Genomic DNA, 144,179 nt, shown 5'->3' with positions numbered 1-144,179 from the left:
TTAATTCCGATGCAATTTCTGTGATTCATCGTCAATAAGAAGATCAGAGGGAAACAGTAAACCTGAAGTGAAGCATCGGAATCTATAACTAGTGTCAAAGGAATGGTTCAAAACATAGACAGTAAAAAGAGGCAGCCTTCTTGTACTTAAGTCGGCATTGTGCCTTTTCTATTTAATTCCGATGCAATTTCTGTGTTTCATCGTCAATAAGAAGGACCAAGGGATACAGTAAACCTGGAGTGAAGAATCGGAATGTGTAACTACTGTCACAGGAATGGTTCAAAGCATAGACAGTAAGAAGAGTCAGTCTTCTTGTACTTAAGTCGGCATTGTGCCTTTTTTATTTAATTCCGATGCAATTTCTGTGATTCATCGTCAATAAGAAGATCAGAGGGAAACAGTAAACCTGAAGTGAAGCATCGGAATCTATAACTAGTGTCACAGGAATGGTTCAAGACATAGACAGTAAAAAGAGTTAGCCTTCTTGTCCTTAAGTCGGCATTGTGCTTTTTGTATTTAATTCCGATTCAATTTCTGTGTTTCATCGTCAATAAAAAGGTCCAAGGAATACAGTAAACCTGGAGTGAAGAATCGGAATGTGTAACTAGTGTCACAGGAATGCTTCAAAGCATAGATTGTAAGAGGAGTCAGTCTTCTTGTACTTAAGTCGGCATTGTGCCTTTTGTATTTAATTCCGATGCAATTTCTGTGTTTCATCGTCACGAAGAAGGTCAAAGGGATACAGTAAACCTGATGTGAAGCATCGGAATCTATAACTAGTGTCACAGGAATGGTTCAAAACATAGTCAGTAGAAAGAGTCGGTCTTCATGTACTTAAATCGGCATTGTGTCTTTTGTATTTAATTCCGAAGCAATTTCTGTGTTTCATCGTCAATAAGAAGGTCAGAGGGATACAGTAAACCTGAAGTGTAGCATCGAAATCTATAACTAGTGTCACAGGAATGGTTCAAAACATAGACAGTAGGAAGAGTCAGTCTACTTGTACTTAAGTCGATATTGTGCCTTTTGTATTTAATTCGGATGCAATTTCTGTGTTTCATCGTCTATAGGAAGGTCAGAGGAATACAGTAAACCTGAAGTGAAGCATCGGGATCTATAACTAGTGTCACAGGAATGGTTCAAACATAAACAGTAAGAAGAGTCAGTCTTCTTGTACTTAAGTCGGCATTGTGCCTTTTCTATTTCATTCCGATGCGATATCTGTGTTTCATCGTCAATACGAAGGACCAAGGGAGACAGTAAACCTGAAGTGGAGCATCGGAATCTATAACTAGTGTCACAGAAATGGTTAAAAACATAGAGAGTAAGAAGAGTCAGTCTTCTTGTACTTAAGTCGTCATTGTGCCTTTTCTATTTAATTCCGATGCAATTTCTGTGTTTCATCGTCAATTAGAAAGTCCAAGGTATACAGTAAACCTGAAGTGAAGCAAATGAATCTATAACTAGTGACACAGGATTGGTTCAAAACATTGACAGTAGGAAGAGTCAGTCCTCTCGTACTTAAGTCGGCATTGTGCCTTTTCTTTTTAATTCCCATGCAATTTCTGTGTTTAATCGTCAATAAGAAGGTCCTAGGCATACAGTAAACCTGGAGCGAAGCATCGGAATCTATAACTAGTGTCACAGGAATAGTTCAAAACATAGTCAGTAAGAAGAGTTAGTCTTCTTGTACTTAAGTCGGCATTGTGCCTTTTGTAATTAATTCCGATGCAATTTCTGTGATTCATCGTCAATAAGAGGATCAGAGGGATACAGTAAACCTGGAGTGAAGCATCGGAATCTATAACTAGTGTCACAGGAATAGTTCAAAACATAGACAGTAAGAAGAGTTAGTCTTCTTGTACTTAAGTCGGCATTGTGCCTTTTGTATTTAATTCCGATGCAATTTCTGTGTTTCATTGTCAATACGAAGGTCAGAGGGATACAGTAAACCTGAAGTGAAGCATCGGAATCTATAGCTAGTGTCACAGGAATGGTTCAAAGCATTGTCAGTAAGAAGAGTTAGCCTTCTTGTCCTTAAGTCGGCATTGTGCTTTTTGTATTTAATTCCGATGCAATTTCTGTGTTTCATCGTCAATAAAAAGGTCCAAGGGATACAGTAAACCTGGAGTGAAGAATCGGAATGTGTAACTAGTGTCACACGAATGGTTCAAAGCATAGACTGTAAGAGGAGTCAGTCTTCTTGTACTTAAGTCGGCAATGTGCCTTTTGTATTTAATTCCGATGCAATTTCTGTGTTTCATCGTCACGAAGAAGGTCCAAGGGATACAGTAAACCTGATGTGAAGCATCGGAATCTATAACTAGTGTCACAGGAATGGTTCAAAACATAGTCTGTAGAAAGAGTCGGTCTTCATGTACTTAAATCGGCATTGTGCCTTTTGTATTTAATTCCGATGCAATTTCTGTGTTTCATCGTCAATAAGAAGGTAAGAGGGATACAGTAAACCTGAAGTGTAGCATCGAAATCTATAACTAGTGTCACAGGAATGGTTCAAAACATAGACAGTAGGAGGAGTCAGTCTTCTTATACTTAAGTCGATATTGTGCCTTGTGTATTTAATTCGGATGCAATTTCTGTGTTTCATCGTCTATAGGAAGGTCAGAGGGATACAGTAAACCTGAAGTGAAGCATCGGAATCTATAACTAGTGTCACAGGAATGGTTCAAACATAAACAGTAAGAAGAGTCAGTCATCTTGTACTTAAGTCGGCATTGTGCCTTTTCTATTTCATTCCGATGCAATATCTGTGTTTCATCGTCAATAAGAAGGTCCAAGGGATACAGTAAACCTGAAGTGAAGCATCGGAATCTATAACTAGTGTCACAGGAATGGTTCAAAATCATAGTCAGTAAGAAGCGTCAGTCTTCTTGTACTTAAGTCGGCATTGTGCCTTTTCTATTTAATTCCGATGCAATATCTGTGTTTCATCGTCAATAAGAAGGTCCAAGGCATACAGTAAACCTGGAGTGAAGCATCGGAATCTATAACTAGTGTCACAGGAATGGTTCAAAACATAGTCAGTAAAAAGAGGCAGCCTTCTTGTACTTAAGTCGGCATTGTGCCTTTTCTATTTAATTCCGATGCAATTTCTATGTTTCATCGTCAATAAGAAGGACCAAGGGATACAGTAAACCTGGAGTGAAGCATCGGAATCTATAACTAGTGTCACAGGAATAGTTCAAAACATAGACAGTAAGAAGAGTTAGTCTTCTTGTACTTAAGTCGGCATTGTGCCTTTTGTATTTAATTCCGATGCAATTTCTGTGTTTCATTGTCAATACGAAGGTCAGAGGGATACAGTAAACCTGAAGTGAAGCATCGGAATCTATAGCTAGTGTCACAGGAATGGTTCAAAGCATTGTCAGTAAGAAGAGTTAGCCTTCTTGTCCTTAAGTCGGCATTGTGCTTTTTGTATTTAATTCCGATGCAATTTCTGTGTTTCATCGTCAATAAAAAGGTCCAAGGGATACAGTAAACCTGGAGTGAAGAATCGGAATGTGTAACTAGTGTCACACGAATGGTTCAAAGCATAGACTGTAAGAGGAGTCAGTCTTCTTGTACTTAAGTCGGCAATGTGCCTTTTGTATTTAATTCCGATGCAATTTCTGTGTTTCATCGTCACGAAGAAGGTCCAAGGGATACAGTAAACCTGATGTGAAGCATCGGAATCTATAACTAGTGTCACAGGAATGGTTCAAAACATAGTCTGTAGAAAGAGTCGGTCTTCATGTACTTAAATCGGCATTGTGCCTTTTGTATTTAATTCCGATGCAATTTCTGTGTTTCATCGTCAATAAGAAGGTAAGAGGGATACAGTAAACCTGAAGTGTAGCATCGAAATCTATAACTAGTGTCACAGGAATGGTTCAAAACATAGACAGTAGGAGGAGTCAGTCTTCTTATACTTAAGTCGATATTGTGCCTTGTGTATTTAATTCGGATGCAATTTCTGTGTTTCATCGTCTATAGGAAGGTCAGAGGGATACAGTAAACCTGAAGTGAAGCATCGGAATCTATAACTAGTGTCACAGGAATGGTTCAAACATAAACAGTAAGAAGAGTCAGTCATCTTGTACTTAAGTCGGCATTGTGCCTTTTCTATTTCATTCCGATGCAATATCTGTGTTTCATCGTCAATAAGAAGGTCCAAGGGATACAGTAAACCTGAAGTGAAGCATCGGAATCTATAACTAGTGTCACAGGAATGGTTCAAAATCATAGTCAGTAAGAAGCGTCAGTCTTCTTGTACTTAAGTCGGCATTGTGCCTTTTCTATTTAATTCCGATGCAATATCTGTGTTTCATCGTCAATAAGAAGGTCCAAGGCATACAGTAAACCTGGAGTGAAGCATCGGAATCTATAACTAGTGTCACAGGAATGGTTCAAAACATAGTCAGTAAAAAGAGGCAGCCTTCTTGTACTTAAGTCGGCATTGTGCCTTTTCTATTTAATTCCGATGCAATTTCTATGTTTCATCGTCAATAAGAAGGACCAAGGGATACAGTAAACCTGGAGTGAAGAATCGGAATGTGTAACTACTGTCACAGGAATGGTTCAAAGCATAGACAGTAAGAAGAGTCAGTCTTCTTGTACTTAAGTCGGCATTGTCCCTTTTGTATTTAATTCCGATGCTATTTCTGTGATTCATCGTCAATAAGAAGATCAGAGGGAAACAGTAAACCTGAAGTGAAGCATCGGAATCTATAACTAGTGTCAAAGGAATGGTTCAAATCATAGACAGTAAAAAGAGGCAGCCTTCTTGTACTTAAGTCGGCATTGTGCCTTTTCTATTTAATTCCGATGCAATTTCTGTGTTTCATCGTCAATAAGAAGGACCAAGGGATACAGTAAACCTGGAGTGAAGAATCGGAATGTGTAACTACTGTCACAGGAATGGTTCAAAGCATAGACAGTAAGAAGAGTCAGTCTTCTTGTACTTAAGTCGGCATTGTGCTTTTTGTATTTAATTCCGATGCAATTTCTGTGATTCATCGTCAATAAGAAGATCAGAGGGAAACAGTAAACCTGAAGTGAAGCATCGGAATCTATATCTAGTGTCACAGGAATGGTTCAAAACATAGACAGTAAAAAGAGTTAGCCTACTTGTCCTTAAGTCGGCATTGTGCTTTTTGTATTTAATTCCGATTCAATTTCTGTGTTTCATCGTCAATAAAAAGGTCCAAGGAATACAGTAAACCTGGAGTGAAGAATCGGAATGTGTAACTAGTGTCACAGGAATGCTTCAAAGCATAGATTGTAAGAGGAGTCAGTCTTCTTGTACTTAAGTCGGCATTGTGCCTTTTGTATTTAATTCCGATGCAATTTCTGTGTTTCATCGTCACGAAGAAGGTCAAAGGGATACAGTAAACCTGATGTGAAGCATCGGAATCTATAACTAGTGTCACAGGAATGGTTCAAAACATAGTCAGTAGAAAGAGTCGGTCTTCATGTACTTAAATCGGCATTGTGTCTTTTGTATTTAATTCCGATGCAATTTCTGTGTTTCATCGTCAATAAGAAGGTCAGAGGGATACAGTAAACCTGAAGTGTAGCATCGAAATCTATAACTAGTGTCACAGGAATGGTTCAAAACATAGACAGTAGGAAGAGTCAGTCTACTTGTACTTAAGTCGATATTGTGCCTTTTGTATTTAATTCGGATGCAATTTCTGTGTTTCATCGTCTATAGGAAGGTCAGAGGAATACAGTAAACCTGAAGTGAAGCATCGGGATCTATAACTAGTGTCACAGGAATGGTTCAAACATAAACAGTAAGAAGAGTCAGTCTTCTTGTACTTAAGTCGGCATTGTGCCTTTTCTATTTCATTCCGATGCAATATCTGTGTTTCATCGTCAATACGAAGGACCAAGGGAGACAGTAAACCTGAAGTGGAGCATCGGAATCTATAACTAGTGTCACAGAAATGGTTAAAAACATAGAGAGTAAGAAGAGTCAGTCTTCTTGTACTTAAGTCGGCATTGTGCCTTTTGTATTTAATTCCGATGCAATTTCTGTTTTTCATCGTCAATAAGAAGGTCCAAGGGATACAGTAAACGTGGAGTGTAGCATCGGAATCTATAACTAGTGTCACAGGAATTGTTCAAATCATAGGCAGTAAGAAACGTCAGTCTTCGTGTACTTAAGTCGGCATTTTGTCTTTTGTATTTAATTCTGATGCAATTTCTGTTTTTCATCGTCAATAAGAAGGTCCAAGGGATACAGTAAACGTGGAGTGTAGCATCGGAATCTATAACTAGTGTCACAGGAATGATTCAAAACATAGACAGTAGGAAGAGTCAGTCTTCTTGTACTTAAGTCGATATTGTGCCTTTTGTATTTAATTCGGATGCAATTTCTGTGTGTCATCGTCTATAGGAAGGTCAGAGGAATACAGTAAACCTGAAGTGAAGCATCGGGATCTATAACTAGTGTCACAGGAATGGTTCAAACATAAACAGTAAGAAGAGTCAGTCTTCTTGTACTTAAGTCGGCATTGTGCCTTTTCTATTTCATTCCGATGCAATATCTGTGTTTCATCGTCAATACGAAGGTCCAAGGGATACAATAAACCTGAAGTGAAGCATCGGAATCTATAACTAGTGTCACAGGAATGGTTCAAAATCATAGTCAGTAAGAAGCGTCAGTCTTCTTGTACTTAAGTCGGCATTGTGCCTTTTCTATTTAATTCTGATGCAATTTCTGTGTTTCATCGTCAATAAGAAGGTCCAAGGGAAACTGTAAACCTGGAGTGAAGCACCGGAATCTATAACTAGTGTCACAGGATTGGTTCAAAACATTGACAGTAGGAAGAGTCAGTCCTCTCGTACTTAAGTCGGCATTGTGCCTTTTCTTTTTAATTCCCATGCAATTTCTGTGTTTAATCGTCAATAAGAAGGTCCTAGGCATACAGTAAACCTGGAGCGAAGCATCGGAATCTATAACTAGTGTCACAGGAATTGTTCAAAACATAGTCAGTAAGAAGAGTTAGTCTTCTTGTACTTAAGTCGGCATTGTGCCTTTTGTAATTAATTCCGATGCAATTTCTGTGATTCATCGTCAATAAGAGGATCAGAGGGATACAGTAAACCTGGAGTGAAGCATCGGAATCTATAACTAGTGTCACAGGAATAGTTCAAAACATAGACAGTAAGAAGAGTTAGTCTTCTTGTACTTAAGTCGGCATTGTGCCTTTTGTATTTAATTCCGATGCAATTTCTGTGTTTCATCGTCAATACGAAGGTCAGAGGGATACAGTAAACCTGAAGTGAAGCATCGGAATCTATAGCTAGTGTCACAGGAATGGTTCAAAGCATTGTCAGTAAGAAGAGTTAGCCTTCTTGTCCTTAAGTCGGCATTGTGCTTTTTGTATTTAATTCCGATGCAATTTCTGTGTTTCATCGTCAATAAAAAGGTCCAAGGGATACAGTAAACCTGGAGTGAAGAATCGGAATGTGTAACTAGTGTCACACGAATGGTTCAAAGCATAGACTGTAAGAGGAGTCAGTCTTCTTGTACTTAAGTCGGCAATGTGCCTTTTGTATTTAATTCCGATGCAATTTCTGTGTTTCATCGTCACGAAGAAGGTCCAAGGGATACAGTAAACCTGATGTGAAGCATCGGAATCTATAACTAGTGTCACAGGAATGGTTCAAAACATAGTCTGTAGAAAGAGTCGGTCTTCATGTACTTAAATCGGCATTGTGCCTTTTGTATTTAATTCCGATGCAATTTCTGTGTTTCATCGTCAATAAGAAGGTAAGAGGGATACAGTAAACCTGAAGTGTAGCATCGAAATCTATAACTAGTGTCACAGGAATGGTTCAAAACATAGACAGTAGGAGGAGTCAGTCTTCTTGTACTTAAGTCGATATTGTGCCTTGTGTATTTAATTCGGATGCAATTTCTGTGTTTCATCGTCTATAGGAAGGTCAGAGGGATACAGTAAACCTGAAGTGAAGCATCGGAATCTATAACTAGTGTCACAGGAATGGTTCAAACATAAACAGTAAGAAGAGTCAGTCTTCTTGTACTTAAGTCGGCATTGTGCCTTTTCTATTTCATTCCGATGCAATATCTGTGTTTCATCGTCAATAAGAAGGTCCAAGGGATACAGTAAACCTGAAGTGAAGCATCGGAATCTATAACTAGTGTCACAGGAATGGTTCAAAATCATAGTCAGTAAGAAGCGTCAGTCTTCTTGTACTTAAGTCGGCATTGTGCCTTTTGTATTTGATTCCGATGCAAATGCTGTGTTTCATCGTCAATAAGAAGGACAGAGTGATACAGCAAACCTGAAGTGAAGCATCGCAATCTATAACTACTGTCACAGGAATGTTTCAAAACATAGTCTGTAAGGAGAGTCAGTCTTCTTTACTTAAGTCTGCATTGTGCCTTTTATATTTAACTCCGATGCAATTTCTGTGTTTCATCATCAATAAGCAGGTCAGAGGGTTACAGTAAACCTGAAGTGAAGCATCGGAATCTATAACTAGTGTCTCAGAAATGGTTCAAAACATAGACGGTAAGAAGGATCAGTTCTCTTGTACTTAAGTCGGCATTGTGCCTTTTGTATTTAATTCCGATGCAATTTCTGTGATTCATCGTCAATAAGTAGATCACAGGGATACAGTAAACCTGAAGTGAAGCATCGGAATCTATAACTAGTGTCACAGGAATGGTTCAAAACATAGGCAGTAAGAAACGTCAGTCTTCGTGTACTTAAGTCGGCATTTTGCCCTTTGTATTTAATTCCGATGCAAGTTCTGTGTTTCATCGTCAATAAGATGGTCCAAGGGATACAGTAACCCTGAAGTGAAGCATCGGAATCTATGACTAGTGTCACCGGAATGGTTCAAAACATAGTCAGTAAGAAGAGTCAGTCTTCTTGTACTTAAGTCGGCATTGTGCCTTTTGTATTTAATTCCGATGCAATTTCTGTGTTTCATCGTCAATAAGAAGGACCAAGGGATACAGTAAACCTGGAGTGAAGAATCGGAATGTGTAACTACTGTCACAGGAATGTTTCAAACCATAGACAGTAAGAAGAGTCAGTCTTCTTGTACTTAAGTCGGCATTGTGCCTTTTGTATTTAATTCCGATGCAATTTCTGTGTTTCATCGTCAATAAGCAGGTCCAAGGGATACAGCAAACCTGAAGTGAAGCATCGGAATCTATAACTAGTGTCACAGGAATGGTTCAAAACATAGACAGTAAAAAGAGGCAGCCTTCTTGTACTTAAGTCGGCATTGTGCCTTTTCTATTTAATTCCGATGCAATTTCTGTGTTTCATCGTCAATAAGAAGGAACAAGGGATACAGTAAACCTGGAGTGAAGAATCGGAATGTGTAACTACTGTCACAGGAATGGTTCAAAGCATAGACAGTAAGAAGAGTCAGTCTTCTTGTACTTAAGTCGGCATTGTGCCTTTTGTATTTAATTCCGATGCAATTTCTGTGTTTCATCGTCAATAAGCAGGTCCAAGGGATACAGTATACCTGAAGTGAAGCATCGGAATCTATAACTAGTGTCACAGGAATGGTTCAAAACATAGACAGTAAAAAGAGGCAGCCTTCTTGTACTTAAGTCGGCATTGTGCCTTTTCTATTTAATTCTGATGCAATTTCTGTGTTTCATCGTCAATAAGAAGGTCCAAGGGAAACAGTAAACCTGGAGTGAAGCAACGGAATCTATAACTAGTGTCACAGGATTGGTTCAAAACATTGACAGTAGGAAGAGTCAGTCCTCTTGTACTTAAGTCGGCATTGTGCCTTTTCTATTTAATTCCGATGCAATTTCTGTGTTTCATCGTCAATAAGAAGGTCCAAGGCATACAGTAAACCTGGAGTGAAGCATCGGAATCTATAACTAGTGTCACAGGAATAGTTCAAAACATTGACAGTAAGAAGAGTTAGTCTTCTTGTACTTAAGTCGGCATTGTGCCTTTTGTATTTAATTCCGATGCAATTTCTGTGTTTCATCGTCAATACGAAGGTCAGAGGCATACAGTAAACATGAAGTGAAGCATCGGAATCTATAGCTAGTGTCACAGGAATGGTTCAAAACATTGTCAGTAAGAAGAGTTAGCCTTCTTGTCCTTAAGTCGGCATTGTGCTTTTTGTATTTAATTCCGATGCAATGTCTGTGTTTCATCGTCAATAAAAAGGTCCAAGGGATACAGTAAACCTGGAGTGAAGAATCGGAATGTGTAACTAGTGTCACAGGAATGGTTCAAAGCATAGACTGTAAGAGGAGTCAGTCTTCTTGTACTTAAGTCGGCATTGTGCCTTTTGTATTTAATTCCGATGCAATTTCTGTGTTTCATCGTCAATACGAAGGACCAAGGGAGACAGTAAACCTGAAGTGGAGCATCGGAATCTATAACTAGTGTCACAGAAATGGTTAAAAACATAGAGAGTAAGAAGAGTCAGTCTTCTTGTACTTAAGTCGTCATTGTGCCTTTTCTATTTAATTCCGATGCAATTTCTGTGTTTCATCGTCAATTAGAAAGTCCAAGGTATACAGTAAACCTGAAGTGAAGCAAATGAATCTATAACTAGTGACACAGGAATGGTTCAAAACATAGTCAGTAAGAAGAGTCAGTCTTCTTGTCCTTAAGTCGGCATTGTGCCTTTTGTATTTCATTCCGATGCAATTTCTGTTTTTCATCGTCAATAAGAAGGTCCAAGGGATACAGTAAACGTGGAGTGTAGCATCGGAATCTATAACTAGTGTCACAGGAATTGTTCAAATCATAGGCAGTAAGAAACGTCAGTCTTCGTGTACTTAGGTCGGCATTTTGCCTTTTGTATTTAATTCTGATGCAATTTCTGTTTTTCATCGTCAATAAGAAGGTCCAAGGGATACAGTAAACGTGGAGTGTAGCATCGGAATCTATAACTAGTGTCACAGGAATGATTCAAAACATAGACAGTAGGAAGAGTCAGTCTTCTTGTACTTAAGTCGATATTGTGCCTTTTGTATTTAATTCGGATGCAATTTCTGTGTGTCATCGTCTATAGGAAGGTCAGAGGAATACAGTAAACCTGAAGTGAAGCATCGGGATCTATAACTAGTGTCACAGGAATGGTTCAAACATAAACAGTAAGAAGAGTCAGTCTTCTTGTACTTAAGTCGGCATTGTGCCTTTTCTATTTCATTCCGATGCAATATCTGTGTTTCATCGTCAATAAGAAGGTCCAAGGGATACAGTAAACCTGAAGTGAAGCATCGGAATCTATAACTAGTGTCACAGGAATGGTTCAAAATCATAGTCAGTAAGAAGCGTCAGTCTTCTTGTACTTAAGTCGGCATTGTGCCTTTTCTATTTAATTCTGATGCAATTTCTGTGTTTCATCGTCAATGAGAAGGTCCAAGGGAAACAGTAAACCTGGAGTGAAGCACCGGAATCTATAACTAGTGTCACAGGATTGGTTCAAAACATTGACAGTAGGAAGAGTCAGTCCTCTCGTACTTAAGTCGGCGTTGTGCCTTTTCTATTTAATTCCCATGCAATTTCTGTGTTTCATCGTCAATAAGAAGGTCCTAGGCATACAGTAAACCTGGAGCGAAGCATCGGAATCTATAACTAGTGTCACAGGAATAGTTCAAAACATAGTCAGTAAGAAGAGTTAGTCTTCTTGTACTTAAGTCGGCATTGTGCCCTTTGTAATTAATTCCGATGCAATTTCTGTGATTCATCGTCAATAAGAAGATCAGAGGGATACAGTAAACCTGGAGTGAAGCATCGGAATCTATAACTAGTGTCACAGGAATAGTTCGAAACATAGACAGTAAGAAGAGTTAGTCTTCTTGTACTTAAGTCGGCATTGTGCCTTTTGTATTTAATTCCGATGCAATTTCTGTGTTTCATCGTCAATACGAAGGTCAGAGGGATACAGTAAACCTGAAGTGAAGCATCGGAATCTATAGCTAGTGTCACAGGAATGGTTCAAAGCATTGTCAGTAAGAAGAGTTAGCCTTCTTGTCCTTAAGTCCGCATTGTGCTTTTTGTATTTAATTCCGATGCAATTTCTGTGTTTCATCGTCAATAAAAAGGTCCAAGGGATACAGTAAACCTGGAGTGAAGAATCGGAATGTGTAACTAGTGTCACACGAATGGTTCAAAGCATAGACTGTAAGAGGAGTCAGTCTTCTTGTACTTAATTCGGCAATGTGCCTTTTGTATTTAATTCCGATGCAATTTCTGTGTTTCATCGTCACGAAGAAGGTCCAAGGGATACAGTAAACCTGATGTGAAGCATCGGAATCTATAACTAGTGTCACAGGAATGGTTCAAAACATAGTCTGTAGAAAGAGTCGGTCTTCATGTACCTAAATCGGCATTGTGCCTTTTGTATTTAATTCCGATGCAATTCCTGTGTTTCATCGTCAATAAGAAGGTCAGAGGGATACAGTAAACCTGAAGTGTAGCATCGAAATCTATACCTAGTGTCACAGGAATGGTTCAAAACATAGACAGTAGGAAGAGTCAGTCTTCTTGTACTTAAGTCGATATTGTGCCTTGTGTATTTAATTCGGATGCAATTTCTGTGTTTCATCGTCTATAGGAAGGTCAGAGGGATACAGTAAACCTGAAGTGAAGCATCGGAATCTATAACTAGTGTCACAGGAATGGTTCAAACATAAACAGTAAGAAGAGTCAGTCTTCTTGTACTTAAGTCGGCATTGTGCCTTTTCTATTTCATTCCGATGCAATATCTGTGTTTCATCGTCAATAAGAAGGTCCAAGGGATACAGTAAACCTGAAGTGAAGCATCGGAATCTATAACTAGTGTCACAGGAATGGTTCAAAATCATAGTCAGTAAGAAGCGTCAGTCTTCTTGTACTTAAGTCGGCATTGTGCCTTTGCCATTTAATTCTGATGCAATTTCTGTGTTTCATCGTCAATAAGAAGGTCCAAGGGAAACAGTAAACCTGGAGTGAAGCACCGGAATCTATAACTAGTGTCACAGGATTGGTTCAAAACATTGACAGTAGGAAGAGTCAGTCCTCTCGTACTTAAGTCGGCATTGTGCCTTTTCTATTTAATTCCGATGCAATTTCTGTGTTTCATCGTCAATAAGAAGGTCCAAGGCATACAGTAAACCTGGAGTGAAGCATCGGAATCTATAACTAGTGTCACAGGAATAGTTCAAAACATAGTCAGTAAGAAGAGTTAGTCTTCTTGTACTTAAGTCGGCATTGTGCCTTTTGTATTTAATTCCGATGCAATTTCTGTGTTTCATCGTCAATACGAAGGTCAGAGGGATACAGTAAACCTGAAGTGAAGCATCGGAATCTATAGCTAGTGTCACAGGAATGGTTCAAAGCATTGTCAGTAAGAAGAGTTAGCCTTCTTGTCCTTAAGTCGGCATTGTGCTTTTTGTATTTAATTCCGATGCAATTTCTGTGTTTCATCGTCAATAAAAAGGTCCAAGGGATACAGTAAACCTGGAGTGAAGAATCGGAATGTGTAACTAGTGTCACAGGAATGGTTCAAAGCATAGACTGTAAGAGGAGTCAGTCTTCTTGTACTTAAGTCGGCAATGTGCCTTTTGTATTTAATTCCGATGCAATTTCTGTGTTTCATCGTCACGAAGAAGGTCCAAGGGATACAGTAAACCTGAAGTGAAGCATCGGAATCTATAACTAGTGTAACAGGAATGGTTCAAAACATAGACAGTAGGAAGAGTCAGTCTTCTTGTACTTAAGTTGGCATTGTGCCTTTTGTATTTGATTCCGATGCAAATGCTGTGTTTCATCGTCAATAAGAAGGTCAGAGTGATACAGCAAACCTGAAGTGAAGCATCGCAATCTATAACTACTGTCACAGGAATGTTTCAAAACATAGTCTGTAAGGACTGTCAGTCTTCTTGTACTTAAGTCTGCATTGTGCCTTTTATATTTAACTCCGATGCAATTTCTGTGTTTCACCATCAATAAGAAGGTCAGAGGGTTACAGTAAACCTGAAGTGAAGCATCGGAATCTATAACTAGTGTCTCAGAAATGGTTCAAAACATAGACGGTAAGAAGGATCAGTTCTCTTGTACTTAAGTCGGCATTGTGCCTTTTGTATTTAATTCCGATGCAATTTCTGTGATTCATCGTCAATAAGTAGATCACAGGGATACAGTAAACCTGAAGTGAAGCATCGGAATCCATAACTAGTGTCACAGGAATGGTTCAAAACATAGGCAGTAAGAAACGTCAGTCTTCGTGTACTTAAGTCGGCATTTTGCCCTTTGTATTTAATTCCGATGCTATTTCTGTGTTTCATCGTCAATAAGAAGGTCCAAGGGATACAGTAACCCTGAAGTGAAGCATCGGAATCTATGACTAGTGTCACCGGAATGGTTCAAAACATAGTCAGTAAGAAGAGTCAGTCTTCTTGTACTTAAGTCGGCATTGTGCCTTTTGTATTTAATTCCGATGCAATTTCTGTGTTTCATCGTCAATAAGAAGGACCAAGGGATACAGTAAACCTGGAGTGAAGAATCGGAATGTGTAACTACTGTCACAGGAATGTTTCAAACCATAGACAGTAAGAAGAGTCAGTCTTCTTGTACTTAAGTCGGCATTGTGCCTTTTGTATTTAATTCCGATGCAATTTCTGTGTTTCATCGTCAATAAGCAGGTCCAAGGGATACAGTAAACCTGAAGTGAAGCATCGGAATCTATAACTAGTGTCACAGGAATGGTTCAAAACATAGACAGTAAAAAGAGGCAGCCTTCTTGTACTTAAGTCGGCATTGTGCCTTTTCTATTTAATTCCGATGCAATTTCTGTGTTTCATCGTCAATAAGAAGGACCAAGGGATACAGTAAACCTGGAGTGAAGAATCGGAATGTGTAACTACTGTCACAGGAATGGTTCAAAGCATAGACAGTAAGAAGAGTCAGTCTTCTTGTACTTAAGTCGGCATTGTGCCTTTTGTATTTAATTCCGATGCAATTTCTGTGTTTCATCGTCAATAAGCAGGTCCAAGGGATACAGTAAACCTGAAGTGAAGCATCGGAATCTATAACTAGTGTCACAGGAATGGTTCAAAACATAGACAGTAAAAAGAGGCAGCCTTCTTGTACTTAAGTCGGCATTGTGCCTTATCTATTTCATTCTGATGCAATTTCTGTGTTTCATCGTCAATAAGAAGGTCCAAGGGAAACAGTAAACCTTGAGTGAAGCACCGGAATCTATAACTAGTGTCACAGGATTGGTTCAAAACATTGACAGTAGGAAGAGTCAGTCCTCTCGTACTTAAGTCGGCACTGTGCCTTTTCTATATAATTCCGATGCAATTTCTGTGTTTCATCGTCAATAAGAAGGTCCAAGGCATACAGTAAACCTGGAGTGAAGCATCGGAATCTATAACTAGTGTCACAGGAATAGTTCAAAACATAGACAGTAAGAAGAGTTAGTCTCCTTGTACTTAAGTCGGCATTGTGCCTTTTGTATTTAATTCCGATGCAATTTCTGTGTTTCATCGTCAATACGAAGGTCAGAGGGATACAGTAAACCTGAAGTGAAGCATCGGAATCTATAGCTAGAGTCACAGGAATGGTTCAAAACATTGTCAGTAAGAAGAGTTAGCCTTCTTGTCCTTAAGTCGGCATTGTGCTTTTTGTATTTAATTCCGATGCAATGTCTGTGTTTCATCGTCAATAAAAAGGTCCAAGGGATACAGTAAACCTGGAGTGAAGAATCGGAATGTGTAACTAGTGTCACAGGAATGGTTCAAAGCATAGACTGTAAGAGGAGTCAGTCTTCTTGTACTTAAGTCGGCATTGTGCCTTTTGTATTTAATTCCGATGCAATTTCTGTGTTTCATCGTCAATACGAAGGACCAAGGGAGACAGTAAACCTGAAGTGGAGCATCGGAATCTATAACTAGTGTCACAGAAATGGTTCAAAACATAGTCAGTAAGAAGAGTCAGTCTTCTTGTCCTTAAGTCGGCATTGTGCCTTTTGTATTTCATTCCGATGCAATTTCTGTTTTTCATCGTCAATAAGAAGGTCCAAGGGATACAGTAAACGTGGAGTGTAGCATCGGAATCTATAACTAGTGTCACAGGAATTGTTCAAATCATAGGCAGTAAGAAACGTCAGTCTTCGTGTACTTAGGTCGGCATTTTGCCTTTTGTATTTAATTCTGATGCAATTTCTGTTTTTCATCGTCAATAAGAAGGTCCAAGGGATACAGTAAACGTGGAGTGTAGCATCGGAATCTATAACTAGTGTCACAGGAATGATTCAAAACATAGACAGTAGGAAGAGTCAGTCTTCTTGTACTTTAGTCGATATTGTGCGTTTTGTATTTAATTCGGATGCAATTTCTGTGTGTCATCGTCTATAGGAAGGTCAGAGGAATACAGTAAACCTGAAGTGAAGCATCGGGATCAATAACTAGTGTCACAGGAATGGTTCAAACATAAACAGTAAGAAGAGTCAGTCTTCTTGTACTTAAGTCGGCATTGTGCCTTTTCTATTTCATTCCGATGCAATATCTGTGTTTCATCGTCAATAAGAAGGTCCAAGGGATACAGTAAACCTGAAGTGAAGCATCGGAATCTATAACTAGTGTCACAGGAATGGTTCAAAGTCATAGTCAGTAAGAAGCGTCAGTCTTCTTGTACTTAAGTCGGCATTGTGCCTTTTCTATTTAATTCTGATGCAATTTCTGTGTTTCATCGTCAATAAGAAGGTCCAAGGGAAACAGTAAACCTGGAGTGAAGCACCGGAATCTATAACTAGTGTCACAGGATTGGTTCAAAACATAGTCTGTAGAAGGAGTCGGTCTTCATGTACTTAAATCGGCATTGTGCCTTTTGTATTTAATTCCGATGCAATTTCTGTGTTTCATCGTCAATAAGAAGGTCAGAGGGATACAGTCAACCTGAAGTGAAGCATCGGAATCTATAACTAGTGTCACAGGAATAGTTCAAAACATAGACAGTAAGAAGAGTTAGTCTTCTTGTACTTAAGTCGGCATTGTGCCTTTTGTATTTAATTCCGATGCAATTTCTGTGTTTCATCGTCAATACGAAGGTCAGAGGGATACAGTAAACCTGAAGTGAAGCATCGGAATCTATAGCTAGTGTCACAGGAATGGTTCAAAGCATTGTCAGTAAGAAGAGTTAGCCTTCTTGTCCTTAAGTCGGCATTGTGCTTTTTGTATTTAATTCCGATGCAATTTCTGTGTTTCATCGTCAATAAAAAGGTCCAAGGGATACAGTAAACCTGGAGTGAAGAATCGGAATGTGTAACTAGTGTCACACGAATGGTTCAAAGCATAGACTGTAAGAGGAGTCAGTCTTCTTGTACTTAAGTCGGCAATGTGCCTTTTGTATTTAATTCCGATGCAATTTCTGTGTTTCATCGTCACGAAGAAGGTCCAAGGGATACAGTAAACCTGATGTGAAGCATCGGAATCTATAACTAGTGTCACAGGAATGGTTCAAAACATAGTATGTAGAAAGAGTCGGTCTTCATGTACTTAAATCGGCATTGTGCCTTTTGTATTTAATTCCGATGCAATTTCTGTGTTTCATCGTCTATAGGAAGGTCAGAGGGATACAGTAAACCTGAAGTGAAGCATCGGAATCTATAACTAGTGTCACAGGAATGGTTCAAACATAAACAGTAAGAAGAGTCAGTCTTCTTGTACTTAAGTCGGCATTGTGCCTTTTCTATTTCATTCCGATGCAATATCTGTGTTTCATCGTCAATAAGAAGGTCCAAGGGATACAGTAAACCTGAACTGAAGCATCGGAATCTATAACTAGTGTCACAGGAATGGTTCAAAATCATAGTCAGTAAGAAGCGTCAGTCTTCTTGTACTTAAGTCGGCATTGTGCCTTTGCTATTTAATTCTGATGCAATTTCTGTGATTCATCGTCAATAAGAAGGTCCAAGGGAAACAGTAAACCTGGAGTGAAGCACCGGAATCTATAACTAGTGTCACAGGATTGGTTCAAAACATTGACAGTAGGAAGAGTCAGTCTTCTTGTACTTAAGTCGGCATTGTGCCTTTTGTATTTAATTCCCTTTGCAATTTCTGTGTTTCATCGTCAATAAGCAGGTCCAAGGGATACAGTAAACCTGAAGTGAAGCATCGGAATCTATAACTAGTGTCACAGGAATGGTTCAAAACATAGACAGTAAAAAGAGGCACCCTTCTTGTACTTAAGTCGGCATTGTGCCTTTTCTATTTAATTCCGATGCAATTTCTGTGTTTCATCGTCAATAAGAAGGACCAAGGGATACAGTAAACCTGGAGTGAAGAATCGGAATGTGTAACTACTGTCACAGGATTGGTTCAAAGCATAGACAGTAATAAGAGTAAGTCTTCTTGTACTTAAGTCGGCATTGTGCCTTTTGTATTTAATTACGATGCAATTTCTGTGTTTCATCGTCAATAAGCAGGTCCAAGGGATACAGTAAACCTGAAGTGAAGCATCGGAATCTATAACTAGTGTCACAGGAATGGTTCAAAACATAGACAGTAAAATGAGGCAGCCTTCTTGTACTTAAGTCGGCATTGTGCCTTATCTATTTCATTCTGATGCAATTTCTGTGTTTCATCGTCAATAAGAAGGTCCAAGGGAAACAGTAAACCTTGAGTGAAGCGCCGGAATCTATAACTAGTGTCACAGGATTGGTTCAGAACATTGACAGTAGGAAGAGTCAGTCCTCTCGTACTTAAGTCGGCACTGTGCCTTTTCTATATAATTCCGATGCAATTTCTGTCTTTCATCGTCAATAAGAAGGTCCAAGGCATACAGTAAACCTGGAGTGAAGCATCGGAATCTATAACTAGTGTCACAGGAATAGTTCAAAACATAGTCAGTAAGAAGAGTTAGTCTTCTTGTACTAAAGTCGGCATTGTGCCTTTTGTATTTAATTCCGATGCAATTTCAGTGATTCATCGTCAATACGAAGATCAGAGGGATACAGTAAACCTGGAGTGAAGCATCGGAATCTATAACTAGTGTCACAGGAATAGTTCAAAACATAGACAGTAAGAAGAGTTAGTCTCCTTGTACTTAAGTCGGCATTGTGCCTTTTGTATTTAATTCCGATGCAATTTCTGTGTTTCATCGTCAATACGAAGGTCAGAGGGATACAGTAAACCTGAAGTGAAGCATCGGAATCTATAGCTAGAGTCACAGGAATGGTTCAAAGCATTGTCAGTAAGAAGAGTTAGCCTTCTTGTCCTTAAGTCGGCATTGTGCTTTTTGTATTTAATTCCGATGCAATTTCTGTGTTTCATCGTCAATATAAAGGTCCAAGGGATACAGTAAACCTGGAGTGAAGAATCGGAATGTGTAACTAGTGTCACAGGAATGGTTCAAAGCATAGACAGTAAGAAGAGGCAGCCTTCTTGTACTTAAGTCGGCATTGTGCCTTTTGTATTTAATTCCGATGCAATTTCTGTGTTTCATCGTCAATAAGAAGGTCAGAGGGATACAGTAAACCTGAAGTGTAGCATCGAAATCTATAACTAGTGTCACAGGAATGGTTCAAAACATAGACAGTAGGAAGAGTCAGTCTTCTTGTACTTAAGTCGATATTGTGCCTTTTGTATTTAATTCGGATGCAATTTCTGTGTTTCATCGTCTATAGGATGGTCAGAGGGATACAGTAAACCTGAAGTGAAGCATCGGAATCTATAACTAGTGTCACAGGAATGGTTCAATCATAAACAGTAAGAAGAGTCAATCTTCTTGTACTTAAGTCGGCATTGTGCCCTTTCTATTTCACTCCGATGCAATATCTGTGTTTCATCGTCAATAAGAAGGTCCAAGGGAAACAGTAAACCTGGAGTGAAGCACCGGAATCTATAACTAGTGTCACAGGAATGGTTCAAAACATAGACTGTAAGAAGAGTCAGTCTTCTTGCACTTAAGTCAGCATTGTGCCTTTTGTATTTAATTCCGATGCAATATCTGTGTTTTTTATTGTCAATAAGAAGATCATAGGGATACAGTAAACCTGATGTAAAGCATCGGAATCTATAACTAGTGTCACAGGAATGGTTCAAAACATAGACAGTAAGAAGAGTCAGTCTTCTTGTACTTAAGTCGGTATTGTGCCTTTTCTATTTAATTCTGATGCAATTTCTGTGTTTCATCGTCAATAAGAAGGTCCAAGGGAAACAGTAAACCTGGAGTGAAGCACCGGAATCTATAACTAGTGTCACAGGATTGGTTCAAAACATTGACAGTAGGAAGAGTCAGTCCTCTCGTACTTAAGTCGGCATTGAGCCTTTTCTATTTAATTCCGATGCAATTTCTGTGTTTCATCGTCAATAAGAAGGTCCAAGGCATACAGTAAACCTGAAGTGAAGCATCGGAATCTATAACTAGTGTCTCAGAAATGGTTCAAAACATAGACGGTAAGAAGGATCAGTTCTCTTGTACTTAAGTCGGCTTTGTGCATTTTGTATTTAATTCCGATGCAATTTTTGTGTTTCATCGTCAATAAGAAGATCAGAGGGATACAGTAAACCTGAAGTGAAGCATCGGAATCTATAACTAGTGTCACAGGAATGGTTCAATACATAGACAGTAAGAAAAGTCAGTCGTCTTGTACTTAAGTCGGCATTGTGTCTTTACTATTTATTTCCGATGCAATTTCTGTGTTTCATCGTCAATAAGAAGGTCAGAGGGATACAGTACACCAGAAGTAAAGCATCCGAATCCATAACTAGTGTCACAGGAATGGTTCAAATCATAGTCAGTAAAAAGAGTCAGTCTTCTTGTCCTTGAGTCGGCATTGTGCCTTTTGTATTTAATTCCGATGCAATTTCTGTGTTTCATCGTCAATAAGAAGGTCAGAGGGGTACAGTTAACCTGAAGTGAAGCATCAGAATCTATAACCAGTGTCACAGGAATGGTTCAAAACATAGTCAGTAAGAAGAGTCAGTCTATTTGTACTTAAGTCGGCATTGTGCCTTTTGTGTTTAATTCCGATGCAATTTCTGTGTTTCATCGTCAATAAGAAGGTCCAAGGGATACAGTAAGCCTGAATTGAAGCATCGGAATCTATAACTAGTGTTACAGGAATGGTTCAAAACATGGACAGTAAGAAGAGTCAGTCTTCTTGTACTTAAGTCGGCATTGTGCCTTTTGTATTTAATTCCGATGCAATTTCTGTGATTCATCGTCAATAAGAAGATCAGAGGGATACAGTAAACCAGAAGTGAAGCATCGGAATCTATAACTAGTGTCACATCAATGGTTCAAAGCATAGACAGTAAGAAGAGTCAGTCTTCTTGTACTTAAGTCGGTATTGTGCCATTTGTATTTAATTCCGATGCTATTTCTGTGTTTCATCGTCAATAAGAAGGTCCAAGGGAGACAGTAAACCTGATGAGGAGCGTCGGAATCTATAACTAGTGTCACAGAAATGGTTCAAAACATTGAGAGTAAGAAGAGTCAGTCTTCTTGTACTTAAGTCGTCATTGTGCCTTTTCTATTAAATTCCGATGCAATTTCTGTGTTTCATCGTCAATTAGAAAGTCCAAGGTATACAGTAAACCTGAAGTGAAGCATCGGAATCTATAACTAGTGACACAGGAATGGTTCAAAACATAGAGAGTAAGAAGAGTCAGTCTTCTTGTCCTTAAGTCGGCATTGTGCCTTTTGTATTTCATTCCGATGCAATTTCTGTTTTTCATCGTCAATAAGAAGGTCCAAGGGATACAGTAAACGTGGAGTGTAGCATCGGAATCTATAACTAGTGTCACAGGAATAATTCAAAACATAGGCAGTAAGAAACGTCAGTCTTCGTGTACTTAAGTCTGCATTTTGCCCTTTGTATTTAATTCCGATGCAATTTCTGTGTTTCATCGTCAATAAGAAGGTCCAAGGGATACAGTAACCCTGAAGTGAAGCATCGGAATCTATGACTAGTGTCACCGGAATGGTTCAAAACATAGTCAGTAAGAAGAGTCAGTCTTCTTGTACTTAAGTCGGCATTGTGCCTTTTGTATTTAATTCCGATGCAATTTCTGTGTTTCATCGTCAATAAGAAGGACCAAGGGATACAGTAAACCTGGAGTGAAGAATCGGAATGTGTAACTACTGTCACAGGAATGTTTCAAAGCATAGACAGTAAGAAGAGTCAGACTTCTTGTACTTAAGTCCGCATTGTGCCTTTTGTATTTAATTCCGATGCAATTTCTGTGTTTCATCGTCAATAAGTAGGTCCAAGGGATACAGTAAACCTGAAGTGAGGCATCGGAATCTATAACTAGTGTCACAGGAATGGTTCAAAACATAGACAGTAAGCAGAGGCAGCCTTCTTGTACTTAAGTCGGCATTGTGCCTTTTGTATTTAATTCCGATGCAATTTCTGTGTTTCATCGTCAATAAGAAGGTCAGAGGGATACAGTAAACCTGAAGTGTAGCATCGAAATCTATAACTAGTGTCACAGGAATGGTTCAAAACATAGACAGTAGGAAGAGTCAGTCTTCTTGTACTTAAGTCGATATTGTGCCTTTTGTATTTAATTCGGATGCAATTTCTGTGTTTCATCGTCTACAGGATGGTCAGAGGGATACAGTAAACCTGAAGTGAAGCATCGGAATCTATAACTAGTGTCACAGGAATGGTTCAAACATAAACAGTAAGAAGAGTCAATCTTCTTGTACTTAAGTCGGCATTGTGCCCTTTCTATTTCATTCCGATGCAATATCTGTGTTTCATCGTCAATAAGAAGGTCCAAGGGAAACAGTAAACCTGGAGTGAAGCACCGGAATCTATAACTAGTGTCACAGGAATGGTTCAAAACATAGACTGTAAGAAGAGTCAGTCTTCTTGCACTTAAGTCAGCATTGTGCCTTTTGTATTTAATTCCGATGCAATATCTGTGTTTTTTATTGTCAATAAGAAGATCATAGGGATACAGTAAACCTGATGTAAAGCATCGGAATCTATAACTAGTGTCACAGGAATGGTTCAAAACATAGACAGTAAGAAGAGTCAGTCTTCTTGTACTTAAGTCGGTATTGTGCCTTTTCTATTTAATTCTGATGCAATTTCTGTGTTTCATCGTCAATAAGAAGGTCCAAGGGAAACAGTAAACCTGGAGTGAAGCACCGGAATCTATAACTAGTGTCACAGGATTGGTTCAAAACATTGACAGTAGGAAGAGTCAGTCCTCTCGTACTTAAGTCGGCATTGTGCCTTTTCTATTTAATTCCGATGCTATTTCTGTGTTTCATCGTCAATAAGAAGGTCCAAGGCATACAGTAAACCTGAAGTGAAGCATCGGAATCTATAACTAGTGTCTCAGAAATGGTTCAAAACATAGATGGTAAGAAGGATCAGTTCTCTTGTACTTAAGTCGGCTTTGTGCATTTTGTATTTAATTCCGATGCAATTTTTGTGTTTCATCGTCAATAAGAAGATCAGAGGGATACAGTAAACCTGAAGTGAAGCATCGGAATCTATAACTAGTGTCACAGGAATGGTTCAATACATAGACAGTAAGAAAAGTCAGTCGTCTTGTACTTAAGTCGGCATTGTGTCTTTACTATTTAATTCCGATGCAATTTCTGTGTTTCATCGTCAATAAGAAGGTCAGAGGGATACAGTACACCAGAAGTAAAGCATCCGAATCCATAACTAGTGTCACAGGAATGGTTCAAATCATAGTCAGTAAAAAGAGTCAGTCTTCTTGTCCTTAAGTCGGCATTGTGCCTTTTGTATTTAATTCCGATGCAATTTCTGTGTTTCATCGTCAATAAGAAGGTCAGAGGGGTACAGTTAACCTGAAGTGAAGCATCAGAATCTATAACCAGTGTCACAGGAATGGTTCAAAACATAGTCAGTAAGAAGAGTCAGTCTATTTGTACTTAAGTCGGCATTGTGCCTTTTGTGTTTAATTCCGATGCAATTTCTGTGTTTCATCGTCAATAAGAAGGTCCAAGGGATACAGTAAGCCTGAATTGAAGCATCGGAATCTATAACTAGTGTTACAGGAATGGTTCAAAACATGGACAGTAAGAAGAGTCAGTCTTCTTGTACTTAAGTCGGCATTGTGCCTTTTGTATTTAATTCCGATGCAATTTCTGTGATTCATCGTCAATAAGAAGATCAGAGGGATACAGTAAACCAGAAGTGAAGCATCGGAATCTATAACTAGTGTCACATCAATGGTTCAAAGCATAGACAGTAAGAAGAGTCAGTCTTCTTGTACTTAAGTCGGTATTGTGCCATTTGTATTTAATTCCGATGCTATTTCTGTGTTTCATCGTCAATAAGAAGGTCCAAGGGAGACAGTAAACCTGATGAGGAGCGTCGGAATCTATAACTAGTGTCACAGAAATGGTTCAAAACATAGAGAGTAAGAAGAGTCAGTCTTCTTGTACTTAAGTCGTCATTGTGCCTTTTCTATTAAATTCCGATGCAATTTCTGTGTTTCATCGTCAATTAGAAAGTCCACGGTATACAGTAAACCTGAAGTGAAGCATCGGAATCTATAACTAGTGACACAGGAATGGTTCAAAACATAGTCAGTAAGAAGAGTCAGTCTTCTTGTCCTTAAGTCGGCATTGTGCCTTTTGTATTTCATTCCGATGCAATTTCTGTTTTTCATCGTCAATAAGAAGGTCCAAGGGATACAGTAAACGTGGAGTGTAGCATCGGAATCTATAACTAGTGTCACAGGAATAATTCAAAACATAGGCAGTAAGAAACGTCAGTCTTCGTGTACTTAAGTCTGCATTTTGCCCTTTGTATTTAATTCCGATGCAATTTCTGTGTTTCATCGTCAATAAGAAGGTCCAAGGGATCCAGTAACCCTGAAGTGAAGCATCGGAATCTATGACTAGTGTCACCGGAATGGTTCAAAACATAGTCAGTAAGAAGAGTCAGTCTTCTTGTACTTAAGTCGGCATTGTGCCTTTTGTATTTAATTCCGATGCAATTTCTGTGTTTCATCGTCAATAAGAAGGACCAAGGGATACAGTAAACCTGGAGTGAAGAATCGGAATGTGTAACTACTGTCACAGGAATGTTTCAAAGCATAGACAGTAAGAAGAGTCAGACTTCTTGTACTTAAGTCCGCATTGTGCCTTTTGTATTTAATTCCGATGCAATTTCTGTGTTTCATCGTCAAAAAGTAGGTCCAAGGGATACAGTAAACCTGAAGTGAAGCATCGGAATCTATAACTAGTGTCACAGGAATGGTTCAAAACATAGACAGTAAGCAGAGGCAGCCTTCTTGTACTTAAGTCGGCATTGTGCCTTTTGTATTTAATTCCGATGCAATTTCTGTGTTTCATCGTCAATAAGAAGGTCAGAGGGATACAGTAAACCTGAAGTGTAGCATCGAAATCTATAACTAGTGTCTCAGGAATGGTTCAAAACATAGACAGTAGGAAGAGTCAGTCTTCTTGTACTTAAGTCGATATTGTGCCTTTTGTATTTAATTCGGATGCAATTTCTGTGTTTCATCGTCTATAGGATGGTCAGAGGGATACAGTAAACCTGAAGTGAAGCATCGGAATCTATAACTAGTGTCACAGGAATGGTTCAAACATAAACAGTAAGAAGAGTCAATCTTCTTGTACTTAAGTCGGCATTGTGCCCTTTCTATTTCATTCCGATGCAATATCTGTGTTTCATCGTCAATAAGAAGGTCCAAGGGAAACAGTAAACCTGGAGTGAAGCACCGGAATCTATAACTAGTGTCACAGGAATGGTTCAAAACATAGACTGTAAGATGAGTCAGTCTTCTTGCACTTAAGTCAGCATTGTGCCTTTTGTATTTAATTCCGATGCAATATCTGTGTTTTTTATTGTCAATAAGAAGATCATAGGGATACAGTAAACCTGATGTAAAGCATCGGAATCTATAACTAGTGTCACAGGAATGGTTCAAAACATAGACAGTAAGAAGAGTCAGTCTTCTTGTACTTAAGTCGGTATTGTGCCTTTTGTATTTAATTCCGATGCAATTTCTGTGTTTCATCGTCAATAAGAAGGTCCAAGGGATACAGTAAACCTGAAGTGAAGCATCGCAATCTGTAACTAGTGTCACAGAAATGGTTCAAAACATAGACAGTAAAAAGAGGCAGCCTTCTTGTACTTAAGTCGGCATTGTGCCTTTTCTATTTAATTCCGATGCAATCTCTGTGTTTCATCGTCAAGTATAAGGTCCAAGGTATACAGTAAACCTGAAGTGAAGCATCGGAATCTATAACTAGTGACACAGGAATGGTTCAAACATACTCAGTAGGAAGAGTCAGTCTTCTTGTACTTAAGTCGGCATTGTGCCTTTTGTATTTAATTCCGATGCAATTTCTGTGTTTCATCGTCAATAAGAAGGTTTAAGGGATACAGTAAACCTGAGGTGAAGCATCGGAATCTATAACTAGTGTCACGAGAATGGTTCAAAACATAGTCAGTAAGAGGAGTCAGTCTTCCTGTACTTAAGTCGGCATTGTGCCTTTTGTATTTAATTCCGATGCAATTTCTGTGTTTCATCGTCAATAAGAAGGTCAGAGGGATACAGTAAACCTGAAGTGTAGCATCGAAATCTATAACTAGTGTCACAGGAATGGTTCAAATCATAGACAGTAGGAAGAGTCAGTCTTCTTGTACATAAGTCGATATTGTGCCTTTTGTATTTAATTCGGATCCAATTTCTGTGTTTCATCGTCTATAGGAAGGTCAGAGGGATACAGTAAACCTGAAGTGAAGCATCGGAATCTATAACTAGTGTCACAGGAATGGTTCAAAACATAGTCAGTAAGATGAGTCAGTCTTCTTGTACTTAATTCGGCATTGTGCTTTTTGTAGTTAATTCCGATGCAATTTTTGTGTTTCATCGCCAATAAGAAGGTCCAAGGGATACAGTAAACCTGAAGTGAAGCATAAGAATCTATAACTAGTGTCACAGGAATGGTTCAAAACATAGTCAGTAAGAAGAGTCAGTCTTCTTGTACTTAATTCGGCAATGTGCCTTTTTGTATTTAATTCCGATGCAATTTCTCTGTTTCATCGTCACTAAGAAGGTCAGTGGGATACAGATATCCTGAAGTTAAGCATCGGAATCTATAACTAGTGTCACAGGAATGGATCAAAACATAGTCAGTAAGAAGAGTCAGTCTTCTTGTAGTTAAGTCGGCATTGTGCCTTTTCTATTTAATTCCGATGCAATTTCTGTGTTTCATCGTCAATACGAAGGTCACAGGGATACAGTAAATCTGAAGTGAAGCATCGGAATCCATAACTAGTGTCACAGGAATGTTCATAACGTAGACAGTTGGAAGAGTCAGTCTTCTTGTACTAAAGTCGGCATTGTGCATTTGTATTTAATTCCGATGCAATTTCTGTGTTTCATCGTCAATAAGGAGGTCCAAGGGATACAGTATACCTGAAATGAACCATCGGAATCTATAACTAGTGTCACAGGAATGGTTCAAAACATAGACAGTAGGATGAGTCAGTCTTCTTGTACTTAAGTCGGTATTGTACCTTCTCTATTTCATTCCGATGCAATTTCTGTTTTTCATCGTCAATAAGATGGTCAGAGGGATACAGTAAACCTGAAGTGAAGCATCGGAAACTATATCTAGTGTCACAGGATTGGTACAAAACATAGAGAGTAGGGACATTCAGTCTTCTTGTACTTAAGTCGGGATTGTGCCTTTTGTATTTTTTCCGATGCAATTTCTGTGTTTCACCGTCCATAAGAAGGTCCGAGGGATACAGTAAACGTCAAGTGAAGCATCGGAATAACAAACTAGTGTCACAGGAATGGTTCAAAATATAGGGAGTAGGAAGAGTCAGTCTTTTTGTACTTAAGTCGGCATTGTGCTTTTTCTATTTAAGTCCGATGCAATATCTGTGTCTCAACGTCAATAGGAATGTCCAAGGGATACAGTGAATCTGAAGTGAAGCATCGGAATCTATAACTAGTGTCACAGGAATGGTTCAAAACATAGTCAGTAAGAAGAGTCCGTCTTCTTGTACTTAAGTCGGCATTGTGCCTTTTGTATTTAATTGCGATGCAATTTCTGTGTTTCGTCTGCAATAAGAAGGTCCAAGGCATACAGTAAACCTGAAGTGTAGCATCAAAATCTATAACTAGTATCACAGGAATGGTTCAAATCATAGACAGTAGGAAGAGTCAGTCTTCTTGTACTTAAGTCGGCATAGGGCCTTTTCTATTTAATTCCGATGCAATTTCTGGGTTTCATCGTCAATAAGATGGTGCAAGGGATACAGTGAAACTGAAGTGAAGCATCGGAATCTATAACTAGTGTCACAGGAATGGTTCAAAGCATAGTCAGGAAGAAGAGCCAGTCTTCTTGTACTTAGTCGGCATTGTGCCTTTTCTATTTAATTCCGATGAAATGTCTGTGTTTCATCGTCAATAAGAAGGTCCAAGGGATACAGCGAAACTGAAGTGAAGCATCGGAATCTGTAACTAATGTCACAGGAATGGTTCAAAGCATAGTCAGTAAGATGAGCCAGTCTTCTTGAACTTAAGTCGGCAATGTGCCTTTTGTATTTAATTCCGATGCAATTTCTGTGTTTCATCGTAAATAAGAAGGTCCAAGGGATATAGTAAACCTGGAGTGAAGCATCTGAATCCGTAACTAGTGTCACAGGAATGGTTCAAAGCATAGACAGTAAGAAGAGTCAGTGTTCTTGTCCTTAAGTCGGCATTGTGCATTTTTTATTTAATTCCGATGCAATTTCTGTGTTTCATCGTTAATTATAAGGTCCAAGGGATACAGTAAACCTAGAGTGAAGCATCGGAATCTATATCTAGTGTCACAGGAATGGTTCGAACCATAGACAGTAGGAAGAGTCAGTCTTCTTGTACTTAATTCGGCATTGTGCCTTTTGTATTTAATTCCGACGCAATTTCTGTGTTTCATCGTCAATAAGAACGACAGAGGGATACAGTAAATCTGAAGTGAAGCATCGGAATCTATAAGTAGTGACACAGGAATGGTTCAAAACATAGACAGTAAGAAGAGTCAGTCTTCTTGTACTTAAGTTGGCATTGTGCCTTTTGTATTTAATTCCGATGTAATTTCTGTGTTTTATCGACAATAAGAAGGTCGGAGGGATACAGTAAACGTGAAGTGAAGCAACGAAATCTATAAGTAGTGACACAGGAATGGTTCAAAACATAGACAGAAGAAGAGTCAGTCTTCTTGTACTTAAGTCGGCATTGTGCCTTTTGTATTTAATTCCGATGTATTTTCTGTGTTTTATCGACAATAAGAAGGTCGGAGGGATACAGTAAACCTGAAGTGAAGCAACGAAATCTATAAGTAGTGACTCAGGAATGGTTCAAAACATAGACAGTAAGATAATTCAGTCTTCTTGTACTTAAGTCGGCATTGTGCATTTTGTATTCTGTTCCGATGCAATTTCTGTGTTTCGTCGCCAATAGGAAGGTCGAAAGGATACAGTAAACCTGAAGTGAAGCATCGGACACAATAACTAATGTCACAGGATTCGTTCAGACATAGTCAGTAGGAAGAGTCAGTCTTCTTGTACTTGAGTCAGCATTGTGCCTTTTGTATTTAATTCCGATGCAATTTTTGTGTTTCGTCGTCAATACGAAGGTCCAAGGGATACTGTAAACCAGAAGTAAAGCATCGGAATCTATAACTAGTGTCACAGGAATAGATCAAAACATAGTCAGTAAGAAGAGTCAGTCTTCTTGTACTTAATTCGGCATTGTGCTTTTTGTATTTAATTCCGATGCAATATCTGTGTTTCATCATTAATAAGAAGGTCAGAGGGATACAATAAACCTGAAGTGAAGCATCGGAATCTACAACTAGTGTCACAGGAATGGTTCAAATCATAGTCAGTAAGAAGAGTCAGTCTTCTTGTACTTAAGTCGGCATTGTGCCTTTTGTATTTAATTCCGATGCAATTTCTGTGTTTCATCGTGTATAAGAAGTTCCAAGGGATACAGTATACCCGAAGTGAAGCATCGGAATCTATAACTAGTGTCACAGTAATGGATCAAGATAGAGTCAGTAAGAAGAGACAGTCATCTTGTACTTAAGTCGACAATGTGCCTTTTGTATTTAATTCCGATGCAATTTCTGTGTTTCATCGTTAATTGCAAGGTCCAAGGGATACAGTAAACCTGAAGTGAAGCATCGGAATCAAAAAGTAGTGTCACAGGAATGGTTCAAAACATAGTCAGTAAGAAGAGTAAGTCTTCTTAAGTAGGCATTGTGCCTTTTGTATTTAATTCCGTGCAATTTCTGTGATTCATCGTCAATAAGAAGGTCAGAGGGATACAGTAAGCCTGAAGTGAAGCATCGGAATCTATAACTAGTGTCACAGGAATGGTTCAAAACATAGGCAGTAAGAAGATTCAGTCTTCTTGTCCTTAAGTCAGCATTATGCCTTTTGTATTTAATTGCGATGTAATTTCTGTGTTTCATCGTCAATAAGAAGGTCCAAGGGATACAGTAAACCTGGAGTGAAGCATCGGCCTCTATAACTAGTGTCACAGGAACGGTTCAAAACATAGACAGTAAGAAGAGTCAGCCTTCTTGTACTTAATTCGGCATTGTTTCTTATGTATTTAATTCCGATGCAATTTCTGTGTTTCATCGTCAATAAGATGGTACAAGGGATACAGTAAACATGAGGTGTAGCCTCGGAATCTATAACTAGTGTCACAGGAATGGATCAAGATATAGTCAGTAAGAGGAGTCAATCTTGTTGTACTTAAGTCGGCATTGTGCCTTTTGTATCTAATTCCGATGCAATTTCTGTGTTTCATCGTCAATAAGAAGGTCCATGGGATACAGTAAACCTGAAGTGAAGCATCGGAATCCATAACTAGTGTCACAGGAATGGTTCAAAACATAGTTAGTAAGAAGAGTCAGTCTTCTTGTACGTAAGTCGGCATTGTGCCTTTTCTAATCAATTCCGATGAAATTTCAGTGTTTCATCATCAATACGACGGTCCAAGGGATACAGTAAACCAGAAGTGAAGCATCGGAATCTACAACTAATGTCACAGGACTGGTTCAAACATAGACAGCAGTAAAGAGTCAGTCTTCTTACACTTAAGTCGGCATTGTGCCTTTTGTATTTAGTTCCGATGCAATTTCTGTGTTTCATCGTCAATAAAAAGGTCCAAGGGATACAGTAAACCTGGAGTGAAGAATCGGAATGTGTAACTAGTGTCACACGAATGGTTCAAAGCATAGACTGTAAGAGGAGTCAGTCTTCTTGTACTTAAGTCGGCAATGTGCCTTTTGTATTTAATTCCGATGCAATTTCTGTGTTTCATCGTCACGAAGAAGGTCCAAGGGATACAGTAAACCTGATGTGAAGCATCGGAATCTATAACTAGTGTCACAGGAATGGTTCAAAACATAGTATGTAGAAAGAGTCGGTCTTCATGTACTTAAATCGGCATTGTGCCTTTTGTATTTAATTCCGATGCAATTTCTGTGTTTCATCGTCTATAGGAAGGTCAGAGGGATACAGTAAACCTGAAGTGAAGCATCGGAATCTATAACTAGTGTCACAGGAATGGTTCAAACATAAACAGTAAGAAGAGTCAGTCTTCTTGTACTTATGTCGGCATTGTGCCTTTTCTATTTCATTCCGATGCAATATCTGTGTTTCATCGTCAATAAGAAGGTCCAAGGGATACAGTAAACCTGAACTGAAGCATCGGAATCTATAACTAGTGTCACAGGAATGGTTCAAAATCATAGTCAGTAAGAAGCGTCAGTCTTCTTGTACTTAAGTCGGCATTGTGCCTTTGCTATTTAATTCTGATGCAATTTCTGTGTTTCATCGTCAATAAGAAGGTCCAAGGGAAACAGTAAACCTGGAGTGAAGCACCGGAATCTATAACTAGTGTCACAGGATTGGTTCAAAACATTGACAGTAGGAAGAGTCAGTCTTCTTGTACTTAAGTCGGCATTGTGCCTTTTGTATTTAATTCCCTTTGCAATTTCTGTGTTTCATCGTCAATAAGCAGGTCCAAGGGATACAGTAAACCTGAAGTGAAGCATCGGAATCTATAACTAGTGTCACAGGAATGGTTCAAAACATAGACAGTAAAAAGAGGCACCCTTCTTGTACTTAAGTCGGCATTGTGCCTTTTCTATTTAATTCCGATGCAATTTCTGTGTTTCATCGTCAATAAGAAGGACCAAGGGATACAGTAAACCTGGAGTGAAGAATCGGAATGTGTAACTACTGTCACAGGATTGGTTCAAAGCATAGACAGTAAGAAGAGTAAGTCTTCTTGTACTTAAGTCGGCATTGTGCCTTTTGTATTTAATTACGATGCAATTTCTGTGTTTCATCGTCAATAAGCAGGTCCAAGGGATACAGTAAACCTGAAGTGAAGCATCGGAATCTATAACTAGTGTCACAGGAATGGTTCAAAACATAGACAGTAAAATGAGGCAGCCTTCTTGTACTTAAGTCGGCATTGTGCCTTATCTATTTCATTCTGATGCAATTTCTGTGTTTCATCGTCAATAAGAAGGTCCAAGGGAAACAGTAAACCTTGAGTGAAGCGCCGGAATCTATAACTAGTGTCACAGGATTGGTTCAGAACATTGACAGTAGGAAGAGTCAGTCCTCTCGTACTTAAGTCGGCACTGTGCCTTTTCTATATAATTCCGATGTAATTTCTGTCTTTCATCGTCAATAAGATGGTCCAAGGCATACAGTAAACCTGGAGTGAAGCATCGGAATCTATAACTAGTGTCACAGGAATAGTTCAAAACATAGTCAGTAAGAAGAGTTAGTCTTCTTGTACTAAAGTCGGCATTGTGCCTTTTGTATTTAATTCCGATGCAATTTCTGTGATTCATCGTCAATACGAAGATCAGAGGGATACAGTAAACCTGGAGTGAAGCATCGGAATCTATAACTAGTGTCACAGGAATAGTTCAAAACATAGACAGTAAGAAGAGTTAGTCTCCTTGTACTTAAGTCGGCATTGTGCCTTTTGTATTTAATTCCGATGCAATTTCTGTGTTTCATCGTCAATACGAAGGTCAGAGGGATACAGTAAACCTGAAGTGAAGCATCGGAATCTATAGCTAGAGTCACAGGAATGGTTCAAAGCATTGTCAGTAAGAAGAGTTAGCCTTCTTGTCCTTAAGTCGGCATTGTGCTTTTTGTATTTAATTCCGATGCAATTTCTGTGTTTCATCGTCAATATAAAGGTCCAAGGGATACAGTAAACCTGGAGTGAAGAATCGGAATGTGTAACTAGTGTCACAGGAATGGTTCAAAGCATAGACAGTAAGAAGAGGCAGCCTTCTTGTACTTAAGTCGGCATTGTGCCTTTTGTATTTAATTCCGATGCAATTTCTGTGTTTCATCGTCAATAAGAAGGTCAGAGGGATACAGTAAACCTGAAGTGTAGCATCGAAATCTATAACTAGTGTCACAGGAATGGTTCAAAACATAGACAGTAGGAAGAGTCAGTCTTCTTGTACTTAAGTCGATATTGTGCCTTTTGTATTTAATTCGGATGCAATTTCTGTGTTTCATCGTCTATAGGATGGTCAGAGGGATACAGTAAACCTGAAGTGAAGCATCGGAATCTATAACTAGTGTCACAGGAATGGTTCAATCATAAACAGTAAGAAGAGTCAATCTTCTTGTACTTAAGTCGGCATTGTGCCCTTTCTATTTCATTCCGATGCAATATCTGTGTTTCATCGTCAATAAGAAGGTCCAAGGGAAACAGTAAACCTGGAGTGAAGCACCGGAATCTATAACTAGTGTCACAGGAATGGTTCAAAACATAGACTGTAAGAAGAGTCAGTCTTCTTGCACTTAAGTCAGCATTGTGCCTTTTGTATTTAATTCCGATGCAATATCTGTGTTTTTTATTGTCAATAAGAAGATCATAGGGATACAGTAAACCTGATGTAAAGCATCGGAATCTATAACTAGTGTCACAGGAATGGTTCAAAACATAGACAGTAAGAAGAGTCAGTCTTCTTGTACTTAAGTCGGTATTGTGCCTTTTCTATTTAATTCTGATGCAATTTCTGTGTTTCATCGTCAATAAGAAGGTCCAAGGGAAACAGTAAACCTGGAGTGAAGCACCGGAATCTATAACTAGTGTCACAGGATTGGTTCAAAACATTGACAGTAGGAAGAGTCAGTCCTCTCGTACTTAAGTCGGCATTGTGCCTTTTCTATTTAATTCCGATGCAATTTCTGTGTTTCATCGTCAATAAGAAGGTCCAAGGCATACAGTAAACCTGAAGTGAAGCATCGGAATCTATAACTAGTGTCTCAGAAATGGTTCAAAACATAGACGGTAAGAAGGATCAGTTCTCTTGTACTTAAGTCGGCTTTGTGCATTTTGTATTTAATTCCGATGCAATTTTTGTGTTTCATCGTCAATAAGAAGATCAGAGGGATACAGTAAACCTGAAGTGAAGCATCGGAATCTATAACTAGTGTCACAGGAATGGTTCAATACATAGACAGTAAGAAAAGTCAGTCGTCTTGTACTTAAGTCGGCATTGTGTCTTTACTATTTATTTCCGATGCAATTTCTGTGTTTCATCGTCAATAAGAAGGTCAGAGGGATACAGTACACCAGAAGTAAAGCATCCGAATCCATAACTAGTGTCACAGGAATGGTTCAAATCATAGTCAGTAAAAAGAGTCAGCTTCTTGTCCTTAAGTCGGCATTGTGCCTTTTGTATTTAATTCCGATGCAATTTCTGTGTTTCATCGTCAATAAGAAGGTCAGAGGGGTACAGTTAACCTGAAGTGAAGCATCAGAATCTATAACCAGTGTCACAGGAATGGTTCAAAACATAGTCAGTAAGAAGAGTCAGTCTATTTGTACTTAAGTCGGCATTGTGCCTTTTGTGTTTAATTCCGATGCAATTTCTGTGTTTCATCGTCAATAAGAAGGTCCAAGGGATACAGTAAGCCTGAATTGAAGCATCGGAATCTATAACTAGTGTTACAGGAATGGTTCAAAACATGGACAGTAAGAAGAGTCAGTCTTCTTGTACTTAAGTCGGCATTGTGCCTTTTGTATTTAATTCCGATGCAATTTCTGTGATTCATCGTCAATAAGAAGATCAGAGGGATACAGTAAACCAGAAGTGAAGCATCGGAATCTATAACTAGTGTCACATCAATGGTTCAAAGCATAGACAGTAAGAAGAGTCAGTCTTCTTGTACTTAAGTCGGTATTGTGCCATTTGTATTTAATTCCGATGCTATTTCTGTGTTTCATCGTCAATAAGAAGGTCCAAGGGAGACAGTAAACCTGATGAGGAGCGTCGGAATCTATAACTAGTGTCACAGAAATGGTTCAAAACATTGAGAGTAAGAAGAGTCAGTCTTCTTGTACTTAAGTCGTCATTGTGCCTTTTCTATTAAATTCCGATGCAATTTCTGTGTTTCATCGTCAATTAGAAAGTCCAAGGTATACAGTAAACCTGAAGTGAAGCATCGGAATCTATAACTAGTGACACAGGAATGGTTCAAAACATAGTCAGTAAGAAGAGTCAGTCTTCTTGTCCTTAAGTCGGCATTGTGCCTTTTGTATTTCATTCCGATGCAATTTCTGTTTTTCATCGTCAATAAGAAGGTCCAAGGGATACAGTAAACGTGGAGTGTAGCATCGGAATCTATAACTAGTGTCACAGGAATAATTCAAAACATAGGCAGTAAGAAACGTCAGTCTTCGTGTACTTAAGTCTGCATTTTGCCCTTTGTATTTAATTCCGATGCAATTTCTGTGTTTCATCGTCAATAAGAAGGTCCAAGGGATACAGTAACCCTGAAGTGAAGCATCGGAATCTATGACTAGTGTCACCGGAATGGTTCAAAACATAGTCAGTAAGAAGAGTCAGTCTTCTTGTACTTAAGTCGGCATTGTGCCTTTTGTATTTAATTCCGATGCAATTTCTGTGTTTCATCGTCAATAAGAAGGACCAAGGGATACAGTAAACCTGGAGTGAAGAATCGGAATGTGTAACTACTGTCACAGGAATGTTTCAAAGCATAGACAGTAAGAAGAGTCAGACTTCTTGTACTTAAGTCCGCATTGTGCCTTTTGTATTTAATTCCGATGCAATTTCTGTGTTTCATCGTCAATAAGTAGGTCCAAGGGATACAGTAAACCTGAAGTGAGGCATCGGAATCTATAACTAGTGTCACAGGAATGGTTCAAAACATAGACAGTAAGCAGAGGCAGCCTTCTTGTACTTAAGTCGGCATTGTGCCTTTTGTATTTAATTCCGATGCAATTTCTGTGTTTCATCGTCAATAAGAAGGTCAGAGGGATACAGTAAACCTGAAGTGTAGCATCGAAATCTATAACTAGTGTCACAGGAATGGTTCAAAACATAGACAGTAGGAAGAGTCAGTCTTCTTGTACTTAAGTCGATATTGTGCCTTTTGTATTTAATTCGGATGCAATTTCTGTGTTTCATCGTCTACAGGATGGTCAGAGGGATACAGTAAACCTGAAGTGAAGCATCGGAATCTATAACTAGTGTCACAGGAATGGTTCAAACATAAACAGTAAGAAGAGTCAATCTTCTTGTACTTAAGTCGGCATTGTGCCCTTTCTATTTCATTCCGATGCAATATCTGTGTTTCATCGTCAATAAGAAGGTCCAAGGGAAACAGTAAACCTGGAGTGAAGCACCGGAATCTATAACTAGTGTCACAGGAATGGTTCAAAACATAGACTGTAAGAAGAGTCAGTCTTCTTGCACTTAAGTCAGCATTGTGCCTTTTGTATTTAATTCCGATGCAATATCTGTGTTTTTTATTGTCAATAAGAAGATCATAGGGATACAGTAAACCTGATGTAAAGCATCGGAATCTATAACTAGTGTCACAGGAATGGTTCAAAACATAGACAGTAAGAAGAGTCAGTCTTCTTGTACTTAAGTCGGTATTGTGCCTTTTCTATTTAATTCTGATGCAATTTCTGTGTTTCATCGTCAATAAGAAGGTCCAAGGGAAACAGTAAACCTGGAGTGAAGCACCGGAATCTATAACTAGTGTCACAGGATTGGTTCAAAACATTGACAGTAGGAAGAGTCAGTCCTCTCGTACTTAAGTCGGCATTGTGCCTTTTCTATTTAATTCCGATGCTATTTCTGTGTTTCATCGTCAATAAGAAGGTCCAAGGCATACAGTAAACCTGAAGTGAAGCATCGGAATCTATAACTAGTGTCTCAGAAATGGTTCAAAACATAGACGGTAAGAAGGATCAGTTCTCTTGTACTTAAGTCGGCTTTGTGCATTTTGTATTTAATTCCGATGCAATTTTTGTGTTTCATCGTCAATAAGAAGATCAGAGGGATACAGTAAACCTGAAGTGAAGCATCGGAATCTATAACTAGTGTCACAGGAATGGTTCAATACATAGACAGTAAGAAAAGTCAGTCGTCTTGTACTTAAGTCGGCATTGTGTCTTTACTATTTAATTCCGATGCAATTTCTGTGTTTCATCGTCAATAAGAAGGTCAGAGGGATACAGTACACCAGAAGTAAAGCATCCGAATCCATAACTAGTGTCACAGGAATGGTTCAAATCATAGTCAGTAAAAAGAGTCAGTCTTCTTGTCCTTAAGTCGGCATTGTGCCTTTTGTATTTAATTCCGATGCAATTTCTGTGTTTCATCGTCAATAAGAAGGTCAGAGGGGTACAGTTAACCTGAAGTGAAGCATCAGAATCTATAACCAGTGTCACAGGAATGGTTCAAAACATAGTCAGTAAGAAGAGTCAGTCTATTTGTACTTAAGTCGGCATTGTGCCTTTTGTGTTTAATTCCGATGCAATTTCTGTGTTTCATCGTCAATAAGAAGGTCCAAGGGATACAGTAAGCCTGAATTGAAGCATCGGAATCTATAACTAGTGTTACAGTAATGGTTCAAAACATGGACAGTAAGAAGAGTCAGTCTTCTTGTACTTAAGTCGGCATTGTGCCTTTTGTATTTAATTCCGATGCAATTTCTGTGATTCATCGTCAATAAGAAGATCAGAGGGATACAGTAAACCAGAAGTGAAGCATCGGAATCTATAACTAGTGTCACATCAATGGTTCAAAGCATAGACAGTAAGAAGAGTCAGTCTTCTTGTACTTAAGTCGGTATTGTGCCATTTGTATTTAATTCCGATGCTATTTCTGTGTTTCATCGTCAATAAGAAGGTCCAAGGGAGACAGTAAACCTGATGAGGAGCGTCGGAATCTATAACTAGTGTCACAGAAATGGTTCAAAACATTGAGAGTAAGAAGAGTCAGTCTTCTTGTACTTAAGTCGTCATTGTGCCTTTTCTATTAAATTCCGATGCAATTTCTGTGTTTCATCGTCAATTAGAAAGTCCTAGGTATACAGTAAACCTGAAGTGAAGCATCGGAATCTATAACTAGTGACACAGGAATGGTTCAAAACATAGTCAGTAAGAAGAGTCAGTCTTCTTGTCCTTAAGTCGGCATTGTGCCTTTTGTATTTCATTCCGATGCAATTTCTGTTTTTCATCGTCAATAAGAAGGTCCAAGGGATACAGTAAACGAGGAGTGTAGCATCGGAATCTATAACTAGTGTCACAGGAATAATTCAAAACATAGGCAGTAAGAAACGTCAGTCTTCGTGTACTTAAGTCTGCATTTTGCCCTTTGTATTTAATTCCGATGCAATTTCTGTGTTTCATCGTCAATAAGAAGGTCCAAGGGATACAGTAACCCTGAAGTGAAGCATCGGAATCTATGACTAGTGTCACCGGAATGGTTCAAAACATAGTCAGTAAGAAGAGTCAGTCTTCTTGTACTTAAGTCGGCATTGTGCCTTTTGTATTTAATTCCGATGCAATTTCTGTGTTTCATCGTCAATAAGAAGGACCAAGGGATACAGTAAACCTGGAGTGAAGAATCGGAATGTGTAACTACTGTCACAGGAATGTTTCAAAGCATAGACAGTAAGAAGAGTCAGACTTCTTGTACTTAAGTCCGCATTGTGCCTTTTGTATTTAATTCCGATGCAATTTCTGTGTTTCATCGTCAAAAAGTAGGTCCAAGGGATACAGTAAACCTGAAGTGAAGCATCGGAATCTATAACTAGTGTCACAGGAATGGTTCAAAACATAGACAGTAAGCAGAGGCAGCCTTCTTGTACTTAAGTCGGCATTGTGCCTTTTGTATTTAATTCCGATGCAATTTCTGTGTTTCATCGTCAATAAGAAGGTCAGAGGGATACAGTAAACCTGAAGTGTAGCATCGAAATCTATAACTAGTGTCTCAGGAATGGTTCAAAACATAGACAGTAGGAAGAGTCAGTCTTCTTGTACTTAAGTCGATATTGTGCCTTTTGTATTTAATTCGGATGCAATTTCTGTGTTTCATCGTCTATAGGATGGTCAGAGGGATACAGTAAACCTGAAGTGAAGCATCGGAATCTATAACTAGTGTCACAGGAATGGTTCAAACATAAACAGTAAGAAGAGTCAATCTTCTTGTACTTAAGTCGGCATTGTGCCCTTTCTATTTCATTCCGATGCAATATCTGTGTTTCATCGTCAATAAGAAGGTCCAAGGGAAACAGTAAACCTGGAGTGAAGCACCGGAATCTATAACTAGTGTCACAGGAATGGTTCAAAACATAGACTGTAAGAAGAGTCAGTCTTCTTGCACTTAAGTCAGCATTGTGCCTTTTGTATTTAGTTCCGATGCAATATCTGTGTTTTTTATTGTCAATAAGAAGATCATAGGGATACAGTAAACCTGATGTAAAGCATCGGAATCTATAACTAGTGTCACAGGAATGGTTCAAAACATAGACAGTAAGAAGAGTCAGTCTTCTTGTACTTAAGTCGGTATTGTGCCTTTTGTATTTAATTCCGATGCAATTTCTGTGTTTCATCGTCAATAAGAAGGTCCAAGGGATACAGTAAACCTGAAGTGAAGCATCGCAATCTGTAACTAGTGTCACAGAAATGGTTCAAAACATAGACAGTAAAAAGAGGCAGCCTTCTTGTACTTAAGTCGGCATTGTGCCTTTTCTATTTAATTCCGATGCAATCTCTGTGTTTCATCGTCAAGTATAAGGTCCAAGGTATACAGTAAACCTGAAGTGAAGCATCGGAATCTATAACTAGTGACACAGGAATGGTTCAAACATACTCAGTAGGAAGAGTCAGTCTTCTTGTACTTAAGTCGGCATTGTGCCTTTTGTATTTAATTCCGATGCAATTTCTGTGTTTCATCGTCAATAAGAAGGTTTAAGGGATACAGTAAACCTGAGGTGAAGCATCGGAATCTATAACTAGTGTCACGAGAATGGTTCAAAACATAGTCAGTAAGAGGAGTCAGTCTTCCTGTACTTAAGTCGGCATTGTGCCTTTTGTATTTAATTCCGATGCAATTTCTGTGTTTCATCGTCAATAAGAAGGTCAGAGGGATACAGTAAACCTGAAGTGTAGCATCGAAATCTATAACTAGTGTCACAGGAATGGTTCAAATCATAGACAGTAGGAAGAGTCAGTCTTCTTGTACATAAGTCGATATTGTGCCTTTTGTATTTAATTCGGATCCAATTTCTGTGTTTCATCGTCTATAGGAAGGTCAGAGGGATACAGTAAACCTGAAGTGAAGCATCGGAATCTATAACTAGTGTCACAGGAATGGTTCAAAACATAGTCAGTAAGATGAGTCAGTCTTCTTGTACTTAATTCGGCATTGTGCTTTTTGTAGTTAATTCCGATCCAATTTTTGTGTTTCATCGCCAATAAGAAGGTCCAAGGGATACAGTAAACCTGAAGTGAAGCATAAGAATCTATAACTAGTGTCACAGGAATGGTTCAAAACATAGTCAGTAAGAAGAGTCAGTCTTCTTGTACTTAATTCGGCAATGTGCCTTTTTGTATTTAATTCCGATGCAATTTCTCTGTTTCATCGTCACTAAGAAGGTCAGTGGGATACAGATATCCTGAAGTTAAGCATCGGAATCTATAACTAGTGTCACAGGAATGGATCAAAACATAGTCAGTAAGAAGAGTCAGTCTTCTTGTAGTTAAGTCGGCATTGTGCCTTTTCTATTTAATTCCGATGCAATTTCTGTGTTTCATCGTCAATACGAAGGTCACAGGGATACAGTAAATCTGAAGTGAAGCATCGGAATCCATAACTAGTGTCACAGGAATGTTCATAACGTAGACAGTTGGAAGAGTCAGTCTTCTTGTACTAAAGTCGGCATTGTGCATTTGTATTTAATTCCGATGCAATTTCTGTGTTTCATCGTCAATAAGGAGGTCCAAGGGATACAGTATACCTGAAATGAACCATCGGAATCTATAACTAGTGTCACAGGAATGGTTCAAAACATAGACAGTAGGATGAGTCAGTCTTCTTGTACTTAAGTCGGTATTGTACCTTCTCTATTTCATTCCGATGCAATTTCTGTTTTTCATCGTCAATAAGATGGTCAGAGGGATACAGTAAACCTGAAGTGAAGCATCGGAAACTATATCTAGTGTCACAGGATTGGTACAAAACATAGAGAGTAGGGACATTCAGTCTTCTTGTACTTAAGTCGGGATTGTGCCTTTTGTATTTTTTCCGATGCAATTTCTGTGTTTCACCGTCCATAAGAAGGTCCGAGGGATACAGTAAACGTCAAGTGAAGCATCGGAATAACAAACTAGTGTCACAGGAATGGTTCAAAATATAGGGAGTAGGAAGAGTCAGTCTTTTTGTACTTAAGTCAGCATTGTGCTTTTTCTATTTAAGTCCGATGCGATATCTGTGTCTCAACGTCAATAGGAATGTCCAAGGGATACAGTGAATCTGAAGTGAAGCATCGGAATCTATAACTAGTGTCACAGGAATGGTTCAAAACATAGTCAGTAAGAAGAGTCCGTCTTCTTGTACTTAAGTCGGCATTGTGCCTTTTGTATTTAATTGCGATGCAATTTCTGTGTTTCGTCGGCAATAAGAAGGTCCAAGGCATACAGTAAACCTGAAGTGTAGCATCAAAATCTATAACTAGTATCACAGGAATGGTTCAAATCATAGACAGTAGGAAGAGTCAGTCTTCTTGTACTTAAGTCGGCATAGGGCCTTTTCTATTTAATTCCGATGCAATTTCTGGGTTTCATCGTCAATAAGATGGTGCAAGGGATACAGTGAAACTGAAGTGAAGCATCGGAATCTATAACTAGTGTCACAGGAATGATTCAAAGCATAGTCAGGAAGAAGAGCCAGTCTTCTTGTACTTAGTCGGCATTGTGCCTTTTCTATTTAATTCCGATGAAATGTCTGTGTTTCATCGTCAATAAGAAGGTCCAAGGGATACAGCGAAACTGAAGTGAAGCATCGGAATCTGTAACTAATGTCACAGGAATGGTTCAAAGCATAGTCAGTAAGATGAGCCAGTCTTCTTGAACTTAAGTCGGCAATGTGCCTTTTGTATTTAATTCCGATGCAATTTCTGTGTTTCATCGTAAATAAGAAGGTCCAAGGGATATAGTAAACCTGGAGTGAAGCATCTGAATCCGTAACTAGTGTCACAGGAATGGTTCAAAGCATAGACAGTAAGAAGAGTCAGTGTTCTTGTCCTTAAGTCGGCATTGTGCATTTTTTATTTAATTCCGATGCAATTTCTGTGTTTCATCGTTAATTATAAGGTCCAAGGGATACAGTAAACCTAGAGTGAAGCATCGGAATCTATATCTAGTGTCACAGGAATGGTTCGAACCATAGACAGTAGGAAGAGTCAGTCTTCTTGTACTTAATTCGGCATTGTGCCTTTTGTATTTAATTCCGACGCAATTTCTGTGTTTCATCGTCAATAAGAACGACAGAGGGATACAGTAAATCTGAAGTGAAGCATCGGAATCTATAAGTAGTGACACAGGAATGGTTCAAAACATAGACAGTAAGAAGAGTCAGTCTTCTTGTACTTAAGTTGGCATTGTGCCTTTTGTATTTAATTCCGATGTAATTTCTGTGTTTTATCGACAATAAGAAGGTCGGAGGGATACAGTAAACGTGAAGTGAAGCAACGAAATCTATAAGTAGTGACACAGGAATGGTTCAAAACATAGACAGAAGAAGAGTCAGTCTTCTTGTACTTAAGTCGGCATTGTGCCTTTTGTATTTAATTCCGATGTAATTTCTGTGTTTTATCGACAATAAGAAGGTCGGAGGGATACAGTAAACCTGAAGTGAAGCAACGAAATCTATAAGTAGTGACTCAGGAATGGTTCAAAACATAGACAGTAAGATAATTCAGTCTTCTTGTACTTAAGTAGGCATTGTGCCTTTTGTATTTAATTCCGTGCAATTTCTGTGATTCATCGTCAATAAGAAGGTCAGAGGGATACAGTAAGCCTGAAGTGAAGCATCGGAATCTATAACTAGTGTCACAGGAATGGTTCAAAACATAGGCAGTAAGAAGATTCAGTCTTCTTGTCCTTAAGTCAGCATTATGCCTTTTGTATTTAATTGCGATGTAATTTCTGTGTTTCATCGTCAATAAGAAGGTCCAAGGGATACAGTAAACCTGGAGTGAAGCATCGGCCTCTATAACTAGTGTCACAGGAACGGTTCAAAACATAGTAAGAAGAGTCAGCCTTCTTGTACTTAATTCGGCATTGTTTCTTATGTATTTAATTCCGATGCAATTTCTGTGTTTCATCGTCAATAAGATGGTACAAGGGATACAGTAAACATGAGGTGTAGCCTCGGAATCTATAACTAGTGTCACAGGAATGGATCAAGATATAGTCAGTAAGAGGAGTCAGTCTTGTTGTACTTAAGTCGGCATTGTGCCTTTTGTATCTAATTCCGATGCAATTTCTGTGTTTCATCGTCAATAAGAAGGTCCATGGGATACAGTAAACCTGAAGTGAAGCATCGGAATCCATAACTAGTGTCACAGGAATGGTTCAAAACATAGTTAGTAAGAAGAGTCAGTCTTCTTGTACGTAAGTCGGCATTGTGCCTTTTCTAATCAATTCCGATGAAATTTCAGTGTTTCATCATCAATACGACGGTCCAAGGGATACAGTAAACCAGAAGTGAAGCATCGGAATCTACAACTAGTGTCACAGGAATTGTTCAAATCATAGTCAGTAAGAAGAGTCAGTCTTCTTGTACTTAAGTCGGCATTGTGCCTTTTCTATTTAATTCCGATGCAATTTCTGTGTTTCATCGTCAATAAGAAGGTCAGAGGGATACAGTGGACCTGAGGTGAAGCATCGGAATATATAACTAGTGTCACAGCAATGGTTCGAAACATAGACAGTAAGAAGAGTCAGTCTTCTTGTACTTAAGTCGGCATTGTGCATTTTCTATTTAATTCCGATGCAATTTCTCTGTTTCGTCGCCAATAAGAAGGTCCAAAGGATACAGTAACCCTGAAGTGAAGCATCGGAATCTATAACTAATGTCACAGGACTGGTTCAAACATAGACAGCAGTAAAGAGTCAGTCTTCTTACACTTAAGTCGGCATTGTGCCTTTTGTATTTAGTTCCGATGCAATTTCTGTGTTTCATCGTCAATAAGAAGGTCCTAGGGATACAGTAAACCTGAAGTGAAGCCTCGGAATCTACAACTAGTGTCACAGGAATGGTTCAAAACATACTCAGTAAGAAGAGCCTGTCATCTTGTACTTAAGTAGGCATTGTGCCTTTTGTATTCAATTCCGATGCAATTTATGTGTTTCATCGTCAATAAGAAGGTCCAACGGATACAGTAAACCTGAAGTGAAGCATCGGAATCTATAACTTGTGTCACAGGAATGGTTCAAAACATATCCAGTAAGAAGAGTCACCTTCTTCTACTTAAGTTGGCATTGTACCTTTTGTATTAAATTCCTATGCACTATCTGTGTTTCATCTTCATTACGAAGGTCCAAGGGATGCAGTAAACCTGAAGTGAAGCATCGGAATCTTTAACTAGTGTCACAGGAATGGTTCTAAACATAGACATTAAGAAGAGTCAGTCTGCTTGTACTTAAGTCGGCATTGTGCATTTTGTATTTAATTCCGATGCAATTTCTGTGTTTCATCGTCAATAAGAAGGTCCAAGGGATACAGTAAACCCGAAGTGAAGCATCGGAATCTATAACTAGTGTCACAGGAATGGATCAAGATAGAGTCAGTAAGAAGAGTCAGTCATATTGTACTTAAGTCGACATTGTGCCTTTTGTATTTAATTCCGATGCAATTTCTGTGTTCCATCGTCAATTAGAAGGTCCAAGGGATACAGTAAACCAGAAGTGAAGCATCGGAATCTACAACTAGTGTCACAGGATTTGTACAAATCATAGTCAGTAAGAAGAGTCAGTCTTCTTGTACTTAAGTCGGCATTGTGCCATTTCTATTTAATTCCGATGCAATTTCTGTGTTCCATCGTCAATTAGAAGGTCCAAGGGATACAGTAAACCAGAAGTGAAGCATCGGAATCTATAACTAATGTCACAGGATTCGTTCAAACATAGACAGCAGGAAGAGTCAGCCTTCTTGTACTTAAGTCGGCATTGTGCCTTTTTTATTTTGTTCCGATGCAATTTCTGTGTTTCGTCGCCAATAGGAAGGTCGAAAGGATACAGTAAACCTGAAGTGAAGCATCGGACACAATAACTAATGTCACAGGATTCGTTCAAACATAGTCAGTAGGAAGAGTCAGTCTTCTTGTACTTGAGTCAGCATTGTGCCTTTTGTATTTAATTCCGATGCAATTTTTGTGTTTCGTCGTCAATACGAAGGACCAAGGGATACAGTAAACCAGAAGTGAAGCATCGGAATCTATAACTAGTGTAACAGGAATGGATCTAAACATAGTCAGTAGGAAGAGTCAGTCTTCCTGTACTTAAGTCGGCATTGTGCCTTTTGTATTTAATTCCGATGTAATTTCTGTGTTTCATCGTCAATAAGAAGGTCCAAGGGATACAGTAAACCCGAAGTGAAGCATCGGATTCTATAACTAGTGTCACAGGAATGGATCAAGATAGAGTCAGTAAGAAGAGTCAGTCATCTTGTACTTAAGTCGACATTGTGCCTTTTGTATTTAATTCCGATGAAATTTCTGTGTTTCATCGTTAATTATAAGGTCCAAGGGATACAGTAAACCTGAAGTGAAGCATCGGAATCAAAAAGTAGTGTCACAGGAATGGTTCAAAGCATAGTCAGTAAGAAGAGTAAGTCTTCTTAAGTAGGCATTGTGCCTTTTGTATTTAATTCCGTGCAATTTCTGTGTTTCATCGTCAATAAGAAGGTCAGAGGGATACAGTAAACCTGGAGTGAAGCATCGGACTCTATAACTAGTGTCACAGGAACGGTTCAAAACATAGACAGTAAGAAGAGACAGCCTTCTTGTACTTAATTCGGCATTGTTTCTTTTGTATTTAATTCCGATGCAATTTCTGTGTTTCATCGTCAATAAGAAGGTACAAGGGATACAGTAAACCTGAGGTGAAGCATCGGAATCTATAACTAGTGTCACAGGAATGGATCAAGATATAGTCAGTAAGAGGAGTCAGTCTTGTTGTACTTAAGTCGGCATTGTGCATTTTGTATCTAATTCCGATGCAATTTCTGTGTTTCATCGTCAATAAGAAGGTCCATGGGATACAGTAAACCTGAAGTGAAGCATCGGAATCCATAACTAGTGTCACAGGAATGGTTCAAAACATAGTCAGTAAGAAGAGTTAGTCTTCTTGTACGTAAGTCGGCATTGTGCCTTTTCTAATCAATTCCGATGAAATTTCAGTGTTTCATCATCAATACGACGGTCCAAGGGATACAGTAAACCAGAAGTGAAGCATCGGAATCTACAACTAGTGTCACAGGAATGGTTCAAAACATACTCAGTAAGAAGAGCCTGTCATCTTGTACTTAAGTAGGCATTGTGCCTTTTGTATTCAATTCCGATGCAATTTATGTGTTTCATCGTCAATAAGAAGGTCCAACGGATACAGTAAACCTGAAGTGAAGCATCGGAATCTATAACTAGTGTCACAGGAATGGTTCAAAACATATCCAGTAAGAAGAGTCACCTTCTTCTACTTAAGTTGGCATTGTACCTTTTGTATTAAATTCCGATGCACTATCTGTGTTTCATCTTCATTACGAAGGTCCAAGGGATGCAGTAAACCTGAAGTGAAGCATCTGAATCTTTAACTAGTGTCACAGGAATGGTTCTAAACATAGACATTAAGAGGAGTCAGTCTGCTTGTACTTAAGTCGGCATTGTGCCTTTTGTATTTAATTCCGATGCAATTTCTGTGTTTCATCGTCAATAAGAAGGTCCAAGGGATACAGTAAACCCGAAGTGAAGCATCGGAATCTATAACTAGTGTCACAGGAATGGATCAAGATAGAGTCAGTAAGAAGAGTCAGTCATCTTGTACTTAAGTCTACATTGTGTCTTTTTTATTTAATTCCGATGCAATTTCTGTGTTCCATCGTCAATTAGAAGGTCCAAGGGATACAGTAAACCAGAAGTGAAGCATCGGAATCTACAACTAGTGTCACAGTAATTGTACAAATCATAGTCAGTAAGAAGAGTCAGTCTTCTTGTACTTAAGTCGGCATTGTGCCATTTCTATTTAATTCCGATGCAATTTCTGTGTTTCATCGTCAATAAGAAGGTCAGAGGGATACAGTGGACCTGAGGTGAAGCATCGGAATATATAACTAGTGTCACAGCAATGGTTCGAAACATAGACAGTAAGAAGAGTCAGCCTTCTTGTACTTAATTCGGCATTGTTTCTTTTATATTTAATTCCGATGCAATTTCTGTGTTTCGTCACCAATAAGAATGTCCAAAGGATACAGTAACCCTGAAGTGAAGCATCGGAATCTATAACTAATGTCACAGGAATGGTTCAAACATAGACAGCAGTAAAGAGTCAGTCTTCTTATACTTAAGTCGGCATTGTGCCTTTTGTATTTAGTTCCGAAGCAATTTCTGTGTTTCATCGTCAATAAGAAGGTCAGAGGGATACAGTAAACCTGAAGTGAAGCCTCGGAATCTACAACTAGTGTCACAGGAATGGTTCAAAACATACTCAGTAAGAAGAGTCAGTCATCTTGTACTTAAGTCGACATTGTGCCTTTTGTATTTAATTCCGATGCAATTTCTGTGTTTCATCGTCAATTAGAAGGTCCAAGGGATACAGTAAACCTGAATTGAAGCATCGGAATACAAAACTAGTGTCACAGGAATGGTTCAAAACATAGTCAGTAAGAAGAGTAAGTCTTCTTAAGTATGCATTGTGCCTTTTGTATTTAATTCCGATGCAATTTCTGTGTTTCATCGTCAATAAGAAGGTCCGAGGGATACAGTAAGCCTGAAGTGAAGCATCGGAATCTATAACTAGTGTCACAGGAATGGTTCAAAACATAGGCAGTAAGAAGATTCAGTCTTCTTGTTCTTAAGTCAGCATTGTGTCTTTTGTATTTAATTGCGATGTAATTTCTGTGTTTCATCGTCAACAAGAAGGTCCAAGGGATACAGTAAACCTGGAGTGAAGCATCGGACTCTATAACTAGTGTCACAGGAACGGTACAAAACATAGACAGTAAGAAGAGTCAGCCTTCTTGTACTTAATTCGGCATTGTTTCTTTTGTATTTAATTCCGATGCAGTTTCTGTGTTTCATCGGCAATAAGAAGGTCCAAGAGATACAGTAAACCTGAAGTGAAGCATCGGAATCTATAACTAGTGTCACAGGAATGGATCAAGATATAGTCAGTAAGAAGGGTCAGTCTTGTTGTACTTAAGTCGGCATTGTGCCTTTTGTATCTAATTCCGATGCAATTTCTGTCTTTCATCGTCAATAAGAAGGTCCATGGGATACAGTAAACCTGAAGTGAAGCATCGGAATCCATAACTAGTGTCACAGGAATGGTTCAAAACATAGTCAGTAAGAAGAGTCAGTCTTCTTGTACGTAAGTCGGCATTGTGCCTTTTGTATTCAATTCCGATGAAATTTCAGTGTTTCATCATCAATACGACGGTCCAAGGGATACAGTAAACCAGAAGTGAAGCATCGGAATCTACAACTAGTGTCACAGGAATTGTACAAATCATAGTCAGTAAGAAGAGTCAGTCTTCTTGTACTTAACTCGGCATTGTGCCTTTTCTATTTAATTCCGATGCAATTTCTGTGTTTCATCGTCAATAAGAAGGTCAGAGGGATACAGTGGACCTGAGGTGAAGCATCGGAATATATAACTAGTGTCACAGCAATGGTTCGAAACATAGACAGTAAGAAGAGTCAGTCTTCTTGTACTTAAGTCGGCATTGTGCATTTTCTATTTAATTCCGATGCAATTTCTGTGTTTCGTCACCAATAAGAATGTCCAAAGGATACAGTAACCCTGAAGTGAAGCATCGGAATCTATAACTAATGTCACAGGAATGGTTCAAACTTAGACAGCAGTAAAGAGACAGTCTTCTTATACTTAAGTCGGCATTGTGCCTTTTGTATTTAGTTCCGAAGCAATTTCTGTGTTTCATCGTCAATAAGAAGGTCAGAGGGATGCAGTAAACCTGAAGTGAAGCCTCGGAATCTATAACTAGTGTCACAGGAATGGTTCAAAACATACTCAGTAAGAAGAGCTAGTCATCTTGTACTTAAGTAGGCATTGTGCCTTTTGTATTCAATTCCGATGCAATTTCTGTGTTTCATCGTCAATAAGAAGGTCCAACGGATACAGTAAACCTGAAGTGAAGCATCGGAATCTTTAACTAGCGTCACAGGAATGGTTCAAAACATAGACACTAAGAAGAGTCAGTCTGCTTGTACTTAAGACGGCATTGTGCCTTTTCTATTTAATTCCGATGCAATTTCTGTGTTTCATCGTCAATACGAAGGTCCAAGGGATACAGTATACCGGAAGTGAAGCATCGGAATCTATAACTAGTGTCACAGGAGTGGTTCAAAACATAGTCAATAAGAAGAGTCAGTCTTCTTGTACTTCAGTCAGCATTGTACCTTTTGTATTTAATTCCGATGCAATACCTGTGTTTCATCGTTAATAAGAACGTCAGAGGGATACGGTAAACCTGAAGTGAAGCATTGGGATCTACAACTAGTGTCACAGGAATGGTTCAAATCGTAGTCAGTAAGAAGAGTCAGTCTTCTTGTACTTAAGTCGGCATTGTGCCTTTTGTATTTAATTCCGATGCAATTTCTGTGTTTCGTCACCAATAAGAATGTCCAAAGGATACAGTAACCCTGAAGTGAAGCATCGGAATCTATAACTAATGTCACAGGAATGGTTCAAACGTAGACAGCAGTAAAGAGTCAGTCTTCTTATACTTAAGTCGGCATTGTGCCTTTTGTATTTAGTTCCGAAGCAATTTCTGTGTTTCATCGTCAATACGAAGGTCAGAGGGATACAGTAAACCTGAAGTGAAGCCTCGGAATCTACAACTAGTGTCACAGGAATGGTTCAAAACATACTCAGTAAGAAGAGCCAGTCATCTTGTACTTAAGTAGGCATTGTGCCTTTTGTATTCAATTCCGATGCAATTTCTGTGTTTCATCGTCAATAAGAAGGTCCAACGGATACAGTAAACCTGAAGTGAAGCATCGGAATCTTTAACTAGCGTCACAGGAATGGTTCAAAACATAGACACTAAGAAGAGTCAGTCTTGTTGTACTTAAGTCGGCATTGTGCCTTTTGTATCTAATTCCGATGCAATTTCTGTGTTTCATCGTCAATAAGAAGGTCAGAGGGATACAGTGGACCTGAGGTGAAGCATCGGAATATATAACTAGTGTCACAGCAATGGTTCGAAACATAGACAGTAAGAGGAGTCAGCCTTCTTGTACTTATTTCGGCATTGTTTCTTTTGTATTTAATTCCGATGCAATTTCTGTGTTTCGTCACCAATAAGAATGTCCAAAGGATACAGTAACCCTGAAGTGAATCATCGGAATCTATAACTAATGTCACAGGAATGGTTCAAACGTAGACAGCAGTAAAGAGTCAGTCTTATTATACTTAAGTCGGCATTGTGCCTTTTGTATTTAGTTCCGAAGCAATTTCTGTGTTTCATCGTCAATAAGAAGGTCAGAGGGATACAGTAAACCTGAAGTGAAGCCTCGGAATCTACAACTAGTGTCACAGGAATGGTTCAAAACATACTCAGTAAGAAGAGCCAGTCATCTTGTACTTAAGTAGGCATTGTGCCTTTTGTATTCAATTCCGATGCAATTTCTGTGTTTCATCGTCAATAAGAAGGTCCAACGGATACAGTAAACCTGAAGTGAAGCATCGGAATCTTTAACTAGCGTCACAGGATTGGTTCAAAACATAGACACTAAGAAGAGTCAGTCTTGTTGTACTTAAGTCGGCATTGTGCCTTTTCTATTTAATTCCGATGCAATTTCTGTGTTTCATCGTCAATAAGAAGGTCAGAGGGATACAGTGGACCTGAGGTGAAGCATCGGAATATATAACTAGTGTCACAGCAATGGTTCGAAACATAGACAGTAAGAAGAGTCAGTCTACTTGTACTTACGTCGGCATTGTGCATTTTCTATTTAATTCCGATGCCATTTCTCTGTTTCGTTGCCAATAAGAAGGTCCAAAGGATACAGTAACCCTGAAGTGAAGCATCGGAATCTATAACTAATGTCACAGGACTGGTTCAAACATAGACAGCAGTAAAGAGTCAGTCTTCTTACACTTAAGTCGGCATTGTGCCTTTTGTATTTAGTTCCGATGCAATTTCTGTGTTTCATCGTCAATAAGAAGGTCAGAGGGATACAATAAACCTGAAGTGAAGCATCGGAATCTACAACTAGTGTCACAGGAATGGTTCAAATCATACTCAGTAAGAAGAGTCAGTCTTCTTGTACTTAAGTCGGCATTGTGCCTTTTGTATTTAATTCCGATGCAATTTCTGTGTTTCATCGTCAATAAGAAGGTCCAAGGGATACAGTAAACCCGAAGTGAAGCATCGGAATCTATAACTAGTGTCACAGGAATGGATCAAGATAGAGTCAGTAAGAAGAGTCAGTCATCTTGTACTTAAGTCGACGTTGTGCCCTTTGTATTTAATTCCGATGCAATTTCTGTGTTTCATCGTCAATTAGAAGGTCCAAGGGACACAGTAAACCTGGAGTGAATAATCGGACTCTATAACTAGTGTCACAGGAACGGTTCAAAACATAGACAGTAAGAAGAGTCAGCCTTCTTGTACTTAATTCGGCATTGTTTCTTTTGTATTTAATTCCGATGCAGTTTCTGTGTTTCATCGTCAATAAGAAGGTCCAAGGGATACAGTAAACCTGAAGTGAAGCATCGGAATCTATAACTAGTGTCACAGGAATGGATCAAGATATAGTCAGTAAGAAGAGTCGGTCTTGTTGTACTTAAGTCGGCATTGTGCCTTTTGTATCTAATTCCGATGCAATTTCTGTCTTTCATCGTCAATAAGAAGGTCCATGGGATACAGTAAACCTGAAGTGAAGCATCGGAATCCATAACTAGTGTCACAGGAATGGTTCAAAACATAGTCAGTAAGAAGAGTCAGTCTTCTTGTACGTAAGTCGGCATTGTGCCTTTTGTATTCAATTCCGATGCAATTTCTGTGTTTCATCGTCAATAAGAAGGACCAACGGATACAGTGCACCTGAAGTGAAGCATCGGAATCTTTAACTAGCGTCACAGGAATGGTTCAAAACATAGACACTAAGAAGAGTCAGTCTGCTTGTACTTAAGACGGCATTGTGCCTTTTCTATTTAATTCCGATGCAATTTCTGTGTTTCATCGTCAATACGAAGGTCCAAGGGATACAGTATACCGGAAGTGAAGCATCGGAATCTATAACTAGTGTCACAGGAGTGGTTCAAAACATAGTCAATAAGAAGAGTCAGTCTACTTGTACTTAAGTCAGCATTGTACCTTTTGTATTTAATTCCGATGCAATATCTGTGTTTCATCGTTAATAAGAACGTCAGAGGGATACGGTAAACCTGAAGTGAAGCATTGGGATCTACAACTAGTGTCACAGGAATGGTTCAAATCATAGTCAGTAAGAAGAGTCAGTCTTCTTGTACTTAAGTCGGCATTGTGCCTTTTGTATTTAATTCCGATGCAATTTCTGTGTTTAATAGTCAATAAGAAGGTCCACGGGATACAGTAAACCCGAAGTGAAGCATCGGAATCTATAACCAGTGTCACAGGAATGGATCAAGATAGAGTCAGTAAGAAGAGTCAGTCATCTTGTACTTAAGTCGACATTGTGCCTTTTGTATTTAATTCCGATGCAATTTCTGTGTTTCATCGTCAATTAGAAGGTCCAAGGGATACAGTAAACCTGATGTGAAGCATCGGAATCCAAAACTAGTGTCACAGGAATTGTTCAAAACATAGTCAATAAGAAGAGTAAGTCTTCTTACGTAGTCATTGTGCCTTTTGTATTTAATTCCGATGCAATTTCTGTGTTTCATCGTCAATAAGAAGGTCAGAGGGATACAGTGGACTTGAGGTGAAGCATCGGAATCTATAACTAGTGTCACAGCAATGGTTCGAAACATAGACAGTAAGAACAGTCAGTCTTCTTGTACTTAAGTCGGCATTGTGCATTTTCTATTTAATTCCGATGCAATTTCTGTGTTTCGTCGCCAATAAGAAGTTCCAAAGGATACAGTAACACTGAAGTGAAGCATCGGAATCTATAACTAATGTCACAGGAATGGTTCAAACATAGACAGCAGTAAAGAGTCAGTCTTCTTATACTTAAGTCGGCATTGTGCCTTTTGTATTTAGTTCCGATGCAATTTCTGTGTTTCATCGTCAATAAGAAGGTCCTAGGGATACAGTAAACCTGAAGTGAAGCCTCGGAATCTACAACTAGCGTCACAGGAATGGTTCAAAACATACTCAGTTAGAAGAGCCAGTCATCTTGTACTTAAGTAATCATTGTGCCTTTTGTATTCAATTCCGATGCAATTTCTGTGTTTCATCGTCAGTAAGAAAGTCCAACGGATACAGTAAACCTGAAGTGAAGCATCGGAATCTTTAACTAGCGTCACAGGAATGGTTCAAAACATAGACACTAAGAAGAGTCAGTCTGCTTGTACTTAAGACGGCATTGTGCCTTTTCTATTTAATTCCGATGCAATTTCTGTTTCATCGTCAATACGAAGGTCCAAGGGATACAGTAAACCGGAAGTGAAGCATCGTAATCTATAACTAGTGTCACAGGAATCGTTCAAAACATAGTCAGTAAGAAGAGTCAGTCTTCTTGTACTTAAGTCAGCATTGTGCCTTTTGTATTTAATTCCGATGCAATATCTGTGTTTCATCGGTAATAAGAACGTCAGAGGGATACAGTAAACCTGAAGTGAAGCATCGGGATCTACAACTAGTGTCACAGGAATTGTTCAAATCATAGTCAGTAAGAAGAGACAGTGTTCTTGTACTTAAGTCGGCATTGTGTCTTTTGTATTTAATTCCGATGCAATTTCTGTGTTTCATCGTCAATAAGAAGGTCCAAGGGATACAGTAAACCTGAAGTGAAGCATCGGAATCCATAACTAGTGTCACAGGAATGGTTCAAAACATAGACAGTAAGAAGACAGTCTTCTTGTACCTAAGTCGTCATTGTGCCTTTTCTATTTAATTCCGATGCAATTTCTGTGTTTCATCGTCAATAAGAAGGTCCTAGGGATACAGAAAAACCTGAAGTGAAGCCTCCGAATCTACAACTAGTGTCACAGGAATGGTTCAAAACATACTCAGTTAGAAGAGCCAGTCATCTTGTACTTAAGTGGGCATTGTGCCTTTTGTATTCAATTCCGATGCAATTTCTGTGTTTCATCGTCAATAAGAAGGTCCAACGGATACAGTAAACCTGAAGTGAAGCATCGGAATCCTTAACTAGCGTCACAGGAATGGTTCAAAACATAGACACTAAGAAGTGTCAGTCTGCTTGTACTTAAGACGACATTGTGCCTTTTCTATTTAATTCCGATGCAATTTCTGTTTCATCGTCAATACGAAGGTCCAAGGGATACAGTAAACCGGAAGTGAAGCATCGTAATCTATAACTAGTGTCACAGGAATGGTTCAAAACATAGTCAGTAAGAAGAGTCAGTCTTCTTGTACTTAAGTCAGCATTGTGCCTTTTGTATTTAATTCCGATGCAATATCTGTGTTTCATCGTTAATAAGAACGTCAGAGGGATACAGTAAACCTGAAGTGAAGCATCGGGATCTACAACTAGTGTCACAGGAATTGTTCAAATCATAGTCAGTAAGAAGAGTCAGTCTTCTTGTACTTAAGTCGGCATTGTGCCTTTTGTATTTAATTCCGATGCAATTTCTGTGTTTCGTCGTCAATAAGAAGGTCCAAGGTATACAGTTAACCGTAAGTGAAGCATCCGAATCTATAACTAGTGTCACAGGAATGGATCAATATATAGTCAGTAAGAAGAGACAGTGTTCTTGTACTTAAGTCGGCATTGTGTCTTTTGTATTTAATTCCGATGCAATTTCTGTGTTTCATCGTCAATAAGAAGGTCCAAGGGATACTGTAAACCTGAAGTGAAGCATCGGAATCCATAACTAGTGTCACAGGAATGGTTCAAAACATAGACAGTAAGAAGAGACAGTCTTCTTGTACCTAAGTCGGCATTGTGCCTTTTCTATTTAATTCCGATGCAATTTCGGTGTTTCATCGTCAATAAGAAGGTCCAAGGGATACAGTAAACCTTGTGTGAAGCATCGGAATCTATAACTAGTGTCACAGGAATGGTTCAAAACATAGACACTAAGAAGAGTCAGTCTTCTTGCACTTAAGTCGGCATTGTGCTTTTTGTATTTAATTAAGATGCAATTTCTGTGTTTCATCGTCAATGAGAAGGTCAGAGGGATACAGTAAACCTGAAGTGAAGCATCGGGATCTATAACTAGTGTCACAGGAATGGTTCAAAACATAGGCAGTAAGAAGATCCAGTCTTTTTGTCCTTTAGTCGGCATTGTGCCTTTTGTATTTAATTCCGATGCAATTTCTGTGTTTCATCGCCAATAATAAGGTCCAAGGGATACAGTAAACCTGAAGTGTAGCATCGCAATCTATAACTAGTTTCACAGGAATGATTCAAGGTATAGTCAGTAAAAGGAGTCAGTCTTCTCGTACTTAGGTCGGCACTGTGCCTTTTGTATTTAATACCGATGCAATTTCAGTGTTTCATCGTCAATACGAAGGTCCAAGGGATACAGTAAACCTGAAGTGAAGCATCGGAATCCATAACTAGTGTCACAGGAATGGTTCAAAACATAGTCAGTTAGAAGAGTCAGTCTTCTTGTACGTCATTGGACATTGTGCCTTTTGTATTTAATTCCCATGCAATTTCTGTGTTTCATCGTCAATACGAAGGGTCAAGGGATACAGTAAACCAGAAGTGAAGCATTGAATCTATAACTAGTGACACAGGAATGGTTCAAAACATAGTCAGTAAGAAGAGTCAGTCTTCTTGTACTTAAGTCGGCATTGTGCCTTTTGTATTTAATTCCGATGCAATATCTGTGTTTCATCGTTAATAAGAAGGTCAGAGGGATACAGTAAACCTGAAGTGAAGCATCGTAATCTATAACTAGTGTCACAGGATGGTTCAAATCAGTCAGTAAGAAGAGTCAGTCTTCTTGTACTTAAGTCGGCATTGTGCCTTTTGTATTTAACTCCGTTGCAATTTCTGTGTTTCATCGTCAATAAGAAGGTCCAAGGGATAGAGTGAACCTATAGTGAAGAATCGGAATCTATAACTAGTGTCACAGGAATGGTTCAAAACATAGACATTAGGAAGAGTCAGTCTTCTTCTACTTAAGTCGGCATTGTACCTTTTGTATTTAATTCCGATGCACTATCTGTGTTTCATCGTCATTACGAAGGTCCAAGGGATGCAGTAATCCTGAAATGAAGCATCGGAATCGGTAACTAGTGTCACAGGAATGGTTCAAAACATAGACAATAGGAAGATTCGGTCTACATGTACTTAAGCCGGTATTGTGCCTTTTGTATTTATTTCCGATGCAATTTCTGTGTTTCATCGTCAATAAGAAGGTCACAGGGATACACTAAACCTGAAGTGAAGCATCCGAATATATAACTAGTGTCACAGGAATGGTTCAAAACATATCCAGTGAGAAGAGTCAGTCTGCTTGTACTTAAGTCGGCATTGTGCCTCTTCTATTTAATTCCGATGCAATTTCTGTGTTTCGTCGCCAATAGGAAGGTCCAAAGGATACAGTAAACTTGAAGTGAAGCATCGGAATCTACAACTAATGTCACAGGATTCGTTCAAACGTAGACAGTAGGAAGAGTCAGTCCTCTTGTACTTAAGTCGGCATTGTGCCTTTTGTATTTTGTTCCGATGCAATTTCTGTGTTTCGTCGCCAATATGAAGGTCGAAAGGATACAGTAAACCTGAAGTGAAGCATCGGAAACAATAACTAATGTCACAGGATTCGTTCAAACATAGTCAGTAGGAAGAGTCAGTCTTCTTGTACTTGAGTCAGCATTGTGCCTTTTGTATTTAATTCCGATGCAATTTTTGTGTTGCGTCGTCAATACGAAGGTCCAAGGGATACAGTAAACCAGAAGTGAAGCATCGGAATCTATAACTAGTGTCACAGGAATGGAACAAGCTATAGTCAGTAAGAAGAGTCAGTCTTTTTGTACTTAAGTCGGCATTGTGCCTTTTGTATCTAATTCCGATGCAATTTCTGTGTTTCATCGTCAATAAGAAGGTCCATGGGATACAGTAAACCTGAAGTGAAGCATCGGAATCCATAACTAGTGTCACAGGATTGGTTCAAAACATAGTCAGTAAGAAGAGTCAGTCTTCTTGTACGTAAGTCGGCATTGTGCCTTTTGTATTTAATTCCGATGAAATTTCTGTGTTTCATCATCAATACGACGGTCCAAGGGATAGTGTAAACCAGAAGTAAAGCATCGGAATCTGTAACTAGTGTCACAGGAATGGTTCAAAACATAGTGAGTAAGAAGAGTCAGTCCTCTTGTACTTAAGTCGGCATTGTGCCTTTTGTATTTAATTCCGATGCAATATCTGCGTTTCATCGTTAATAAGAACGTCAGAGGGATACAGTAAACCTGAAGTGAAGCATCGGAATCTATATCTAGTGTCACAGGAATGGTTCAAAACAGTCAGTAAGAAGAGTCAGTCTTCTTGTACTTAAGTCGCCATTTTGCCTTTTGTATTTAATTCCGATGCAATTTCTGTGTTTCATCGTCAATAAGAAGGTCCAAGGGATACAGTAAACCCGAAGTGAAGCATCGGAATCTATAACTAGTGTCACAGGAATGGATCAAGGTAGAGTCAGTAAGAAGAGTCAGTCATCTTGTACTTAAGTCGACATTGTGCCTTTTGTATTTAATTCCGATGCAATTTCTGTATTTCATCGTCATTTAGAAGGTCCAAGGGATACAGGAAACCTGAAGTGAAGCATCGCAATCTATAACTAGTGTCACAGGAATGGAACAAGATATAGTCAGTAAGAAGAGTCAGTCTTTTTGTACTTAAGTCGGCATTGTGCCTTTTGTATCTAATTCCGATGCAATTTCTGTGTTTCATCGTCAATACGACGGTCCAAGGGATACAGTAAACCAGAAGTGAAGCATCGGAATCTATAACTAGTGTCACAGGAATGGTTCAAAACATAGTCAGTAAGAAGAGTCAGTCTTCTTGTACTTACGTCGGCAATGTGCCTTTTGTATTCAACTCCGTTGCAATTTCTGTGTTTCATCGTCAATAAGAAGGTCCAAGGGATAGAGTGAACCTAAAGTGAAGCATCGGAATCTATAACTAGTGTCACAGGAATGGTTCAAAACATATCCAGTGAGAAGAGTCAGTCTGCTTGTACTTAAGTCGGCATTGTGCCTTTTCTATTTAATTCCGATGCAATTTTTGTGTTTCGTCGTCAATACGAAGGTCCAAGGGATACAGTAAACCAGAAGTGAAGCATCGGAATCTATAACTAGTGTCACAGGAATGGATCAAAACATAGTCAGTAAGAAGAGTCAGTCTGCTTGTACTTAAGTCGGCATTGTGCCTTTTGTATTTAATTCCGATGAAATTTCTGTGTTTCACCATCAATACGACGGTCCAAGGGATACAGTAAACCAGAAGTGAAGCATCGGAATCTATAACTAGTGTCACAGGAATGGTTCAAAACATAGACAGTAAGAAGAGTCAGTCTTCTTGTACGTAAGTCGGCATTGTGCCTTTTGTATTTAATTCCGATGCAATCTCTGCGTTTCATCGTTAATAAGAACGTCAGAGGGATACAGTAAACCTGAAGTGAAGCATCGGAATCTATATCTAGTGTCACAGGAATGGTTCAAAACAGTCAGTAAGAAGAGTCAGTCTTCTTGTACTTAAGTCGCCATTTTGCCTTTTGTATTTAATTCCGATGCAATTTCTGTGTTTCATCGTCAATAAGAAGGTCCAAGGGACACAGTAAACCTGAAGTGAAGCATCGGAATCTGTAACTAGCGTCACAGGAATGGTTCAAAACATAGACACTAAGAAGAGTCAGTCTGCTTGTACTTAAGACGGCATTCTGTCTTTTCTATTTAATTCCGATGCAATTTCTGTGTTTCGTCGCCAATAAGAAGGTCCAAAGGATACAGTAACCCTGAAGTGAAGCATCGGAATCTATAACTAATGTCACAGGAATGGTTCAAACATAGACAGCAGTAAAGAGTGAGTCTTCTTATACTTAAGTCGCCATTGTGCCATTTGTATTTAGTTCCGATGCAATTTCTGTGTTTCATCGTCAATAAGAAGGTCCTAGGTATACAGTAAACCTGAAGTGAAGCCTCGGAATCTACAACTAGTGTCACAGGAATGGTTCAAAACATACTCAGTAAGAAGAGCCAGTCATCTTATACTTAAGTAGGCATTGTGCCTTTTGTATTCAATTCCGATGCAATTTCTGTGTTTCATCGTCAATAAGAAGGTCCAACGGATACAGTAAACCTGAAGTGAAGCATCGGAATCTTTAACTAGCGTCACAGGATTGGTTCAAAACATAGACACTAAGAAGAGTCAGTCTGCTTGTACTTAAGACGGCATTGTGCCTTTTCTATTTTATTCCGATGCAATTTCTGTGTTTCATCGTCAATGCGAAGGTCCAAGGGATACAGTAAACCGGAAGTGAAGCATCGTAATCTATAACTAGTGTCACTGGAATGGTTCAAAACATAGTCAGTAACAAGAGTCAGTCTTCTTGTACTTAAGTCAGCATTGTGCCTTTTGTATTTAATTCCGATGCAATATCTGTGTTTCATCGTTAATAAGAACGTCAGAGGGATACAGTAAACCTGAAGTGAAGCATCGGGATCTACAACTAGTGTCACAGGAATTGTTCAAATCATAGTCAGTAAGAAGAGTCAGTCTTCTTGTATTTAAGACGGCATTGTGTCTTTTGTATTTAATTCCGATGCAATTTCTGTGTTTCGTCGTCAATAAGAAGGTCCAAGGTATACAGTAAACCTGAAGTGAAGCATCCGAATCTATAACTAGTGTCACAGGAATGGTTCAAAACATAGGCATTAAGAAGATCCAGTCTACTTGTCCTTTAGTCGGCATTGTGCCTTTTGTATTTAATTCCGATGCAATTTCTGTGTTTCATCGTCAACAATAAGGTCCAAGCGATACAGTAAACCTGAAGTGAAGCATCGGAATCTATAACTAGTGTCACCGGAATGAATCAAGGTATAGTCAGTAAAGGGAGTCAGTCTTCTCGTACTTAGGTCGGCACTGTGCCTTTTGTATTTAATACCGATGCAATTTCAGTGTTTCATCGTCAATACGAAGGTCCAAGGGATACAGTAAACCTGAAGTGAAGCATCGGAATCCATAACTAGTGTCAAAGGAATGGTTCAAAACATAGTCAGTAAGAAGAGTCAGTCTTCTTGTACTTCATTGGGTATTGTGCCTTTTGTATTTAATTCCCATGCAATTTCTGTGTTTCATCGTCAATACGACGGTCCAAGGGATACAGTAAACCTGAAGTGAAGTATCGGAATCTATAACTAGTGTCACAGGAATGGTTCAAAACATATCCAGTAAGAAGAGTCAGTCTTGTTGTACTTAGGTCGGCATTGCGCCTTTTGTATTTATTTTCGATGCAATTTCTGTGTCTCATCGTCAATAAGAAGGTCCAAGGGATACAGTAAACCTTGTGTGAAGCATCGGAATCTATAACTAGTGTCACAGGAATGGTTCAGAACACAGACAGTAAGAAGAGTCAGTCTGCTTGTACTTAAGTCGGCATTGTGCCGTTTGTATTTAATTCCGATGCAATATCTGTGTTTCATCGTTAATAAGAAGGTCAGAGGGATACAATATACCTGAAGTGAAGCATCGGAATCTACAACTAGTGTCACAGGAATGGTTCAAATCATAGTCAGTAAGAAGAGTCAGTCTTCTTGTACTTAAGTCGGCTTTGTGCCTTTAGTATTTAATTCCAATGCAATTTCTGTGTTTCATCGTCAATAAGAAGGTCCAAGGGATACAGTAAACCCGTAGTGAAGCATCGGAATCTATAACTAGTGTCACAGGAATGGATCAAGGTAGAGTCAGTAAGAAGAGTTAGTCATCTTGAATTAAGTCGACATTGTGCCTTTTGTATTTAATTCCGATGCAATTTCTGTATTTCATCGTCATTTAGAAGGTCCAAGGGATACAGTAAACCTGAAGTGAAGCATCGGAATCTATAACTAGTGTCACAGGAATGGAACAAGATATAGTCAGTAAGAAGAGTCAGTCTTTTTGTACTTAAGTCGGCATTGTGCCTTTTGTATCTAATTCCGATGCAATTTCTGTGTTTCATCGTCAATACGACGGTCCAAGGGATACAGTAAACCAGAAGTGAAGCATCGGAATCTATAACTAGTGTCACAGGAATGGTTCAAAACATAGTCAGTAAGAAGAGTCAGTCTTCTTGTACTTAAGTCGGCATTGTGCCTTTTGTATTCAACTCCGTTGCAAATTCTGTGTTTCATCGTCAATAAGAAGGTCCAAGGGATAGAGTGAACCTAAAGTGAAGCATCGGAATCTATAACTAGTGTCACAGGAATGGTTCAAAACATATCCAGTGAGAAGAGTCAGTCTGCTTGTACTTAAGTCGGCATTGTGCCTTTTCTATTTAATTCCGATGCAATTTTTGTGTTTCGTCGTCAATACGAAGGTCCAAGGGATACAGTAAACCTGAAGTGAAGCATCGGAATCTATATCTAGTGTCACAGGAATGGTTCAAAACAGTCAGTAAGAAGAGTCAGTCTTCTTGTACTTAAGTCGCCATTTTGCATTTTGTATTTAATTCCGATGCAATTTCCGTGTTTCATCGTCAATAAGAAGGTCCAAGGGACACAGTAAACCTGAAGTGAAGCATCGGAATCTGTAACTAGCGTCACAGGAATGGTTCAAAACATAGACACTAAGAAGAGTCAGTCTGCTTGTACTTAAGACGGCATTGTGCCTTTTCTATTTAATTCCGATGCAATTTCTGTGTATCGTCGCCAATAAGAAGGTCCAAAGGATACAGTAACCCTGAAGTGAAGCATCGGAATCTATAACTAATGTCACAGGAATGGTTCAAACATAGACAGCAGTAAAGAGTGAGTCTTCTTATACTTAAGTCGCCATTGTGCCTTTTGTATTTAGTTCCGATGCAATTTCTGTGTTTCATCGTCAATAAGAAGGTCCTAGGGATACAGTAAACCTGAAGTGAAGCCTCGGAATCTACAACTAGTGTCACAGGAATGGTTCAAAACATACTCAGTAAGAAGAGCCAGTCATCTTATACTTAAGTAGGCATTGTGCCTTTTGTATTCAATTCCGATGCAATTTCTGTGTTTCATCGTCAATAAGAAGGTCCAACGGATACAGTAAACCTGAAGGTCCAACGGATACAGTAAACCTGAAGTGAAGCATCGGAATCTTTAACTAGCGTCACAGGATTGGTTCAAAACATAGACACTAAGAAGAGTCAGTCTGCTTGTACTTAAGACGGCATTGTGCCTTTTCTATTTAATTCCGATGCAATTTCTGTGTTTCATCGTCAATACGAAGGTCCAAGGGATACAGTAAACCGGAAGTGAAGCATCGTAATCTATAACTAGTGTCACTGGAATGGTTCAAAACATAGTCAGTAACAAGAGTCAGTCTTCTTGTACTTAAGTCAGCATTGTGCCTTTTGTATTTAATTCCGATGCAATATCTGTGTTTCATCGTTAATAAGAACGTCAGAGGGATACAGTAAACCTGAAGTGAAGCATCCGAATCTATAACTAGTGTCACAGGAATGGTTCAAAACATAGGCAGTAAGAAGATCCAGTCTACTTGTCCTTTAGTCGGCATTGTGCCTTTTGTATTTAATTCCGATGCAATTTCTGTGTTTCATCGTCAACAATAAGGTCCAAGCGATACAGTAAACCTGAAGTGAAGCATCGGAATCTATAATTAGTGTCACCGGAATGAATCAAGGTATAGTCAGTAAGAGGAGTCAGTCTTATCGTACTTAGGTCGGCACTGTGCCTTTTGTATTTAATACCGATGCAATTTCAGTGTTTCATCGTCAATACGAAGGTCCAAGGGATACAGTAAACCTGAAGTGAAGCATCGGAATCTATAACTAGTGTCACAGGAATGGAACAAGATGTAGTCAGTAAGAAGAGTGTACTTAAGTCGGCATTGTGCCTTTTGTATCTAATTCCGATGCAATTTCTGTGTTTCATCGTCAATACGACGGTCCAAGGGATACAGTAAACCAGAAGTGTAGCATCGGAATCTATAACTAGTGTCACAGGAATGGTTCAAAACATAGTCAGTAAGAAGAGTCAGTCTTCTTGTACTTAAGTCGGCATTGTGCCTTTTGTATTCAACTCCGTTGCAATTTCTGTGTTTCATCGTCAATAAGAAGGTCCAAGGGATAGAGTGAACCTAAAGTGAAGCATCGGAATCTATAACTAGTGTCACAGGAATGGTTCAAAACATATCCAGTGAGAAGAGTCAGTCTGCTTGTACTTAAGTCGGCATTGTGCCTTTTCTATTTAATTCCGATGCAATTTTTGTGTTTCGTCGTCAATACGAAGGTCCAAGGGATACAGTAAACCAGAAGTGAAGCATCGGAATCTATAACTAGTGTCACAGGAATGGATCAAAACATAGTCAGTAAGAAGAGTCAGTCTGCTTGTACTTAAGACGGCATTGTGCCTTTTGTATTTAATTCCGATGCAATATCTGTGTTTCATCGTCAATAAGAAGGTCCAAGGGATACAGTAAACCTGAAGTGAAGCATCGGAATCTATAACTAGTGTCACAGGAATGGTTCAAAACATAGTCAGTAAGAAGAGTCAGTTTTCTTGTACGTAAGTCGGCATTGTGCCTTTTGTATTTAATTCCGATGAAATTTCTGTGTTTCATCATCAATACGACGGTCCAAGGGATACAGTAAACCAGAAGTGAAGCATCGGAATCTATAACTAGTGTCACAGGAATGGTTCAAAACATAGACAGTAAGAAGAATCAGTCTTCTTGTACGTAAGTCGGCATTGTGCCTTTTGAATTTAATTCCGATGCAATCTCTGCGTTTCATCGTTAATAAGAACGTCAGAGGGATACAGTAAACCTGAAGTGAAGCATCGGAATCTATATCTAGTGTCACAGGAATGGTTCAAAACAGTGAGTAAGAAGAGTCAGTCTTCTTGTACTTAAGTCGCCATTTTGCCTTTTGTATTTAATTCCGATGCAATATCTGTGTTTCATCGTCAATAAGAAGGTCCAAGGGAAACAGTAAACCTGAAGTGAAGCATCGGAATCTGTAACTAGCGTCACAGGAATGGTTCAAAACATAGACACTAAGAAGAGTCAGTCTGCTTGTACTTAAGACGGCATTGTGCCTTTTCTATTTAATTGAGATGCAATTTCTGTGTTTCATCGTCAATAAGAAGGTCAGAGGGATACAGTGGACCTGAGGTGAAGCATCGGAATCTATAACTAGTGTCACAGCAATGGTTCGAAACATAGACAGTAAGAACAGTCAGTCTTCTTGTACTTAAGTCGGCATTGTGCCTTTTGTATTTAATTCCGATGCAATATCTGTGTTTCATCGTTAATAAGAAGGTCAGAGGGATACAGTAAACCTGAAGTGAAGCATCGTAATCTATAACTAGTGTCACAGGAATGGTTCAAAACAGTCAGTAAGAAGAGTCAGTCTTCTTGTACTTAAGTCGGCATTGTGCCTTTTGTATTTAACTCCGTTGCAATTTCTGTGTTTCATCGTCAATAAGAAGGTCCAAGGGATAGGTTGAACCTGAGGTGAAGCATCGGAAACTATAACTAGTGTCACAGGAATGGTTCAAAACACAGACAGTAGGAAGAGTCAGTCTTCTTCTACTTAAGTTGGCATTGTACCTTTTGTATTTAATTCCGATGCACTATCTGTGTTTCATCGTCATTAAGAAGGTCCGAGGGATGCAGTAATCCTGAAATGAAGCATCGGAATCTATAACTAGTGTCACAGGAATGGTTCAAAACATAGACAGTAGGAAGATTCAGTCTACATGTACTTAAGTCTGTATTGTGCCTTTTGTATTTATTTCCGATGCAATTTCTGTGTTTCATCGTAAATAAGAAGGTCAGAGGGATACACTAAACCTGAAGTGAAGCATCGGAATGTATAACTAGTGTCACAGGAATGGTTCAAAACATATCCAGTAAGAAGAGTCAGTCTTGTTGTACTTAGTTCGGCATTGTGCCTTTTGTATTTATTTTCGATGCAATTTCTGTGTTTCATCATCAATAAGAAGGTCCAAGGGATACAGCAAACCTGAAGTGAAGCATCGGAATCTTTAACTAGTGTCACAGGAATGGTTCAAAACATAGACACTAAAAAGAGTCAGTCTGCTTGTACTTAAGTTGGCATTGTGCCTTTTGTATTTAATTCCGATGCAATATCTGTGTTTCATCGTTAACAAGAAGGTCAGAGGGATCTATAAACCTGAAGTGAAGCATCGGAATCTACAACTAGTGTCACAGGAATGGTTCAAATCATAGTCAGTAAGAAGAGTCAGTCTTCTTGTACTTAAGTCGGCATTGTGCCTTTTGTATTTAATTCCGATGCAATTTCTGTGTTTCATCGTCAATAAGAAGGTCCAAGGGATACAGTAATCCCGAAGTGAAGCATCGGAATCTATAACTAGAGTCACAGGAATGGATCAAGATATAGTCAGTAAGAAGAGTCAGTCTTCTTGTACTTAAGTCGACATTGTGCCTTTTGTATTTAATTCCGATGAAATTTCTGTGTTTCATCGTCAATAAGAAGGTCCAAGGGATACAGTAAACCTGAAGTGAAGCATCGGAATCCAAAACTAGTGTCACAGGAATGGTTCAAATCATGGTCAGTTAGAAGGGTAAGTCTTCTTAAGTCGGCATTGTGCATTTTCTATTTAATTAGGATGCAATTTCTGTGTTTCGTCGCTAATAAGAAGGTCCAAAGGATACAGTAACCCTGAAGTGAAGCATCGGAATCTATAACTAATGTCACAGGAATGGTTCAAACATAGACAGCAGTCAAGAGTCAGTCTTCTTATACTTAAGTCGGCATTGTGCCTTTTGTATTTAGTTCCGATGCAATTTCTGTGTTTCATCGTCAATAAGAAGGTCCTAGGGATACAGTAAACCTGAAGTGAAGCCTCGGAATCAACAACTAGTGTCACAGGAATGGTTCAAAACATACTCAGTAAGAAGAGCCAGTCATCTTGTACTAAGTAGGCATTGTGCCTTTTGTATTCAATTCCGATGCAATTTCTGTGTTTCATCGTCAACAAGAAGGTCCAACGGATACAGTAAACCTGACGTTAAGCATCGGAATCTTTAACTAGCGTCACAGGAATGGTTCAAAACATAGACAGTAAGAAGAGACAGTTCTTGTACCTAAGTCGGCATTGTGCCTTTTCTATTTAATTCCGATGCAATTTAGGTGTTTCATCGTCAATAAGAAGGTCCAAGGGATATAGTAAACCTTGTGTGAAGCATCGGAATCTATAACTAGTGTCACAGGAATGGTTCAAAACACAGACAGTAAGAAGAGTCTGTCTTCTTCCACTTAAGTCGGCATTGTGCCTTTTGCATTTAATTCAGATGCAATTTCTGTGTTTCATCGTCAATGAGAAGGTCAGAGGGATACAGTAAACCTGAAGTGAAGCATCGGAATCTATAACTAGTGTCACAGGAATGGTTCAAAACATAGGCAGTAAGAAGATCCAGTCTTCTTGTCCTTTAGTCGGCATTGTGCCTTTTGTATTTAATTCCGATGCAATTTCTGCGTCTCATCGTCAATAATAAGGTCCAAGGGATACAGTAAACCTGAAGTGAGGCATCGGAATCTATAACTAGTGTCACAGGAATGAATCAAGGTATAGTCAGTAAGAGGAGTCAGTCTTCTCGTACTTAGGTCGGCACTGTGCCTTTTGTATTTAATACCGATGCAATTTCAGTGTTTCATCGTCAATACGAAGGTCCAAGGGATACAGTAAACCTGAAGTGAAGCATCGGAATCCATAACTAGTGTCAAAGGAATGGTTCAAAACATAGTCAGTAAGAAGAGTCAGTCTTCTTGTACTTCATTGGGTATTGTGCCTTTTGTATTTAATTCCCATGCAATTTCTGTGTTTCATCGTCAATACGACGGTCCAAGGGATACAGTAAACCTGAAGTGAAGTATCGGAATCTATAACTAGTGTCACAGGAATGGTTCAAAACATATCCAGTAAGAAGAGTCAGTCTTGTTGTACTTAGGTCGGCATTGCGCCTTTTGTATTTATTTTCGATGCAATTTCTGTGTCTCATCGTCAATAAGAAGGTCCAAGGGGTACAGTAAACCTTGTGTGAAGCATCGGAATCTATAACTAGTGTCACAGGAATGGTTCAGAACACAGACAGTAAGAAGAGTCAGTCTGCTTGTACTTAAGTCGGCATTGTGCCGTTTGTATTTAATTCCGATGCAATATCTGTGTTTCATCGTTAATAAGAAGGTCAGAGGGATACAATATACCTGAAGTGAAGCATCGGAATCTACAACTAGTGTCACAGGAATGGTTCAAATCATAGTCAGTAAGAAGAGTCAGTCTTCTTGTACTTAAGTCGGCTTTGTGCCTTTAGTATTTAATTCCAATGCAATTTCTGTGTTTCATCGTCAATAAGAAGGTCCAAGGGATACAGTAAACCCGTAGTGAAGCATCGGAATCTATAACTAGTGTCACAGGAATGGATCAAGGTAGAGTCAGTAAGAAGAGTCAGTCATCTTGTACTTAAGTCGACATTGTGCCTTTTGTATTTAATTCCTATGCAATTTCTGTATTTCATCGTCATTTAGAAGGTCCAAGGGATACAGTAAACCTGAAGTGAAGCATCGGAATCTATAACTAGTGTCACAGGAATGGAACAAGATATAGTCAGTAAGAAGAGTCAGTCTTTTTGTACTTAAGTCGGCATTGTGCCTTTTGTATCTAATTCCGATGCAATTTCTGTGTTTCATCGTCAATACGACGGTCCAAGGGATACAGTAAACCAGAAGTGAAGCATCGGAATCTATAACTAGTGTCACAGGAATGGTTCAAAACATAGTCAGTAAGAAGAGTCAGTCTTCTTGTACTTAAGTCGGCATTGTGCCTTTTGTATTCAACTCCGTTGCAAATTCTGTGTTTCATCGTCAATAAGAAGGTCCAAGGGATAGAGTGAACCTAAAGTGAAGCATCGGAATCTATTACTAGTGTCACAGGAATGGTTCAAAACATATCCAGTGAGAAGAGTCAGTCTGCTTGTACTTAAGTCGGCATTGTGCCTTTTCTATTTAATTCCGATGCAATTTTTGTGTTTCGTCGTCAATACGAAGGTCCAAGGGATACAGTAAACCTGAAGTGAAGCATCGGAATCTATATCTAGTGTCACAGGAATGGTTCAAAACAGTCAGTAAGAAGAGTCAGTCTTCTTGTACTTAAGTCGCCATTTTGCCTTTTGTATTTAATTCCGATGCAATTTCCGTGTTTCATCGTCAATAAGAAGGTCCAAGGGACACAGTAAACCTGAAGTCAAGCATCGGAATCTGTAACTAGCGTCACAGGAATGGTTCAAAACATAGACACTAAGAAGAGTCAGTCTGCTTGTACTTAAGACGGCATTGTGTCTTTTCTATTTAATTCCGATGCAATTTCTGTGTTTCGTCGCCAATAAGAAGGTCCAAAGGATACAGTAACCCTGAAGTGAAGCATCGGAATCTATAACTAATGTCACAGGAATGGTTCAAACATAGACAGCAGTAAAGAGTGAGTCTTCTTATACTTAAGTCGCCATTGTGCCTTTTGTATTTAGTTCCGATGCAATTTCTGTGTTTCATCGTCAATAAGAAGGTCCTAGGGATACAGTAAACCTGAAGTGAAGCCTCGGAATCTACAACTAGTGTCACAGGAATGGTTCAAAACATACTCAGTAAGAAGAGCCAGTCATCTTATACTTAAGTAGGCATTGTGCCTTTTGTATTCAATTCCGATGCAATTTCTGTGTTTCATCGTCAATAAGAAGGTCCAACGGATACAGTAAACCTGAAGGTCCAACGGATACAGTAAACCTGAAGTGAAGCATCGGAATCTTTAACTAGCGTCACAGGATTGGTTCAAAACATAGACACTAAGAAGAGTCAGTCTGCTTGTACTTAAGACGGCATTGTGCCTTTTCTATTTAATTCCGATGCAATTTCTGTGTTTCATCGTCAATACGAAGGTCCAAGGGATACAGTAAACCGGAAGTGAAGCATCATAATCTATAACTAGTGTCACTGGAATGGTTCAAAACATAGTCAGTAACAAGAGTCAGTCTTCTTGTACTTAAGTCAGCATTGTGCCTTTTGTATTTAATTCCGATGCAATATCTGTGTTTCATCGTTAATAAGAACGTCAGAGGGATACAGTAAACCTGAAGTGAAGCATCGGGATCTACAACTAGTGTCACAGGAATGGTTCAAAACATACTCAGTAAGAAGAGCCAGTCATCTTATACTTAAGTAGGCATTGTGCCTTTTGTATTCAATTCCGATGCAATTTCTGTGTTTCATCGTCAATAAGAAGGTCCAACGGATACAGTAAACCTGAAGGTCCAACGGATACAGTAAACCTGAAGTGAAGCATCGGAATCTTTAACTAGCGTCACAGGATTGGTTCAAAACATAGACACTAAGAAGAGTCAGTCTGCTTGTACTTAAGACGGCATTGTGCCTTTTCTATTTAATTCCGATGCAATTTCTGTGTTTCATCGTCAATACGAAGGTCCAAGGGATACAGTAAACCGGAAGTGAAGCATCATAATCTATAACTAGTGTCACTGGAATGGTTCAAAACATAGTCAGTAACAAGAGTCAGTCTTCTTGTACTTAAGTCAGCATTGTGCCTTTTGTATTTAATTCCGATGCAATATCTGTGTTTCATCGTTAATAAGAACGTCAGAGGGATACAGTAAACCTGAAGTGAAGCATCGGGATCTACAACTAGTGTCACAGGAATTGTTCAAATCATAGTCAGTAAGAAGAGTCAGTCTTCTTGTATTTAAGACGGCATTGTGTCTTTTGTATTTAATTCCGATGCAATTTCTGTGTTTCGTCGTCAATAAGAAGGTCCAAGGTATACAGTAAACCTGAAGTGAAGCATCCGAATCTATAACTAGTGTCACAGGAATGGTTCAAAACATAGGCAGTAAGAAGATCCAGTCTACTTGTCCTTTAGTCGGCATTGTGCCTTTTGTATTTGATTCCGATGCAATTTCTGTGTTTCATCGTCAACAATAAGGTCCAAGCGATACAGTAAACCTGAAGTGAAGCATCGGAATCTATAACTAGTGTCACCGGAATGAATCAAGGTATAGTCAGTAAGAGGAGTCAGTCTTATCGTACTTAGGTCGGCACTGTGCCTTTTGTATTTAATACCGATGCAATTTCAGTGTTTCATCGTCAATACGAAGGTCCAAGGGATACAGTAAACCTGAAGTGAAGCATCGGAATCTATAACTAGTGTCACAGGAATGGAACAAGATGTAGTCAGTAAGAAGAGTGTACTTAAGTCGGCATTGTGCCTTTTGTATCTAATTCCGATGCAATTTCTGTGTTTCATCGTCAATACGACGGTCCAAGGGATACAGTAAACCAGAAGTGAAGCATCGGAATCTATAACTAGTGTCACAGGAATGGTTCAAAACATAGTCAGTAAGAAGAGTCAGTCTTCTTGTACTTAAGTCGGCATTGTGCCTTTTGTATTCAACTCCGTTGCAATTTCTGTGTTTCATCGTCAATAAGAAGGTCCAAGGGATAGAGTGAACCTAAAGTGAAGCATCGGAATCTATAACTAGTGTCACAGGAATGGTTCAAAACATATCCAGTGAGAAGAGTCAGTCTGCTTGTACTTAAGTCGGCATTGTGCCTTTTCTATTTAATTCCGATGCAATTTTTGTGTTTCGTCGTCAATACGAAGGTCCAAGGGATACAGTAAACCAGAAGTGAAGCATCGGAATCTATAACTAGTGTCACAGGAATGGATCAAAACATAGTCAGTAAGAAGAGTCAGTCTGCTTGTACTTAAGACGGCATTGTGCCATTTGTATTTAATTCCGATGCAATATCTGTGTTTCATCGTCAATAAGAAGGTCCAAGGGATACAGTAAACCTGAAGTGAAGCATCGGAATCTATAACTAGTGTCACAGGAATGGTTCAAAACATAGTCAGTAAGAAGAGTCAGTTTTCTTGTACGTAAGTCGGCATTGTGCCTTTTGTATTTAATTCCGATGAAATTTCTGTGTTTCATCATCAATACGACGGTCCAAGGGATACAGTAAACCAGAAGTGAAGCATCGGAATCTATAACTAGTGTCACAGGAATGGTTCAAAACATAGACAGTAAGAAGAGTCAGTCTTCTTGTACGTAAGTCGGCATTGTGCCTTTTGTATTTAATTCCGATGCAATCTCTGCGTTTCATCGTTAATAAGAACGTCAGAGGGATACAGTAAACCTGAAGTGAAGCATCGGAATCTATATCTAGTGTCACAGGAATGGTTCAAAACAGTCAGTAAGAAGAGTCAGTCTTCTTGTACTTAAGTCGCCATTTTGCCTTTTGTATTTAATTCCGATGCAATATCTGTGTTTCATCGTCAATAAGAAGGTCCAAGGGAAACAGTAAACCTGAAGTGAAGCATCGGAATCTGTAACTAGCGTCACAGGAATGGTTCAAAACATAGACACTAAGAAGAGTCAGTCTGCTTGTACTTAAGACGGCATTGTGCCTTTTCTATTTAATTGAGATGCAATTTCTGTGTTTCATCGTCAATAAGAAGGTCAGAGGGATACAGTGGACCTGAGGTGAAGCATCGGAATCTATAACTAGTGTCACAGCAATGGTTCGAAACATAGACAGTAAGAACAGTCAGTCTTCTTGTACTTAAGTCGGCATTGTGCCTTTTGTATTTAATTCCGATGCAATATCTGTGTTTCATCGTTAATAAGAAGGTCAGAGGGATACAGTAAACCTGAAGTGAAACATCGTAATCTATAACTAGTGTCACAGGAATGGTTCAAAACAGTCAGTAAGAAGAGTCAGTCTTCTTGTACTTAAGTCGGCATTGTGCCTTTTGTATTTAACTCCGTTGCAATTTCTGTGTTTCATCGTCAATAAGAAGGTCCAAGGGATAGGTTGAACCTGAGGTGAAGCATCGGAAACTATAACTAGTGTCACAGGAATGGTTCAAAACATAGACAGTAGGAAGAGTCAGTCTTCTTCTACTTAAGTTGGCATTGTACCTTTTGTATTTAATTCCGATGCACTATCTGTGTTTCATCGTCATTAAGAAGGTCCGAGGGATGCAGTAATCCTGAAATGAAGCATCGGAATCTATTACTAGTGTCACAGGAATGGTTCAAAACATAGACAGTAGGAAGATTCAGTCTACATGTACTTAAGTCTGTATTGTGCCTTTTGTATTTACTTCCGATGCAATTTCTGTGTTTCATCGTAAATAAGAAGGTCAGAGGGATACACTAAACCTGAAGTGAAGCATCGGAATGTATAACTAGTGTCACAGGAATGGTTCAAAACATATCCAGTAAGAAGAGTCAGTCTTGTTGTACTTAGTTCGGCATTGTGCCTTTTGTATTTATTTTCGATGCAATTTCTGTGTTTCATCATCAATAAGAAGGTCCAAGGGATACAGCAAACCTGAAGTGAAGCATCGGAATCTTTAACTAGTGTCACAGGAATGGTTCAAAACATAGACACTAAAAAGAGTCAGTCTGCTTGTACTTAAGTTGGCATTGTGCCTTTTGTATTTAATTCCGATGCAATATCTGTGTTTCATCGTTAATAAGAAGGTCAGAGGGATCTATAAACCTGAAGTGAAGCATCGGAATCTACAACTAGTGTCACAGGAATGGTTCAAATCATAGTCAGTAAGAAGAGTCAGTCTTCTTGTACTTAAGTCGGCATTGTGCCTTTTGTATTTAATTCCGATGCAATTCCTGTGTTTCATCGTCAATAAGAAGGTCCAAGGGATACAGTAATCCCGAAGTGAAGCATCGGAATCTATAACTAGAGTCACAGGAATGGATCAAGATATAGTCAGTAAGAAGAGTCAGTCTTCTTGTACTTAAGTCGACATTGTGCCTTTTGTATTTAATTCCGATGAAATTTCTGTGTTTCATCGTCAATAAGAAGGTCCAAGGGATACAGTAAACCTGAAGTGAAGCATCGGAATCCAAAACTAGTGTCACAGGAATGGTTCAAATCATAGTCAGTTAGAAGGGTAAGTCTTCTTAAGTCGGCATTGTGCATTTTCTATTTAATTAGGATGCAATTTCTGTGTTTCGTCGCTAATAAGAAGGTCCAAAGGATACAGTAACCCTGAAGTGAAGCATCGGAATCTATAACTAATGTCACAGGAATGGTTCAAACATAGACAGCAGTCAAGAGTCAGTCTTCTTATACTTAAGTCGGCATTGTGCCTTTTGTATTTAGTTCCGATGCAATTTCTGTGTTTCATCGTCAATAAGAAGGTCCTAGGGATACAGTAAACCTGAAGTGAAGCCTCGGAATCAACAACTAGTGTCACAGGAATGGTTCAAAACATACTCAGTAAGAAGAGCCAGTCATCTTGTACTAAGTAGGCATTGTGCCTTTTGTTTTCAATTCCGATGCAATTTCTGTGTTTCATCGTCAACAAGAAGGTCCAACGGATACAGTAAACCTGACGTTAAGCATCGGAATCTTTAACTAGCGTCACAGGAATGGTTCAAAACATAGACAGTAAGAAGAGACAGTTCTTGTACCTAAGTCGGCATTGTGCCTTTTCTATTTAATTCCGATGCAATTTTGGTGTTTCATCGTCAATAAGAAGGTCCAAGGGATATAGTAAACCTTGTGTGAAGCATCGGAATCTATAACTAGTGTCACAGGAATGGTTCAAAACACAGACAGTAAGAAGAGTCTGTCTTCTTCCACTTAAGTCGGCATTGTGCCTTTTGCATTTAATTCAGATGCAATTTCTGTGTTTCATCGTCAATGAGAAGGTCAGAGGGATACAGTAAACCTGAAGTGAAGCATCGGAATCTATAACTAGTGTCACAGGAATGGTTCAAAACATAGGCAGTAAGAAGATCCAGTCTTCTTGTCCTTTAGTCGGCATTGTGCCTTTTGTATTTAATTCCGATGCAATTTCTGCGTCTCATCGTCAATAATAAGGTCCAAGGGATACAGTAAACCTGAAGTGAAGCATCGGAATCTGTAACTAGCGTCACAGGAATGGTTCAAAACATAGACACTAAGAAGAGTCAGTCTGCTTGTACTTAAGACGGCATTGTGCCTTTTCTATTTAATTGAGATGCAATTTCTGTGTTTCATCGTCAATAAGAAGGTCAGAGGGATACAGTGGACCTGAGGTGAAGCATCGGAATCTATAACTAGTGTCACAACAATGGTTCGAAACATAGACAGTAAGAACAGTCAGTCTTCTTGTACTTAAGTCGGCATTGTGCCTTTTGTATTTAATTCCGATGCAATATCTGTGTTTCATCGTTAATAAGAAGGTCAGAGGGATACAGTAAACCTGAAGTGAAGCATCGTAATCTATAACTAGTGTCACAGGAATGGTTCAAAACAGTCAGTAAGAAGAGTCAGTCTTCTTGTACTTAAGTCGGCATTGTGCCTTTTGTATTTAACTCCGTTGCAATTTCTGTGTTTCATCGTCAATAAGAAGGTCCAAGGGATAGGTTGAACCTGAGGTGAAGCATCGGAAACTATAACTAGTGTCACAGGAATGGTTCAAAACATAGACAGTAGGAAGAGTCAGTCTTCTTCTACTTAAGTTGGCATTGTATCTTTTGTATTTAATTCCGATGCACTATCTGTGTTTCATCGTCAATAAGAAGGTCCGAGGGATGCAGTAATCCTGAAATGAAGCATCGGAATCTATAACTAGTGTCACAGGAATGGTTCAAAACATAGACAGTACGAAGATTCAGTCTACATGTACTTAAGTCGGTATTGTGCCTGTTGTATTTATTTCCGATGCAATTTCTGTGTTTCATCGTCAATAAGATGGGCAGAGGGATTCAGTTAACTTGAAGTGAAGCATCGGAATCTATAACTAGTGTCACACGAATGGTTCAAAACATAGTCAGTAAGAAGACTCAGTCTTCTTGTACTTAAGTCGGCATTGTGCCTTTTGTATTTAATTTCGGTGAAATTTCTGTGTTTCATCGTCAATAAGAAAGTCCAAGAGATACAGTAAACCTGAAGTGGAGCATCGGAAACTATAACTAGTGTCACTGGAATGGTTCAAACATAGACAGTAAGAAGAGTCAGTCTTCTTGTACTTAAGTCGGCATTGTGCCTTTTCTATTTAATTCCGATGCAATTTCTGTGTTTCACCGTCAATATGAGGGTCAGAGGGATACAGTGAACCTGAGGTGAAGCATCGGAATCTTTAACTAGTGTCATAGGAATGGTTCAAAACATAGACAGTAAGAAGAGTCTGTCTTCTTGTACTTAAGTAGGCATTGTGACTTTTCTATTTAATTCCGATGCAATTTCTGTGTTTCGTCGCCAATAAGAAGGTCCTAAGGATACAGTAAACCTGAAGTGAAGCATCGGAATCTGAACTAGTGTCACAGGAATGGTTCAAAGCATAGTCAGTAAGAAGACTCAGTCTTCTTGTACTTACGTAGGCATTGTACCTTTTGTATTTAATTCCGATGCAATTTCTGTGTTTCATCGTCAATCAGAAGTCCAAGGTGTAAAGTAAACCTGAAGTGAAGCATAGGAATCAATAACTATTGTCACAGGAATGGATCAAGATATAGTCAGTAAGAGGAGTCAGTCTTCTTGCACTTAAGTCGGCATTGTGCCTATTCTATTCAATTCCGATGCCATTTCTGTGTTTCATCGCCAAAAAGAAGGTCAGAGATATACAGTAATCCTGAAGTGAAGCATCGGAATCTATAACTAGTGTCACAGGAATGGTTCAAAACATAGACAGTAGGAAGAGTCAGTCTTCTTGTACTTAAGTTGGAATTGTGCCTTTTGTATTTAATTCCGATGCACTACCTGCGTTTCATCGTCATTAAGAAGGTCGAAGGGATACAGTAAACATGAAATGAAGCATCGGAAATTATAACTAGTGTCACAGCGATGGTTCAAATCATAGTCAGTAAGAATAGTCAGTCTTCTTGTACTTAAGTCGGCATTGTGCCTTTTGTATTTAATTTCGATGCAATTTCTGTGTTTCATCCTCAATAAGAATGTCCAAGTGATACAGTAAACCTGAAGTGGAGCATCGGAATCTATAACTAGTGTCACAGGAATGGTTCAAAACATAGACATTAAGAAGAGTCAGTCTTCTTGTACTTAAGTCGGCATTGTGCCTTTTCTATTTAATTCCGATGCAATTACTGTGTTTCATCGTCCATAAGAGGGTCAGAGGGATACAGTAAACCTGAAGTGAAGCATCGGAATCTATAACTAGTGTCACAGGAATGGTTCAAATCATAGACAGTAGGAAGAGTCAGTCTTCTTGTACTTAAGTTGGCATTGTGACTTTTGTACTTAATTCCGATGCACTGTCTGTGTTTCATCGTCATTAAGAAGGTCCAAGGGATACAGTAAACCTGAAATGAAGCATAGGAATCTATAACTAGTGCCACTGGAATGGTTCAAAACATAGACAGTAAGAAGAGTCAGGCTTCTTGTACTTAAGTCGGTATTGTGCACTTTGTATTTATTTCCGATGCAATTTCTGTGTTTCATCGTCAATACGAAGGTCAGTGGGATACAGTAAACTTGAAGTGAAGCATCGGAATCTATAACTAGTGTCACAGGAATGGTTCAAAGCATAGTCAGTAAGAAGAGTCAGTCCTCTTGTACTTAAGTCGGCATTGTGCCTTTTCTATTTAATTCCGATGCAATTTCTGTGTTTCATCGTCAATAAGAAGGTCAGAGGGATTCAGTGAACCTGAGGTGAAGCATCGGAATCTAGAACTAGTGTCACAGGAATGGTTCAAAACATAGACAGTAAGAAGAGTCAGTCTTCTTGTACTTAAGTCGCCATTGTGCCTTTTCTAATTAATTCCGATGCAATTTCTGTGTTTCGTCGCCAATAAGAAGGTCCAAAGTATACAGTAAACCTGAAGTGAAGCATTGGAATCCATAAATAATGTCACAGGAATGGGCCAAAACATAGACAGTAGGAAGAGTCAGTCATCTTATACATAAGTCGGCATTGCCTTTTGTATTTAGTTCCGATGCAATTTCTGTGTTTCATCGTCAATAAGAAGGTCCTAGGGATGCAGTAAACCTGAAGTGAAGCATGGAAATATACAACTAGTGTCACAGGAATGGTTCAAAACATAATCAGTAAGAAGAGTCAGTCTTCTTGTACTTAAGTAGGCATTGTCCCTTTTGTATTTAATTCCGTGGCAATTGCTGTGTTTCATCGTCAATAAGAAGGTCCAAGGGATACAGTAAACCTGAAGTGAAGCATCGGAATCTATAACTAGTGTCACAGGAATGGATCAAGATATAGTCAGTAAGAAGAGTCAGTCTTCCTGTACTTAAGTCGGCATTGTGCCTTTTCTATTTAATTCCGATGCAATTTCTGTGTTTCATCGTCAAAAAGAAGGTCAGAGGGATACAGTAAACCTGAAGTGAAGCATCGGAATCTATAACTAGTTACACAGGAATGGTTCAAAACATAGACAATAGGAAGAGTCAGTCTTCTTGTACTTAAGTTGGCATTGTGCCTTATGTACTTAATTCCGATGCACTATCTGTGTTTCATCGTCATTAAGAAGGTCCAAGGGATACCGTAGACCTGATATGAAGCATCGGAATCTATAACTAGTGTCACGGGAATGGTTCATAACTTAGACAGTAGGAAGATTCAGTCTACATGTACTTCAGTCCGTATTGTGCTTTTTGAATTTATTTCCGATGCAATTTCTGTGTTTCATCGTCAATAAGAAGGTCAGAGGGATACAGTAAACCTGAAGTGAAGCATCGGAATCTATAACTAGTGTCACAGGAATGGTTCAAAGCATATTCGGTAAGAAGAGTCAGTCTTCTTGTACTTAAGTCGGCATTGTGCCTTTTGTATTTAATTCCGATGCAATTTCTGTGTTTCATCGTCAATAAGAAGGTCCAAGGGATATAGTAAACCTGAAGTGAAGCATCGGAATCTGTAACTAGCGTCACAGGAATGGTTCAAAACATAGACAGTTGGAAGAATCGGTCTTCTTGTACTTAAGTCGGCATTGTGCCTTTTCTATTTAATTCCGATGCAATATCGGTGTTTCATCGTTAATAAGAAGGTCAGTGGAATACAGTAAACATGAAGTGAAGCATCTGAATCTACAACTAGTATCACTGGAATGGTTCAAATCATTGTCAGTAAGAAGAGTCAGTCTTCTTGTACTTAAGTCGTCATTGTGCCTTTTGTATTTAATTCCGATGCAATTTCTGTGTTTCATTGTCAATAAGAAGGTCAGAGGGATACAGTAAACCTGAAGTGAAGCATCGGAATCTATAACTAGTGTTACAGGAATGGATCAAGATATAGTCAGTATGAAGAGTCAGTCTTCTTGTACATAAGTCGGCATTTTGCCTTTTGTATTTAATTCCGATGCAATTTCTGTATTTCATCGTCAATAAGAAGGTCCAAGGGATACAGTAAACCTGAAGTGAAGCATCGGAATCTATAACTAGTGTCACAGGAATGGTTCATAACATAGACGGTAAGAAGAGTCAGTCTTCTTGTACTTAGGTCGGCATTGTGACTTTTCTATTTAATTCCGATGCAAATTCTGTTTTTCATCGTCAGTAAGATGGTGAGAGGGATACAGTAAACCTGACGTGAAGCGTCGGAATCTATAACTAGAATCACAGGAATGGTTGATAACATAGTCAGTAAGGACAATCAGTCTTCTTGTACTTATGTCGGTCAGAGGGATACAGTAAACCTGAAGTGAAGCATCGGAATCTATAACTAGTGTCACTGGAATGGTTAAAAGCATAGACAGTAGGAAGAGTCAGTCTTCTTGTACTTAAGTTGGCATTGTGACTTTTGTACTTAATTCCGATGCACTGTCTGTGTTTCATCGTCATTAAGATGGTCCAAGGGATACAGTAAACCTGATATGAAGCATAGGAATCTATAACTATTGCCACTGGAATGGTTCAAAACATAGACAGTAAGAAGAGTCAGGCATCTTGTACTTAAGTCGGTATTGTGCACTTTGTATTTATTTCCGATGCAATTTCTGTGTTTCATCGTCAATAAGAAGGTCCAAGGGATATAGTAAACCTGAAGTGAAGCATCGGAATCTGTAACTAGCGTCACAGGAATGGTTCAAAACATAGACAGTTGGAAGAATCGGTCTTCTTGTACTTAAGTCGGCATTGTGCCTTTTCTATTTAATTCCGATGCAATATCGGTGTTTCATCGTTAATAAGAAGGTCAGTGGAATACAGTAAACATGAAGTGAAGCGTCTGAATCTACAACTAGTATCACTGGAATGGTTCAAATCATTGTCAGTAAGAAGAGTCAGTCTTCTTGTACTTAAGCCGTCATTGTGCCTTTTGTATTTAATTCCGATGCAATTTCTGTGTTTCATTGTCAATAAGAAGGTCAGAGGGATACAGTAAACCTGAAGTGAAGCATCGGAATCTATAACTAGTGTTACAGGAATGGTTCAAAACATAGACAGTATGAAGAGTCAGTCTTCTTGTACATAAGTCGGCATTGTGCCTTTTGTATTTAATTCCGATGCAATATCGGTGTTTCATCGTTAATAAGAAGGTCAGTGGGATACAGTAAACTTGAAGTGAAGCATCGGAATCTATAACTAGTGTCACAGGAATGGTTCAAAGCATAGTCAGTAAGAAGAGTCAGTCCTCTTGTACTTAAGTCGGCATTGTGCCTTTTCTATTTAATTCCGATGCAATTTCTGTGTTTCATCGTCAATAAGAAGGTCAGAGGGATTCAGTGAACCTGAGGTGAAGCATCGGAATCTAGAACTAGTGTCACAGGAATGGTTCAAAACATAGACAGTAAGAAGAGTCAGTCTTCTTGTACTTAAGTCGCCATTGTGCCTTTTCTAATTAATTCCGATGCAATTTCTGTGTTTCGTCGCCAATAAGAAGGTCCAAAGTATACAGTAAACCTGAAGTGAAGCATTGGAATCCATAAATAATGTCACACGAATGGTTCAAAACCTAGACAGTAGGAAGAGTCAGTCATCTTATACATAAGTCGGCATTGCCTTTTGTATTTAGTTCCGATGCAATTTCTGTGTTTCATCGTCAATAAGAAGGTCCTAGGGATGCAGTAAACCTGAAGTGAAGCATGGAAATATACAACTAGTGTCACAGGAATGGTTCAAAACATAATCAGTAAGAAGAGTCAGTCTTCTTGTACTTAAGTAGTCATTGTCCCTTTTGTATTTAATTCCGATGCAATTGCTGTGTTTCATCGTCAATAAGAAGGTCCAAGGGATACAGTAAACCTGAAGTGAAGCATCGGAATCTATAACTAGTGTCACAGGAATGGATCAAGATATAGTCAGTAAGAAGAGTCAGTCTTCCTGTACTTAAGTTGGCATTGTGCCTTATGTACTTAATTCCGATGCACTATCTGTGTTTCATCGTCATTAAGAAGGTCCAAGGGATACCGTAAATCTGATATGAAGCATCGGAATCTATAACTAGTGTCACGGGAATGGTTCATAACTTAGACAGTAGGAAGATTCAGTCTACATGTACTTCAGTCCGTATTGTGCTTTTTGAATTTATTTCCGATGTAATTTCTGTGTTTCATCGTCAATAAGAAGGTCAGAGGGATACAGTAAACCTGAAGTGAAGCATCGGAATCTATAACTAGTGTCACAGGAATGTTTCAAAGCATATTCGGTAAGAAGAGTCAGTCTTCTTGTACTTAAGTCGGCATTGTGCCTTTTGTATTTAATTCCGATGCAATTTCTGTGTTTCATCGTCAATAAGAAGGTCCAAAGGATACAGTAAACCTGAAGTGAAGCATCGGAATCTGTAACTAGCGTCACAGGAATGGTTCAAATCATAGACACTAAGAAGAGTCAGTCTGCTTGTACTTAAGACGGCATTGTGCCTTTTCTATTTAATTCCGATGCAATTTCTGTGTTTCATCGTCAATAAGAAGGTCAGAGGGATACAGTGAACCTGAGGTGAAGCATCGGAACCTATAACTAGTGTCACAGGAATGGTTCAAAACATAGACAGTTGGAAGAATCGGTCTTCTTGTACTTAAGTCGGCATTGTGCCTTTTCTATTTAATTCCGATGCAATATCGGTGTTTCATCGTTAATAAGAAGGTCAGTGGAATACAGTAAACATGAAGTGAAGCATCTGAATCTACAACTAGTATCACTGGAATGGTTCAAATCATTGTCAGTAAGAAGAGTCAGTCTTCTTGTACTTAAGTCGTCATTGTGCCTTTTGTATTTAATTCCGATGCAATTTCTGTGTTTCATTGTCAATAAGAAGGTCAGAGGGATACAGTAAACCTGAAGTGAAGCATCGGAATCTATAACTAGTGTTACAGGAATGGTTCAAAACATAGACAGTATGAAGAGTCAGTCTTCTTGTACATAAGTCGGCATTGTGCCTTTTGTATTTAATTCCGATGCAATATCGGTGTTTCATCGTTAATAAGAAGGTCAGTGGGATACAGTAAACTTGAAGTGAAGCATCGGAATCTATAACTAGTGTCACAGGAATGGTTCAAAGCATAGTCAGTAAGAAGAGTCAGTCCTCTTGTACTTAAGTCGGCATTGTGCCTTTTCTATTTAATTCCGATGCAATTTCTGTGTTTCATCGTCAATAAGAAGGTCAGAGGGATTCAGTGAACCTGAGGTGAAGCATCGGAATCTAGAACTAGTGTCACAGGAATTGTTCAAAACATAGACAGTAAGAAGAGTCAGTCTTCTTGTACTTAAGTCGCCATTGTGCCTTTTCTAATTAATTCCGATGCAATTTCTGTGTTTCGTCGCCAATAAGAAGGTCCAAAGTATACAGTAAACCTGAAGTGAAGCATTGGAATCCATAAATAATGTCACACGAATGGTTCAAAACATAGACAGTAGGAAGAGTCAGTCATCTTATACATAAGTCGGCATTGCCTTTTGTATTTAGTTCCGATGCAATTTCTGTGTTTCATCGTCAATAAGAAGGTCCTAGGGATGCAGTAAACCTGAAGTGAAGCATGGAAATATACAACTAGTGTCACAGGAATGGTTCAAAACATAATCAGTAAGAAGAGTCAGTCTTCTTGTACTTAAGTAGGCATTGTCCCTTTTGTATTTAATTCCGATGCAATTGCTGTGTTTCATCGTCAATAAGAAGGTCCAAGGGATACAGTAAACCTGAAGTGAAGCATCGGAATCTATAACTAGTGTCACAGGAATGGATCAAGATATAGTCAGTAAGAAGAGTCAGTCTTCCTGTACTTAAGTTGGCATTGTGCCTTATGTACTTAATTCCGATGCACTATCTGTGTTTCATCGTCATTAAGAAGGTCCAAGGGATACCGTAAACCTGATATGAAGCATCGGAATCTATAACTAGTGTCACGGGAATGGTTCATAACTTAGACAGTAGGAAGATTCAGTCTACATGTACTTCAGTCCGTATTGTGCTTTTTGAATTTATTTCCGATGCAATTTCTGTGTTTCATCGTCAATAAGAAGGTCAGAGGGATACAGTAAACCTGAAGTGAAGCATCGGAATCTATAACTAGTGTCACAGGAATGGTTCAAAGCATATTCGGTAAGAAGAGTCAGTCTTCTTGTACTTAAGTCGGCATTGTGCCTTTTGTATTTAATTCCGATCCAATTTCTGTGTTTCATCGTCAATAAGAAGGTCCAAGGGATACAGTAAACCTGAAGTGAAGCATCGGAATCTGTAACTAGCGTCACAGGAATGGTTCAAAACATAGACACTAAGAAGAGTCAGTCTGCTTGTACTTAAGACGGCATTGTGTCTTTTCTATTTAATTCCGATGCAATTTCTGTGTTTCATCGTCAATAAGAAGGTCAGAGGGATACAGTGAACCTGAGGTGAAGCATCGGAACCTATAACTAGTGTCACAGGAATGGTTCAAAACATAGACAGTTGGAATAATCGGTCTTCTTGTACTTAAGTCGGCATTGTGCCTTTTCTATTTAATTCCGATGCAATATCGGTGTTTCATCGTTAATAAGAAGGTCAGTGGAATACAGTAAACATGAAGTGAAGCATCTGAATCTACAACTAGTATCACTGGAATGGTTCAAATCATTGTCAGTAAGAAGAGTCAGTCTTCTTGTACTTAAGTGGTCATTGTGCCTTTTGTATTTAATTCCGATGCAATTTCTGTGTTTCATTGTCAATAAGAAGGTCAGAGGGATACAGTAAACCTGAAGTGAAGCATCGGAATCTATAACTAGTGTTACAGGAATGGATCAAGATATAGTCAGTATGAAGAGTCAGTCTTCTTGTACATAAGTCGGCATTGTGCCTTTTGTATTTAATTCCGATGCAATTTCTGTATTTCATCGTCAATAAGAAGGTCCAAGGGATACAGTAAACCTGAAGTGAAGCATCGGAATCTATAACTAGTGTCACAGGAATGGTTCAAAACATAGACGGTAAGAAGAGTCAGTCTTCTTGTACTTAAGTCGGCATTGTGCCCTTTTCAAATTAAGTCCGATGCAATTACTGTGTTTCATCGTAAATACGAAGGTCAGAGGGATACAATAAACCTGAAATGAAGCATCGGAATCTCTAACTGGTGTCACAGGAATGGTTCAAATCATAGTCAGTAAGACGAGTCAGTCTTCTTGTACTTAAGTCGGTATTGTGCCTTTTGTATTTCATTCCGATGCTATTTCTGTGTTTCATCGTCAATAAGATGGCCAAAGGGATACAGTAAACCTGAAGTGAAGCATCGGAATCTATAACTAGTGTCACAGGAATGGTTCAAACATAGTCGGTAAGATGAGTCAGTCTTCTTGTACTTAGGTCGGCATTGTGACTTTTCTATTTAATTCCGATGCAATTTCTGTTTTTCATCGTCAGTAAGAAGGTGAGAGGGATACAGTAAACCTGACGTGAAGCGTCGGAATCTATAACTAGAATCACAGGAATGGTTGATAACGTAGTCAGTAAGGACAATCAGTCTTCTTGTACTTATGTCGGTCAGAGGGATACAGTAAACCTGAAGTGAAGCATCGGAATCTATAACTAGTGTCACAGGAATGGTTAAAAGCATAGACAGTAGGAAGAGTCAGTCTTCTTGTACTTAAGTTGGCATTGTGACTTTTGTACTTAATTCCGATGCACTGTCTGTGTTTCATCGTCATTAAGAAGGTCCAAGGGATACAGTAAACCTGAAATGAAGCATAGGAATCTATAACTAGTGCCACTGGAATGGTTCAAAACATAGACAGTAAGAAGAGTCAGGCTTCTTGTACTTAAGTCGGTATTGTGCACTTTGTATTTATTTCCGATGCAATTTCTGTGTTTCATCGTCAATACGAAGGTCAGTGGGATACAGTAAACTTGAAGTGAAGCATCGGAATCTATAACTAGTGTCACAGGAATGGTTCAAAGCATAGTCAGTAAGAAGAGTCAGTCCTCTTGTACTTAAGTCGGCATTGTGCCTTTTCTATTTAATTCCGATGCAATTTCTGTGTTTCATCGTCAATAAGAAGGTCAGAGGGATTCAGTGAACCTGAGATGAAGCATCGGAATCTAGAACTAGTGTCACAGGAATGGTTCAAAACATAGACAGTAAGAAGAGTCAGTCTTCTTGTACTTAAGTCGCCATTGTGCCTTTTCTAATTAATTCCGATGCAATTTCTGTGTTTCGTCGCCAATAAGAAGGTCCGAAGTATACAGTAAACCTGAAGTGAAGCATTGGGATCCATAAATAATATCACAGGAATGGTTCAAAACATAGACAGTAGGAAGAGTCAGTCATCTTATACATAAGTCGGCATTGCCTTTTGTATTTAGTTCCGATGCAATTTCTGTGTTTCATCGTCAATAAGAAGGTCCTAGGGATGCAGTAAACCTGAAGTGAAGCATGGAAATATACAACTAGTGTCACAGGAATGGTTCAAAACATAATCAGTAAGAAGAGTCAGTCTTCTTGTACTTAAGTAGGCATTGTCCCTTTTGTATTTAATTCCGATGCAATTGCTGTGTTTCATCGTCAATAAGAAGGCCCAAGGGATACAGTAAACCTGAAGTGAAGCATCGGAATCTATAACTAGTGTCACAGGAGTGGATCAAGATATAGTCAGTAAGAAGAGTCAGTCTTCCTGTACTTAAGTCGGCATTGTGCCTTTTCTATTTAATTCCGATGCAATTTCTGTGTTTCATCGTCAAAAAGAAGGTCAGAGGGATACAGTAAACCTGAAGTGAAGCATCGGAATCTATAACTAGTTACACAGGAATGGTTCAAAACATAGACTATAGGAAGAGTCAGTCTTCTTGTACTTAAGTTGGCATTGTGCCTTATGTACTTAATTCCGATGCACTATCTGTGTTTCATCGTCATTAAGAAGGTCCAAGGGATACCGTAAACCTGATATGAAGCATCGGAATCTATAACTAGTGTCACGGGAATGGTTCATAACTTAGACAGTAGGAAGATTCAGTCTACATGTACTTCAGTCCGTATTGTGGTTTTTGAATTTATTTCCGATGCAATTTCTGTGTTTCATCGTCAATAAGAAGGTCAGAGGGATACAGTAAACCTGAAGTGAAGCATCGGAATCTATAACTAGTGTCACAGGAATGGTTCAAAGCATATTCGGTAAGAAGAGTCAGTCTTCTTGTACTTAAGTCGGCATTGTGCCTTTTGTATTTAATTCCGATGCAATTTCTGTGTTTCATCGTCAATAAGAAGGTCCAAGGGATACAGTAAACCTGAAGTGAAGCATCGGAATCTGTAACTAGCGTCACAGGAATGGTTCAAAACATAGACACTAAGAAGAGTCAGTCTGCTTGTACTTAAGACGGCATTGTGCCTTTTCTATTTAATTTCGATGCAATTTCTGTGTTTCATCGTCAATAAGAAGGTCAGAGGGATACAGTGAACCTGAGGTGAAGCATCGGAACCTATAACTAGTGTCACAGGAATGGTTCAAAACATAGACAGTTGGAAGAATCGGTCTTCTTGTACTTAAGTCGGCATTGTGCCTTTTCTATTTAATTCCGATGCAATATCGGTGTTTCATCGTTAATAAGAAGGTCAGTGGAATACAGTAAACATGAAGTGAAGCATCTGAATCTACAACTAGTATCACTGGAATGGTTCAAATCATTGTCAGTAAGAAGAGTCAGTCTTCTTGTACTTAAGTCGGCATTGTGCCTTTTGTATTTAATTCCGATGCAATTTACGTGTATCATCGTTAATAAGAAGGTCCAAGGAATTGAGTAAACCTGGAGTGAAGCATCGGAATCTATAACTAGTGTAACAGGAATGGTTCAAATCATAGACAGTAACAAGAGTCAGCCATCTTACACTTATGTCGGCATTGTGCCTTTTGTCTATAATTCCGATGCAATTTCTGTGTTTCATCGTCATTAAGAAGGTCCAAGGGATACAGTAAACCTGACGTGAAGCATCCGAATCTACAACTAGTGTCACAGGAGTGGTTAAAAACATAGTCATTAATAAGAGTCAGTCTTCATGTACTTAAGTTGGCATTGTGCCTTTTCTATTTAATTCCGATGCAATTTCTGTGTTTCATCGTCAAAAACAAGGTCAGAGGGATACAGTAACCCTGAAGTGAAGCATCGGAATCTATAACTAGTGTCACAGGAATGGTTCAAAACATACACAATAGGAAGAGTCAGTCTTCTTGTACTTAAGTTGGCATTGGGCCTTTTGTATTTAATTCCGATGCACTATCTGTGTTTCATAGTCATTAAGAAGGTCCAAGGGATACAGTAAACCTGATATGAAGCATCGGAATCTATAACTAGTGTCATGGGAATGGTTCTTAACTTAGACAGTAGGAAGATTCAGTCTACATGTACTTCAGTCCGTATTGTGCCTTTTGTATTTATTTCCGATGATATTTCTGTGTTTCATCGTCAATAAGAAGGTCAGAGGGATACAGTAAACCTGAAGTGAAGCATCGGAATCTATAACTAGTGTCACAGGAATGGTTCAAATCATAGTCGGTAAGAAGAGTCAGTCTTCTTGTACTTAAGTCGGCATTGTGCCTTTTGTATTTAATTCCGATGCAACTTCTGTGTTTCATCGTCAATAAGAAGGTCAGAGGGATACAGTAAACCTGAAGTGGAGCATCGGAATCTATAACTAGTGTCACCGGATTGGTTCAAAACATAGACAGTAAGAAGAGTCAGTCTTCTTGTACTTAAGTCGGCATTGTGCCCTTTTCAATTTAATTCCGATGCAATTACTGTGTTTAATCGACAATAAGAAGGTCAGAGGGATACAGTAAACATGAAGTGAAGCATCGGAATCTACAACTAGTATCACTGGAATGGTTCAAATCATAGTCAGTAAGAAGAGTCAGTCTTCTTGTACTTAAGTCGGCATTGTGCCTTTTGTATTTAATTCCGATGCAATTTCTGTGTTTCATCGTCAATAAGAAGATCCAAGGGATACAGTGAACCTGAAGTGAAGCATCGGCATCTATAACTAGTGTCACAGGAATGGATCAAGATATAGTCAGTATGAAGATCACTTTTCTTGTACATAAGTCGGCATTGTGCCTTTTGTATTCAATTCCGATGCAATTTCTGTGTTTCATTGTCAATAAGAAGGTCCATGGGATACAGTGAACCTGAGGTGAAGCATCGAAATCTATAACTAGTGTCACAGGAATGGTTCAAACATAGTCAGTAAGATGAGTCAGTCTTCTTGTACTTAAGTCGGCATTGTGACTTTTCTATTTAATTCCGATGCAATTTCTTTGTTTCATCGTCAGTAAGAAGGTGAGAGGGATACAGTAAACCTGACGTGAAGCGTCGGAATCTATAACTAGAATCACAGGAATGGTAGATAACATAGTCAGTAAGGACAATCAGTCTTCTTGTACTTATGTCGGCATTGTGCTTTTTCTATTTAATTGCGATGCAATTTCTGTGTTTCATCGCCAATAAGAATGTCCAAGGGATACAGTAAACCTGAAGTGAAGCATCGGAACCTGTAACTAGCGTCACAGGAATGGTTCAAAACATTGACAGTAAGAAGAGTCAGTCTTCTTGTACTTAAGTCGGCATTGTGCCTTTTGTAATTAATTCCGATGCAATTTCTGTGTTTCATCGTTCATAAAAAGATTTTCTAATCCGACGCAAAACTGATTGTTAATTGTAACGTTCAGGGCCTCCTAGTTACGATGGAACACTCAAATTGCGTCGCGATCCAATACATCGTCCTCCAGCGGACTGGTCGCCAAGGGAATATAGCTGCCTCGGGCACCTTATGGTCCGTCTCCAGTAAGTCTAGATTTTCGAATCCGACGCAAAACTGATAGTTAATTGTAACGTTGAGCGCCTCCTAGTTACGATAGAACACTCAAATTGCGTCGCGAACCAATACATCGTCCTCCAGCCGACTTGTCTCCAAGGGTCTATTGCTGCCTCGGGCACTTTATGATCGTTCTCCAGTGAGTCTTAATTTTCGAACCCGACGGAAAACTGATAGTTAATTGTAACGTTCAGGGCCACCTAATGACCATGGAACATTCAAATTGCGTCGAGTTTCAATACATCGGCCTCCAGCCGACTTGTCACCAAGGTTCTGTTGCTGCCTCGGGCACCTTATCGTAGGTCTCCTGTGAGTCTAGATTTTCGAATCCGACGCAGAACTGATAGTTAATTGTAACGTTCAGGACCTCCTAATGACGATGGAACACTCATATTGCGTTGGGATTCAATATATCGTCCTCCAGTCGACTTGTATCCAAGGGGATATTGCTGTCTCGGGCATCATATGATCCTTCTTCTGTGAGTAGATTTTCGAATCCCACGCAAAACTGATAGTTAATAGTAACGTTCAGGGCCACCTAATGACCATGGAACATTCAAATTGCGTCGAGATTCAATACATCGGCCTGCAGCCGACTAGTCTCCAAGGGTCTATTGCTGCCTCGGGCACCTTTTCGTCGGTCTCCTGTGAGTCTAGATTTTCGAATCCGACGCAAAACTGATAGTTAATTGTACCGTTCAGGGCCTCCTAATGACGATGGAGCACTCAAATTGCGTCGGGATTCAATACATCGTCCTCCAGCGGACTGGTCTCCAAGGGGATATTGCTGCCTCGGTCACCTTATGGTCCGTCTCTAGTAAATCTAGATTTTCGAATCCGACGCAAAACTGATAGTTAATTGTAACATTCAGGTACTCCTAATGACGATGGGACACTCAAATTGCGTCGAGATTCAATACATCGTCCTTCAGCCGACTTGTCTCCAAGGGTATATTGCTGCCTCGGGCACCTTATGATCGTTCTCCTGTGAGTCTAGATTTTCGAACCCGACGGAAAACTGATAGTTAATTGTAACTTTCAGGGCCACCTAATGACCATGGAACATTCAAATTGCGTCGAGTTTCAATACATCGGCCTCCAGCCGACTTGTCTCAAAGGGTCTATTGCTGTCTCGGTCACCTTATCGTAGGTCTCCTGTGAGTCTAGATTTTCGAATCCGACGCAGAACTGTTAGTTAATTGTAGCCTTCAGGGCCTCCTAATGACGATGGAACACTCAAGTTGCGTCGAGATTCAATATATCGTCCTCCAGTCGACTTGTATCCAAGGGGATATTGCTGTCTCGGGCATCATATGATCCTTCTCCTGTGAGTAGATTTTCGAATCCCACGCAAAACTGATAGTTCATTGTAACGTTCAGGGCCACCTAATGACGATGGAACATTCAAATTGCGTCGAGATTCAATACATCGGCCTGCAGCCGACTAGTCTCCAAGGGTCTATTGCTGCCTCGGGCACCATGTGGTCGTTCTCCTGTGAGTCAAGATTTTCTAATCCGACGCAAAACTGATTGTTAATTGTAACGTTCAGGGCCTCCTAATGACGATGGATCACTCAAATTTCGTCGAGATTCAATACATCGTCCTTCAGCCGACTTGTGTCCAAGGGTCTATTTCAGCCTCGGGCACCTTATGGTCGTTCTCCTGTGAGTCTAGATTTTCGAATCCGACGCAAAACTGATAGTTAATTGTACCGTTCAGGGCCTCCTAATGACGATGGAGCACTCAAATTGCGTCGCGATTCAATACATCGCCCTCCACCGGACTGGTCTCCAAGGGGATGTTGCTGCCTCGGGCACCTTATGGTCCGTCTCCTGTGAGCCTAGATTTTCGAATCCGACGCTTAACTGATAGTTTATTGTAACGTTGAGCGCCTCCTAGTTACGATGGAACACTCAAATTGCGTCGCAATCCAATACATCGTCCACCAGCCGACTTGTCTCCAAGGGTCTATTGCTGCCTGGCGCACCTTATGATCGTTCTCCTGTGAGTCTAGAATTTCGAATCCAACGCAAAACTGATAGTTAATTGTAACGTTCAGGGCCTCCTAGTTACGATGGAACACTCAAATTGCGTCGCGATTCAATACATCGTCCTCCAGCGGACTGGTCGCCAAGGAATATAGCTGCCTCGGGCACCTTAAGGTCCGTCTCCAGTAAGTCTAGATTTTCGAACCCGACGCAAAACTGTTAGTTAATTGTAACGTTGAGCGCGTCCAAGTTACGATGGAACAATCAAATTGCGTCGCGAACCAATACATCGTCCTCCAGCCGACTTGTCTCCAAGGGTCTATTGCTGCCTCGGGCACTTTATGATCGTTCTCCAGTGAGTCTTGATTTTCGAACCCGACGGAAGACTTATAGTTAATTGTAACGTTCAGGGCCACCTAATGACAATGGAACATTCAAATTGCGTCGAGTTTCAATACATCGGCCTCCAGCCGACTTGTCTCCAAGGGTCTGTTGCTGTTTCGGGCACCTTATCGTAGGTCTCCTGTGAGTCTAGATTTTCGAATCCGACGCAGAACTGATAGTTAATTGTAACGTTCAGGACCTCCTAATGACGATGGAACACTCATATTGCGTTGGGATTCAATATATCGTCCTCCAGTCGACTTGTATCCAAGGGGATATTGCTGTCTCGGGCATCATATGATCCTTCTTCTGTGAGTAGATTTTCGAATCCCACGCAAAACTGATTGTTAATAGTAACGTTCAGGGCCACCTAATGACCATGGAACATTCAAATTGCGTCGAGATTCAATACATCGGCCTGCAGCCGACTAGTCTCCAAGGGTCTATTGCTGCCTCGGGCACCTTTTCGTCGGTCTCCTGTGAGTCTAGATTTTCGAATCCGACGCAAAACTGATAGTTAATTGTACCGTTCAGGGCCTCCTAATGACGATGGAGCACTCAAATTGCGTCGGGATTCAATACATCGTCCTCCAGCGGACTGGTCTCCAAGGGGATATTGCTGCCTCGGTCACCTTATGGTCCGTCTCTAGTAAATCTAGATTTTCGAATCCGACGCAAAACTGATAGTTAATTGTAACATTCAGGTACTCCTAATGACGATGGGACACTCAAATTGCGTCGAGATTCAATACATCGTCCTTCAGCCGACTTGTCTCCAAGGGTATATTGCTGCCTCGGGCACCTTATGATCGTTCTCCTGTGAGTCTAGATTTTCGAACCCGACGGAAAACTGATAGTTAATTGTAAAGTTCAGGGCCACCTAATGACCATGGAACATTCAAATTGCGTCGAGTTTCAATACATCGGCCTCCAGCCGACTTGTCTCAAAGGGTCTATTGCTGTCTCGGTCACCTTATCGTAGGTCTCCTGTGAGTCTAGATTTTCGAATCCGACGCAGAACTGTTAGTTAATTGTAGCCTTCAGGGCCTCCTAATGACGATGGAACACTCAAGTTGCGTCGAGATTCAATATATCGTCCTCCAGTCGACTTGTATCCAAGGGGATATTGCTGTCTCGGGCATCATATGATCCTTCTCCTGTGAGTAGATTTTCGAATCCCACGCAAAACTGATAGTTCATTGTAACGTTCAGGGCCACCTAATGACGATGGAACATTCAAATTGCGTCGAGATTCAATACATCGTCCTCCACCGGACTGGTCTCCAAGGGGATGTTGCTGCCTTGGGCACCTTATGGTCCGTCTGCTGTGAGTCTAGATTTTCGAATCCGACGCATAACTGATAGTTTATTGTAACGTTGAGCGCCTCGTAGTTACGATGGAACACTCAAATTGCGTCGCGATCCAATACATCGTCCTCCAGCAGACTTGTCTCCAAGTGTCTATTGCTGCCTCGGGCACCTTATGAACGTTCTCCTGTGAGTCTAGATTTTCGAACCCGACGCAAAACTGATAGTTAATTGTAACGTTCAGGGCCACCTAATGACCATGGAACATTCAAAATGCGTCGAGATTCAATACATCGGATCCAGCCGACTTGTCTCCAAGTGTCTATTGCAGCCTCCGGCACCTTATGGTCGTTCTCCTGTGAGTCTCGATTTTCTAATCCGCCGCAAAACTGATAGTTAATTGTAACGTTACGGGCCTCCTAATGACGATTTTGCACTCAAATTGCAACGCGATTCAATACATCGTCCTCCAGCGAACTGGTCTCCAAGGGAGTATTGCTGCCTCGGGCACCTTATGGTCCGTCTCCAGTAAGTCTAGATTTTCTAATCCGACGCAAAACTGATAGTTAATTGTAACGCTCAGGGCCCCCTAATGACGATGGAACACTCAAATTGCGTCGAGATTCAATACATCGTCCCAGCCGACTTGTCTCCAAGGGTCTATTGCAGCCTCGGGCACTTTATGATCGTTCTCCTGTGAGACTATATTTTCTAATCCGACGCAAAACTGATAGTTAATTGTAACGTTCAGGGCCTCCTAATGACGATTTGGCAGTCAAATTGTGTCGCGATTCAATACATCGCCCTCCAGCGGACTGGTCTCCAAGGGAGTATTGCTGCCTCGGGCTACTTATGGCCCGTCTCCAGTAAGTCTAGATTTTCGAATCCGACGCAAAACTGATAGTTAATTGTAACGTTCAGGGCCTCCTAATGACGATGAACACTCAAATTGCGACGAGATCAAATACATCGTCCTTAAGCCGACTTGTCTCCAAGGGTCTAGTGCTGCCTCGGGCACCTTATGATCTTTCTCCTGTGAGTCTAGATTTTCGAACCCGACGCAAAACTGATAGTTAATAGTAACGTTCAGGGCCACCTAATGACCATGGAACATTCAAATTGCGTCGAGATTCAATACATCGGCCTCCAGCCGACTTGTGTCCAAGGGTCTATTGCAGCCTCGGACACCTTATGGTCGTTCTCCTGTGAGTCTAGATTTTCGAATCCGACGCAAAACTGATAGTTAATTGTAACGTTCAGGGCCTCCTAATGACAATGGAGCACTCAAATTGCGTCGCGATTCAATACATCGTCCTCCACCGGACTGGTCTCCAAGGGGATGTTGCTGCCTCGGGCACCTTATGGTCCATCTCCTCTGAGTCTAGATTTTCGAATCCGACGCACAACTGATAGTTAATTGTAACGTTCAGGGCCTCCTAATGACAATTTAGCACACAAATTGCGTATCGATTCAATACATCGTCCTCCAGCGGACTGGTCTCCAAACGAATAATGCTGCCTCGGGCACCTTATGATCGTTCTCCTGTGAGTCTAGATTTTCGAACCCGACGCAAAACTGATAATTAATTGTAATGTTCAGGGCCTCCCAATGACGATGGAACACTCAATTAGCGTCGCGATCCAATACATCGTCCTCCAGCCGACTTGTCTCCAAGGGTCAATTACTGCCTGGGGCACCTTATGATCGTTCTCCTGTGAGTCTAGATTTTCGAATCCAATGCAAAACTGATAGTTAATTGTAACGTTCAGGGCCTCCTAATGACGATGCAGCACTCAAATTGCGTTGCGATTCAATACATCATCCTCCAGCGGACTGGACTCCAAGGGGATATTGCTGCCTCGGGCACCTTATGGTCCGCCTCCAGTAAGTCTAGATATTCGAATCCGACGCAAAACTGATAGTTAATTGTAACGTTCAGGGCCTCCTAATGACAATTTAGCAAACAAATTGCGTCGCGATTCAATACATCGTCCTCCAGCGGACTGGTCGCCAAGGGAATATAGCTGCCTCGGGCACCTTATGGTCCGTCTCCAGTAAGTCTAGATTTTCGAATCCGACGCTAAACTGATAGTTAATTGTAACTTTGAGGGCCTCCTAGTTACGATGGAACAATCAAATTGCGTCGCGATCCAATACATCGTCCTCCAGCCGACTTGTCTCCAAGGGTCTATTACTGCCTGGGGCACCCTATGATCGTTCTCCTCTGAGTCTAGATTTTCGAATCCAACGCAAAACTGATAGTTGATTGTAACGTTCTGGGCCTCCTAATAACGATGGAGCACTCAAATTGCGTTGCGATTCAATACATCGTCCTCCAGCGCACTGGACTCCATGGGGATATTGCTGCCTCGGGCACCTTATGGTCCGCCTCCAGTAAGTCTAGATATTCGAATCCGACGCAAAACTGATAGTTAATTGTAACGTTCAGGTCCGCCTAATGACGATGGCACACTCAAATTGCGTCGAGATTCAATACATCGTCCTTCAGCTGACTTGTCTCCAAACGAATATTGCTGCCTCGGGCACCTTATGATCGTTCTCCTGTGAGTCTAGATTTTCGAACCCGACGTAAAACTGATAATTAATTGTAACGTTCAGGGCCTCCTAATGACGATGGAACACTCAAATTGCGTCGAGATTCAATACATCGTCCTTCAGCCGACTTGTCTCCAAGGGTCTATTGCTGCCTCGGGCTCCTTATCGTCGGTCTCCTGTGAGTCTAGATTTTCGAATCCGACGCAGAACTGATAGTTAATTGTAGCCTTCAGGGCCTCCCAATGACGATGGAACACTCAAATTGCGTCGCGATCCAATACATCGTCCTCCAGCCGACTTGTCTCCAAGGGTCAATTGCTGCCTGGGGCACCTTATGATCGTTCTCCTGTGAGTCTAGATTTTCGAATCCAACGCAAAACTGATAGTTAATTGTAACGTTCAGGGCCTCCTAATGACGATGCAGCACTCAAATTGCGTTGCGATTCAATACATCGTCCTCCAGCGCACTGGACTCCAAGGGGATATTGCTGCCTCGGGCACCTTATGGTCCGCCTCCAGTAAGTCTAGATATTCGAATCCGACGCAAAACTGATAGTTAATTGTAACGTTCAGGTCCGCCTAATGACGATGGCACACTCAAATTGCGTCGAGATTCAATACATCGTCCTTCAGCTGACTTGTCTCCAAACGAATATTGCTGCCTCGGGCACCTTATGATCGTTCTCCTGTGAGTCTAGATTTTCGAACCCGACGTAAAACTGATAATTAATTGTAACGTTCAGGGCCTCCTAATGACGATGGAACACTCAAATTGCGTCGAGATTCAATACATCGTCCTTCAGCCGACTTGTCTCCAAGGGTCTATTGCTGCCTCGGGCTCCTTATCGTCGGTCTCCTGTGAGTCTAGATTTTCGAATCCAACGCAAAACTGATAGTTAATTGTAAAGTTCAGGGCCTCCTAATGACGATGGAGCACTCGAATTGCGTTGCGATTCAATACATCGTCCTCCAGCGGACTGGACTAAAAGGGGATATTGCTGCCTCGGGCACCTTATGGTCCGCCTCCAGTAAGTCTAGATATTCGAATCCGAAGCAAAACTGATAGTTAATTGTAACGTTCAGGGCCTCCTAATGACGATGGAACACTCAAATTGCGTCGAGATTCAATACATCGTCCTCCAGCCGACTTGTATCCAAGGGGATATTGCTGTCTCGGGCATCATATGATCCTTTTCCTGTGAGTAGATTTTCGAATCCCACGAAAAACTGATAGTTAATTGTAACGTTCAGGGCCTCCCAATGACGATGGAACACTCAAATTGCGTCGAGATTCAATATATCGTTCTTCAGCCGACTTGTCTCCAAGGGTCTATTGCTGCCTCGGGCACCTTATCGTCGGTCTCCAGTAAGTCTAGATTTTCGAATCCGACGCAAAACTGATAATTAATTGTAACGTTCCGGGCCTCCTAATAATGATGGAGCACTCAAATTGCGTCGCGATTCAATACATCGTCCGCCACTGTATTGGTCTCCAAGGGGATATTGCTGCCTCGGGCACCTTATGGTCCGTCTCCAGTAAGTCTAGATTTTCGAATCCGACGCAAAACTGATAGTTAATTGCAACGTTCAGGGCCTCCTAATGACGATGGAACACTCAAATTGCGTCGAGATTCAATACATCGTTCTCCAACCGACTTTTCACCAAGGGTCTATTGCAGCCTCGGGAACCTTATGATCGTTCTCCTGTGAGTCTAGATTTTCGAATCCGACGCAAAACTGATAGTTAATTGTAACGTTCAGGGCCTCCTAATGACGATGGAACACTCAAATTGCGTCGCGATCCAATATATCGTCGTTCAGCCGACTTGTCTCCAAGGGTCTATTGCTTTCTCGGGCACCTTATTGTCGTTCTTCTGTGAGTCTAGTTCATCGATTCCGAGGCAAAACTGAATGTTAATTGTAACGTTCAGGGCCTCCCAATGACGATGGAACACTCAAATTGCGTCGAGATTCAATATATCGTTCTTCAGCCGACTTGTCTCCAAGGGTCTATTGCTGCCTCGGGCACCTTATCGTCGGTCTCCTGTGAGTCTAGATTTTCGAATCCCACTCAGAACTGATAGTTAATTGTAACGTTCAGGGCCTCCTAATGACGATGGAACACTCAAATTGCGTCGAGATTCAATACATCGTTCTCCAGCCGACTTGTCTCCAAGGGTCTATTGCAGCCTCGGGCACCTTATGATCGTTCTCCTGTGAGTCTAGATTTTCGAATCCGACGAAGAACTGATAGTTAATTGTAGCCTTCAGGGCCTCCTAGTGACGATGGAACACTCAAATTGCGTCGAGATTCAATACATCGTCCTTCAGCCGACTTGTCTCCAAGGGTCTATTGCTGCCTCGGGCTCCTTATCGTCGGTCTCCTGTGAGTCTAGATTTTCGAATCCGACGCTAACTGATAGTTAATTGTAGCCTTCAGGGCCTCCTAATGACGATGGAACACTCAAATTGCGTCGAGAATCAATACATCGTTCTCCAGCCGACTTGTCTCCAAGGGTCAATTGCTGCCTGGGGCACCTTATAATCGTTCTCCTGTGAGTCTAGATTTTCGAATCCAACGCAAAACTGATAGTTAATTGTAAAGTTCACGGCCTCCTAATGACGATGGAGCACTCGAATTGCGTTGCGATTCAATACATCGTCCTCCAGCGGACTGGACTAAAAGGGGATATTGCTGCCTCGGGCACCTTATGGTCCGCCTCCAGTAAGTCTAGATATTCGAATCCGAAGCAAAACTGATAGTTAATTGTAACGTTCAGGGCCTCCGAATGACGATGGAACACTCAAATTGCGTCGAGATTCAATACATCGTCCTCCAGCCGACTTGTATCCAAGGGGATATTGCTGTCTCGGGCATCATATGATCCTTCTCCTGTGAGTAGATTTTCGAATCCCACGAAAAACTGATAGTTAATTCTAACGTTCAGGGCCTCCCAATGACGATGGAACACTCAAATTGCGTCGAGATTCAATATATCGTTCTTCAGCCGACTTGTCTCCAAGGGTCTATTGCTGCCTCGGGCACCTTATCGTCGGTCTCCTGTGAGTCTAGATTTTCGAATCCGACGCAGAACTGATAGTTAATTGTAACGTTCAGGGCGTCCTAATGACAATGGAACACTCAAATTGCGTCGAGATTCAATACATCGTTCTCCAGCCGACTTTTCTCCAAGGGTCTATTGCAGCCTCCAGCACCTTATGATCGTTCTCCTGTGAGTCTAGATTTTCTAATCCGACGCAAAACTGATTGTTAATTGTAACGTTCAGGGCCGCCTAATGACGATGAACACTCAAATTGCGACGAGATCCAATTCATCGTCCTTCAGCCGACTTGTCTCCAAGGGTCTATTGCTGCCTCGGGCACCTTATGGTCGCTCTCCTGTGAGTCTAGATTTTTGAACCCGACGCAAAACTGATAGTTAATTGTAACGTTCAGGGCCTCCTAATGACGATGGAACACTCAAATTTCGTCGAGATTCAATACATCGTCCTTCAGCCGGGTCTATTGCTGCCTCGGGCACCTTATGGTCGCTCTCCTGTGAGTCTAGATTTTCGAAGCCGACGCAAAACTGATTGTTAATCGTAAAGTTCAGGGCCTCCTAATGACGATGGAAGACTCAAACTGCGTCGAGATTCAATACATCGTTCTCCAGCCGACTTGTCTCTAAGGGTCTATTGCAGCCTCGGGCACCTTATGATCGTTCTCCTGTGAGTCTAGATTTTCGAATCCGACGCAAAACTGATAGTTAATTGTATCGTTCAGGGCCTCCTAATGACGATGGAGCACTCAAATTGCGTCGCGATTCAATACATCGTCCTCCACTGGACTGGACTCCAAGGGAATGTTGCTGCCTCAGGCACCTAATGGTCCGTCTCCAGTAAGTCTAGATTTTCGAATCCGACGCAAAACTGATAGTTAATTGTAACGTTCAGGGCCTCCTAATGACGATGGAACACTCATATTGCGTCGCGATCCAATACATCGTCCTTCTGCCGACTTGACTACAAGGGTCTTTTGCTGCCTCGAGCACCTTATCGTCGGTCTCCTGTGATTCTAGATTTTCGAATCCGACGCAGAACTGATAGTTAATTGTAGCCTTCAGGGCCTCCTAATGACGATGAACACTCAAATTGCAACGAGATCCAATACATCGTCCTTCAGCCGACTTGTCTCCAAGGGTCTATTGCTGCCTCGGGCACCTTATGATCATTCTCCTGTGAGTCTAGATTTTCGAATCCGACGCAAAACTGGTAGTTAATTGTAACGCTCAGGGCCTCCTAATGACGATGGAACACTCAAATTGCGTCGAGATTCAATACATCGTCCTTCAGACGACTTGTCTCCAAGGGGATATTGCTTTCACGGGCACCTTATTGTCATTCTCCTGTGAGTCTAGTTCATCGATTCCGACGCAAAACTGATTGTTAATCGTAACGTTCAGGGCATCCCAATGACGATGGAACACTCAAATTGCGTCGAGATTCAATACATCGTCCTTCAGCTGACTTGTCTCCAAAGGTGTATTGCTGCCTCGGGCACGTTATGATCGTTCTCCTGTGAGTCTAGATTTTCGAATCCGACGCAAAACTAATAGTTAATTGTAACGTTCAGGGCCTCCTAATGACGGTGGAGCACTCAAATTGCGTCGCGATTCAATACATCGTCCTCCACTGGACTGGTCTCCAAGGGGATGTTGCTGCCTCGGGCACCTTATGGTCCGTCTCCAGTAAGTCTAGATTTTCGAATCCGACGCAAAACTGATAGTTAATTGTATCGCTCAGGGCCTCCTAATGACGATGGAACACTCAAATTGCGTCGCGATTCAATACATCGTCCTTCTGCCGAATTGACTTCAAGGGTCTTTTGCTGCCTCGAGCACCTTATGATCGTTCTCATGTGAGTCTAGATTTTCGAATCCGACGCAAAACTGATAGTTAATTGTAACGTTCAGGGCCTCCTAATGACGATTTAGCACTCAAATTGCGTCTCGATTCAATACATCGTCCTCCAGCGGACTGGTCTCCAAGGGAAAATTGCTGCCTCGGGCACCTTATGGTCCGTCTCCAGTAAGTCTAGATTTTCGAATCCGACGCAAAACTGATAGTTAATTGTAACGTTCAGGGCCTCCTAATGACGATGAACACTCAAATTGCAACGAGATCCAATACATCGTCCTTCAGCCGACTTGTCTCCAAGGGTCTATTGATGCCTCGGGCACCTTATGATCGTTCTCATGTGAGTCTAGCTTTTCGAATCCGACGCAAAACTGATAGTTAATTGTAACGTTCAGGGCCTTCTAATGACCATGGAACATTCAAATTGCGTCGAGATTCAATACATCGGCCTCCAGCCGACTTGTCTCTTGCCTTGGGCACCATGTGGTCGTTCTCCAGTGAGTCTAGATTTTCTAATCCGATGCAAAACTGATAGTTAATTGTAACGTTCAGGGCCTTCTAATGACCATGGAACATTCAAATTGCGTCGAGATTCAATACATCGGCCTCCAGCCGACTTGTCTCTTGCCTTGGGCACCATGTGGTCATTCTCCTGTGAGTCTAGATTTTCTAATCCGACGCAAAACTGATTGTTAATTGTAACGTTCAGGGGCTCCTAATGACGATGGAGCACTCAAATTGCGTCGCGATTCGATACAACGTCCTCCAGCGGACTGTTCTCCAAGGGGATATTGCTGCCTCGCCCACCTTATGGTCCGTCTCCAGTAAGTCTAGATTTTCGAATCCGACGCAAAACTGATTGTTAATTGTAACGTCCAGGGCCTCCTAATGACGATGGAACACTCTAATTGCGTCGAGATTCAATACATCGTCCTTCAGCCGACTTGTCTCCAAGGGTCTATTGCTGCCTCGGGCACCTTATCGTCGGCCTCCCGTGATTCTAGATTTTCGAATCCGACGCAGAACTGATAGTTAATTGTAGCCTTCAGGGCCTCCTAATGACGATGGAACACTCAAATTGCGTCGAGATTCAATACATCGTCCTTCAGCTGACTTGTCTCCAAAGTTATATTGCTGCCTCGGGCACCTTATGATCGTTCACCTGTGAGTCTAGATTTTCGAATCCGACGCAAAACTAATAGTTAATTGTAACGATCAGGGCCTCCTAATGACGGTGGAGCACTCAAATTGCGTCGCGATTCAATACATCGTCCTCCAGCGGACTGGTCTCCAAGGGAATATTGCTGCCTCGGGTACCTTATGGTCCGTCTCCAGTAAGCCTAGATTTTCTAATCCGACGCAAAACTGATTGTTAATTGTAACGTTCAGGGGCTCCTAATGACGATGGAGCACTCAAATTGCGTCGCGATTCGATACAACGTCCTCCAGCGGACTGGTCTCCAAGGGGATATTGCTGCCTCGGGCACCTTATGGTCCGTCTCCAGTAAGTCTAGATTTTCGAATCCAACGCAAAACTGATAGTTAATTGTAACGCTCAGGGCCTCCTAATGACGAAGGAACACTCAAATTGCGTCGTGATTCAATTCATCGTCCTTCAGCTGACTTGTCTCCAAAGGTATATTGCTGCCTCGGGCACCTTATGATCGTTCTCCTGTGAGTCAAGATTTTCGAAACCGACGCAAAACTAATAGTTAATTGTAACGATCAGGGCCTCCTAATGACGGTGGAGCACTCAAATTGCGTCGCGATTCAATACATCGTCCTCCAGCGGACTGATCTCCAAGGGAATACTGCTGCCTCGGGCACCTTATGGTCCGTCTCCAGTAAGTCTAGATCTTCTAATCCGACGCAAAACTGATTGTTAATTGTAACGTCCAGGGCCTCCTAATGACGATGGAACACTCTAATTGCGTCGAGATTCAATACATCGTCCTTCAGCCGACTTGTCTCCAAGGTTCTATTGCTGCCTCGGGCACCTTATCGTCGGTCTCCTGTGATTCTAGATTTTCGAATCCGACGCAGAACTGATAGTTAATTGTAGCCTTCAGGGCCTCCTAATGACGATGGAACACTCAAATTGCGTCGAGATTCAATACATCGTTCTCCAGCCGACTTGACTCCAAGGGGATATTGCTTTCTCGGGCACCTTATTGTCGTTCTCCTGTGAGTCTAGTTCATCGATTCGGACGCAAAACTGATTGTTAATTGTAACGTTAAGGGCCACCAAATGACCATGGAACATTCAAATTGCGTCGAGATTCAATACATCGGCCTCCAGCCGACTTGTCTCCAAGGGTCTATTGCTGCCTCGGGCACCTTATGATCGTTTTCCTGTGAGTCTAGATTTTCGAACCCGACGCAAAACTGATAGTTAATTGTAACGCTCAGGGCCTCCTAATGACGATGGAACACTCAAATTGCGTCGAGATTCAATACATCGTCCTTCAGACGACTTGTCTCCAAGGGGATATTGCTTTCTCGGGCACCTTATTGTCGTTCTCCTGTGAGTCTAGTTCATCGATTCCGACGCAAAACTGATTGTTAATTGTAACGTTCAGGGCCTCCTAATGACGATGGAACACTCAAATTGCGTCGAGATTCAATACATCGTCCTTCAGCTGACTTGTCTCCAAAGGTATATTGCTGCCTCGGGCACCTTATGATCGTTCTCCTGTGAGTCTAGATTTTCGAATCCGACGCAAAACTAATAGTTAATTGTAACGTTCAGGGCCTCCTAATGACGGTGGAGCACTCAAATTGCGTCGCGATTCAATACATCGTCCTCCACTGGACTGGTCTCCAAGGGGATGTTGCTGCGTCGGGCACCTTATGTTCCGTCTCCAGTAAGTCTAGATTTTCGAATCCGACGCAAAACTGATAGTTAGTTGTATCGCTCAGGGCCTCCTAATGACGATGGAACACTCAAATTGCGTCGCGATCCAATACATCGTTATTCTGCCGACTTGACTTCAAGGGTCTTTTGTTGCCTCGAGCACCTTATGATCGTTCTCCTGTGAGTCTAGATTTTCGAATCCGACGCAAAACTGATAGTTAATTGTAACGTTTAGGGCCTCCTAATGACGATTTAGCACTCAAATTGCGTCGCGATTCAATACATCGTACTCCAGCGGACTGGTCTCCAATGGAATATTGCTGCCTCGGGCACCTTATGGTCCGTCTCCAGTAAGTCTAGATTTTCGAATCCGACGCAAAACTGATAGTTAATTGTAACGTTCAGGGCCTCCTAATGACGATGAACACTCAAATTGCGACGAGATCCAATACATCGTCCTTCAGCCGACATGTCTCCAAGGGTCTATTGCTGCCTCGGGCACCTTATGATCGTTCTCCTGTGAGTCTAGATTTTCGAACCCGACGCAAAACTGTTAGTTAATAGTAACGTTCAGGGCCACCTAATGACCATGGAACATTCAAATTGCGTCGAGATCCAATACATCGTCCTTCAGCCGACTTGTCTCCAAGTGTCTATTGCAGCCTCGGGCACCTTATGGTCGTTCTCCTGTGAGTCTAGATTTTCTTTACCGACGCAAAACTGATTATTAATTGTAATGTTCAGGGCCTCCTAATGACGATGGAACGCTCAAATTGCGTCGAGATTCAATACATCGTTCTCAAGCCGACTTGTCTCCAAGGGTCTATTGCAGCCTCGGGCACCTTATGATCGTTCTCCTGTGAGTCTAGATTTTCTAATCCGACGCAAAACTGATTGTTAATTGTAACGTTCAGGACGTCCTAATGACGATGGAACACTCAAATTGCGTCGAGATTCAATACATCGTCCTTCAGCCGACTTGTCTCCAAGGGTCTATTGCTTCCTCGGGCACGTTATGGTCATTCTGCTGTGAGTCTAGATTTTCCAATCCGACGCATAACTGATAGTTTATTGTAACGTTGAGCGCCTCCTAGTTACGATGGAATACACAAATTGCGTCGCGATTCAATACATCGTCCTCCAGCGGACTGGTCTCCAAGGGAATATTGCTGCCTCGGGCACCTTATGGTCCGTCTCCAGTAAGTCTAGATTTTCGAATCCGACGCAAAACTGATAGTTAATTGTATCGTTCAGGGCCTCCTAATGACGATGAACACTCTAATTGCGTCGAGATTCAATACATCGTCCTTCAGCCGACTTGTCTCCAAGGGTCTATTGCTGCCTCGGGCACCTTATCGTCGGTCTCCTGTGATTCTAGATTTTCGAATCCGACGCAGAACTGATAGTTAATTGTAGCCTTCAGGGCCTCCTAATGACGATGAAACACTCAAATTGCGTCGAGATTCAATACATCGTTCTCCAGCCGACTTGTCTCCAAGGGTCTATTGCAGCCTCTGGCACCTTATGATCGTTCTCCTGTGAGTCCAGATTTTGAATCCGACGCAAAACTGATAGTTAATAGTAACGTTAAGGGCCACCAAATGACCATGGAACATTCAAATTGCGTCGAGATTCAATACATCGGCCTCCAGCCGACTTGTGTCCAAGGGTCTATTGCAGCCTCGGGCACCTTATGGTCGTTCTCCTGTGAGTCTAGATTTTCTAATCCGACGCAAAACTGATTGTTAATTGTAACGTTCCGAGCCTCCTAATGACGATGGAGCACTCAAATTGCGTCGCGATCCAATACAACGTTCTCCAGCTAACTTGTTTCCAAGGGTCTATTGCTGCATGGGGCATCTTATGGTCGTTCTCCTGTGAGTCTAGATTTTCTAATCCGACGCAAAACTGATTGTTAATTGTAACGTTCAGGGCCTCCTAATGACGATGGAGCACTCAAATTGCGTTGCGATTCAATACATCGTATTCCAGCGGACTGGACTCCAAGGGGATATTGCTGCCTCGGGCACCTCCAGTAAGTCTAGATATTCGAATCCGACGCAAAACTAATAGTTAATTTAACGTTCAGGTCCACCTAATGACGATGGCGCACTCAAATTGCGTCGAGATTCAATACATCGTCCTTCAGCCGACTTGTCTCCAAGGGTATATTGCTGACTCGGGCACCTTATGATCGTTCTCCTGTGAGTCTAGATTTTCGAACCCGACGCAAAACTGATAGTTAATTGTAACGTTCAGGGCCTCCTAATGACGATGGAGCACTCAAATTGCGTCGCGATTCGATACATCGGTCTCCAGCTGAATGGTCTCCAAGGGGATATTGCTGCCTCGGGCACCTTATGGTCCGTCTCCAGTAAGTCTAGATTTTCGAATCCAACGCAAAACTGATAGTTAATTGTAACGCTCAGGGCCTCCTGATGACGATGGAACACTCAAATTGAGTCGAGATTCAATACATCGTCCTTCAGACGACTTGTCTCCAAGGGGATATTGCTTTCTCGGGCACCTTATTGTCGTTCTCCTGTGAGTCTAGTTCATCGATTCCGACGCAAAACTGATTGTTAATTGTAACGTTCAGGGCCTCCTAATGACAATGGAACACTCAAATTGCGTCGAGATTCAATACATCGTCCTTCAGCTGACTTGTCTCCAAAGGTATATTGCTGCCTCGGGCACCTTATGATCGTTCTCCTGTGAGTCTAGATTTTCGAACCCGTCGCAAAACTGTTGGTTAATAGTAACGTTCAGGGCCACCTAATGACCATGGAACATTCAAATTGCGTCGAGATTCAATACATCGGCCTCCAGCCGACTTGTCTCTTGCCTCGGGCACCATGTTGTCGTTCTGCTGTGAGTCTAGATTTTCTAATCCGACGCAAAACTGATTGTTAATTGTAACGTTCAGCGCCTCCTAATGACGATGGAACACTCAAAATTCGTCGAGATTCAATACATCGTCCTTCAGCCGACTTGTCTCCAAGGGTCTATTGCAGCCTCGGGCACCTTAAGGTCGTTCTCCTGTGAATCTAGATTTTCTTTACCGACGCAAAACTGATTATCAATTGTAATGTTCAGGGCCTCCTAATGACGATAGAACACTCAAATTGCGTCGAGATTCAATACATCGTTCTCCAGCCGACTTGTCTCCAAGGGTCTATTGCAGCCTCAGGCACCTTATGATCGTTCTCCTGTGAGTGTAGATTTTCTAATCCGACGCAAAACTGATTGTTAATTGTAACGTTCAGGGTAATGACGATGGAACACCCAAATTGTGTCGAGATTCAATACATCTTCCTTCAGCCGACTTGTCTCCAAGGGTCTATTGCTTCCTCGGACACCTTATGGTCATTCTCCTGTGAGTCTAGATTTTCGAATCCGACGCATATCTGACAGTTTATTGTAACGTTGAGCGCCTCCTAGTTACGATGGAACACACAAATTGCGTCGCGATTCAATACATCGTCCTCCAGCGGACTGGTCTCCAAGGGAATTTTGCTGCCTCGGGCACCTTATGGTCCGTCTCCAGTAAGTCTAGATTTTCGAATCCGACGCAAAACTGATAGTTAATTGTAACGTTCAGGGCCTCCTAATGACAATGAACACTCAATTTGCGACTAGATCCAATACATCGTCCTGCAGGCGACATGTCTCCAAGGGTCTATTGCTGCCTCGGGCACCTTATGATCGTTCTCCTATGAGTCTAGATTTTCGAACCCGACGCAAAACTGTTAGTTAATAGTAACGTTCAGGGCCACCTAATGACCATGGAACATTCAAATTGCGTCGAGATTCAATACATCGGCCTCCAGCCGACTTGTCTCTTGCCTCGGGAACCATGTGGTCGTTCTCCTGTGAGTCTAGATTTTCTAACCCGACGCAAAACTGATTGTTACTTGTAACATTCAGGGCCTCCTAATGAAGATGGAGCACTCAAATTGCGTCTCGATTCGATACAACGTCCTCCAGCGGACTGGTCTCCAAGGGGATATTGCTGCCTCGGGCACCTTATGGTCCGTCTCCAGTAAGTCTTGATTTTCGAATCCGACGCAAAACTGATTGTTAATTGTAACGTCCAGGGCCTCCTAATGACGATGGAACACTCAAATTGCGTCGAGATTCAATACATCGTTCTCCAGCCGACTTGTCTCCAAGGGTCTATTGCAGCCTCTGGCACCTTATGATCGTTCTCCTGTGAGTCCAGATTTTCGAATCCGACGCAAAACTGATAGTTAATAGTAACGTTAAGAGCCACCAAATGACCATGGAACATTCAAATTGCGTCGAGATTCAATACATTGGCCTCCAGCCGACTTGTCTCCAAGGGTCTACTGCTGCCTCGGGCACCATGTGGTCGTTCTGCTGTGAGTCTAGATTTTCTAATCCGACGCAAAACTGATTGTTAATTGTACCGTTCAGCGCCTCCTAATGACGATGGAACACTCAAATTTCGTCGAGATTCAATACATCGTTCTCCAGCCGACTTGTCTCCAAGGGTCTATTGCAGCCTCGGGCACCTTATGATCGTTCTCCTGTGAGTCTAGATTTTGTAATCCGACGCAAAACTGATTGTTAATTGTAACGTTCAGGGTAATGACGATGTAACACCCAAATTGCGTCGAGATTCAATACATCGTCCTTCAGCCGACTAGTCTCCAAGGGTCTATTGCTTCCTCGGGCACCTTATGGTCATTCTCCTGTGAGTCTAGATTTTCGAATCCGACGCATAACTGATAGTTTATTGTAACGTTGAGCGCCTCCTAGTTACGATGGAACACACAAATTGCGTCGCGATGCAATACATCGTCCTCCAGCGGACTGGTCTCCAAGGGAATATTGCTGCCTCGGGCACCTTATGGTCCGTCTCCAGTGAGTCTAGATTTTCGAATCCGACGGAAAACTGATAGTTAATTGTAATGTTCAGGGCCTCCTAATGACGATGAACACTCAAATTGCGACGAGATCCAATACATCGTCCTTCAGGCGACTTGTAGCCAAGGGTCTATTGCTTCCTCGGGCACCTTATGGTCATTCTCCTGTGAGTCTAGATTTTCGAATCCGACGCATAACTGACAGTTTATTGTAACGTTGAGCGCCTCCTAGTTACGATGGAACACACAAATTGCGTCGCGATTCAATACATCGTCCTCCAGCGGACTGGTCTCCAAGGGAATATTGCTGCCTCGGGCACCTTATGGTCCGTCTCCAGTAAGTCTAGATTTTCGAATCCGACGCAAAACTGATAGTTAATTGTAACGTTCAGGGCCTCCTAATGACGATAAACACTCAAATTGCAACGAGATCCAATACATCGTCCTTCAGGCGACTTGTCTCCAAGGGTCTATTGCTGCCTCGGGCACCTTATGATCGTTCTTCTATGAGTCTAGATTTTCGAACCCGACGCAAAACTTAGTTAATAGTAACGTTCAGGGCCACCTAATGACCATGGAACATGAAAATTGCGTCGAGATTCAATACATCGGCCTCCAGCCGACTTGTCTCTTGCCTCGGGAACCATGTGGTCGTTCTGCTGTGAGTCTAGATTTTCTAATCCGACGCAAAACTGATTGTTAATTGCAACGTCCAGGGCCTCCTAATGACGATGGAACACTCAAATTGCGTCGAGATTCAATACATCGTTCTCCAGCCGACTTGTCTCCAAGGGTCTATTGCAGCCTCTGGCACCTTATGATCGTTCTCCTGTGAGTCCAGATTTTCGAATCCGACGCAAAACTGATAGTTAATAGTAACGTTAAGAGCCACCAAATGACCATGGAACATTCAAATTGCGTCGAGATTCAATACATCGGCCTCCAGCCGACTTGTCTCCAAGGGTCAACTGCTGCCTCGGGCACCATGTGGTCGTTCACCTGTGAGTCTAGATTTTCTAATCCGACGCAAAACTGATTGTTAATTGTAACGTTCAGGGCCTCCTAATGACGATGGAACACTCAAATTGCGTCGCGATCCAATACATCGTCCTCCAGCTGACTTGTCTCCAAGGGTCTATTGCTGCCTGGGGCACCTTATGATCGTTCTCCTGTGAGACTAGATTTTCGAAGCCGACGCAAAACTGATAGTTAATTGTAACGTTCAGGGCTTCCTAATGACGATGGAGCACTCAAATTGCGTCGCGATTCGATACATCGGTCTCCAGCTGAATGGTCTCCAAGGTGATATTGCTGCCTCGGGCACCTTATGGTCCGTCTCCAGTAAGTCTAGATTTTCGAATCCAACGCTAAACTGATAGTTAATTGTAACGCTCAGGGCCTCCTAATGACGATGGAACACTCAAATTGCGTCGAGATTCAATACATCGTCCTCCAGCGGACTGGACTCCAAGGGGATATTGCCGCCTCGGGCACCTCCAGTAAGTCTAGATATTCGAATCCGACGCAAAATTAATAGTTAATTTAACGTTCAGGTCCTCCTAATGACGATGGCGCACTCAAATTGCGTTTAGATTCAATACATTGTACTTCAGCCGACTTGTCTCCAAGGGTATATTGCTGACTCGGGCACCTTATGACCGTTCTCCTGTGAGTCTAGATTTTCGAATCCGACGCAAAACTAATAGTTAATTGTAACGTTCAGGGCCTCCTAATGACGATGAACACTCAAATTGCGACGAGATCCAATACATCGTTCTTCAGCCGTTTTGTCTCCAAGGGTCTATTGCTGCCTCGGGCACCTTATGATCGTTCTCCTGTGAGTCTAGATTTTCGAACCCGACGCTAAACTGTTAGTTAATAGTAACGTTCAGGGCCACCTAATGACCATGGAACATTCAAATTTCGTCGAGATTCAATACATCGTCCTTCAGCCGACTTGTCTCCAAGGGTCTATTGCAGCCTCGAGCACCTTATGGTCGTTCTCCTGTGAGTCTAGATTTTCTTTACCGACGCAAAACTGATTATTAATTGTAATGTTCAGGGCCTCCTAATGACGATGGAACACTCAAATTGCGTCGAGATTCAATACATCGTCCTTCAGCTGACTTGTCTCCAAAGGTATATTGCTGCCTCGGGCACCTTATGATCGTTCTCCTGTGAGTCTAGATTTTCGAACCCGACGCAAAACTGTTAGTTAATAGTAACGTTCAGGGCCACCTAATGACCATGGAACATTCAAATTTCGTCGAGATTCAATACATCGTCCTTCAGCCGACTTGTCTCCAAGGGTCTATTGCAGCCTCGAGCACCTTATGGTCGTTCTCCTGTGAGTCTAGATTTTCTTTACCGACGCAAAACTGATTATTAATTGTAATGTTCAGGGCCTCCTAATGACGATGGAACACTCAAATTGCGTCGAGATTCAATACATCGTCCTTCAGCTGACTTGTCTCCAAAGGTATATTGCTGCCTCGGGCACCTTATGATCGTTCTCCTGTGAGTCTAGATTTTCGAATCCGACGCAAAACTGATAGTTAGTTGTATCGCTCAGGGCCTCCTACTGACGATGGAACACTGAAATTGCGTCGCGATCCAATACATCGTCCTTCTGCCGACTTGACTTCAAGGGTCTTTTGTTGCCTCGAGCACCTTATGATCGTTCTCCTGTGAGGGTAGATTTTCGAATCCGACGCAAAACTGATACTTAATTGTAACGTTCAGGGCCTCCTAATGACGATTTAGCACTCAAATTGCGTCGCGATTCAATACATCGTCCTCCAGCGGACTGGTCTCGAAGGGAATATTGCTGCCTCGGGCACCTTATGGTCCGTCTCCAGTAAGTCTAGATATTCGAATCCGACGCAAAACTGATAGTTAATTGTAACGTTCAGGGCCTCCTAATGACGATGAACACTGAAATTGCGACGAGATCCAATACATCGTCCTTCAGCCGACTTGTTTCCAAGGGTCTATTGCAACCTCGGGCACCTTATGATCGTTCTCCTGTGAGTCTAGATTTTCGAATCCAACGCAGAACAGATAGTTAATTGTAACTTTCAAGGCGTTCTAATGACAATGGTACACTCAAATTGCGTCGAGATTCTTACATCGTCCCCCAGCCGACTTGCCTCCAAGGGTCTATTCCTGCCTCGGGCACCTTATGGTCATTCTCCTGTGAGTCTAGATTTTCGAATCGGACGCATAACTGATAGTTTATTGTAACGTTGAGCGCCTCCTAGTTACGATGCAACACACAAATTGCGTCGCGATCCAATTCATCGTCCTCCAGCCGACTTGCCTCCAAGGGTCTATTGCTGCCTGGGGCACCTTATGATCGTTGTCCTGTGAGTCTAGATTTTCAATCCAACGCAAAACTGATAGGTAATTGTAACGTTCAGGGCCTCCTAATGACGATGAACACTCAAATTGCGACGAGATCCAATACATCGTCCTTCAGGCGACTTGTATCCAAGGGTCTATTGCTTCCTCGGGCACCTTATGGTCATTCTCCTGTGAGTCTAGATTTTCGAATCCGACGCATAACTGACAGTTTATTGTAACGTTGAGCGCCTCCTAGTTACGATGGAACACACAAATTGCGTCGCGATTCAATACATCGTCCTACAGCGGACTGGTCTCCAAGGGAATATTGCTGCCTCGGGCACCTTATGGTCCGTCTCCAGTAAGTCTAGATTTTCGAATCCGACGCAAAACTGATAGTTAATTGTAACGTTCAGGGCCTCCTAATGACGATAAACACTCAAATTGCAACGAGATCCAATACATCGTCCTTCAGGCGACTTGTCTCCAAGGGTCTATTGCTGCCTCGGGCACCTTATGATCGTTCTCCTGTGAGTCTAGATTTTCTAATCCGACGCAAAACTGATTGTTAATTGTAACGTTCAGGGCCTCCTAATGACGATGGAACACTCAAATTGCGTCGCGATCCAATACATCGTCCTCCAGCTGACTTGTCTCCAAGGGTCTATTGCTGCCTGGGGCACCTTATGATCGTTCTCCTGTGGGTCTAGATTTTCGAATCCAACGCAAAACTGATAGAAAATTGTAACGTTCAGGGCCTCCTAATGACGATGGAGCACCCAAATTGCGTTGCGATTCAATGCATCGTCCTCCAGCGGACTGGACTCCAAGGGGATATTGCTGCCTCGGGCACCTCCAGTAGGTCTAGATATTCGAATCCGACGCAAAACTAATAGTTAATTTAACGTTCAGGTCCTCCTAATGACGATGGCGCACTCAAATTGCGTTTAGATTCAATACATTGTACTTCAGCCGAATAGTCTCCAAGGGTATATTGCTGACTCGGGCACCTTATGATCGTTCTCCTGTGAGTATAGATTTTCGAAGCCGACGCAAAACTGATAGTTAATTGTAACGTTCAGGGCTTCCTAATGACGATGGAGCACTCAAATTGCGTCGCGATTCGATACATCGGTCTCCAGCTGAATGGTCTCCAAGGTGATATTGCTGCCTCGGGCACCTTATGGTCCGTCTCCAGTAAGTCTAGATTTTCGAATCCAACGCAAAACTGATAGTTAATTGTAACGCTCAGGGCCTCCTAATGACGATGGAACACTCAAATTGCGTCGAGATTCAATACATCGTCCTTCAGACGACTTGTCTCCAAGGGGATATTGCTTTCTCGGGCACCTTATTGTCGTTCTCCTGTGAGTCTAGTTCATCGATTCCAACGCAAAACTGACTGTTAATTGTAACGTTCAGGGCCTCCTAATGACGATGGAACACTCAAATTGCGTCGAGATTCAATACATCGTCCTTCAGCTGACTTGTCTCCAAAGGTATATTGCTGCCTGGGGCACCTTATAATCGTTCTCCTGTGGGTCTAGATTTTCGAATCCAACGCAAAACTGATAGTTAATTGTAACGTTCAGGGCCTCCTAATGACGATGGAGCACTCAAATTGCGTTGCGATTCAATACATCGTCCTCCAGCGGACTGGACTCCAAGGGGATATTGCCGCCTCGGGCACCTCCAGTAAGTCTAGATATTCGAATCCGACGCAAAATTAATAGTTAGTTTAACGTTCAGGTCCTCCTAATGACGATGGCGCACTCAAATTGCGTTTAGATTCAATACATTGTACTTCAGCCGACTTGTCTCCAAGGGTATATTGCTGACTCGGGCACCTTATGATAGTTCTCCTGTGAGTCTAGATTTTCGAATCCGACGCAAAACTAATAGTTAATTGTAACGTTCAGGGCCTCCTAATGACGGTGGAGCACTAATATTGCGTCGCGATTCAATACATCGTCCTCTACTGGACTGGTCTCCAAGGGGATGTTGCTGCCTCGGGCACCTTATGGTCCGTCTCCAGTAAGTCTAGGTTTTCGAATCCGACGCAAAACTGATAGTTAATTGTAACGTTCAGGGCCTCCTAATGACGATGGAACACTCAAATTGCGTCGAGAACCAATACATCGTCCTTCAGCCGACTTGTCTCCAAGGGTCTATTGCAGCCTCGGGCACCTTATGGTCGTTCTCCTGTGAGTCTAGATTTTCGAACCCGACGCAAAACTGATAGTTAATTGTAACGTTCAGGGCCTCCTAATGACGATGGAACACTCAAATTGCGTCGCGATTCGATACATCGGACTCCAGCTGAATGGTCTCCAAGGGGATATTGCTGCCTCGGGCACCTTATGGTCCGTCTCCAGTAAGTCTAGATTTTCGAATCCAACGCAAAACTGATAGTTAATTGTAACGCTCAGGGCCTCCTAATGACGCTGGAACACTCAAATTGCGTCGAGATTCAATACATCGTCCTTCAGACGACTTGTCTCCAAGGGGATATTGCTTTCTCGGGCACCTTATTGTCGTTCTCCTGTGAGTCTAGTTCATCGATTCCGACGCAAAACTGATTGTTAATTGTAACGTTCAGGGCCTCCTAATGACGATGGAACACTCAAATTGCGTCGAGATTCAATACATCGTCCTTCAGCTGACTTGGCTCCAAAGGTATATTGCTGCCTCGGGCACCTTATGATCGTTCTCCTGTGAGTCTAGATTTTCGAATCCGACGCAAAACTGATAGTTTATTGTAACGTTGAGCGCCTCCTAGTTACGATGGAACACACAAATTGCGTCGCGATCCAATTCATCGTCCTCCAGCCGACTTGCCTCCAAGGGTCTATTGCTGCCTGGGGCACCTTATGATCGTTGTCCTGTGAGTCTAGATTTTCAATCCAACGCAAAACTGATAGTTAATTGTAACGTTCAGGGCCTCCTAATGACGATGGAGCACTCAAATTGCGTTGCGATTCAATACATAGTCCTCCAGCGGACTTGACTCCAAGGGGATATTGCTGTCTCGGGCACCATATGATCCTTCTCCTGTGAGTAGATTTTCGAATCCGACGCTAAACTGATAGTTAATTGTAACGTTCAGGTCCTCCTAATGACGATGGAGCACTCTAGTTGCGTCGCGATTCGATACACCGTCCTCCAGCGGACTGGTCTCCAAGGGGATATTGCTGCCTCGGGCACATTATGGTCCGTCTCCAGTAAGTCTAGATTTTCGAATCCGACGCAAAACTGATTGTTAATTGTAACGTCCAGGGCCTCCTAATGACGATGGAACACTCAAATTGCGTCGAGATTCAATATATCGTCCTCCAGCTGACTTGTATCCAAGGGGATTTTGCTGTCTCGGGCATCATATGATCCTTCTCCTGTGAGTAGATTTTCGAATCCCACGCAAAACTGATACTTAATTGTAACGTTCATGGCCTCCTAATGACAATGGAACACTCTAATTGCGTCGAGATTCAATACATCGTCCTTCAGCCGACTTGTCTCCAAGGGTCTATTGCTGCCTCGGGCACCTTATCGTCGGTCTCCTGTGGGTCTGAATTTTCGAATCCAACGCAAAACTGATAGTTAATTGTAACGTTCAGGGCCTCCTAATGACGATGGAGCACTCAAATTGCGTTGCGATTCAATACATCGTCCTCCAGCGGACTGGACTCAAAGGTTATATTGCTGCCTCGGGCACCTTATGGTCCGTCTCCAGTAAGTCTAGATTTTGGAATCCGACGCAAAACTGATAGTTAATTGTAACGTTCAGGGCCTCCTAATGACGATGGAACACTCAAATTGCGTCGCGATCCAATACATTGTCCTTCATTCGATTTGTCTCCAAGGGTCCAATGCTTTCTCGGGCACCTTATTGTCGTTCTCCTGTGGGTCTAGTTCATCGATTCCGACGCAAAACTGATTGTTAATTGTAACGTCCAGGGCCTCCTAATGACGATGGAACACTCAAATTGCGTCGAGATTCAATATATCGTCCTCCAGCCGACTTGTATCCAAGGGGATATTGCTGTCTCGGGCACCTTATGGTCGTTCTCCTGTGAGTTTAGATTTTCGAATCCAACGCAGAACAGATAGTTAATTGTAACTTCCAGGGCCTCCTAATGAAGATGGTACACTCAAATTGCGTCGAGATTCAATTCATCGTCCTCCAGCCGGCTTGTCTCCATGGGTCTATTGCAGCCCCGGGAACCTTATGGTCGTTCTCCTGTGAGTCTAGATTTTTGAATCCGACGCATAACTGACAGTTTATTGTAACGTTGAGCGCCTCCTAGTTACGATGGAACACTCAAATTGCGTTCCGATCCAATACATCGTCCTCGAGCCGACTTGTGTCCAAGGGTCTATTGCTGCCTGGGGCACCTTATGATCGTTCTCCTGTGAGTCTAGATTTTCGAATCCAACGCAAAACTGATAGTTGTAACGCTCAGGGCCTCCTAATGACGATGGAACACTCAAATTGCGTCGAGATTCAATACATTGTCCTTCAGACGACTTGTCTCCAAGGGGATATTGCTTTCTCGGGCACCTTATTGTCGTTCTCCTGTGAGTATAGTTCATCGATTCCGACGCAAAACTGATTGTTAATTGTAACGTTCAGGGCCTCCTAATGACGATGGAACACTCAAATTGCGTCGAGATTCAATACATCGTCCTTCAGCTGACTTGTCTCCAAAGGGATATTGCTGCCTCAGGCACCTTATGATCGTTCTCCTGTGAGTCTAGATTTTCGAATCCGACGCAAAACTGATAGTTAATTGTAACGTTCAGGGCCTCCTAATGACGATGGAGCACTCAAATTGCGTCGCGATTCAATACATCGTCCTCCAATGGACTGGTCTCCAAGGGGATGTTGCTGCCTCGGGCACCTTATGGTCCGTCTCCAGTAAGTCTAGATTTTCGAATCCGACGCAAAACTGATAGTTAATTGTAACGTTCAGGGCCTCCTAATGACGATGAACACTCAAAATGCGACGAGATCCAATACATCGTACTTCAGCCGACTTGTCTCCAAGGGTCTATTGCTGCCTCGGGCACCTTATGATCTCCTGTGAGTCTAGATTTTCGAACCCGACACAAAACTCTTAGTTAATAGTAACGTTCAGGGCCACCTAATGACCATGGAACATTCAAATTGCGTCCTGATTCAATACATCGGCCTCCAGCCGACTTGTCTCCAAGGGTCTATTGCTGCCTCGGGCACCATGTGGTCGTTCTCCTGTGAGTCTAGATTTTCGAATCCGACGCATAACTGATAGTTTATTGTAACGTTGAGCGCCTCCTAGTTACGATGGAACACACAAATTGCGTCGCGATCCAATACATCGTCCTCCAGCCGACTTGTCTACAAGGGTCTATTGCAGCCTCGGGCACCTTATGATCATTCTCCTGTGAGTCTAGATTTTCGAATCCGACGCAAAACTGATAGTTAATTGCAACTTTTAGGGCCTCCTTGTGACGATGGAGCACTCAAATTGCGTCGCGATTCAATACATCGTCCTCCACTGGACTGGTCTCCATGGGGATGTTGCTGCCTCGGGCACCTTATGGTCCGTCTCCAGTAAGTCTAGATTTTCGAATCCGACGCAAAACTGATAGTTAATTGTAACGTTCAGGGCCTCCTAATGACGATGGAACACTCAAATTTCGTCGAGATTCAATACATCGTCCTCATGCCGACTTGTGTCCAAGGGTCTATTGCAGCCTCGGGCACCTTATGGTCGCTCTCCTGTGAGTCTAGATTTTCTAATCCGACGCAAAACAGATTGTTAATTGTAACTTTCAGGCCCTCCTAATGACGATGGTACACTCAAATTGCGTCGAGATTCAATACATCGTCCTCCAGCCGACTTGTCTCCAAGGGTCTATTGCAGCCGCGGGCACCTTATGGTCGTTCTCCTGTGAGTCTAGATTTTCGAATCCGACGCATAACTGACAGTTTATTGTAACGTTGAGCGCCTCCTAGTTACGATGGAACACGCAAATTGCGTCGCGATTCAATACATCGTCCTCCACTGGACTGGACTCCAAGGGAATGATGCTGCCTCAGGCACCTAATGGTCCGTCTCCAGTAAGTCTAGATTTTCGAATCCGACGCAAAACTGATAGTTAATTGTAACGTTCAGGGCCTCCTAATGACGATGGAACACTCATATTGCGTCGCGATCCAATACATCGTCCTTCTGCCGACTTGACTACAAGGGTCTTTTGCTGCCTCGAGCACCTTAGCGTCGGTCTCCTGTGATTCTAGATTTTCGAATCCGACGCAGAACTGATAGTTAATTGTAGCCTTCAGGGCCTCCTAATGACGATGAACACTCAAATTGCAACGAGATCCAATACATCGTCCTTCAGCCGACTTGTCTCCAAGGGTCTATTGCTGCCTCGGGCACCTTATGATCATTCTCCTGTGAGTCTAGATTTTCGAATCCGACGCAAAACTGATAGTTAATTGTAACGTTCAGGGCCTCCTAATGACGATTTAGCACACAAATTGCGTATCGATTCAATTCATCGTCCTCCAGCGGACTGGTCTCCAAGGGAATATTGCTGCCTCGGGCACCTTATGGTCCGTCTCCAGTAAGTCTATATTTTCGAATCCGACGCAAAACTGATAGTTAATTGTAACGTTCAGGGCCTCCTGATGACGATGAACACTCAAATTGCAATGAGATCCAATATATCGTCCTTCAGCCGACTTGTCTCCAAGGGTCTATTGCTGCCTCGGGCACCTTATGATCGTTCTCCTGTGAGTCTAGATTTTCGAACCCGACGCAAAACTGTTAGTTAATAGTATCGTTCAGGGCCACCTAATGACCATGGAGCATTCAAATTGCGTCGAGATTCAATACATCGGCCTCCAGCCGACTTGTTTCTTCCCTCCGGCACCATGTGGTCGTTCTCCTGTGAGTCTAGATTTTCTAATCCGACGCAAAACTGATTGTTAATTGTAACGTTCAGCGCCTCCTAATGACGATGGAACACTCAAATTTCGTCGAGATTCAATACATCGTCCTTCAGCCGACTTTTCTCCAAGGGTCTTTGCAGCCTCGGGCACCTAAGGTCGTTCTCCTGTGAGTCTAGATTATTTTTACCGACGCAAAACTGATTGTTAATTGTAATGTCCAGGGCCTCCTAATGACGATGGAACACTCAAATTGTGTCGAGATTCAATATATCGTCCTCCAGCCGACTTGTATCCAAGAGGATTTTGCTGTCTCGGGCATCATATGATCCTTCTCCTGTGAGTAGATTTTCGAATCCCACGCAAAACTGATAGTTAATTGTAACGCTCAGGGCCTCCTAATGACGATGGAATACTCAAATTGCGTCGAGATTCAATACATCGTCCTTCAGACGACTTGTCTCCAAGGGGATATTGCTTTCACGGGCACCTTATTGTCGTTCTCCTGTGAGTCTAGTTCATCGATTCCAACGCAAAACTGATTGTTAATTGTAACGTTCAGGGCATCCCAATGACGATGGAACACTCAAATTGCGTCGAGATTCAATACATCGTCCTTCACCTGACTTGTCTCCAAAGGTATATTGCTGCCTCGGTCACGTTATGATCGTTCTCCTGTGAGTCTAGATTTTCGAATCCGACGCAAAACTAATAGTTAATTGTAACGTTCAGGGCCTCCTAATGACGGTGGAGCACTCAAATTGCGTCGCGATTCAATACATCGTCCTCCACTGGACTGGTCTCCAAGGGGATGTTGCTGCCTCGGGCACCTTATGGTCCGTCTCCAGTAAGTCTAGATTTACGAATCCGACGCAAAACTGATAGTTAATTGTAACGTTCAGGGCCTCCTAATGACGATGAACACTCAAATTGCAACGAGATCCAATACATCGTCCTTCAGCCGACTTGTCTCCAAGGGTCTATTGATGCCTCGGGCACCTTATGATCGTTCTCCTGTGAGTCTAGATTTTCGAACCCGACGCATAACTGTTAGTTAATAGTATCGTTCAGGACCACCTAATGACCATGGAGCATTCAAATTGCGTCGAGATTCAATACATCGGCTTCCAGCCGACTTGTTTCTTGCCTCCGGTACCATGTGGTCGTTCTCCTGTGAGTCTAGATTTTCTAATCCGACGCAAAACTGATTGTTAATTGTAACGTTCAGCGCCTCCTAATGACGATGGAAAACTCAAATTTCGTCGAGATTCAATACATCGTCCTTCAGCCGACTTGTCTCCAAGGGTCTATTGCAGCCTCGGGCACCTTATGGTCGTTCTCCTGTGAGTCTAGATTATTTTTACCGACGCAAAACTGATTGTTAATTGTAATGTTCAGGGCTTCCTAATGACGATGGAGCACTAAAATTGCGTCGAGATTCAATACATCGCTCTCCAGCAGACTTGTCTCCAATAGTCTATTGCAGTCTCGGGCACCTTATGATCGTTCTCCTGTGAGTCTAGATTTTCTAATCCGACGCAAAACTGATTGTTAATTGTAACGTTCAGGGTAATGACGATGGAACACTCAAATTGCGTCGAGATTCAATACATCGTTCTTCAGCCGACTTGTCTCCAAGGGTCTATTGCTTCCTCGGGCACCTTATGGTCGTTCGCCTGTGAGTCTAGATTTTCGAATCCGACGCATAACTGATAGTTTATTGTAACGTTGAGCGCCTCCTAGTTACGATGGAACACACAAATTGCGTCGCGATCCAATACATCGTCCTCCAGCCGACTTGTCCCCAAGGGTCTATTGCTGCCTGGGGCACCTTATGATCGTTCTCCTGTGAGTCTAGATTTTCGAATCCGACGCAGAACTGATAGTTAATTGTAGCCTTCAGGGCCTCCTAATGACGATGGAACACTCAAATTGCGTCGAGATTCAATACATCGGCCTCCAGCCGACTTGTCTCCAAGGGTCTATTGCGGCCTCGGGCATCATGTGGTCGTTCTCCTGTGAGTCTAGATTTTCTAATAAGACGCAAAACTGATTGTTAATTGTAACGTTCAGGGCCTCCTAATGACGATGGAACACTCAAATTGCGTCGAGATTCAATACATCGTCCTCCAGCTGACTTGTCTCCAAGGGTCTATTGCAGCCCCGGGCACCTTATGGTTGTTCTCCTGTGGGTCTAGATTTTCGAATCCGACGCATAACTGACAGTTTATTGTAACGTTGAGCGCCTCCTAGTTACGATGGAACACTCAAATTGCGTCGCGATCCAATACATCGTCCTCCAGCCGACTTGTCTCCAAGGGTCTATTGCTGCCTGGGGCACCTTATGATCGTTCTCCTGTGAGTCTAGATTTTCGAATCCAACGCAAAACTGATAGTTAATTGTAACGCTCAGGGCCTCCTAATGACGATGGAACACTCAAATTGCGTCGCGATTCAATACATCGTCCTCCACTGGACTGGTCTCCAAGGGGATGTTGCTGCCTCGGGCACCTTATGGTCCGTCTCCAGTAAGTCTAGATTTACGAATCCGACGCAAAACCTGATAGTTAATTGTATCGCTCAGGGCCTCCTAATGACGATGGAACACTCAAATTGCGTCGCGATCCAATACATCGTCCTTCTGCCGACTTGACTTCAAGGGTCTTTTGCTGCCTCGAGCACTTTATGATCGTTCTCATGTGAGTCTAGATTTTCGAATCCGACGCAAAACTGATAGTTAATTGTAACGTTCAGGGCCTTCTAATGACCATGGAACATTCAAATTGCTCGAGATTCAATACATCGGCCTCCAGCCGACTTGTCTCTTGCCTTGGGCACCATGTGGTCGTTCTCCAGTGAGTCTAGATTTTCTAATCCGATGCAAAACTGATTGTTAATTGTAACGTTCAGCGCCTCCTAATGACGATGGAACACTCAAATTTCGTCGAGATTCAATTCATCATCCTTCAGCCGACTTGTCTCCAAGGGTCTATTGCGGCCTCGGGCATCATGTGGTCGTTCTCCTGTGAGTCTAGATTTTCTAATCCGACGCAAAACTGATTGTTAATTGTAACGTTCTAGGTAATGACGATGTAACACCCAAATTGCGTCGAGATTCAATACATCGTCCTTCAGCCGACTAGTCTCCAAGGGTCTATTGCAGCCTCGGGCACCATGTGGTCGTTCTCCAGTGAGTCTAGATTTTCTAATCCGATGCAAAACTGATTGTTAATTGTAACGTTCAGCGCCTCCTAATGACGATGGAACACTCAAATTGCGTCGAGAATCAATACATCGTCCTTCAGACGACTTGTCTCCAAGGGGATATTGCTTTCTCGGGCACCTTATTGTCGTTCTCCTGTGAGTCTAGTTCATCGATTCCAACGCAAAACTGACTGTTAATTGTAACGTTCAGGGCCTCCTAATGACGAAGGAACACTCAAATTGGGTCGAGATTCAATACATCGTCCTTCAGCTGACTTGTCTCCAAAGGTATATTGCTGCCTCGGGCACCTTATGATCGTTCTCCTGTGAGTCTAGATTTTCGAATCCGACGCAAAACTGATAGTTAGTTGTATCGCTCAGGGCCTCCTAATGACGATGGAACACTGAAATTGCGTCGCGATCCAATACATCGTCCTTCTGCCGACTTGACTTCAAGGGTCTTTTGTTGCCTCGAGCACCTTATGATCGTTCTCCTGTGAGGGTAGATTTTCGAATCCGACGCAAAACTGATACTTAATTGTAACGTTCAGGGCCTCCTAATGACGATTTAGCACTCAAATTGCGTCGCGATTCAATACATCGTCCTCCAGCGGACTGGTCTCCAAGGGAATATTGCTGCCTCGGGCACCTTATGGTCCGTCTCCAGTAAGTCTAGATTTTCGAATCCGACGCAAAACTGATAGTTAATTGTAACGTTCAGGGCCTCCTAATGACGATGAACACTGAAATTACGACGAGATCCAATCCATCGTCCTTCAGCCGACTTGTTTCCAAGGGTCTATTGCAACCTCGGGCACCTTATGATCGTTCTCCTGTGAGTCTAGATTTTCGAATCCAACGCAGAACAGATGGTTAATTGTAACTTTCAAGGCGTTCTAATGACAATGGTACACTCAAATTGCGTCGCGATTCTTACATCGTCCTCCAGCCGACTTGCCTCCAAGGGTCTATTGCTGCCTCGGGCACCTTATGGTCATTCTCCTGTGAGTCTAGATTTTCGAATCGGACGCATAACTGATAGTTTATTGTAACGTTGAGCGCCTCCTAGTTACGATGGAACACACAAATTGCGTCGCGATCCAATTCATCGTCCTCCAGCCGACTTGCCTCCAAGGGTCTATTGCTGCCTGGGGCACCTTATGATCGTTGTCCTGTGAGTCTAGATTTTCAATCCAACGCAAAACTGATTGTTAATTGTAACGTTCAGGGCCTCCTAATGACGATGGAGCACTCAAATTGCGTTGCGATTCAATACATAGTCCTCCAGGGGACTTGACTCCAAGGGGATATTGCTGCCTCGGGCACCTTATGTTCCGCCTCCAGTAAGACTCGATATTCGAATCCGACGCAAAACTGATAGTTAATTGTAACGTTCAGGTCCTCCTAATGACGATGGAGCACTCAAGTTGCGTCGCGATTCGATACACCGTCCTCCAGCGGACTGGCCTCCAAGGGGATATTGCTTCCTCGGGCACATTATGGTCCGTCTCCAGTAAGTCTAGATTTTCGAATCCGACTCAAAACTGATTGTTAATTGTAACGTCCAGGGCCTCCTAATGACGATGGAACACTCAAATAGCGTCGAGATTCAATATATCGTCCTCCAGCCGACTTGTATCCAAGGGGACTTTGCTGTCTCGGGCATCATATGTTCCTTCTCCTGTGAGTAGATTTTCGAATCCCACGCAAAACTGATACTTAATTGTAACGTTCAGGGCCTCCTAATGACAATGGAACACTCTAATTGCGTCGAGATTCAATACATCGTCCTTCAGCCGACTTGTCTCCAAGGGTCTATTGCTGCCTCGGGCACCTTATCGTCGGTCTCCTGTGGGTCTGAATTTTCGAATCCAACGCAAAACTGATAGTTAATTGTAACGTTCAGGGCCTCCTAATGACGATGGAGCACTCAAATTGCGTTGCGATTCAATACATCTTCCTCCAGCGGACTGGACTCAAAGGGGATATTGCTGCCTCGGGCACCTTATGGTCCGTCTCCAGTAAGTCTAGATTTTGGAATCCGACGCAGAACAGATAGTTAATTGTAACTTCCAGGGCCTCCTAATGAAGATGGTACACTCAAATTGCGTCGAGATTCAATTCATCGTCCTCCAGCCGGCTTGTCTCCATGGGTCTATTGCAGCCCCGGGAACCTTATGGTCGTTCTCCTGTGAGTCTAGATTTTCGAATCCGACGCATAACTGACAGTTTATTGTAACGTTGAGCGCCTCCTAGTTACGATGGAACACTCAAATTGCGTTCCGATCCAATACATCGTCCTCCAGCCGACTTGTGTCCAAGGGTCTATTGCTGCCTGGGGCACCTTATGATCGTTCTCCTGTGAGTCTAGATTTTCGAATCCAACGCAAAACTGATAGTTAGTTGTAACGCTCAGGGCCTCCTAATGACGATGGAACACTCAAATTGCGTCGAGATTCAATACATTGTCCTTCAGACGACTTGTCTCCAAGGGGATATTGCTTTCTCGGGCACCTTATTGTCGTTCTCCTGTGAGTATAGTTCATCGATTCCGACGCAAAACTGATTGTTAATTGTAACGTTCAGGGCCTCCTAATGACGATGGAACACTCAAATTGCGTCGAGATTCTATACATCGTCCTTCAGCTGACTTGTCTCCAAAGGGATATTGCTGCCTCAGGCACCTTATGATCGTTCTCCTGTGAGTTTAGATTTTCGAATCCGACGCAAAACTGATAGTTAATTGTAACGTTCAGGGCCTCCTAATGACGATGGAGCACTCAAATTGCGTCGCGATTCAATACATCGACCTCCAATGGACTGGTCTCCAAGGGGATGTTGCTGCCTCGGGCACCTTATGGTCCGTCTCCAGTAAGTCTAGATTTTCGAATCCGACGCAAAACTGATAGTTAATTGTAACGTTCAGGGCCTCCTAATGACGATGAACACTCAAATTGCGACGAGATCCAATACATCGTACTTCAGCCGACTTGTCTCCAAGGGTCTATTGCTGCCTCGGGCACCTTATGATCTTCTGTGAGTCTAGATTTTCGAACCCGACACAAAACTCTTAGTTAATAGTAACGTTCAGGGCCACCTAATGACCATGGAACATTCAAATTGCGTCGAGATTCAATACATCGGCCTCCAGCCGACTTGTCTCCAAGTGTCTATTGCTGCCTCGGGCACCATGTGGTCGTTCTCCTGTGAGTCTAGATTTTCGAATCCGACGCATAACTGATAGTTTATTGTAACGTTGAGCGCCTCCTAGTTACGACGGAACACACAAATTGCGTCGCGATCCAATACATCGTCCTCCAGCCGACTTGTCTACAAGGGTCTATTGCAGCCTCGGGCACCTTATGATCATTCTCCTGTGAGTCTAGATTTTCGAATCCGACGCAAAACTGATAGTTAATTGCAACTTTTAGGGCCTCCTTGTGACGATGGAGCACTCAAATTGCGTCGCGAATCAATACATCGTCCTCCACTGGACTGGTCTCCATGGGGATGTTGCTGCCTCGGGCACATTATGGTCCGTCTCCAGTAAGTCTAGATTTTCGAATCCGACGCAACACTGATAGTTAATTGTAACATTTAGGGCCTCCTAATGACGATGGAACACTCAAATTTCGTCGAGATTCAATTCATCGTCCTCATGCCGACTTGTGTATAAGGGTCTATTGCAGCCTCGGGCACCTTATGGTCGCTCTCCTGTGAGTCTAGATTTTCTAATCCGACGCAAAACAGATTGTTAATTGTAACTTTCAGGCCCTCCTAATGACGATGGTACACTCAAATTGCGTCGAGATTCAATACATCGTCCTCCAGCCGACTTGTCTCCAAGGGTCTATTGCAGCCTCGGGCACCTTATGGTCGCTCTCCTGTGAGTCTAGATTTTCTAATCCGACGCAAAACAGATTGTTAATTGTAACTTCCAGGGCCTCCTAATGAAGATGGTACACTCAAATTGCGTCGAGATTCAATACATCGTCCTTGAGACGACTTGTCTCCAAGGGGATATTGCTTTCACGGGCACCTTATTGTCGTTCTCCTGTGAGTCTAGTTCATCGATTCCGACGCAAAACTGATTGTTAATCGTAACGTTCAGGGCATCCCAATGACGATGGAACACTCAAATTGCGTCGAGATTCAACACATCGTCCTTCAGCTGACTTGTCTCCAAGGGTGTATTGCTGCCTCGGGCACGTTATGATCGTTCTCCTGTGAGTCTAGATTTTCGAATCCGACGCAAAACTAATAGTTAATTGTAACGTTCAGGGCCTCCTAATGACGGTGGAGCACTCAAATTGCGTCGCGATTCAATACATCGTCCTCCACTGGACTCGTATCCAAGGGGATGTTGCTGCCTCGGGCACCTTATGGTCCGTCTCCAGTAAGTCTAGATTTTCGAATCCGACGCAAAACTGATAGTAAATTGTATCGCTCAGGGCCTCCTAATGACGATGGAACACTCAAATTGCGACGCGATTCAATACATCGTCCTTCTGCCGAATTGACTTCAAGGGTCTTTTGCTGCCTCGAGCACCTTATGATCGTTATCATGTGAGTCTAGATTTTCGAATCCGACGCAAAACTGATAGTTAATTGTAACGTTCAGGGCCTCCTAATGACGATTTAGCACTCAAATTGCGTCTCGATTCAATACATCGTCCTCCAGCGGACTGGTCTCCAAGGGAAAATTGCTGCCTCGGGCACCTTATGGTCCGTCTCCAGTAAGTCTAGATTTTCGAATCCGACGCAAAACTGATAGTTAATTGTAACGTTCAGGGCCTCCTAATGACGATGAACACTCAAATTGCAACGAGATCCAATACATCGTCCTTCAGCCGACTTGTCTCCAAGAGTCTATTGATGCCTCGGGCACCTTATGATCGTTCTCCTGTGAGTCTAGATTTTCGAACCCGACGCAAAACTGTTAGTTAATAGTATCGTTCAGGACCACCTAATGACCATGGAGCATTCAAATTGCGTCGAGATTCAATACATCGGCCTCCAGCCGACTTGTTTCTTGCCTCCGGTACCATGTGGTCGTTCTCCTGTGAGTCTAGATTTTCTAATCCGACGCAAAACTGATTGTTAATTGTAACGTTCAGCGCCTCCTAATGACGATGGAACACTCAAATTTCGTCGAGATTCAATACATCGTCCTTCAGCCGACTTGTCTCCAAGGGTCTATTGCAGCCTCGGGCACCTTATGGTCGTTCTCCTGAAAGTCTAGATTATTTTTACCGACGCAAAACTGATTGTTAATTGTAATGTTCAGGGCTTCCTAATGACGATGGAGCACTAAAATTGCGTCGAGATTCAATACATCGCTCTCCAGCAGACTTGTCTCCAATAGTCTATTGCAGTCTCGGGCACCTTATGATCGTTCTCCTGTGAGTCTAGATTTTCTAATCCGACGCAAAACTGATTGTTAATTGTAACGTTCAGGGTAATGACGATGGAACACTCAAATTGCGTCGAGATTCAATACATCGTTCTTCAGCCGACTTGTCTCCAAGGGTCTATTGCTTCCTCGGGCACCTTATGGTCGTTCGCCTGTGAGTCTAGATTTTCGAATCCGACGCATAACTGATAGTTTATTGTAACGTTGAGCGCCTCCTAGTTACGATGGAACACACAAATTGCGTCGCGATCCAATACATCGTCCTCCAGCCGACTTGTCCCCAAGGGTCTATTGCTGCCTGGGGCACCTTATGATCGTTCTCCTGTGAGTCTAGATTTTCGAATCCGACGCAGAACTGATAGTTAATTGTAGCCTTCAGGGCCTCCTAATGACGATGGAACACTCAAATTGCGTCGAGATTCAATACATCGGCCTCCAGCCGACTTGTCTCCAAGGGTCTATTGCGGCCTCGGGCATCATGTGGTCGTTCTCCTGTGAGTCTAGATTTTCTAATCCGACGCAAAACTGATTGTTAATTGTAACGTTCAGGGCCTCCTAATGACGATGGAACACTCAAATTGCGTCGAGATTCAATACATCGTCCTCCAGCTGACTTGTCTCCAAGGGTCTATTGCAGCCCCGGGCACCTTATGGTTGTTCTCCTGTGAGTCTAGATTTTCGAATCCGACGCATAACTGACAGTTTATTGTAACGTTGAGCGCCTCCTAGTTACGATGGAACACTCAAATTGCGTCGCGATCCAATACATCGTCCTCCAGCCGACTTGTCTCCAAGGGTCTATTGCTGCCTGGGGCACCTTATGATCGTTCTCCTGTGAGTCTAGATTTTCGAATCCAACGCAAAACTGATAGTTAATTGTAACGCTCAGGGCCTCCTAATGACGATGGAACACTCAAATTGCGTCGCGATTCAATACATCGTCCTCCACTGGACTGGTCTCCAAGGGGATGTTGCTGCCTCGGGCACCTTATGGTCCGTCTCCAGTAAGTCTAGATTTACGAATCCGACGCAAAACTGATAGTTAATTGTATCGCTCAGGGCCTCCTAATGACGATGGAACACTCAAATTGCGTCGCGATCCAATACATCGTCCTTCTGCCGACTTGACTTCAAGGGTCTTTTGCTGCCTCGAGCACTTTATGATCGTTCTCATGTGAGTCTAGGTTTTCGAATCCGACGCAAAACTGATGGTTAATTGTAACGTTCAGGGCCTTCTAATGACCATGGAACATTCAAATTGCGTCGAGATTCAATACATCGGCCTCCAGCCGACTTGTCTCTTGCCTTGGGCACCATGTGGTCGTTCTCCAGTGAGTCTAGATTTTCTAATCCGATGCAAAACTGATTGTTAATTGTAACGTTCAGCGCCTCCTAATGACGATGGAACACTCAAATTTCGTCGAGATTCAATTCATCGTCCTTCAGCCGACTTGCCTCCAAGGGTCTATTGTAGCCTCGGGCACCTTATGGTCGTTCTCCTGTGAGTCTAGATTTTCTTTACGGACGCAAAACTGTTAATTGTAATGTTCAGGGCCTCCTAATGACGATGGAACACTCAAATTGCGTCGAGATTCAATACATCATTCTCCAGCCGACTTGTCTCCAAGGGTATATTGCTTCCTCCGGCACCTTATGTTTGTTCTCCTGTGAGTCTAGATTGTCGAATCCAACGCAGAACAGATAGTTAATTGTAACTTTCAGGGCGTCCTAATGACGATGGTGCACTCAAATTGAGTCGAGATTCATACATCGTCCTCCAGCCGACTTGTCTCCAAGGGTCTATTGCTGCCTCGGGCACCTTATGGCCGTTCTCCTGTGAGTCTAGATTTTCGAATCCGACGCATAACTGATAGTTTATTGTAACGTTGAGCGCCTCCTAGTTACGATGGAACACACAAATTGAGTCGCGATCCAATACATCGTCCTCCAGCCGACTTGTCTCCAAGGGTCTATTGCTGCCTGGGGCACCTTATGATCGTTCTCCTGTGAGTCTAGATTTTCGAATCCAACGCAAAACTGATAGTTAATTGTAACGTTCAGGGCCTCCTAATGACGATGCAGCACTCAAATTGCGTTGCGATTCAATACATCGTCCTCCAGCGGACTGGACTCCAAGAGGATATTGCTGCCTCGGGCACCTTATGGTCCGCCTCCAGTAAGACTAGATATTAGAATCCGACGCAAAACTGATAGTTAATTGTAACGTTCAGGTCCTCCTAATGACGATGGCACACTCAAATTGCGTCGAGATTCAATACATCGTCCTTCAGCTGACTTGTCTCCAAAGGTATATTGCTGCCTCGGGCACCTTATGATCGTTCTCCTGTGAGTCTAGATTTTCGAACCCGACGAAAAACTGATAGTTAATTGTAACGTTCAGGGCCTCCTAATGACAATGGAACACTCTACTTGCGTCGAGATTCAATACATCGTCCTTCAGCCGGCTTGTCTCCAAGGGTCTATTGCTGCCTCGGGCACCTTATCGTCGGTCTCCTGTGATTCTAGATTTTCGAATCCGACGCAGAACTGATAGTTAATTGTAGCCTTCGGGGCCTCCTAATGACGATGGAACACTCAAATTGCGTCGAGATTCAATACATCGTTCTCCAGCTGACTTGTCTCCAAGGGTCTATTGGAGCCTCTGGCACTGTGAGTCCAGATTTTCGAATCAGACGCAAAACTGATAGTTAATAGTAACGTTAAGGGCCACCAAACGACCATGGAACATTCAAATTGCGTAGAGATTCAATACATCGGCCTCCAGCCGACTTGTCTCCAAGGGTCTATTGCTGCCTCGGGCACCATGTGGTCGTTCTCCTGTGAGTCTAGATTTTCTAATCCGACGCAAAACTGATTGTTAATTGTAACGTTCAGGGCCTCCTAATAACGATGGAACACTCAAATTTCGTCGAGATTCAATACATCGTCCTTTAGCCGACTTGTGTCCAAGGGTCTATTGCTTTCTCGGGCACCTTATTGTCGTTCTGCTGTGAGTCTAGTTCATCGATTCCGACGCAAAACTGATTGTTAATTGTAACGTTCAGGGCCTCCTAATGACGATGGAACACTCAAATTGCGTCGAGATTCAATATATCTTCCTCCAGCCGACTTGTATCCAAGGAGATATTGCTGTCTCGGGCACCTTATGGTCGTTCTCCTGTGAGTCTAGATTTTCGAATCCAACGCAGAACAGATAGTTAATTGTAACGTTCAGGGCCTCCTAATGACAGGGGAGCCCTCAATTTGCGTTGCGATTCAATACATCGTCCTCCAGCGGACTGGACTCCAAAGGGATATTGCTGCCTCGGGCACCTCCAGTAAGTCTAGATATTCGAATCCGACGCAAAACTAATTGTTAATTTAACGTTCAGGTCCTCCTAATGACGATGGCAGACTCAAATTGCGTCGAGATTCAATCCATCGTCCTTCAGCCGACTTGTCTCCAAGGGTATATTGCTGACTCGGGCACCTTATGATCGTTCTCCTGTGAGTCTAGATGTTCGAATCCGACGCAAAACTGATAGTTAATTGTAACGTTCAGGGCCTCCTAATGACGATTTAGCACTCAAATTGCGTCGCGATTCAATACATCGTCGTCCAGCGGACTGGTCTCCAAGGGAATATTGCTGCCTCGGGCACCTGATGGTCCGTCTCCAGTAAGTCTAGATTTTCGAATCCGACGCAAAACTGATAGTTAATAGTAACGTTCAGGGCCACCTAATGACCATGGAACATTCAAATTGCGTCGAGATCCAATACATCGGCCTCCAGCCGACTTGTCTCTTGCCTCGGGCACTATGTGGTCATTCTCCTGTGAGTCTAGATTTTCGAATCCGACGCAAAACTAATAGTTAATTGTAACGTTCAGGGCCTCCTAATGACGGTGGAGCACTCAAATTGCGTCGCGATTCAATACATCGTCCTCCACTGGACTGGTATCCAAGGGGATGTTGCTACCTCGGGCACCTTATGGTCCGTCTCCAGTAAGTCTAGATTTTCGAATCCGACGCAAAACTGATAGTAAATTGTATCGCTCAGGGCCTCCTAATGACGATGGAACACTCAAATTGCGACGCGATTCAATACATCGTCCTTCTGCCGAATTGACTTCAAGGGTCTTTTGCTGCCTCGAGCACCTTATGATCGTTATCATGTGAGTCTAGATTTTCGAATCCGACGCAAAACTGATAGTTAATTGTAACGTTCAGGGCCTCCTAATGACGATTTAGCACTCAAATTGCGTCTCGATTCAATACATCGTCCTCCAGCGGACTGGTCTCCAAGGGAAAATTGCTGCCTCGGGCACCTTATGGTCCGTCTCCAGTAAGTCTAGATTTTCGAATCCGACGCAAAACTGATAGTTAATTGTAACGTTCAGGGCCTCCTAATGACGATGAACACTCAAATTGCAACGAGATCCAATACATCGTCCTTCAGCCGACTTGTCTCCAAGAGTCTATTGATGCCTCGGGCACCTTATGATCGTTCTCCTGTGAGACTAGATTTTCGAACCCGACGCAAAACTGTTAGTTAATAGTATCGTTCAGGACCACCTAATGACCATGGAGCATTCAAATTGCGTCGAGATTCAATACATCGGCCTCCAGCCGACTTGTTTCTTGCCTCCGGTACCATGTGGTCGTTCTCCTGTGAGTCTAGATTTTCTAATCCGACGCAAAACTGATTGTTAATTGTAACGTTCAGGGCCTCCTAATGACGATGGAACACTCAAATTGCGTCGAGATTCAATACATCGTCCTCCAGCTGACTTGTCTCCAAGGGTCTATTGCAGCCCCGGGCACCTTATGGTTGTTCTCCTGTGAGTCTAGATTTTCGAATCCGACGCATAACTGACAGTTTATTGTAACGTTGAGCGCCTCCTAGTTACGATGGAACACTCAAATTGCGTCGCGATCCAATACATCGTCCTCCAGCCGACTTGTCTCCAGGGGTCTATTGCTGCCTGGGGCACCTTATGATCGTTCTCCTGTGAGTCTAGATTTTCGAATCCAACGCAAAACTGATAGTTAATTGTAACGCTCAGGGCCTCCTAATGACGATGGAACACTCAAATTGCGTCGCGATTCAATACATCGTCCTCCACTGGACTGGTCTCCAAGGGGATGTTGCTGCCTCGGGCACCTTATGGTCCGTCTCCAGTAAGTCTAGATTTACGAATCCGACGCAAAACTGATAGTTAATTGTATCGCTCAGGGCCTCCTAATGACGATGGAACACTCAAATTGCGTCGCGATCCAATACATCGTCCTTCTGCCGACTTGACTTCAAGGGTCTTTTGCTGCCTCGAGCACTTTATGATCGTTCTCATGTGAGTCTAGGTTTTCGAATCCGACGCAAAACTGATGGTTAATTGTAACGTTCAGGGCCTTCTAATGACCATGGAACATTCAAATTGCGTCGAGATTCAATACATCGGCCTCCAGCCGACTTGTCTCTTGCCTTGGGCACCATGTGGTCGTTCTCCAGTGAGTCTAGATTTTCTAATCCGATGCTAAACTGATTGTTAATTGTAACGTTCAGCGCCTCCTAATGACGATGGAACACTCAAATTTCGTCGAGATTCAATTCATCGTCCTTCAGCCGACTTGCCTCCAAGGGTCTATTGTAGCCTCGGGCACCTTATGGTCGTTCTCCTGTGAGTCTAGATTTTCTTTACGGACGCAAAACTGTTAATTGTAATGTTCAGGGCCTCCTAATGACGATGGAACACTCAAATTGCGTCGAGATTCAATACATCATTCTCCGGCCGACTTGTCTCCAAGGGTATATTGCTTCCTCCGGCACCTTATGGTTGTTCTCCTGTGAGTCTAGATTGTCGAATCCAACGCAGAACAGATAGTTAATTGTAACTTTCAGGGCGTCCTAATGACGATGGTGCACTCAAATTGAGTCGAGATTCATACATCGTCCTCCAGCCGACTTGTCTCCAAGGGTCTATTGCTGCCTCGGGCACCTTATGGCCGTTCTCCTGTGAGTCTAGATTTTCGAATCCGACGCATAACTGATAGTTTATTGTAACGTTGAGCGCCTCCTAGTTACGATGGAACACACAAATTGAGTCGCGATCCAATACATCGTCCTCCAGCCGACTTGTCTCCAAGGGTCTATTGCTGCCTGGGGCACCTTATGATCGTTCTCCTGTGAGTCTAGATTTTCGAATCCAACGCAAAACTGATAGTTAATTGTAACGTTCAGGGCCTCCTAATGACGATGCAGCACTCAAATTGCGTTGCGATTCAATACATCGTCCTCCAGCGGACTGGACTCCAAGAGGATATTGCTGCCTCGGGCTCCTTATGGTCCGCCTCCAGTAAGACTAGATATTAGAATCCGACGCAAAACTGATAGTTAATTGTAACGTTCAGGTCCTCCTAATGACGATGGCACACTCAAATTGCGTCGAGATTCAATACATCGTCCTTCAGCTGACTTGTCTCCAAAGGTATATTGCTGCCTCGGGCACCTTATGATCGTTCTCCTGTGAGTCTAGATTTTCGAACCCGACGAAAAACTGATAGTTAATTGTAACGTTCAGGGCCTCCTAATGACGATGGAGCACTCAAATTGCGTCGCGATTCGATACAACATCCTCCAGCGGAATGGTCTCCAAGGGGATATTGCTGCCTCGGGCACCTTATGGTCCGTCTCCAGCAAGTCTAGATTTTGGAATCCGACGCAAAACTGATTGTTTATTGTAACGTCCAGGGCCTCCTAATGACGATGGAACACTCAAATTGCGTCGAGATTCAATATATCGTCCTCCAGCCGAATTGTATCCAAGAGGATTTTGCTGTCTCGGGCATCATATGATCCTTCTCCTGTGAGTAGATTTTCGAATCCCACGAAAAACTGACACTTAATTGTAACGTTCAGGGCCTCCTAATGACAATGGAACACTCTACTTGCGTCGAGATTCAATACATCGTCCTTCAGCCGGCTTGTCTCCAAGGGTCTATTGCTGCCTCGGGCACCTTATCGTCGGTCTCCTGTGATTCTAGATTTTCGAATCCGACGCAGAACTGATGGTTAATTGTAGCCTTCGGGGCCTCCTAATGACGATGGAACACTCAAATTGCGTCGAGATTCAATACATCGTTCTCCAGCTGACTTGTCTCCAAGGGTCTATTGGAGCCTCTGGCACTGTGAGTCCAGATTTTCGAATCAGACGCAAAACTGATAGTTAATAGTAACGTTAAGGGCCACCAAACGACCATGGAACATTCAAATTGCGTAGAGATTCAATACATCGGCCTCCAGCCGACTTGTCTCTTGCCTTGGGCACCATGTGGTCGTTCTCCAGTGAGTCTAGATTTTCTAATCCGATGCTAAACTGATTGTTAATTGTAACGTTCAGCGCCTCCTAATGACGATGGAACACTCAAATTTCGTCGAGATTCAATTCATCGTCCTTCAGCCGACTTGCCTCCAAGGGTCTATTGTAGCCTCGGGCACCTTATGGTCGTTCTCCTGTGAGTCTAGATTTTCTTTACGGACGCAAAACTGTTAATTGTAATGTTCAGGGCCTCCTAATGACGATGGAACACTCAAATTGCGTCGAGATTCAATACATCATTCTCCGGCCGACTTGTCTCCAAGGGTATATTGCTTCCTCCGGCACCTTATGGTTGTTCTCCTGTGAGTCTAGATTGTCGAATCCAACGCAGAACAGATAGTTAATTGTAACTTTCAGGGCGTCCTAATGACGATGGTGCACTCAAATTGAGTCGAGATTCATACATCGTCCTCCAGCCGACTTGTCTCCAAGGGTCTATTGCTGCCTCGGGCACCTTATGGCCGTTCTCCTGTGAGTCTAGATTTTCGAATCCGACGCATAACTGATAGTTTATTGTAACGTTGAGCGCCTCCTAGTTACGATGGAACACACAAATTGAGTCGCGATCCAATACATCGTCCTCCAGCCGACTTGTCTCCAAGGGTCTATTGCTGCCTGGGGCACCTTATGATCGTTCTCCTGTGAGTCTAGATTTTCGAATCCAACGCAAAACTGATAGTTAATTGTAACGTTCAGGGCCTCCTAATGACGATGCAGCACTCAAATTGCGTTGCGATTCAATACATCGTCCTCCAGCGGACTGGACTCCAAGAGGATATTGCTGCCTCGGGCTCCTTATGGTCCGCCTCCAGTAAGACTAGATATTAGAATCCGACGCAAAACTGATAGTTAATTGTAACGTTCAGGTCCTCCTAATGACGATGGCACACTCAAATTGCGTCGAGATTCAATACATCGTCCTTCAGCTGACTTGTCTCCAAAGGTATATTGCTGCCTCGGGCACCTTATGATCGTTCTCCTGTGAGTCTAGATTTTCGAACCCGACGAAAAACTGATAGTTAATTGTAACGTTCAGGGCCTCCTAATGACGATGGAGCACTCAAATTGCGTCGCGATTCGATACAACATCCTCCAGCGGAATGGTCTCCAAGGGGATATTGCTGCCTCGGGCACCTTATGGTCCGTCTCCAGCAAGTCTAGATTTTGGAATCCGACGCAAAACTGATTGTTTATTGTAACGTCCAGGGCCTCCTAATGACGATGGAACACTCAAATTGCGTCGAGATTCAATATATCGTCCTCCAGCCGAATTGTATCCAAGAGGATTTTGCTGTCTCGGGCATCATATGATCCTTCTCCTGTGAGTAGATTTTCGAATCCCACGAAAAACTGACACTTAATTGTAACGTTCAGGGCCTCCTAATGACAATGGAACACTCTACTTGCGTCGAGATTCAATACATCGTCCTTCAGCCGGCTTGTCTCCAAGGGTCTATTGCTGCCTCGGGCACCTTATCGTCGGTCTCCTGTGATTCTAGATTTTCGAATCCGACGCAGAACTGATGGTTAATTGTAGCCTTCGGGGCCTCCTAATGACGATGGAACACTCAAATTGCGTCGAGATTCAATACATCGTTCTCCAGCTGACTTGTCTCCAAGGGTCTATTGGAGCCTCTGGCACTGTGAGTCCAGATTTTCGAATCAGACGCAAAACTGATAGTTAATAGTAACGTTAAGGGCCACCAAACGACCATGGAACATTCAAATTGCGTAGAGATTCAATACATCGGCCTCCAGCCGACTTGTCTCCAAGGGTCTATTGCTGCCTCGGGCACCATGTGGTCGTTCTCCTGTGAGTCTAGATTTTCTAATCCGACGCAAAACTGATTGTTAATTGTAACGTTCAGGGCCTCCTAATAACGATGGAACACTCAAATTTCGTCGAGATTCAATACATCGTCCTTTAGCCGACTTGTGTCCAAGGGTCTATTGCTTTCTCGGGCACCTTATTGTCGTTCTGCTGTGAGTCTAGTTCATCGATTCCGACGCAAAACTGATTGTTAATTGTAACGTTCAGGGCCTCCTAATGACGATGGAACACTCAAATTGCGTCGAGATTCAATATATCTTCCTCCAGCCGACTTGTATCCAAGGGGATATTGCTGTCTCGGGCACCTTATGGTCGTTCTCCTGTGAGTCTAGATTTTCGAATCCAACGCAGAACAGATAGTTAATTGTAACGTTCAGGGCCTCCTAATGACAGGGGAGCCCTCAATTTGCGTTGCGATTCAATACATCGTCCTCCAGCGGACTGGACTCCAAAGGGATATTGCTGCCTCGGGCACCTCCAGTAAGTCTAGATATTCGAATCCGACGCAAAACTAATTGTTAATTTAACGTTCAGGTCCTCCTAATGACGATGGCAGACTCAAATTGCGTCGAGATTCAATCCATCGTCCTTCAGCCGACTTGTCTCCAAGGGTATATTGCTGACTCGGGCACCTTATGATCGTTCTCCTGTGAGTCTAGATTTTCGAATCCGACGCAAAACTGATAGTTAATTGTAACGTTCAGGGCCTCCTAATGACGATTTAGCACTCAAATTGCGTCGCGATTCAATACATCGTCGTCCAGCGGACTGGTCTCCAAGGGAATATTGCTGCCTCGGGCACCTGATGGTCCGTCTCCAGTAAGTCTAGATTTGCGAATCCGACGCAAAACTGATAGTTAATAGTAACGTTCAGGGCCACCTAATGACCATGGAACATTCAAATTGCGTCGAGATCCAATACATCGGCCTCCAGCCGACTTGTCTCTTGCCTCGGGCACTATGTGGTCATTCTCCTGTGAGTCTAGATTTTCTAATCCGACGCAAAACTGATTGTTAATTGTAACGTTCAGGGGCTCCTAATGACGATGGAGCACTCAAATTGCGTCGCGATTCGATACATCGTTCTCCAGCGGAATGGTCTTCAAGGGGATATTGCTGCCTCGGGCACCTTATGGTCCGTCTCCAGTAAGTCTAGATTTTCGAATCCAACGCAAAACTGATAGTTAATTGTAACGCTCAGGGCCTCCTAATGACGATGGAACACTCAAATTGCGTCGAGATTCAATACATCGTCCTTCAGACGACTTGTCTCCAAGGGGATATTGCTTTCTCGGGCACCTTATTGTCGTTCTCCTGTGAGTCTAGTTCATCGATTCCGACGCAAAACTGATTGTTAATTGTAACGTTCAGGGCCTCCTAATGACGATGGAACACTCAAATAGCGTCGAGATTCAATACATCGTCCTTCAGCTGACTTGTCTCCAAAGGTATATTGCTGCCTCGGGCACCTTATGATCGGTCTCCTGTGAGTCTAGATTTTCGAATCCGACGCAAAACTAATAGTTAATTGTATCGTTCAGGGCCTCCTAATGACGGTGGAGCACTCAAATTGCGTCGCGATTCAACACATCGTCCTCCACTGGACTGGTCTCCAAGGGGATGTTGCTGCCTCGGGCACCTTATGGTCCGTCTCCAGTAAGTCTAGATTTTCGAATCCGACGCTAAACTGATAGTTAATTGTATCGCTCAGGGCCTCCTAATGACGATGGAACACTGAAATTGCGTCGCGATCCAATACATCGTCCTTCTGCCGACTTGACTTCAAGGGTCTTTTGCTGCCTCGAGCACCTTATGATCGTTCTCCTGTGAGTCTAGATTTTCGAATCCGACGTAAAACTAATAGTTAGTTGTAACGTTCAGGACCTCCTAATGACGATTTAGCACTCAAATTGCGTCGCGATTCAATCCATCGTCCTCCAGCGGACTGGTCTCCAAGGGAATATTGCTGCCTCGAGCACCTTATGGTCCGTCTCCAGTAAGTCTAGATTTTCGAATCCGACGCAAAACTGAATGTTAATTGTAACGTCCAGGGCCTCCTAATGACGATGGAACACTCTAATTGCGTCGAGATTCAATACATCGTCCTTCAGCCGACTTGTCTCCAAGGGTCTATTGCTGCCTCGGGCACCTTATCGTCGTTCTCCTGTGAGTCCAGATTTTCGAATCCGACGCAAAACTGATAGTTAATAGTAACGTTAAGGGCCACCAAATGACCATGCAACATTCAAATTGCGTCGAGATTCAATACATCGTTCTCCAGCCGACTTGTCTCCAAGGGTCTATTGCTGCCTCGGGCACCATGTGGTAATTCTCCTGTGAGTCTAGATTTTCTAATCCGACGCAAAACTGATTGTTAATTGTAACGTTCAGGTCCTCCTAATGACGATGGCGCACTCAAATTACGTCGAGATTCAATACATCGTCCTTCAGCCGACTTGTGTCCAAGGGTATATTGCTGACTCGGGCACCTTATGATCGTTCTCCTGTGAGTCTAGATTTTCGAACCCGACGCAAAACTGATAGTTAATTGTAACGTTCAGGGCCTCCTAATGACGATGGAGCACTCAAATTGCGTCGCGATTCGATACATCGTTCTCCAGCTGAATGGTCTCCAAGGGGATATTGCTGCCTCGGGCACCATATGGTCCGTCTCCAGTAAGTCTAGATTTTCGAATCCGACGCAAAACTGATAGTTAATTGTAACGTTCAGGGCCACCTAATGACCATGGAACATTCAAATTGCGTCTAGATCCAATACATCGTCCTTCAGACGACTTGTCTCCAAGGGTCTATTGCAGCCTCGGGCACCTTATGGTCGTTCTCCTGTGAGTCTAGATTTTCTTTACCGACGCAAAACTGATTATTAATTGTAATGTTTAGGGCCTCCTAATGACGATGGAACGCTCAAATTGCGTCGAGATTCAATACATCGTTCTCAAGCCGACTTGTCTCCAAGGGTCTATTGCAGCCTCTGGCATCTTATGATCGTCCTCCTGTGAGTCTTGATTTTCTAATCCGACGCAAAACTGATTGTTAATTGTAACGTTCAGGACGTCCTAATGACGATGGAACACTCAAATTGCGTCGAGATTCAATACATCGTCCTTCAGCCGACTTGTCTCCAAGGGTCTATTGCTTCCTCGGGCACGTTATGGTCATTCTCCTGTGAGTCTAGATTTTCCAATCCCACGCATAACTGATACTTTATTGTAACGTTGAGGGCCTCCTAGTTACGATGGAATACACAAATTGCGTCGCGATTCAATACATCGTCCTCCAGCGGACTGGTCTCCAAGGGAATATTGCTGCCTCGGGCACCTTATGGTCCGTCTCCAGTAAGTCTAGATTTTCGAATCCGACGCAAAACTGATAGTTAATTGTAACGTTCAGGGCCTCCTAATGACGATGAACACTCTAATTGCGTCGAGATTCAATACATCGTCCTTCAGCCGACTTGTCTCCAAGGGTCTATTGCTGCCTCGGGCACCTTATGGTCGGTCTCCTGTGATTCTAGATTTTCGAATCCGACGCAGAACTGATAGTTAATTGTAGCCTTCAGGGCCTCCTAATGACGATGAAACACTCAAATTGCGTCGAGATTCAATACATCGTTCTCCAGCCGACTTGTCTCCAAGGGTCTATTGCAGCCTCTGGCACCTTATGATCGTTCTCCTGTGAGTCCAGATTTTGAATCCGACGCAAAACTGATAGTTAATAGTAACGTTAAGGGCCACCAAATGACCATGGAACATTCAAATTGCGTCGAGATTCAATACATCGGCCTCCAGCCGACTTGTGTCCAAGGGTCTATTGCAGCCTCGGGCACCTTATGGTCGTTCTCCTGTGAGTCTAGATTTTCTAATCCGACGCAAAACTGATTGTTAATTGTAACGTTCCGGGCCTCCTAATGACGATGGAGCACTCAAATTGCGTCGTGATCCAATACATCGTTCTCCAGCAACTTGTTTCCAAGGGTCTATTGCTGCCTGGGGCACCTTATGGTCGTTCTCCTGTGAGTCTAGATTTTCTAATCCGACGCAAAACTGATTGTTAATTGTAACGTTCAGGGCCTCCTAATGACGATGGAGCACTCAAATTGCGTTGCGATTCAATACATCGTATTCCAGCGGACTGGACTCCAAGGGGATATTGCTGCCTTGGGCACCTCCAGTAAGTCTAGATATTCGAATCCGACGCAAAACTAATAGTTAATTTAACGTTCAGGTCCACCTAATGACGATGGCGCACTCAAATTGCGTCGAGATTCAATACATCGTCCTTCAGCCGACTTGTCTCCAAGGGTCTATTGCAGCCTCGGGCACCTTATGATCGTTCTCCTGTGAGTGTAGATTTTCTAATCCGACGCAAAACTGATTGTTAATTGTAACGTTCAGGGTAATGACGATGGAACACCCAAATTGTGTCGAGATTCAATACATCTTCCTTCAGCCGACTTGTCTCCAAGGTTCTATTGCTTCCTCGGACACCTTATGGTCATTCTCCTGTGAGTCTAGATTTTCGAATCCGACGCATAACTGACAGTTTATTGTAACGTTGAGCGCCTCCTAGTTACGATGGAACACACAAATTGTGTCGCGATTCAATACATCGTCCTCCAGCGGACTGGTCTCCAAGGGAATTTTGCTGCCTCGGGCACCTTATGGTCCGTCTCCAGTAAGTCTAGATTTTCGAATCCGACGCAAAACTGATAGTTAATTGTAACGTTCAGGGCCTCCTAATGACGATGAACACTCAAATTGCGACGAGATCCAATACATCGTCCTTCAGGCGACATGTCTCCAAGGGTCTATTGCTGCCTCGGGCACCTTATGATCGTTCTCCTATGAGTCTAGATTTTCGAATCCAACGCAAAACTGATAGTTAATTGTAACGTTCAGGGCCTCCTAATGACGATGGAGCACTCAAACTGCGTTGCGATTCAATACATCGTCCTCCAGCGGACTGGACTCCAAGGGGATATTGCTGCCTCGGGCACCTCCAGTAAGTCTAGATATTCGAATCCGACGCAAAACTAATAGTTAATTTAACGTTCAGGTCCTCCTAATGATGATGGCGCACTCAAATTGCGTTTAGATTCAATACATTGTACTTCAGCCGACTTGTCTCCAAGGGTCTATTGCACCCTCGGGCACCTTTTGGTCGTTCTCCTGTGAGTCTAGATTTTCGAAGCCGACGCAAAACTGATAGTTAATTGTAACGTTCAGGGCCTCCTAATGACGATGGAACACTCAAATTGCGTCGAGATTCATTACATCGTCCTTCAGACGACTTGTCTCCAAGGGGATATTGCTTTCTCGGGCACCTTATTGTCGTTCTCCTGTGAGTCTAGTTCATCGATTCCGACGCAAAACTGATTGTTAATTGTAACGTTCAGGGCCTCCTAATGACGATGGAACACTCAAATTGCGTCGAGATTCAATACATCGTCCTTCAGCTGACTTGGCTACAAAGGTATATTGCTGCCTCGGGCACCTTATGATCGTTCTCCTGTGAGTCTAGATTTTCGAATCCGACGCAAAACTAATAGTTAATTGTAACGTTCAGGGCCTCCTAATGACGGTGGAGCACTCAAATTGCGTCGCGATTCAATACATCGTCCTCCACTGGACAGGTCTCCAAGGGGATGGTCCTGCCTCGGGCACCTTATGGTCCTTCTCCAGTAAGTCTAGATTTTAGAATCCGACGCAAAACTGGTAGTTAGTTGTATCGCTCAGGGCCTCCTAATGACGATGGAACACTCAAATTGCGTCGCGATCCAATACATCGTCCTTCTGCCGACTTGACTTCAAGGGTCTTTTTTTGCCTCGAGCACCTTATGATCGTTCTCCTGTGAGTGTAGATTTTCGAATCCGACGCAAAACTGATAGTTAATTGTAACGTTCAGGGCCTCCTAATGACGATGAACACTCTAATTGCGTCGAGATTCAATACATCGTCCTTCAGCCGACTTGTCTCCAAGGGTCTATTGCTGCCTCGGGCACCTTATGGTCGGTCTCCTGTGATTCTAGATTTTCGAATCCGACGCAGAACTGATAGTTAATTGTAGCCTTCAGGGCCTCCTAATGACGATGAAACACTCAAATTGCGTCGAGATTCAATACATCGTTCTCCAGCCGACTTGTCTCCAAGGGTCTATTGCAGCCTCTGGCACCTTATGATCGTTCTCCTGTGAGTCCAGATTTTGAATCCGACGCAAAACTGATAGTTAATAGTAACGTTAAGGGCCACCAAATGACCATGGAACATTCAAATTGCGTCGAGATTCAATACATCGGCCTCCAGCCGACTTGTGTCCAAGGGTCTATTGCAGCCTCGGGCACCTTATGGTCGTTCTCCTGTGAGTCTAGATTTTCTAATCCGACGCAAAACTGATTGTTAATTGTAACGTTCCGGGCCTCCTAATGACGATGGAGCACTCAAATTGCGTCGTGATCCAATACATCGTTCTCCAGCAACTTGTTTCCAAGGGTCTATTGCTGCCTGGGGCACCTTATGGTCGTTCTCCTGTGAGTCTAGATTTTCTAATCCGACGCAAAACTGATTGTTAATTGTAACGTTCAGGGCCTCCTAATGACGATGGAGCACTCAAATTGCGTTGCGATTCAATACATCGTATTCCAGCGGACTGGACTCCAAGGGGATATTGCTGCCTTGGGCACCTCCAGTAAGTCTAGATATTCGAATCCGACGCAAAACTAATAGTTAATTTAACGTTCAGGTCCACCTAATGACGATGGCGCACTCAAATTGCGTCGAGATTCAATACATCGTCCTTCAGCCGACTTGTCTCCAAGGGTCTATTGCAGCCTCGGGCACCTTATGATCGTTCTCCTGTGAGTGTAGATTTTCTAATCCGACGCAAAACTGATTGTTAATTGTAACGTTCAGGGTAATGACGATGGAACACCCAAATTGTGTCGAGATTCAATACATCTTCCTTCAGCCGACTTGTCTCCAAGGTTCTATTGCTTCCTCGGACACCTTATGGTCATTCTCCTGTGAGTCTAGATTTTCGAATCCGACGCATAACTGACAGTTTATTGTAACGTTGAGCGCCTCCTAGTTACGATGGAACACACAAATTGTGTCGCGATTCAATACATCGTCCTCCAGCGGACTGGTCTCCAAGGGAATTTTGCTGCCTCGGGCACCTTATGGTCCGTCTCCAGTAAGTCTAGATTTTCGAATCCGACGCAAAACTGATAGTTAATTGTAACGTTCAGGGCCTCCTAATGACGATGAACACTCAAATTGCGACGAGATCCAATACATCGTCCTTCAGGCGACATGTCTCCAAGGGTCTATTGCTGCCTCGGGCACCTTATGATCGTTCTCCTATGAGTCTAGATTTTCGAATCCAACGCAAAACTGATAGTTAATTGTAACGTTCAGGGCCTCCTAATGACGATGGAGCACTCAAACTGCGTTGCGATTCAATACATCGTCCTCCAGCGGACTGGACTCCAAGGGGATATTGCTGCCTCGGGCACCTCCAGTAAGTCTAGATATTCGAATCCGACGCAAAACTAATAGTTAATTTAACGTTCAGGTCCTCCTAATGATGATGGCGCACTCAAATTGCGTTTAGATTCAATACATTGTACTTCAGCCGACCTGTCTCCAAGGGTCTATTGCACCCTCGGGCACCTTTTGGTCGTTCTCCTGTGAGTCTAGATTTTCGAAGCCGACGCAAAACTGATAGTTAATTGTAACGTTCAGGGCCTCCTAATGACGATGGAACACTCAAATTGCGTCGAGATTCAATACATCGTCCTTCAGACGACTTGTCTCCAAGGGGATATTGCTTTCTCGGGCACCTTATTGTCGTTCTCCTGTGAGTCTAGTTCATCGATTCCGACGCAAAACTGATTGTTAATTGTAACGTTCAGGGCCTCCTAATGACGATGGAACACTCAAATTGCGTCGAGATTCAATACATCGTCCTTCAGCTGACTTGGCTACAAAGGTATATTGCTG

This window comes from Schistocerca serialis, chromosome 3 (assembly GCF_023864345.2).
Source record: "Schistocerca serialis cubense isolate TAMUIC-IGC-003099 chromosome 3, iqSchSeri2.2, whole genome shotgun sequence".
Lineage (NCBI taxonomy): Eukaryota > Metazoa > Arthropoda > Insecta > Orthoptera > Acrididae > Schistocerca > Schistocerca serialis.
Note: the sequence above shows the minus strand (reverse complement) of the source record.